At 35.0% G+C, this 144,179-nt stretch overlaps 8 protein-coding genes and 2 long non-coding RNA genes across 16 annotated transcripts; 5 read left to right on the top strand and 5 right to left on the bottom strand.

Annotated features, from left to right (window-relative positions):
• Positions 1–5,584: 5,584 nt before the first annotated feature.
• LOC125209545 (protein FAR1-RELATED SEQUENCE 6-like) lies at positions 5,585–6,696 on the top strand. The gene is made up of 2 exons (XM_048109147.1): positions 5,585–5,590; positions 5,763–6,696. Exons 1-2 carry the CDS (start codon positions 5,585–5,587, stop codon positions 6,507–6,509), a joined length of 753 nt encoding a protein of 250 aa, XP_047965104.1. The 3' UTR covers positions 6,510–6,696.
• A 1,063-nt stretch (positions 6,697–7,759) lies between these two features.
• LOC125216522 (protein FAM133) lies at positions 7,760–11,539 on the bottom strand. The gene is made up of 8 exons (XM_048118263.1): positions 11,016–11,539; positions 10,583–10,628; positions 10,212–10,261; positions 10,014–10,055; positions 9,467–9,580; positions 8,396–8,474; positions 8,237–8,308; positions 7,760–8,156 (listed from the first exon to the last, which is right to left on the bottom strand). Exons 1-8 carry the CDS (start codon positions 11,513–11,515, stop codon positions 8,109–8,111), a joined length of 951 nt encoding a protein of 316 aa, XP_047974220.1. The 5' UTR covers positions 11,516–11,539; the 3' UTR covers positions 7,760–8,108.
• A 24,598-nt stretch (positions 11,540–36,137) lies between these two features.
• LOC125211184 (thioredoxin 1-like) lies at positions 36,138–37,582 on the bottom strand. The gene is made up of 2 exons (XM_048110890.1): positions 37,312–37,582; positions 36,138–36,524 (listed from the first exon to the last, which is right to left on the bottom strand). The coding sequence occupies exons 1-2, from the start codon at positions 37,505–37,507 to the stop codon at positions 36,208–36,210; spliced, it is 513 nt and encodes a 170-aa protein (XP_047966847.1). The 5' UTR covers positions 37,508–37,582; the 3' UTR covers positions 36,138–36,207.
• A 33,930-nt stretch (positions 37,583–71,512) lies between these two features.
• On the bottom strand, positions 71,513–74,885 carry LOC125209544. The gene is made up of 5 exons (XM_048109146.1): positions 74,810–74,885; positions 73,700–73,980; positions 73,502–73,628; positions 72,075–72,132; positions 71,513–71,998 (listed from the first exon to the last, which is right to left on the bottom strand). Exons 1-5 carry the CDS (start codon positions 74,883–74,885, stop codon positions 71,836–71,838), a joined length of 705 nt encoding a protein of 234 aa, XP_047965103.1. The 3' UTR covers positions 71,513–71,835.
• A 1,757-nt stretch (positions 74,886–76,642) lies between these two features.
• LOC125211054 (putative ubiquitin-conjugating enzyme E2 38) lies at positions 76,643–81,216 on the bottom strand. Its single transcript, XM_048110731.1, has 9 exons — positions 80,961–81,216; positions 80,785–80,887; positions 79,262–79,351; positions 78,797–79,118; positions 78,097–78,227; positions 77,945–78,008; positions 77,638–77,777; positions 77,243–77,554; positions 76,643–77,158 (listed from the first exon to the last, which is right to left on the bottom strand). The coding sequence occupies exons 1-9, from the start codon at positions 81,005–81,007 to the stop codon at positions 76,889–76,891; spliced, it is 1,479 nt and encodes a 492-aa protein (XP_047966688.1). The 5' UTR covers positions 81,008–81,216; the 3' UTR covers positions 76,643–76,888.
• Positions 81,217–91,106: 9,890 nt separating this feature from the next.
• On the top strand, positions 91,107–102,833 carry LOC125209543 (vesicle-fusing ATPase-like). Its single transcript, XM_048109144.1, has 23 exons — positions 91,107–91,193; positions 91,878–91,980; positions 93,236–93,395; positions 94,313–94,408; positions 94,488–94,569; positions 94,792–94,842; positions 95,803–95,973; positions 96,071–96,225; positions 96,346–96,454; positions 97,087–97,186; positions 97,258–97,313; positions 97,642–97,707; positions 97,798–97,880; positions 98,005–98,138; positions 99,259–99,469; positions 99,619–99,750; positions 99,817–99,877; positions 99,971–100,030; positions 100,237–100,295; positions 100,380–100,467; positions 101,946–102,068; positions 102,263–102,328; positions 102,442–102,833. Exons 1-23 carry the CDS (start codon positions 91,107–91,109, stop codon positions 102,583–102,585), a joined length of 2,397 nt encoding a protein of 798 aa, XP_047965101.1. The 3' UTR covers positions 102,586–102,833.
• Positions 102,834–104,638: 1,805 nt separating this feature from the next.
• Positions 104,639–108,121, top strand: LOC125216075 (beta-glucuronosyltransferase GlcAT14A-like). Of its 3 annotated transcripts, none has more exons than XM_048117694.1 (5): positions 104,639–104,800; positions 105,471–106,253; positions 106,366–106,441; positions 106,534–106,649; positions 107,389–108,121. In XM_048117694.1, exons 2-5 carry the CDS (start codon positions 105,689–105,691, stop codon positions 107,886–107,888), a joined length of 1,257 nt encoding a protein of 418 aa, XP_047973651.1. In that variant the 5' UTR covers positions 104,639–104,800; positions 105,471–105,688; the 3' UTR covers positions 107,889–108,121. The 3 variants fall into 3 exon arrangements, with proteins under 3 accessions (XP_047973651.1, XP_047973652.1, XP_047973650.1); XM_048117695.1 differs by having other exon boundaries at positions 105,460–106,253; positions 107,500–108,121; XM_048117693.1 differs by having other exon boundaries at positions 105,460–106,253.
• Positions 108,122–118,040: 9,919 nt separating this feature from the next.
• Positions 118,041–124,290, top strand: LOC125214838 (protein SPA1-RELATED 4-like). 5 transcript variants are annotated; one of them, XM_048116015.1, is made up of 8 exons: positions 118,041–118,233; positions 118,608–119,603; positions 119,737–119,894; positions 120,608–121,565; positions 121,654–121,800; positions 121,933–122,244; positions 122,721–122,780; positions 123,983–124,290. In XM_048116015.1, exons 2-8 carry the CDS (start codon positions 118,737–118,739, stop codon positions 124,169–124,171), a joined length of 2,691 nt encoding a protein of 896 aa, XP_047971972.1. In that variant the 5' UTR covers positions 118,041–118,233; positions 118,608–118,736; the 3' UTR covers positions 124,172–124,290. The 5 variants fall into 5 exon arrangements, with proteins under 5 accessions (XP_047971972.1, XP_047971974.1, XP_047971973.1 ...); XM_048116017.1 differs by having other exon boundaries at positions 118,044–118,233; positions 118,940–119,603; XM_048116016.1 differs by having other exon boundaries at positions 118,044–118,233; positions 118,904–119,603.
• An 11,671-nt stretch (positions 124,291–135,961) lies between these two features.
• LOC125211522 lies at positions 135,962–136,802 on the bottom strand. The gene is made up of 2 exons (XR_007174530.1): positions 136,664–136,802; positions 135,962–136,314 (listed from the first exon to the last, which is right to left on the bottom strand). It is a non-coding gene; the product is annotated as an uncharacterized LOC125211522 (long non-coding RNA).
• LOC125211523 lies at positions 136,093–136,668 on the top strand. Its single transcript, XR_007174531.1, has 3 exons — positions 136,093–136,229; positions 136,321–136,401; positions 136,476–136,668. It is a non-coding gene; the product is annotated as an uncharacterized LOC125211523 (long non-coding RNA).
• Positions 136,803–144,179: the final 7,377 nt, after the last annotated feature.

Here is a 144,179-nt window from a genome sequence, read left to right as displayed (position 1 = left end):
CTACAATACGCTAGCACAGTTAATATTTTGATAGGAAGAGTCACCTAGCTTATGCTCATGCGATGCAAACGTTGATTACAAGATTAGGGTTGTCAATCCTAACACGTAACTCCAAATAGCTCCTAAGACCCTTGAAAAGTCCTCACTCTCAATTAATAGTGCCGTTTTAAGGAAAGCTAACTATAGCGTCTACTAAGTGAATCTAACTCGCTAGAACTCTCTCATAGTTATGAAGCAAGCTATAGTAAATCATACACAATTGTGTCACTCAATCATGCAGCATCAGAACTACTTAGGGAAGAAACAAAGTAAAAACAAAATGGATATTAAATAGAAAAAGGAATTGTATAACCAAAGTCATTACTAACACATCCCTAGAATCCTATGAGTTTAGTTACACATAATGAAATAAGTTAAACACATAGATTGAAGGGAAGACAATTTGAACATAAAACTAAAGCAAATAAAACCCGTAGGTTGAATCCTTGTCGTTATTGAAATCCTTCTCCAACTCCTTGCACAAGTGAAGTATATAGGGCTGGCAATTTTTGACACGACACGATAACACGACACGAACCGGCACGATATTAATGGGTTTGGGTCAGAGCTTATTGGGTTCGTGTCCTTATCGGGTCGACCCATTAAGGACACGAAAATTTCGTGTCGTGTTCGTGTCGTGTTCGTGCCGGGTTCGTGTTATCCGTGTTCGTGTCGTGTTCATGTCGTGTTCGTGTTATCCGTTAACAAATAATATATTAATATTATTAATTCTTATTATTTTCATTTTTCAATACTTATTAAATGACTCTTAAATCTCATTTTTCAATACGTGTTGTTATCGTGTCGTGTTGACCCGAAGTGGTTCGTGTCGTGTTCGTGTCTGAGGGTAGTGGGTCGTGTTCGTGTTCGTGTTTGAGATTTTCTTAACGGGTCATGTTCGTGTTTGTTGTTATCGTGTTCGTGTCGTTATCGTGTCGACACGATAATGACCCAACACGCACGATTTGCCAGCCCTAATCTCTATGATTTATTTTGCAAATAGAAGCTCTCTTTTTTGATGAAGCTTGAGGTCTTATTTATAGGGGAAAGCCAATCCTTGTTGTAGAAGGAAAAGATCTTCAAAATATGGTAAACCTTGGAGCAAATTTAGGGCATCTCGGATTCGCCGCCTTTCTCCGGCGGGCCGCCGCACCTTAGCCGGCGGTCGCCGCGTTGGAGTCCTGAGAGTCTGTCTCTTTGGCGGCGGACCGCCGCATGACTTCCGGTGGTCGCCGGGCGAGACTTCTCTTCCAAGTGTATTTTTCCGAGGCGGACCGCTGCATTGATCTGCCCGGCCGCCGGTCGTCGTCTAACTCCAGATTTCCAGGACTTTGCGTTTTGGCTCCCTTTTTCGGCTCAATTATGCACATTTCTCACAAAACATGTCAAAATACCAAAATAGACAAAATATGCAAATAATGGACGTGTAGAGTGATGCACTTTTTATTTGCACTATAAATACCTGCAAGTATACAGAGTAGGTATAGTATAGCAAAAAGGTTAGTACCGGATATCGAACACGGGGAAGACGTACACAAAGTGTCTATCTCCTACTAGAACTCAATTACTATCTGGAGAAACAAAATTTTTTTTGAAAATTTTTGAAAACAGAAAATATTAAAAGCAGTAAACAACTAAATGCAAGCAAATCACGGAGAGAAAAGTATAGAGATAAGGGAATTCCAGGGATGTGCTTTCACTTTTATGGTTATACAAATTCCAAACTACAATACCCTAGCACAGTTAATACTTTGAAAGGACGAGTCACCTAGCTTATGCTCATGCGATACAAACGTTGATTACTAACATTAGGGTTGTCAATCCTAATACGTAACTCCAAAAAGCTCCTAAGACCCTTGAAAAGTCCTCACTCTCAATTAACAGTGTCGTTTTAAAGGAAGCTAACTGTAGTGTCTACTAAGTGGATCTAACTCGCTAGAACTCTGTCACAGTTATGAAGCAAGTTATATTAAATCATACATAATTGTGTCACTCAATTACGAAGCATCATGATTAACTTAGGGAAGAAACAAAGTAAAAACAAAACGGATATTAAATAGAAAACAGAATTGTATAACCAAAGTTGCTACTAACACATAATTGAATGAACTAAAAACATAGATTGAAGGGAAAACAATTTGAACATAAAACTAAAGCAAATAAAACCCGTAGGTTGAATCCTTGTCGTTCTTGATGTTCTTGAAATCCTTCTCCAACTCCTTGCACAATTGAAGTACTCTAGCTTTTGATCTCTATGAATATTGCAAGTAGTAACTCTCTTTCTCTATGAATGTGTTCTCCCCTTTTGATGAAGCTTGAGGTCCTATTTATAGGGGAAAATTATTCCTCATCATAGAAGGAAAAGATCTTCAAAATTTGGTAAGTCTTGGAGCAAATCTAGGGCTGGTCGGATTCGCCGCCTTTCTCCGGCGGGCCGCCGCACCTTGGCCGGCGGTCGCCGCGTTGGAGTCCAGAGACTCTGACTCTTCGGTGGCGGACCGCCACATGTCCTCCGGCGGTCGCCGGGCGAGACTCTTCTCCTAGCGTAAATTTCCGAGGCGGACCGCCACATGGCTCTGACCGCCGAGCGCCGGCGGTCGCCGTACAACTTCGCGGCGGTCGCTGGTCGCCGTCTTACTCCAGATTTCCAGACTATGCGTTTTTACTCCCCTTTTCGGCTCAAATATGCACATTTCTCACAAAACACGTCAAAATACCAAAATGTATAAAATATGCAAATAATGGACATGTAGAGTGATTTTGATAGTAAAAACGGACCAAATAATGGCCTTAAAACAGTGCAAAATCTGAGCGTATCATAGAGTGACTTTGACATAAAAAATGGACCAAATAACAGCCTTAAAATAGTGCAAAATCCGAGCGTATCAGCTTGCCTAAGACCACGAAGGTCTTTATAAGCTTCCAATCATGCGTTTTTTGCCCTTAATTACATATCCATTAGTTTGTTCTAGTAGATGATTTCCTCAAGACTTCTATGTATAGAAGGTTGTCTTGACAATCATAGTACATACATTCTAATTAATGTAAGTTCTAATAGACAATAGGATCGAATAAATCCCGGCACAATGATAGAGAGAAGAAAATTCTCTTTGGGCATAACCCATTGTCATTGTCTAGCCATTTGAGATCCACATTTACACTTGCAATGATACTTGCTCCCACTGACTGACATAGTCTGTAGGTAGTATTGCAAGTCTTGTAATCTTTGATAGTCTAGATCAGTTTGAACAATCGTTAAGTATTTTCTTGGCCTTAAGACTAAGAGCCATAAATACTTTATCATTCAATGATTAAGAAGTTGATGTGTTGTTGAATACTCAACCTTGTCGCACTTATATTATTTTAATACTATGATGCCTTAAGCATCAACCATAAAACAATAGTTGAGCATTAATAGCTCCCACTTCAACAAAAACCTAAATGTATCAAGATCTCTTACTTAGAAGTTGCATTGTCATGTAAGTCATTGTCCTTCTATAAAATAGGTCAATCCAACTCACAAACATCTTTTCTTGCTTTAAACAAACATTGATGACAATTCAAGCTCTCCCATTTCCATATCTAGTCTTTTGTTCAAATGAACTAGGACTTAAGAAAAATGCAGCCTTTATGAATTCGTCATCTATCATGTTACTTTCCTCTAACAGTAATATAACGACTATTATTCTAAATATTTTCTACTTTTCATTTAAATCTTCTTGTAGTCATTTCTTATTACTTTAGGCGATGACTTGTGTCAGAAACTATTGGAGTGATCAAAAGATCCTCAAAACATTCTGTCACTCTAGGATATTCCAATCGAATCATCTTGACAGATTCTATTGATATCCATCTTTCATCGTCATTAACCAAGACTTTTCGAGCTACTTAAAGGAAAATAGCTTGACCTTATTCCTCAAAGAGCTTGTCAAGTACATGCATAATGCATTCTCGAACATTCTTCGTGGAATTATGTCGAGAAAATGGAGGACATGAATCATTGAGTATAAACTCCAAGCTTTCAGCGATGATAATCTTATCCATTTTCGTTTCCGGTCTACATAATTTAGGCATTCGAGTTTACTTTCTTTAAGGATCGCAGACAAAAATTGAATGACATAATGAAGATTTGACAAATAAACTTATTATCACATACTTATGGTCAATACATAATCGCAATTACCAACAAAACAATTATGTATATTGCAACTGTAAAATTAAAATTTTGTACCCTCAAGAGGTCAATACGCATTAAAATGTTAGCATTTTTACTGGTCACAACACCGACGAATAGTCCAGAGACCGCAGCACAGCATGACCGCCAAATGTTGCCTAAGCACGACCATCAGATTTAGCACTATAGAATCTTGTTTCTACAACATACTCCCATAACAATGCTCATGTGCTGATAACAAAACCAAGCTATCTCATAAATTCTGTTTGAACTTCTGAAACCTGTAATTTCTTAGGATTATTGTCCCCACAGCATGGGTGGCGATAATAATTTTTTTTTATACTCCAAAACTAGTGCACGAAAACTCGGGTTGTTATAATTTTTATGCAGTGTTGTTTTGTAAGTTAATGAAAGAGTAAAAATAAGAGAGATGAAAAAGTAGAGATAGAGATGTTTCTATTTTAGAAAACTTTAATGATGAGACAATTTAAAAAGAAAAATATTTAATTTTTAATGGGACAGATGGAATAGTATATAACAATAAAAGGAATTTTGTTTTTTCGATTTTTGGTTTATATGTGATCCAAATCGATTCGAAAAAAAAATAGCAAAAACTTTAAACAAATCGAATCAAGCTAAAAAAAAACAAATCAAATTTTAAATTTTAGTTTGATTCGAATTAGAAATTCAATTTTCAGTTATTTTAGTCATCCCTACGCCGTTCATTAAAATTTGCATGGTCTAAAAATAAAACTATGGAGTATTTATGTGGACGTACTAGTCGTAGCATAAAATTTCGTGGTTGGGGGGCTGGGTGAAAGGACGGAACTGCCCTTGCATATAAAAAGGCAACTTGCAAATCTGAACCCTCTTAACTCAGTCTCAATTGCTCGTGCTTCGGCCCCACACAGTGGCCTCAAAGTCAGCGGCGGCCACGCCAATCCCTCCGGTACGCTCCGATTCCCTTTCTCCCTCGATTCCTGCGGATCGCCTCTATGCTGGATCCTGTCTCTTTCCTTTATTTGTTGCAACGAAGAATCTTTAATCGTGTAACTGATGAATGTTGGGGATTGCAAATTTTGGATTTGGATTTGGATTTGGATTTGGATTCTATTCTGTGCCACTCCTCCTCTTTGGAATTTTAATGCTACCAATGCCTAAAATTTCAAGGGTTGAAGAAATGAAAGCAATTGTTATTGTTTTTTCTTTTTTTTTCACTCTATTTTGTTCTGTTTCCAAGGTACTCGATAACATTGATTTTTTAATCAGCTGAGCTTAGTCTGTTTCAAAGCGAAAAAAGAAAAAAAAAATAGAATGTTTCGATTTTCTGGTATGAAGTAATGGCTACGTATTTTGGGGTTTTGAATGCAAATGGTGGTATTTAATATATTGTGGAAGGTGCATCAAATAAATTATTGATGGCAGAAACATTACTAATTACATGTGAATTAGCATTCTAGTTATCGAGATAATTGAAATGATTGTAGAAAGCAGGCAATCCTAATATGCAGAGTTTCTTTAATATCAGGGATCTTGAAGTAGGAACTAGTTATTGCTCAAGATTTTGATGGATTATGATGATGTAAATGGCGAGGTAGTAGGAAGTTCTACTAATTACCAAGGAAGAGATGATGACGATGCAATTGTTGGGAGTTCTGCTGACGGACTAGACATTAAGGTGGACGAAGATTCCTCGGTGAGGGAGTTGTTCCAACTGGATGAGTTGCAGGATGTTAATTGCGTCGACGAACCATATGTGGGCCAAGAGTTTGAGTCTGAAGCTGCAGCACATGCTTTTTATAACTTGTATGCGACAAGAGTTGGTTTTGTCATCCGTGTGAGCAAGCTTTCTCGATCAAGGCGTGATGGCACTGCCATTGGTCGGGCACTGGTTTGCAACAAAGAGGGATTCAGGATGCCTGACAAACGTGAGAAGATCGTAAGGCAAAGGGCTGAGACAAGGGTTGGTTGCAGAGCCATGGTTTTAGTTAGGAAACTGAGTTCGGGTAAATGGACGGTTACAAAATTTGTGAAGGAGCATACTCATCCTCTAACTCCTGGTAAAGGCGGAAGGGATCTCATTTATGACCAATACCCCAACGAGCATGATAAAATCCGGGAACTATCGCAACAGCTAGCAGTTGAAAAAAAGAAAGTTGCTACATACAAAAGGCATTTGGAAATGATATTCGAACACATTGAGGAACACAATCAATCTCTTGGAAAGAAGATCCAAAACATTGTGAACAGTGTCAGAGATATGGAAACCAAAGAAGAAGTAGATCCTAGATCTTAGAAGTATAGGTGATTGATTATTTTACAAACTTTTGTCCCCCAACTTAGGTCTGGACTGAATGAACTAGTTTGCATTGGGTTTTGTAGTCAGTCTAGTGTACATTAGTAGTAGGAATAGTGGGTTCAGAGTGTGTGTGTGTATTGTGTGCACTATCAATTGAATATGAATTGAGAGGTTTTTACATGAATTCAAAATCTTGATAAAATTACTTCACAGGGAAAACATTTTGTCTCTGGATGATTGAAATCTACTGTGTGGATCAATTATTGGTAGTTTAGTAGATTCATCTTCATTTTCTGAGTATGAGAAATAGAATCCTTGTGTTTGTTATGGCATTATCATCATTGTTGTCTTGCTCAGGAAAGGCTAGCTGAACTAGTTTCTTTTTCATTCCCTGATAAATTTAACAAGTTTGAGCATTCCCTGCTCTTGATATACTATGTTCATTGAAAGATCACGTGTCTTTCATATATTTCTGGGTAATATATTCCTATTCCTATTCCAACTGTTAGGGTGTGCTTGTAGGTGTGGCATGGTCTCAATCTGGTTCGGTATGCCTGACATGTTCTCGATCTGGTTTGGCGACTGTCATGTTTACAAAACAGCTCCACAGTCAGTTTACTAACACAAAATCCACTCTATGCACAAATCCTTACCCCCAAGATCCTATAAACACATGCCCTTATGATATTAGTATTTTTTGTTTCGAGATGCAGCAGAAAGTGAGTAAACAAAGTTAGTGAAAAATGTAATAGAAGTGAGTACAAAAGGTTAGTGAAAGGTGAACCCTACTTGTAGATATTAGTTTGTGAGTGAAATAAAGTTAGTGAAATGTGAATCCATTACCAAAAGTAGTAAAAAAGCAAATGAGACTTTTATTGATAGACAGACGAAAATGACAAAATGAAACACTTATTAGTGGACAGAGGGAGAGGGGGTAATTGATTTGATTGTAAGTGTAATTCCATTTGATAACCAAACAAACCAAGAATAATAGCTACATTATGCTAATTCATATTCAAACGCAATCAGGGACGGATCCAGAAATTCTGTATAAGTGGGGCAAAATTCCATACATTTTAAGGATTTTAGAAGGGGCATTTATAATGGTATTTCAAAAAAAATTTAAAAATAATGATCAAAATAACACTAATGAATTTTTTTGAGGTGAGGCATTTGCCCCTTGTATGATGCATGTACATCCGTCCCTGAACGCAATGCTTCAATGGCATTTTTTCCAAGCACAAAGGTTACCAACAAAGAGTAATGGAATAAATTATACTACCAAAATTCAGTTAAATAAGTCAACTTTCAGGAATATGAACCTTCCTGTCCATTATTTTTATGGTCAGCAGCTTCAATATCTGTAACTAAAGGATCTACAACCATCAAAAAATCATCAAAGGCGATCCCACACCATGTATTTAATAAACATATCCACTATTGCAGGTTCAACTCACATAATCTACGGAATCTACAAATACTACATCCCAGAAATTCGAAGATGAATATGAAAGGGGGTGCCCGACCGCAACCCACAAACCCTATGTAACACCATTTTCTTCAGATCTATTTTGCCCAGGAGCATCAAATAGCTCCTTACATAGCAACATCAGGATCCAATCTTCTCTGAATAGCAGCTGCTGCCTAAATTTTTTTGAAAAAACCCCCTGTTAGCAGATACAGAAGGAATGGATCATATTCAACACTTTTACAGGCGGCCTCACCTCAAAGTTGCCGAGTTTGTATTGATATGCCATCTCTTCCCTGAGTTGTGCTTGCTCTTTCATTGCTTGAGCCTAAAAATATCAATTTCACCAGAATGAGAATACAACAAATTGCCAGTAAAAGTGGGAACAGAAACAAGATATTCATAAACATCATACCATCCCAGACTGCATTGACTGCTGTAAAGCTTGGATCTGTTCTTCCTTTTGTCTTTCACGTTCTTTCTGCAGTTCTAGTCTGTAAAAAAGAAAACAGTTTGAAGAACATTATGGACTTCAGCCCTGGACTATGTGTCAGACTAATGTTCACCAAAGAGCAAAGTCTGGCAAGAAACTCAAATTAAAAATAAACACAGCTACTTGGATTGCATACGTATAGTCATTTGACAGCACATTGGTCAGATCACATTACCAGTATAAAGAACTTATTGCATGAATTGGGGCCAGATACACATGCATTGAGTATCTTTATGAGAAAAGGGAAACTTCAGATCCAGATTATGGAGAAGGGCCAGTCACAATTAACTCAACAAATTTTGACCAAGTGTGCTCACACTTATAGTGCTTGGCCAAAGTCAAAAACTTGGAATCATAAGTTCAATTCTAACCAGCAGAAGAATACAGTTCATTTCATCGCTACAATCACTGGATGAACTTTCATAGCCACAATATACTTTAATATTGCCATTTTGTATGACTTTCACTGGATGAAATACTCCCTTCATCTACCATAAATATTCCTATTGGTTGAAGGCACAGATTTTTATGCAAAATTCATAAAGTTTGAGAAAGAAAGAAATAAAGTGAGTACTAAATTGGCAGTACTTTTCAAATTATAGTACTCCATGAGACTAATTTTGGTGAGCGGGCAAAAATGGAAAGACGAGAGTATTTTTTGTAGGTAGAGGGAGTATTTCAAACAAGAGATAACTTATTGTATAGAGATGTAAGCATAACCTATGTATTTATGATATTACATAAAGTGGCACTAATGAACGCTGGCAATTCTAAAAACTAATCAAGTGCATTTTGTAGCTCTCAAACTAAATCCCACTTTATGGGCAGGTTAACATTCGTCCAACTCAGACTAAAGATTATAAAAGTTAACTAATAAAAAATTCTTGGATCATAAATTTCTCAAATCAATGCTAGAACTAGTGGGGTATGTCATCACAGCATTATCCAGTAATAACTAGAAAATGTAAAACTCAACGGAAAACAATTTCTCACCTTCGCTGTTCTTCATCATTGAATACAGTACGCTCAGACTCCTGCACTTTAGCAAATCCCTTTTTCATTTCCTTTTCCATTTTATGTTTGAAATAAGCATCAAGGTTGTAATACCTGCAAACATAAGAGCAAGAATCAGTCTTGCATCAAAAAATATGTAGTAGAGCTGAGAACACAACTATAATTGCACGGTTTCATGTGTGAAAAGAGGATACATACATACCTACCTATCCCCCCCTCCCCCCGGAAAATAAAACCCCCCACAAAAAACTTCTCTCAGTTGAATGCAATATAGACCCCATGAAGTTCCAGAGCAGTGCTGTAAACTTATAAGTAATGAAATAACAGAATCAACAAAGTAATTACATTTAAGGCCACAACAAAAGAATACAAATCAAATTTCAAAGTAACAATGAGACAGAATATAAGAAGACATCTTAAAGAGAAAAAACATAAGACACAGCCAAACCTATAAACTTCCAAAGACAGCATATTAAGAAGTAAAGAGGACTAACTTTTTAGAAGGGAAGAAGTAAAGAGGACTAACTTTTTAGAAGGGAAGGTTGCTGTGTTATGATCTTCCATGAAGCTGCAGAGACCACAAGCATTAGGAAATTTTAGTCCCTTAATAAAGGGAAATTGCACCGAAAAAGAATGGTAAAGTCATCGTGAGATTGAATGTCAAACTAATTTTCAGATGTGTCATTTCAACGAAGTCTAGATAAAATAAAGTGCAAGAAATTACTCTTTGAAGAGCTGCTTCTCTTCCCAATTGGCTAGACTTTCCAGGTTGACCTGTTTACAGAGCAGTTAGAATCAGCATGGACATAATCACATTCCAAAAAAGGACTTGAAATCAATTAATAGAATAGATCTACCCCAGAACATATACAGCATGCTGTCCCTCCAGAAATATCCATTTCTAGGCATGTCTATTTAATATTAAAAATAAATGTAAGGAAAGCATGCCAAAAATACTTTTGAAGAGAATTATCAGCCATATATAGTGAACAAAACAATCACAAAGAACACTATAAAATACAATAATCAAAATCTGACAAGACTACTATAGAACAATTAAAGGAAGCTGATGATATAATTTAAAAGAATTACTACCTTTTTCACTTCTGATAGCCATGCGGTAAATTCAGGCCGTTTATTCCTACAACAAAATGATAAATAAATCATGTTAATGAAAAGTACAGAGAAAGTAACTCAGAAAGGTACTCCACGAAGAAATGGAACCAAAAACAGTGATCATCTTCACATCTTGACAAAACAGGGAGAATGCAAGATCAAGTGAAAAATATTTGATGCAAAATATATTGTTATCATTGTAGCTTGCTTTTCTTTTCGCTATGGTTTTCCAGTAGAAAAATAGTATTAATTTATAGTAATACAAAAAGCAGCAGACATTCATGAACTGAAACCGGAGTAGCAGAAGGTGACTTGAAAGCACAAGCTAATCAGTTTCTAACCATACGATTTTGCAGCACATAAATAATGATTAAGAAAGAAGAAGAAAGGCGAATTGAGCAAATTAACATACCACATATCAGTCTCTCTAATAATGCCATACTTCCCCCACAAATTAGTGACGGCGCCTTTCTTCCCCTTCTCTTTCTCCTTCTTCTTCTTCTTGGCTTTCCGTTTCTTCTCATCCTCCCTCTTCTTCCTCTTCCTTTCCTTGTCTTTCTCTCTCATCCGCCTTTCCTTCTTCTCCTCTCTCCTCCTCTTCTCTCTCCTGTGCCGCCTCCTCTCGTCTTCGTCAGACGAGTCCTCCGAATCGTAAGAGTCCTCATCGGAGGCGGAAGACGACGTATAGGAATCGGAGTAATCCCTGGACCGCCTCCTCTTGGAGCTCGAGCTTCGGGTTTTACTGTGGCGCTTGGCTCGTTTCCGGATTTTTTTGGAATCGTGGTCGGAGTCGGAGTCCGAGTCCGGATCGGGCTCGGATTCGGATTCAAAATCGGATTTATGGCGGCGGCGGCGGTTGGAGGGAGCGGCGGCGACATCAATTGCCGGGGATTTGTTTCTGTCGTTGCCCATTTCTAGATTTTGGGAGGAAGAGGGATCAACCCGGTCGATGATTTATACCTAATTGTGCTAAAACCCACGATTTTACACTGTTCAAATGAAACGCTGCTCTATTGCAACGACTCTTTGTTCACCACGCCAAAAGGGTAGTAAAAATTTCATGCTCCGTACCAAGTTGGCATAGTGTACCTTACCAATAATTTCTTGACAAATAGAAATTAAAAACACCGACATGTCACATAAATTAAACATAAATTCAATGAAACTAATTGCACATAATATACGCCCATTAATTATGGAAAGTGGCATTATATTAGGCTTGCAATATACCGCTCCTACAATATATATGTATAGTACTGTTAAATATGGAATACGTTTATATACTTCTTAATAGGGACGTCAATTCAACCCGAAACCCGTGGGTCGGCCCGAACAACCCGATAAAATGAGGGGGTTAGGGTTGTAATTTTAATACCCGAATACAAAACGGGCTAAACGGGTTGGCCCGAATGGGTTGATAGGTTAAACGGATTGGCCCGAACGGGTTGCGGGTCGGTCCGATGGGTTGCAACTTTTTATTAAAAATTATTAAGTTTTAGGGTTTTTTTATATTTTTGAATCTTCAATCTTTCTACATAATCATTATACTTTTCCATTCGATCCCACAATATCAGTTTTCAAGTTCCATCTCAACTCATTAGTCCAACGTCTCATCATCTGCCACTAGTGTCTTACCACCACCAAAGCCAATCAAGATATAATTAAGAAATAACTCATCAAAATCTTAATATATTTATAATTTTAATAATGATTCATGTAAGATATGATTTTTAATTTTCACAAAGAATTAGTTACTAACAATGTCATAATGACACGCACACAAGCTTTAATTTATGTTGTTGTTGATCGAGATGAAATGCTTCTTTCCAAGTATTATTGTAGAATAGTAGTATGAAAATATGAAGATTTTATATGATTCTAACTAAAAAGAAAAAAGTATCTAAAATTTTAAAATCATTTATAGAAGAAAATTTTGATACAAGAAATTATTTTCGAAAGCTTTTAGGCCCGAATAGCCCGATGGGTTAGCCCCAAACCCGGCGGTTTAGGGTTAGGGTTGAAAATTTATAACCCGAAAAATCCATAACCCGAATAGCCCGCACCCAAATAACCCGGCAACCCGAGTGGATTGGCCCGAACCCGAACGGGTTAGCCCAGTTGACATCCCTACTTCTTAATGTAATAATATTTCACATAAAAAAAGTAATCATATTACATTATTTTTCATGTAAAAAAATTACTCCCTCCGTCCCGCTTTAGCAGTCCCATTGACTTTTCTGCACTCGTTTTGTAAAAATGATAATAAATAGTTAAAGTGGAGAAATAATAAAGTAAAAAAGAGAATAATGTAGATAAGACTCTTCTCTATATTATTCTCTTTTTTACTTTATTATTTCTCTATATTATTCTCTTTTTTACTTTATTATTTTTCCACTTTAACTATTTATTATCATTTTTACAAAACGAGTGCAGAAAAGTCAATGAGACTGCTAAAGCGGGACGGAGGGAGTACTATATTACAACTCTTTGATAGTATTTAAGATTTTACTAGTGAGACCATTTATTCTTATTTTATATTTATTTATATACACAAGTTTTATAAAAATAAAAATTATGACTATAAATTATGACCATTTAAAATTTTGTTAGAATACTAAGTAATCAGTTATATTTTTAATATTTTCTTATTAACATGTAAAAGTTCAGAAATATATTGCAAGTTATCATCATGTAAAAAATCAAGATATACTTAAGAGTATGATCAGAAATTATAAGCTATAGTCATAAAGTTTTTTTTTATAAACATTTCGTATATACAAATATAAAATAAGAATAAAGTCTCACCAATAAAATCTCAAATTAGTATACTATCAAGGAATAATTTTATTTTCTTCACGTGAAAAGTATAGTTATATGATCTTTTTTATATGTAAAATATTACTCCTATTATATTAAGAGATCAATATACATGTATATTATAGGGATCTTGTTAGGTTGAGATTTATGAACCTAATTGAGAATTGAGATGCAATCTTAGTCACTCATCCAGAATATTTGTGAAATGTCAACAGCATGTAGTTTATGTCAACACGGGGGCATGATTGTAATTTTATTAATTTTATTATTTTTTAAAAAAAAAAAATTAATTTTTTTTAATTTTTTTAATTTTTTTAAAAAGAAAATTCATTTTTTTTGTCAACTATATATACAATTTATGTAAACTACACATCAAATGTCAACAACTTTATTCAATAAATACTATTTGACATGGATTGTACACATAGTTAACATTATATGTGTGTAGTTGACATGAATTGTGTGTGTAGTTGACATGGATTGTACACATAGTTGACATTATATGTGTGTAGTTGACATGAATTGTATATGTAATTGAAAAATAAAAAAAAATTAAAAAATTTTAAAAAAATAATAAATAAAAAATTTTAATTTTTTTTTAAAAATTTAAATAATTAATAAAAAATTAAAATTAAAAATTTTAAAAAATATTTATTATGATATTACCATTCTGCCATTTCAAAATTAATTAATCTAAAGATATTTTCCATGTTGAAAAATCTGGACCACTCATTTAATAAAAATGAGTGGCTGATATTGCATCTCATTTCTCAATTAGCATAAAAAATTTCAATTGATCACAATCTTATATTATAGTAGTATATTGAACGCCTATTATATGAATGTAAGCTATATTTAATAGTAGTAATATAATGCCACCTTCCATAATTAATGGATGTCTATTTTGTGCAATTAGTTTTATTGAATTTGTGTTTAATTGATGTGGCATGTGGGTTTTTTTATTTCCATTTGTCATGAAATTATTGGTGAAGTACACCAAGTCACTATGCCAACTTGGTATGGAAGGATTATGGAATTTTTACTCACAAAAGGGACCTTTTTTTTTCCCACGCCATCACTTTACTCAACACTTTACTCAAGATCCCATCGTCGATTTAAGAGCATATCTCAGAGCCTATCTCGCTTCACATTTTTCATTTCTGCATCATCATTATTTTTTTAAAAAAATTTCCCTTTTATATTTAATATGTTATCAAATTAAATAATTAAAATATAAATAAGAGAAGATAAGGATGTTGACGTAGGAAATGGAAAGAATGGAATAAGGTATTTACAATAGAAAATATAAATTAAAAAAATATGGAAGGACTGATGATCAGCCCTATCCCTGCAATGGGTGGCCGATGATCGGTCATTGTGGATCGGCCAAGACCGTCGTATCGGCCATATGGGGTGGGGCTTTGATCGGTTCATTCTCTGCAATGAAGGGCCGATCGATCGAGAGGCCTTGAGATCGACCTCATCGGCCCTTCAATTCCTAATTCTCTAATAATGTTAGCATGTACTATACTCCCTCTGGCCTCTAATTAGAGTCTTATATGGCCCGCAGGAGCAGCGCAGTTAATTTCGGAGGGACTGAGTTGCAAAAATGAGCAATGATCGATTCTCACTACTGCTGCAACATCTCACAGGCATAAGTGTGAGGCATCGAGAGGCTTGCTTTTGGTAGGAAAGTGGGTTAACGACCCTCTACTTAGCGGGCTACTATGTACTCAGATTGAACAACCCTCACAATACTTTCGGGTCGGGATGTGGGGGCCCCTTAACTCTCCCTTCTCTCTCAGCACTGGTGCAAATACCCGAATAACGTGTTCACGTTAGGAGGAATAGGAGATGGTGGATTTATGGGGGCCGTTGGTTTGGCAGGCAAATACCCGAATAATGTGTTCATGTTAGGAGGGATAGGGGCAGGAGTTATGGGGGCCAGTTGGGCTTGGCTCTATGCACGACGACTGCTGGCCTTAGCCCTTTGAGGATTCGGGGCCTCCCGACCACTTAGGCATATAACGAACAAGTTTCTACGTCATTATATGCTTGAAAGGTTTTTGAGTCATTGTTTGGTAGGCCAACATGGCCCCTGTCATGAGGTCGGCCTCACTCGTGCCACCACTGGCCATCCTCATTTCCTTGAGATAAAATCGCTGAAACTTTTTAGATTTCTTCACTTGCCCTTTCAAACACATTGTGCAACATACTTGAGTTGCGCGCTCTAGTTCCATCTGGTCGTTTGGCGTTGTAGATGGTGACTATGCGCTCCCAAAACCTCTTCCCGGTTTGACTGGTGCCGATGACCAAATCTTGCGATACTGCAACGTAGGTCTGGAACAATGTGTCCATCTCCGACGGAGTGTACAAAGTGCGGACGTTGAAGTTCTCGTGCTCCACGTCTGGGGAAGGGGGGAGATGTTGCCCTCCGGAAGTTTGGACAACAGAGTCCACTCGAACTACCCCTCATCAGCATTCTGCATGTCCACCGGGTAAGGTCGATAGCCGCCCGGAATGCCCGAGCTTTGGATAAGAGGAGGCGACGAAAAACCCACATCCAACAACGGGTTAGGCATTGGACTGCCGAACCATTGGTTCTAACCACTGGGGGTGTTTGGGGATTTTGGCCGAACATGTTAGCAAAATTTGAGATAGAAAATGAGTTTGAGTGAAGAGTTGTTTGGTGTGATATTTTTGAAATGAAATTGAAGGTATTTATAGATGAAAAAAATGTGAATTTTGTAGTAAAAAAATGAAAAAATAAATTATAAGTGGGGAAAAAACAAATACTCCCTTCGTCTCATTCAAGATGTAGACCTTTCCTTTTAGTTTGTCACATTCAAGGTGTCCATTTTCTATATTTAAAAATAAATCCTTCTCTCCTCTCTCCTCATTAAAATATTCAACTACCTTTTTTCTCTCTACTTACTTCACCTAACAACTTTGCTAAAATCTCATGCCACTCAAGAATGTAGACATCTTGAGTGAGATGGAGGGAGTATATTTTTTTGGGAAATGGAAATTTTTTTGATATAATTTGATTTTTTCTAATAAAAAAAAAAGCATTTTACAACGAAGTGGGCGTCACACCTAGTCCACATCGCGCCATGTGGGCTGGGCATGTGTGTTTAATGGAGATAGTGATGGGGTTTGGTGCCCCTTGCACAACCGAAGACTTGTACAAAACAAATAAATCAGATACGGATCTATTTGACCGATTATGCGATTAATCAATTCACATGTTAAACACATAAATTGCATGCTAGAACGCAAATAATTCATGCTTAAAGAAAATAAATCCTAAGACATAATTTCTACGGTTTAGGGTTACCGATTTGATCCTCCAAAGAATCGTCGATTGCTCGCGCCTTCTCCACATGATGATCTTCAATACTAGACCACAGATCTTCTGACTGGTTCCCTGACAAGTATCTCGATATCAGGCTGAGCTGATCTTATCAAAATATTAGGACTCGAATAAAGAAGACAGAACTTTCTCACAGAGGAGAGCTGAAGAATTTTCGAGCTCCTCTACTAATTAGAGAGGGGGATGAAAATTTCATAGAATAATAATTGTATTTTCTGTCACATTTATTCTCATATTTATATTAAGTTCGTATAGGGCCCAGTTAGGGATCTTTGGAAGGTTTTGGATATGGGCTCAACCCAATTAGCTTTTTACTAATTAAATTGAATCCACGATTTAGTACAAGCTTATATTGGAATATTACGAGCAGCCACTACAGAAGTAATATTGACCTCCCCATCCAAATCCGAAATTACAAGTAATTCGAGTTTCCATTTTGTTTATTATTTATTTCTCGCGCTTAAGATATACATGTCCATTAATTAATTAATGTTTGCTATGGACTTAACTAATTAACATCTTATTAATTCCGAGAATGGACTTAGCAAGAAAACACTTATTTATTATTCATGGAATAATTAAATTCCAACTGACCAGTTTTTTAAGAATAAAACCTTGTTCAAGCTCCTCTTGAGAACATTATCAAACGAGACTCACCTCGCGCACGATTCAACATAATAGCAATCCTACCACCGCTAGATATTAATCACAACTACCCAATATATCATGATCATTGGGTTGCGAAAAACCTGCATCATTTGATAAGTTAAAGTAGTGTATAACCAATACCGTATGTTCAATGCTAACGTATGTAGATTAAGAAATACTCCCCCTGTCCCATTAAAAATGAAACGTTTTCCTTTTTTGTTTGTCCCATTAAAAATGAAACGTTTCCTAAAATGGAAACAACTCTATCTCTACTTTTTCATCTCTCTTACTTTACTCTCTCCTCATCAACTCTAAAAATGAAACGTTTCCTAAAATGGAAACAACTCTATCTCTACTTTTTCATCTCTCTTACTTTACTCTCTCCTCATCAACTCACAAAACAACACTACATAAAATCCCGTGCCGATTCCCAAATGTTTCATTTTAAGTGGGACAGAGGGAGTAGTTATTTATCAAGACCTAGTCTTTCAGTAGATTGCATAAAGATACGTCTTGCTATTTGATCCATTCAGTGCTATAGCACACCAACGTCATCTTATTTCAGAAAGGCTTAGAAATAATCGGACTGACATTGCAACCTTGCACGATAGGTAGTCTAAGCCTATGCGGGTTGTGAAATTCTTCTTTCTCTTTTGCAAAGCATTGCATAGAACAGATTGTGTTACCTTAAAGTGGATGACGCCCACAACCAGTCTACTAAACAAAAGACTTAGACTTTGTTTGCTTCTTATACATTTAAATATTTATAAAACATCTTATAAACGCACAAGCAAACACAATGTAATAATACACTGATTCTATTAGTACGATACTGCTCGAATAATACTGAATCGGGTTAAAAGTGGATTGTAAAGTTTTCCGTATACAAGCAAGATTCTTTTCGTGCTCGAAACATGCTTTTCAGTATACCAAACCTAACATAGAGTCCTCCCACAGCGAGCTGCCGTTGTGGATACTCTAAAGATTTTATATTATAATTATTTAATGAAGACAAATTATGTGACTCATTCTAGGAATGATAGCGAGAATAATTATGTGACTCGTCTAGGATTGACGCCCTTAGTGACTGTGATCTACTTTGTGCCGCATGAATAATATTTATGTGACTCGTTCTAGTAAAGTATGAACTGTGTCTGTGCTAGGGTGTTTGAAACTTGTATAAACCATAACTGTGAAAGCACATCCCTGGAATTCCCTTATCTCGTATGTTTTATCTCTTTGAAATTATTTTCATTTATTTACTTGTTTTCGTTATTTACTTTCAAAAATCTAAACATCTTTTGTGGTTCCAAATAGTAGAAAAAGTTTAGAAGAAGTTAGACAGTCTGTGATCGTTTTTCTCCGTGATCGATATCCGATACTGACCTTAAGCTATACTATATATACTCTATACTTGCAGGTTTATTTAGTGATAATAAAAAATGCATCACAAACTCAAAAGAGATTATGATAAACTTTTTAAAAATCATTAAAAATATATAAATAAAATGGAAAAAGCATAATTTTTATATTAAAGACATAATAAATTAACAAGAAAGAATATATATAATGTCGTATTAATCGAGTACCCGAAAAGGTCTTACATCATCCACACCCAAACCTGTAACGAACCTGAAATTTAGAATTTCTGGTACCCAAAACCGCTCGGTATCGGGTCAGGATCGAGTATACCCGAGAACTGAATTTGCACCCCTTCTACTAATATTAGGAACAATAAAGAAAAACTAATCACATGTGCTAAAGTAGAAAACTGTGTAATTCATGGTGTCCTCTATTTTTCAGTAGTGTGTCTTCGAGATGGAGGAGTTCGGATGTTTGATCTCATTTCCTCTCTTTCTTCTTCCTTCTCCAAGAATGAGCTTAAAATGAAATTTTGCGCTCCCTTTTCCTCATCACCTTGCTAGGTAGCATAGAGTGACAATGTCACCAGGCTAGGTAGAGGGCTCTGGGAAGGTCTCACTCATCTGCAGGGACAGAGGGAAAAAAATATCCTAATAGGGGTTGACTATATATATCTCATAACAACTATAGATTATATAATTTCTTTTGTTCCATAAAAATAGACACTAATTTCTTTCGTTCCATAAAAATAGACACTAATTTCTTTCGTTCCATAAAAATAGACACTATTTAACTAAACAAAATTTCTTCACACATCCAAGTCCAAAGAAAGTTTAACTAAACAAATTTTAACAAAAATCCAAATATTTCAATCAAAACGAACATACTTTTAAGAGTTGTACTTTTAATTTAATTTTGTAGTCAATCAATGAATAGACATATTTTAGAAAGCACACTATCTTGACACACTTTTACAAGGAAGTTTATAATATTAATTGTATCTTCTTCCTCAAACTCATCTATTAAGCCATTGTCCTTCATTTTCTTCTCTGTAATTTTTGACTTCTTGATTCATTTCAGTCTCTCTTACTATTCAGTTTTAATGATTTAGTCTTCAATAACGTTTATTTGGTGAGGGCCGGAGATAAATTTCAGAATTTTTCATCATTTTTTAAATAGAAAAAATCCAAAAAATGTTTTGGGTAGGGGCTTAAGCCCTCTCCCATTTGAACGTGTGTCTTGCATTGATGACAAATACAGAGAGAAAATACCAATTAAAAAAATTTGATGAGCAAAAATATCTGCAAAACGTATTTATGAGTGTGTTCCTACTTATAAATTTTAGAGATTTTTTCTTTAAGAGATTTTTTTTTTTCAAATCTTTATGTCGAGAGAATGTGGAAAACTGCTCCAAGAGTGGACATAAGACTGAATCTCGTGTTCACTTTCCCACGTCACCCGACCGAGTAGAATATGGTGAAAAAGTCACTCGATCAGGTAGAGGGCTTTGGGAAGGTCCGCATGATTCGACCAGTCGGGTAAAATAGTGTGGCAAAGTCAATCGTCCAGGTAGAGAGCTTTGGGAAGTTCAGCATGTCTCACCAAGTTGGGTATGATAGTTGACAAAAACACTCAACCAGGTAGGAGTCTATGGACAAATTTTTACACTTCACCAGCCAAGGTATAATATGGTGACAATTTCACATGAACGCATGGAAACTGTTACCTGACCGTGTGGAACTCGCTGCCTATACAAAAACTCTTCTTTTATGCTCCAAATTTGGTCCCATTTTCGCCTCAAATTTCAACTTATGAAGGAAACATGCACAATTAAGAGTACAAACTTAATAAAACTACGTGAATTCAGTAGGGAAAAAATAAAATAACTACAACCTCCGTCCCTGAAAATTTGATACAGTTTACTATTTCGGTTCGTCCCTGAAAATTTGATACACTTCACTTTTACCATTTTTGGTAGTGGACCCCATATTCCACTAACTCATTCCTACTCACATTTTATTATAAAACTAATACTTTAAAAGTAGGACCCACATCCTACCAACTTTTTCAACTCACTTTCCATTACATTTCTTAAAATCCGTGTCGGGTCAAAGTGTAGCAAATTTTGGGGGACGGAGGTAGTAGTTCACATTAATAATATGGAAAATTTATTAAAATTTTAGAATTTAATATGCACTTCCTCCGTCCCACTTTAAGTGGAGTAGTATTTCTTATATAGTTTTATTTTGTGAGTTAAGTGAAAAGAGAATAAAACAAGAGAGAAAAAGTAGAAAGAGTAATGTTTCAATTTTAAGAAATGTACTACTCCCTCCGTCCCACAAAAGATGTCACACTTGTGGGATGACACGGGATTTTAAGAGGTTTTGTTTTGTGAGTTAAGTAGAAAGAGAAGATATAATATTTATATTAATGTGAGGGAGAACTTTTTCTATTATTGAAAATGTGATATCTTTAGTGGGACAAACTAAAAAGAAAAGTGAAACATCTTTCATGAGACGGAGGGAGTATCACTTAGAGTAAGTGCGACATCCCAAATACAGAGAGAGAACACAAAATAAACAATATGAATAGGACAAAATATCTGCAAAACATAATTGTGTGAAAGATCCCACTCATAATAAGAAAAAAAATCATGTACAAGGATAAACCCTCACTCTTGCAGAATGATCTCTGATGCACTCATATGTACTATGACCCCACCAGAAGTTGGCGATGTTGATCTATACAACAATGGAGTCTACAGACTAAAACAAGACAAGACACAGAGAAATGCAACAGAAATGAAAGATCGACAACCTGTTCAGCGTGTTAGGTTTGGTATACTGAAAAGCATGTTTCGAGCAAGTTTCGCTCGAATAAAATCTTGCTTGTATACGTAAAACTCTATAATCCACTTTTAACCCAATTCAGTATTATTCGAGCAGTTTCGCACGAATAGAATCAGTGTATTATTACATTGTGTTTGCTTGTGCATTTATAAGATGTTTTACAAACATTTAAATGCATAAGAAGTAAACAAAGTCTAAGTCTTTTGCTTAGTAGACCGGTTGTGGGCGTCGTCCACTTTAAGGTAACACAGCCGGTTCTATGCAATGATTTGCAAAAGAAAAAGAAGAATTTCACAACCCAAATAGGCTTAGACTACCTATCGTGAAAGGTTGCAATGTCAGTCCGATTATTTCTAAGCCTTACTGAAATAAGATGACATTGGTGTGGTATAGTATTGAATGGATCTAACTTTATGCTATCTACTGAAAGACTAGGTCTTGATAAAATACTACTCCCTCCGTCCCACTTTAGGAGTCCTGGTTTACCATTTTTGAGTGTCCCACTTTAGGAGTCCTGGTTAGAATATTCCATAAATGGTATTAGGCCCCACATTCCACTAACCTTTTTTCACTCACATTATATTATAAAACTAATATAAAAAGGTAGGACCCACATTCCACTATCTTTTTTCACCAACTTTTCTTTACATTTTTTAATACCCGTGCCGAACTCAACCGGGACTCCTAAAATGGGATGGATGGAGTATTTTTTAATCTACATACGTTAGCATTAAGCATACGGTATTGATTATCCACTACTTTAACTTATCAAATAGTGCGTGTATTTCGCAACCCAATAATCCCGATATATTGGGTAGTGGTGATTAATATCTAGCGGTGCTAGGATTTCTATTATGTTGAATCGTGCGCGAGGTGAGTCTCGTTTGATAATGTCCTCAAGAGAAGCTCGAATAAGGTTTTATTATTCAGAAAATTGGTCAGTTGGAGTTTTATCACTCTATGAATAATAAATAAGTGTTTCTTGCTAAGTTCACTCATGGAATTAATAAGATGTTAATTAATTAAGTCCATAGCAGACATTAATTAATTAATGGACATTTATATCTTAAGCGCGGGAAATAAATAATATAAATAATGGAAACCCGGATTACTTGTAATTTCGGATTTGGATGGGGAGAGTTCAATATTACTTCTAGTAGTGGCTGCTCGTAATATTCCAATATAAGCTTGTATTAAATTGTGGGTTCAATTTAATTAGTAAAAAACTAATTGGGGGAGCCCATATCCAAAACTTTCCATAGATCTCTGACTGGGCCCAATATGAACTTAATATAAATAGGAGAATAAAAGAGAGACAGAAACAATTAATCAGTAGTAGAATTTTCGTCCCCCTCTGGTTTTAGAGGAGCTCGAAAATTCTTCAGCTCTCCACCGTGAGGAATTTCTGTCTTCTTTTATTCGAGTCCTAGTATTTTGATAAGATCAGCCCACCCTGATATCGAGATACAGTTCGAAAAGCAGTCAGAAGATCTATGGTCTAGTATTGAAGATCATCGTGGAAAAGGCGCAAGAAATCGTCGATTCTTTGGAGAATCAAATCGGTAACTCTAAACCGTAGAATTCATATTTTAGGATTTACTTTCTTTAAGCATGAATTATTTGCGTTCTAGCATGCAATTATCTGTTTAATATGTGAATAATTAATTGCATAATCGGTCAAATAGATCCTTATCTGATTTATTTGTTTTGTACAAGTCTTCCGCTGTGCAACGGGCTCCAAACCCCAGCAATTGGTATCAGAGCCAATTTTTGGCTCTGATTATGTGAATTAATTTCATGTTATGTGAATTGCTTGAATGCTTGATTTCTTTGTTTGGTCACTATAACGAAGAAGGGATTAAGAACGACGATGAGGGCACATTCGATGAGGACGTGCAGCCAGCGCTCGCGCTGGGGCTCATGTCGTTGAACGTGCAGATCACGGCGTCAGCGAAAGAATTTGAGCCTCCGGTTGTGGAATTGTCACGGACATTCTGAGGAATTCATCTCTCAAATTCTTTGTAATCATTACGTGAACGCAGTGATACATATATATTAATCATATTTGTATGCATTCAAGAATCTAATGATTACTTATGATTACATTATGTAATCAATTGTTTCGTGTACTCTTCGATTCATATTAGCTTGTGAATCGAATAAATTCTCGTTTTGATTCTTACCAATTTGTATGCGACTTGGATTCGCGGGAGAATTGTTGGCGACGTGAGGAGCACGCAGCGGCTGCTGTTACGCAGCAGTTTTGGTGCCTGGCAGTTCGGCGTCTTGTGCCGAGGACGGCGGTCTGCACGTGAGCAGCGCCGGCGGCTACAGAGACAGCGCCAACAGCAGCGACGGCACCAAGGGCGACTCCACTGGCAAGCTGTGACATCGGGTAGTCCCTATGGCTGGGTAGGCGATCAGCGGGAGGGGCAGTGCCAACGGATACGAAGCATTTTCGTCGGGCAGCAGCGGCGGTGTTTTGAGTGGGAGTCCGGCAACGGCTCCCGAACTCGTGTTCCATCGCCTTGCATAGCTCAACGAATAATCGCTTTCCAAAATATGATTAGGGTTTCAAATCCTTAGATTCAAATTTGGAAATAATTCAAGAATAATTTAGAACTAAGATTTGAATATATCTTTTATGGATTCTATATATTATAAAAGATTTGATTTTGTATTAAATCATGGATTAATTATAATTTTATCCTTATTTTATAGATTTGTAGGGATTTAATTCCTAGATGATTCCTAGTTAAATTTGGATAATGACAATCTAATTTTTATTTATATCCTATGGATTAATGTGAATTTATCCCTAGACAAATCCTAGTTGGATTTAAATAATGATAATATTATCTTATTCTTATCCTATGAGTTTATATGAATTTATTCATAGATGAATGCTAGATGAATTTGGATAGTGATAATATAATATTTTATTCTTATCTTATAGATTTATATGGATTTATTCCTAGATAAATCTTGGATAGATTTGAATAATTATAATATAATATTATCTTATTCTATGGATTTATTCCAAGATAAATCCTAGATGAATTAGGATAAACATCTATATTAATTTATTTTTATCCTATGGATTTGAATAGATTTAATTCTATTAAGACAAATCCTAGATGAATTATAATAAATATTAATCTAAGTTATCCTTATCTTTGGATTTATATCCTATATAGATTAGGATAAAGATGATATATAAGAAATCCTTATTTAATTGGATTTAGATAAATTTATTTATCTAAGAAATCCTAAGTAATGTTTGATATATTCTGGACTTCTATTCTAAATAGAATTAAGATTTGCATAAATCTTTGTTGATAGGATTTTATTTTTATCTTATGGATTATGATGGAACTATTTCTATCTAGTAATATCCTAGTACGATTTAAATAATGGTAATCCTTGATCAACATTATCTTGAATTGTAGGATTTGATTTTATCTAAATAAAATCTTGAATAATTTTAAATGGATTTAGATAGTTAACTCCATCTTGATAAATCCTAAATGAATTTGGATAATTACTATCCAAGATAAAACTGAATTATTTAATTGATTCTCCCTTGACTAGATTAAATAATTTTCGATGATTATCCTGTGTGTTTAAATGCCATGCATTAAATGGATTTATCTGTTTATTTGGTGCTTATCTATTTTAAGTGGATTATCTGTTTTATCTGCTTATGTGATAATTATGCAAAAACCATATAAAAATATCTCAGTGATGATTACAACAAGTGCGTTGTATACGGTCTCCATCGTTGGTTTGCAAATTTATGAAGCTAGTTTCTAATATTATCGTCACCCATGCTGTGGGGACAATAATCCTAAGAAATAGCAAGTTCATAAGGGCAGACTTCTCAAATATAAATAGTATGAACTAGAAAGTAGTTTCTAATATTATCGCCACCCATGCTGTGGGGACAATAATCCTAAGAAATTACAAGTTTCAGAAGAATTTATGAGATAGCTTGGTTTTGTTATCGGCACATGAGCATTGTTATGGGAGTGTGTTGTAGAAACAAGATTCTGTAATGCTAAATCTGATGGTCGAGCTTAGGCAACATTTGGCGGCCATGCCGTGCTGCGGTCTCTTGACTATTCGTCGGTGTTGTGACCAGTAAAAATGCTAAAATCTTAATGCGTATTGACCTCTGCTTGAGGGTACAAAATTTTAATTTTACAGTTGCAAGATACATAATTGTTTTGTGGTTATTTGCGATTATATATTGAGCATAAGTATGTGATATAAGTTTATTTGTCAAATCTTCATTATGTCATTTAATATTTGTCTGCGATCCTTAAATAAAGTAACTCGAATGCCTAAATTATGTAGACCGGAAACGAAAATGGATAAGATTCTCATCGCTGAAAGCTTGGAGTTTATACTCAATGATTCATGTTCTCCATTTCCTCGACATAATTCTATGAAGAATGTTCGAGAATGCATTATGCATGTACTTGACAAGCTCTTTGAGGAATAAGGTCAAACTATTTTCCTTTAAGTAGCTCGACAAGTCTTGGTTAATGACGATGAAAGATGGATATCAATAGAATCTGTCAAGATGATTCGATTGGAATATCCTAGTGTGACAGAATGTTTTGAGGATCTTTTCATCTCTCAAATAGTTTCTGACACAAGTCATCGCTTAAAGTAATAGGAAATGACTACAAGAAGGTTTAACTGAAAAGTAGAAAATCTTCAGAATAATAGTCGTTATATTACTGTTAGAGGAAAGTAACATGATAGATGACGAATTCATAAAGGCTGCATTTTTCTTAAGTCCTAGTTCATTTGAACAAAAGACTAGATATGGAAATGGGAGAGCTTGAATTGTCATCAAAATTTGTTTAAAGCGAGAAAAGATGTTTTGTGAGTTGGATTGAACTATTTTATAGAAGGACAATTACTTACATGACAATGCAACTTCTAAGTAAGAGATCTTGATCCAGTTAGGTTTTTGTTGCAGTGGGAGCTATTAATGCTCAACTATTGTTTTATGGTTGATGCTTAAGGCATCATAGTATTAAAATAATATAAGTGCGACAAGGTTGAGTATTCAACAACACATCAACTTCTTAATCATTGAATGATAAAGTATTTATGGCTCTTAGTCTTAAGGCCAAGAAAATACTTAGCAATTGTTCGAACTGATCTAGACTATCAAGATTTTAACATTTCGTTAAATAGCTTGAGAGTTGAGAAAGTCTGTTTGATGCACTATGAGTTAGAATCATTTGATTTTTCAAGAGATTCAGAATACTTATAGAAGTGCAACATAGAAAGACTAGCAAGTCTCAATGGTTTACACCATAAGGAGACGAGCAAAGGGTTATGATCAATAGTGGGAGTCTAATCTCCATTAACGAATCCAAGCATTCATCTAATGAATGGGATAGTTATGTAAGAAGGAATCGAAGTCTTTCTAAGACAATTTTGATTAAGTAATGAGTTGTACTCGTTAAAATCTTATCATTGATGGGATAAACATTAAAGAAACTACCAACATCAGTACCTTCTACAAAACACGAGTTGTGGACTAGAGCGTCTCTAGTCTAGCACATCTCAATGTGTAATGTTGTTCCAACACGTGTTTGAAAAGTGTCCAAGAAATTGGAGTTGAGTACTGAGGCATGTTTTAAGGTTTGTCCCAAATGATGTAAGGTTATAAGTTCTGTAATCTTCAAAGATATAATTCTTGTATGAAGATCAAGAGATGAACTTCAAGCCTAACAACGTGATAACTCTCAAAATAAAGAGAGAGATATCGGATTTTTCACATTACCAAGAAGTCATACTATTAGAAACTTTTGCACTAATAAAATCAACTTCAGTACCTAAGATTGTAAGAACCATGTCGTAGTGGGAGCGTTCCACTGGAACACAACAAGTTCATGGGTCTAAGAGTGTCGTAAGACTCAGTCTTAGATTAACTTGAACATAATCCCTTTAACTACAATGTAGTATTGGTTAATTTGGATAATCATCTTTGAAAAGGTGATAGATTCCATATTACAATCTAAGATAGACAACATGTTTTACAAGACTTGCAATACTACCTACAGGTTGTGTCAGTCAGTGGGAGCAAGTATCTTTGCAAGTGTAAATGTGGATCTCAAATGGCTAGACTATGACAATGGGTTATGCCCAAAGAGAATTATCTTCTCGCTATCGTTGTGCCAGGATTTATTCGATCATACTGTCTATTAGAACTTACATAGTTTAGAATGTATGTATTATGATTGTCAAGACAACCTTCTATAAATAGAAGCCTTGAGGAAATCATCTACTAGAACATTCTAATAGATATGTAATTAAGGGCAAGAAACGCATGATTGGAAGCTTATATAGACCTTCGTGGTCTTAGGCAAGCATCTAAATCAGAGTATATGTGTTTTATCAAAATTGTCAAATATTTGGAATTTGACTTGTGTCCTTAACAGTGTTGTAAGCACAAGGAAGTTGAAAATGCATTACATATGGTATTATTGGTACTCTACGATGATGAAATCTACAAAAGTTGCAAACAACTGAGATTGGCATCTGGCGTAGGAAACTGGTTGTCTGCCCAATTTAAGATAAAGGATTTAAGAGAAACTAATTACATTCTTAGCATCTGAGTCCTTTTACGATTGCTAGAAAAAATGTTGAGATTCTCTTAGGAATCCTATATCTATACATTTCTCTTGGAACATTTTAGCATTAGAAATTCCATGAAAAGGTTTATACCTTTCAAGATGGAATTGTCTTGTCTTTAGTCAAGTGTCGTTTGACGCTTAGTGAGATCAAGAATTATGAGACTAGTTTCGGAGATAGTTATCTCATGTATACTATAATGTGCACTAAGTTTGATATTAGTTGTGTTTTTGCATGAAAAGCGTATATCATATTAACCATGGCAAAGGACTTTGATTGAGGTAAAGAGTATACCATAGTGCTTGAGAAAGATTAATTGTTATATTCTAGTTTACCAGTCATTCATGTAATGTCCTTGGGGTTACACTGACTTAGTTTTATGACTAATAAGTGATCGAGTAAGTCATCCTCTGAATATGTGTTTACCTTAGGAGTATCTTCCTAATAGCTTTAATCGTAAGTTTGAGTATGTCTATGAGTATTACATTTGGAGTATGACTCTAGTGAATGCTAACTCAAGGGACACACGAGCTAATAAAGCTAAGCAATCACATAGAGAGATGAAATTAATTAAAGATCAAGTACGCAGTAAAAGACATTATGATGGAAAAGATATGATCAGAGAACAACCAAGCAGATTTTTTACATAAAATGCCTATGTGGCAACATGTTCAAACATGATGTGAAATGAATGGTGGTTCGATATATCTAGTACCAATACCTGCTTTGTGTATAAGTGGGAGAGTTTTTGGCAGTGGGTATACTCGAAAGCATGTTTTGAGTATAAGTGGGAGATTGTTAGGTTTGGTATACTGAAAAGCATGTTTCGAGCAAGTTTCGCTCGAATAGAATCTGCTTGTATACGTAAAACTCTATAATCCACTTTTAACTCGATTCAGTATTATTCGAGCAGTTTCGCACGAATAGAATCAATGTATTACTCCCTCCGTCCCAAGATAAGTGACCTACTTCTTTTGGGCACGGGATTTAAGGAATGGTATTTAAATAAGTTAAAGTGGAGAGAGTAAAGTATGAGAGAGGGAAAAGTAGAGGAGAGAAGAGAGAATAAAGTAGGTGGAAAATAAAGTAAGAGAGATGACTTTTTGCTAAAAATGGAAATAGGTCACTTATAGTGGGACACCCCAAAAAGGAATACAAGTCACTTATCTTGGGACGGAGGGAGTATTACATTGTGTTTGCTTGTGCATTTATAAGATGTTTTACAAACATTTAAATGCATAAGAAGTAAACAAAGTCTAATTCTTTTGCTTAGTAGACTGGTTGTGGGCGTCGTCCACTTTAAGGTAACACAGTCGGTTCTATGCAATGCTTTGCAAAAGAAAAAGAAGAATTTCACAACCCAGAAAGGCTTAGACTACCTATCGTGAAAGGTTGCAATGTTAGTCCGATTATTTCTAAGCCTTACTGAAATAAGATGACATTGGTGTGGTATAACATTGAATGGATCTAACAGCAAGACGTGTCTTTATGCTATCTACTGAAAGACTAGGTCTTGATAAAATACTATTTCTTAATCTACATACGTTAGCATTGAGCACACGGTATTGATTATGCACTACTTTGACTTATCAAATGGTGTGGATTTTTCGCAACCCAATAATCCTGATATATTGGGTTGTGGTTATTAATATCTAGCGGTGCTAGGATTGCTATTATGTTGAATCGTGCGCGAGGTGAGTCTCGTTTGATAATGTCCTCAAGAGGAGCTCGAACAAGGTTTTATTATTCGGAAAACTGGCCAGTTGGAGTTTTATCACTCTATGAATAATAAATAAGTGTTTCTTGCTAAGTCCACTCTTGGAATTAATAAGATGTTAATTAATTAAGTCCACAGCAGACATTAATTAATTAATGGACATTTATATCTTAAGCGTGGGAAATAAATAATATAAATAACGAAAATCCAGATTACTTGTAGAGGAGATAATGTAGAGGAGAATCTCCTTTATAGCGTTTGAATTTGCGCACTTGTTTTGGAAAAATTATAATAAATAACTAAAGTGGTGAAAAAATAAAATAAGAGAGAGAATAATGTAGAGGAGAGCCCCTTTACATTATTCTCTTTTTTACTTTATTTTTTCTCCACTTTAAATATTTATTATCATTTTTTCAAAATATGTGTGAAAAAGCAAACGTTTCATATTTAATGGGACAAATGGAATATATATAAATAATCTAAAGGACTTTCTTATTTGGTTGTAACTTGACTTTTTGGTTAAGGTGAGATACAATATTTGGATACCATAAGACAACTGAAAGGGTTGGTAGTGGAAGCGCATAATAAATCAGAGAAAATGATCTATTTAGCATATTATTCAGATAAATTCTATTCGCGTAATTATCATATGTATCATGCTCATAACTTGAATTAAAACCTGCTTTTGATTAATTGAAACCTAAAACATGATTTTCTACGGAATAAAAGTTATACCTTCTTGATTCACCAAAGAATCACAGATTGCTCGCTATTTCTCCCCGTGAAGATCTTAAGTACTAGTCACGGATCTTCTAACTGGTTCCTGAATTGTATTACGAAATCATTATGGGCTAATCTTATCAGAACACCAGGACTTAAAAAAAGAACACAAAAAAATCTCTCGTAGGTGAGCTAAAAAATTCGTCCACTCAGGGATGTATGGAGGTTTGGATGTGGTCTCCCCCAATTAGCTTTGCTAATTAAATTGAACCCACAATTTATTACAAGCTTAGCGAGTTAAGGTCTTGTATGAGTCCCATTCCTTCAACATTGCGATCGAACTGTTTGACCGTTAACGCCTTCGTGAAAGGATCTGTCAGGTTGTTCTCTGACGCAATCTTGACCACTTGTATGTCTCCTTTCTGCACTATATCTCTGATGATATAATGTTTTCTCTCTGTGTGTTTGCTCGCTTTGTGAGCCCTCGGTTCTTTCGAGTTTGCCACAGCACCAGAATTGTCACATTAAATGGTGATGCTTTTGGGCAGATTTGAAACCGCACCTAAGCCCAGAAATAAGTTCTTCAGCCATACAGATTCCTTTGCAGCCTCTGAAGCGGCCACATATTCAGCTTCCATGATAGAGTCCGCAATGCGTTTTTTCTTTACACTCTTTCATATTACGGCACCACCTCCTAAAGTGAACACATATCGAGAAGTAGATTTTCTCGAGTCTCGATCAGCTTGGAAGTCTGAATCGGTGTATCCCAAAGGTCAGAGCTCGACTGCATTGTAAACTACAACATAGTCTTTAGCCCTTTTCAGGTACTTGAGTAAGTTCTTTATGGTAGTCCAATGTCCTGGGCTAGGATTTGATTTATATCTTGCTACCATACCAATAGCAAAACAAATATCAGGCCTTGTACAAAGCATTGTTAGGTTTTTATACTGAAAAACATGTTTCGAGTACGAATAGAATCTTGCTTGTATACAGAAAACTCTACAATCCATTTTTACCCCGATTCAGTATTATTCGAACAGTTTCATATGAATAGAATCACTATTATTATTACATTGTGTTTGCTTGTGCATTTATAAGATGTTTTATAAACATTTAAATGTATAAGAAGCAAACAAAGTCTAAGTCTTTTGCTTAGTAGATTGGTTGTGGGCATCGTCCACTTTAAGGTAACACGGTCAGATCTATGCAATGCTTTGCAAAAGAAAAAGAAGAATTTCACAACCTAGATAGGCTTTGGCTACCTATTGTGAAAGGTTGCAATGTCAGTCCGCATATTTCTAAGCGTTACTGAAATAAGATGACATTGTTGTGGTATAGCACTGAACGGATCTAACAGCAAGACGTGTCTTTATGCTATCTACTGAAAGACTAGGTTTTGATAAAATACTATTTCTTAATCTACATATGTTAGCATTAGGCATACAACATTGATTATGCACTACTTTGATTTATCAAATGGTGCGGGTTTTTCGTAACCCAATAATCCCGATATATTGGGTAGTGGTGATTAATATCTAGCGGTGCTAGGATTGCTATTATGTTGAATCGTGCGCGAGGTGAGTCTCGTTTGATAATGTCCTCAAGAGGAGCTCGAATAAGGTTTTATTATTCGAAAAACTGGCCAGTTGGAGTTTTATCACTCTATTAATAATAAATAAGTGTTTCTTGCCAAGTCTACTCTTGGAATTAATAAGATGTTAATTAATTAAGTCCATAGCAGACATTAATTAATTAATGGACATTTATATCTTAAACGCGGGAAATAAATAATATAGATAACGGAAACCCGGATTACTTGTAATTTCGGGTTTGGATGGGGAGGTCAATATTACTTCTGTAGTGGCTGCTCGTAATATTCCAATATAAGCTTGTATTAAATTATTGGTTCAATTTAATCAGTAAAAAGCTAATTGGGGTGAGCTCATATCCAAAACCTTCCATAGATCCCTGTTTGGACCCAAAAGGAACTTAATATAAATAGGAGAAGAAAGAAGACAGAAAATACACATTATTATTTTCTTAAAATTTTCGTCCACTCCATCACAGAGAAGGGAACGATTTTTTCTCTCCAGCTCTCCTCCGTGAAGTCGATTTTTCTGTCTCTTTTATTTAAGTTCTAGTATCTCGGTGAGATCAGCCCACACTAATATCATAATACAATTCGGGAACCAGAGAGAAGATCTGTGGTCTAGTATTGAAGATAATCGTGGAGAATGCGCAAGCAATCGATGATTCTTTGGAGAATCAAAATCGGTAACCCTAAACCGTAGTATTCATGTTTAGGATTTATTTTCTTGAGCATGAATTATTTGCGTTCTAGCATACAATTATCTGTTTAACATGTGAATTGATTAATCGCATAATCGGTAAAATAGATCCTTATCTAATTTATTTGTATTGTACAAGTCTGCCGCTGTGCAATGGGCACCAAACTCCAGCAAGCATAGCATACACGAGACTACCAACTGCCGAAGCATATGGTATCCTTCTCATTTCTTCAATCTCAGACGGCGTCTTTGGACACATCTCTTGAGATAAATGTATTCCATGTATATGTTTCTAGAACTTGTTCATCGTATGTTTAAGTTTACATAGTGTTTAAGTTGATAAGGGAAGACGTTAGGCCATCTTATCAAGCTACTTTTATATCCTAAACTTTTTACCTTTTCAAAATTTCATTTACCTTTTTGAGCCAATTTTGAGCCTTTAAGTCTATTCTTTGGAAGCTAAATTAATAGGGACAATCCCTTGGGTTAGTATAGTTTTGTATTTTATTTTATAAATGAATTGGAGAGATTAGGAGAAAATTATGAAAAATGGAAAAATTATTGTGCTTATATATAAAAGCGCATGTTGTGAAATAGAGAAATATTAAAGTGTACTGATCTTAAAACGTTGCATGTGTTCAAAATAAGAGAAAAAGAAAAGAAAACAAAGGAAGGTTGTGTAGAAAAAGAAAGAAAATTAAAGGATTGGTAAAGTGAGTTGAAGTGAAATAAATGTCAAAAGTGTCTTGGACTTGAAAGAAAAAGTTGAGTCAATTTTACTCTATTTGGGATTTTAATTTTCTATTAACTTTTTAGCCAAATATTTGTCACCTAACAAAAAGCCTACATTACAACGAAAAAAAAGATCTTTTGAACTTTTGATGCTTGATCACACCTAGTAAATGAGGGATTAAACTTTGACCAAGCATATGGTAAAAATTACAAGTTGTATGATTTGAGTGCTTATACACATCGCAAAATTTACTTTGAGAGTGAGAGACAAAATATACTTCTCATCTTTGGAAGTTTGCCAACTTGTGAGTGCATGAATTCAAGGTGATCTACGAGTTAATAATGAAAGTGCACTAATAAGTCTTGCTTGGTTAAGTTGCGTTAAATCATGCTTAATCTATATTTTCCTTAATTTGAGGCAATTACGACGTTTAGTCCTTATGCAATTCGTGCGTCTATTTACGTTTCTATTATGTTTTGTTTGAGGACAAACAAAGTTAAGTTTGGGGAAGTTGATACGCTCGAATTTTGCACTGTATTAAGCTCATTATTTTGTCCGTTTTGAGTGTCAGAGTTGCATTCATGTCTATTATTTGCATATTTTATCTATTTTGGTATTTTGACATGTTTTGTGAGAAATGTGTGAAATGGAGCCTAAAAAGAAAGCAAAAAGTCGAAGATGGAAATCTGGAGTATTCGAGCAAGCCACGCTGCATCTTTGCCAGTGACCGCTGGCCGCCATCGACCGCTACCCCTGTAGCGACCCGCTTCGGAAAATAAAGTTGAAAAGATGTACACGCCCAGCGACCGCTAGGACGTACACAGCGACTGCTGATTTAGATCCAGTAACTACGGAGTGATTGCCAGCGACCGCTGAAACAAGTGCAGCGACCATTGGTCAAGATACAGAAGCTATGGGATGATTTGCAACGACCGCTAGTGCCTGTGATATACTGTTTGTCGCATGGACAATATTTATGCGACTCGTTCTAGTAAAGTATGAACTGTGCTAGGGAGTTATAGTTGGAACTTGTATAAACCAGAATTGTGAAAGTACATCCCTGTAATTTCCTTATTTCATCTGATTATGTCTGTGTTTTCATCTGCATTTGCTTACTTGTTTTCTTTATTTTAAAAAATTTACTTTTCAAAACCAAAATTTCTTGTTTTTCCAAATAGTAGAAGACTCTTAGTAGAGGATAGTCAATCTGTGATAGTTTTCCTCGTGATCGATATTCGCTACTGACCTTTAGCTATACTATATATACTATGTATACTCGCAGGTTTATTTAGTGCTAATAAAAAGTGAATCACACTACAAGCCCTAAATCTCTTTTGCATTTGTACTCCCTCTGTCTGCCATTAATTGTCTCATTTTTTTCTTTTTAGTCCGTCCACCAATAAATGTCTCATTTCACTTTTACTATATTTATAAAGTGGACTTCCACATTCCACTAACCCACTCCACTCACATTTTATTATAAAACCAATACATAAATGTAGGTCCACATTTCACTAACTTTTTCTATCACTTTCTTTTACAAAAGTCAAATAATTTTTTAAAACCCGAGCTGGTAAAAAAGGGACATTTATTCATGGACGAAGGGAGAAATTAACATGGCAGACCACATCCACAAATTTTCTTACAAAATAATTCTCTCTCCATTTCACATTACTTGAGTCATTTCTTTTTTGCATTCGTTTTGGAAAAATAATACTCCCTCTGTTGCATGTTAATAGTCATTTTTCTATTTTGGGAAATTCCAAGTTAATAGAGTCATTTCTAGTTTTGCCAAAAAGTAATTCTCCCTTTTACTTTATTCTCTCTGTATCTCCCCTATTTTATTTTCTCTTACTTTTTTCACCATCCTTTTAACATAGTATTCTTAAACTCCGTGCCCAAAAGAATTGTCTCTATTAACAAGGAACGGATGAAGTAATAAATAGTTAAAGTCAAGAGAGAATAAAGTAATAGAGAGAATAATGTAGAGAAAAGTCTTCTAGTTCGTATTTTCTCTCTTATTTTACTTTCTCTCCACTTTAACTATTTATAGTATAATTTTTTCAAAATGAGTGCAAAGACTAGAAACTCGAGTAGGAAAGAGGAGTATTGAAACTAATGTGTGGTTGGCTTATAAATTTATCAAAATGAGGTATAGAATCAGCCTAATCTAGAGCATGGGTCGTCAGTTGAAAAAGAATTTCATTATAAATGTAACCCAGGCAATCTATGCTTTTGATACACAAGAAAAGCCTTAGTTTTATGGGTTTATCAAACATTATAAGCCATTTTCTTTAATTTCACTTCACTGTCTTACTACTTCTTAATAATATCTATATTATCTTGAAGAGAGCATCGACTATACAAGTCTTAAAATAAAGCAATTATTTGAAGTCGGCAGATGACGATTAAACAGAGTTTGAAGCCCCAAAATACAGCTCTACAAGAATTTTTCTAGGCAAGTCGTCAATGTAGATTCTGGAACAGCACCAATCACTGCTTCTTTCTTTTCACCGTTCTTGAACACCATGACTGTTGGAATGCTCCGGATTCCGTATTGGGTGGCAATCGAAGGGGATTCATCAGTGTTAACCTTGTACACCTTGAGCTTCCCATCATATTGCTGAGCCAGCTTGTCGATGACAGGGTGGATCATGCGGCACGGCCCGCACCACGGAGCCCAAAACTCAACGAGAACGGGTAGGTCGGATTCGATTACCAGAGACTGCCAAGTTGAATCGGTAACAGCAGGAGGCGCTGCAAGGTGGTAATGAATAACCATGTTTCAGACTCATACATTATCACATAAATATGATTACTACCAAGGCAAGCTACTTGGAAACATATACTCCCTCCGTCCCACCGAAGATGACATATTACTAAAAATGGAAACGTATTTATCTCTACGTTATTCATACCTCTTACTTTATTCTATCCATTAACACACAAAATAAAGCTACATAAAATCTCGTGACGTCCAAGGAAGGGGTCATCTTCCTTGAGAGGAGGGAGTAATGAAGTAAGTATTAAGTAAGATATAATCAGGTTTGAACCATACATTACAATTTGAGTGCAATCAGATTCCATGATTATTCAATCCATGACCATTGCATAATCTTTGGGGTCTTGATATTTTCGAGTCAATCTTCAAATTCAACAATGGACTACAACGTTGCACATTTAGGAACTCATTAAGAAAATACAGATTCATTGAACGATCATCTCCTTATATAATTAACAAATTTTACATATCAGCTTCAACAATATAAATGGTTCCATGGAAGTTCACTTCTCCTATATCATCAATTTCAATAAATAACACTCATACCTCGATTCTGCTTACAAATTCGAAGGATTTTGTTAAAAGTTTAGCTTATTAGATGGCATTTAAGAGCTTTTTCGTTAAATTCCAGTTTTGTTTCACATGATTCGATTATGAATAAAATTCAAATCGAATTTCAGGTAAAACTTCAATCAAGCAATGGCGAGCAACAGGAAATCAAAATTGAGAGAAGAAAGCTAAATCAATGAAGGGAATAGAAACCTTTGAGAGCTGTGTCCTGCGCCTCGCAGACGATTCTACTAGAGCGAAGTCGCGAGGGTTTGGGAGTTGAAGTGAGGTTGGCGGAGGGGCGAGGTGGCTGGATCTTGAGTCCGGAGAAGTTAGAGAAGGGGGAGGAGGTGGATCTGAGAGAGGCGGAAGGGCGCGGGACGACGAGGGTTTGGAGGAGAGCAGCCATGGCGGAGGGAAATTGGGGGAAACGGATATTGAGTTGAGTGTGTATGTGTATTGTGCGTGGGAACGGGAGATAATCATAAATGGAGGAGTGAAGTTAGTTTGGGTGAGTGGATGAGGACCTGTCTCTCCTTGATCACGTGGGCCTCACATGCCCCCTTCCACAAATGGATTTAAATAAACAAAATAGAACTAATTTTTTTATGCATATTGGTCGGATTGAAATAATAATAGAAATTAGTTATTTAAAGGATGGTACGAATTTCTCAACCCAACCTAACCCTAACTAAGCTAATTCTAGTGGAATTGTGTCAAGTGGCGAACGGATGATTATTATACTTGGGGAACTACCATTAAATTGTTATATATTATATTTTTTGTATCAATCACGGGGAACTACCATTAAATTGTTATATATTATATTTTTTTGTATCAATCACGACAAAAATAATTATGACTTCAACCATACATAGCTAAGATATAAATGGATAACGAGATATAAATAATTTGAGAATGAGCAGTATAAATTAAAGATACATATTATGCTAATGTTAGTGTCAAAATAATTGAAATATATATATATATATATATATATATGGGAATGTTATATTGCTAACTTATAACTTAATTGCTAACTACAACTAAATAATAGACATTAGATATTCAAATTAAGGGCTTAGATCATCAACCCTGAAATATCAATACGATCAACGAAAAATGTCAATAAGACCATAGGATTAATTCCAAAAAATATCAATAGAGGTATTAATGTCAATTAACTATAAAATTAGTTATAACTAACTTTTAAAAGAAATCTCAAAACTTTAAATTCATATAACATATATCAAATTAAAGATAATTTCATAAGGATTACAACGATATCCTACATGCATATGTTCCGACGTCAAAATTTGAAAAAAAATTCGAAATTTTTTTATTTTTTCGTACAGCAGAAATGTCAACATACTATATAAAATATGTCAATACAATACAAGTAGAATGTCAATATAAGCAATGGGTTAACATTCTTAAAGCATTGTGTTGACATTCTCAAAGCATTGTGTTGATATTTTCGAAACACTATATTGACATTTTCATCCAAATCCCTAATTTGGAGTTTTTTTTATCTTTTTTTATTTCATTAATAAAAACGAAAATTACACGTGGCAAATTGTAGACCAAACGTTTTCTAAAATCCTATGGCCTTAAATTAGTTGTAGTTAGCAATTAAATGATGAGTTAGCAATTGATCACTCCCCTATATATATATATATGGGGAGCACTAGGGTGCCCCTTATTTAGAGTCACAACGTACATCCAATCTGGTGCTGCCATGTGGCACAAAACATGCAATATTTTAAACACAAAAATGCAATCTAGTTGTATATGCATTTTCGCAGATTGCATTTTTGTTGTATGTAAATTGCATTTTATAGTGTTGAGTTTTGCATTTTCACATAAATTGCATTTTTTATTGTTAAGTTTTGCATTTTCACATATAAAAATGCAATCCGTCTATATATAAAATGCAATTTAAACAGTCAATATCTAAAATGCAAAACTTAACAATAAAAAATGCAATCTGCATATAACAAAAATGCAATCTGCCGAAATTCATTTATAGCTTCTACAAATGCGTATTGCATTTTTCTGTATACAATATTGCATTTTTCGTGCCATGTGGCAGCACGTGGTTGGATGTACGTTGTAACTTTAAAATTAGTTGTTATACTAGTACCCCCTATATATATATATATGGGCGCACTATGGTCCATACGACAAATTCTGTCAAAAATCAAAACAAATCTCAGCCCTTGGATCCTCAGATTAGATGGTTGTGATCATAATACACTAGGCTACATTATTAGACTGCACAATCTACATTATTAGACTACAGCTGTTACATTATTAGCCAAGCTACATTATTAGACTAAACAATCTACATTATTAGGTAACACGTGGCATTAATCTAATAGTTACATTACAGGATCCAATGGCTGAGATTTGCTTTGATTTTTGACAGAATTTCACTTATGGACCTGATCACATCCCTATATATATATATATATATATATATATATATATATATAGGATTGTGTTAAAATGACAACACCTCTTAAAGTAACACCATACCACCATTCCTAGCCAATCATTTGTACATGTGGACGAATAATAAGCTGCCATGTGGCAATCATAAAAATTGCTCAAGGGTAAATTTTCACGGATCTGCAATATCCAATACGCTAGATCGCAATTTTTTTCGCTTTGCAATATCCAATAATACGCTGGACCGCAATCTATAGATTGCGTCTAGTGTATTGGATATTGCGTCTAGAGTTTATAATATTGCGCTTCAGTCTAGCGTGGTGTCACAGTGTCATTTTAAGAGTGTTGTCATTTTAACGCACCCCTATATATATATATATATATATATATATAGGATTGTGTTAAAATGACAACACCTATTAAAGTAACACCATACCACCATTCCTAGCCAATCATTTGTACATGTGGACGAATAATAAGCTGCCATGTGGCAATTATAAAAATTGCTCAAGGGTAAATTTTCACGGACTGCAATATCCAATACACTAGATCGCAATTTTTCCCGACTGCAATATCCAATACGCTAGACTCGCAATCTATAGATTGCGTCTAGCGTTTATACTATTGCAGTTTAGCATATATAATATTGCAGTCTAGCGTGGTGTCACAGTTGTCATTTTAAGAGTGTTGTTATTTTAACGCACCCATATATATATATATATAGGGATGTGATCAGGTCCATAAGTGAAATTCTGTCAAAAATCAAAGCAAATCTCAGCCATTGGATCCTGTAATGTAACCGTTAGATTAATGCCACGTGTCACCTAATAATGTAGATTGTGTAGTCTAATAATGTAGCTCGGCTAATAATGTAACACGTTGTAGTCTAATAATGTAGATTGTGCAGTCTAATAATGTAGCCTAGTTAATAATGTAACGCTTTTAGTGTAATAATGTATCTCGGGTATTATGATCACAACCATCTAATCTGAGGATCCAAGGGCTGAGATTTGCTTTGATTTTTGACAGAATTTGCCTTATGGACCATAGTGCGCCCCTATATATATATATATATTATATATATATATATAGGGGAGCACTAGGGTGCCCCCTTATTTAGAGTCACAACGTACATCCAATCTGGTGCTGCCATGTGGCACAAAACATGCAATATTTTAAACACAAAAATGCAATCTAGTTGTATATGCATTTTCGCAGATTGCATTTTAGTTGTATGTAAATTGCATTTTATAGTGTTGAGTTTTGCATTTTCACATAAATTGCATTTTTTATTGTTAAGTTTTGCATTTTCACATATAAAAATGCAATTCGTCTATATATAAAATGCAAATTAAACAGTCAATATCAAAAATGCAAAACTCAATGATAAAAAATGCAATCTGCATATAACAAAAATGCAATCCGCCGAAATTCATTTATAGCTTCTACAAATGTGTATTGCATTTTTCTGTATACAATATTGCATTTTTCGTGCCACATGGCAGCACGTGGTTGGATGTACGTTGTAACTTTAAAATTAGTTGTTATACTAGTACATCCTTATATATATATATATATATATATATATATATATATATATATATATAGGGGTGCACTAGGGTGCCACCATAGTTAAAATAACATCATACCACCAATATAGTCCGTTAGATCTCATCTATGGACGCCTAGGATTAAGTTTCGTGAAAAAACACGGGTTTGCAGTCTACTCAGTATTAGATATTGCAGTCGTGGTAAACTGCAATATTGTTGTGGTAAGACTGCAATATTCAATGAACAGCACTGCAATCTGGTAACGTAAAATTAGAAATTTCCTATTTTACCCCTCCGTGTTTTTACACGTGGCAGCATGACAAGCACACGATTTTCAGATCCAATGGCCTAAAATGGTGGTATGGTGTTACAATAAAGAGGGTTGTCATCTTAGTACATCCATACATACATATATATATATATATATATATATATATATATATATATCAAAACTATATATATATATATATATATATATATATGTGGTTTTGATCTATGAAGACCAGATTTAAATACAGAAATGCAGAACACGGTCATACGTAAGACATTTTTAGGTCATAGTTAGTTTATTTTTAGGTCATGCTAACAAAGCATGACCTAAAATGATCTTAACATGACATAAATCCAAATCTTATAATATGACCTAAAACTACTTAATTATGACCTTCCGTGTTTTTGGTTAATTATTGACCATTAGATCATCTAATCCTAGGGCCAAGATTTGGGCTGCATTTCTGGATTTAAACACATACTTGTTTTGATCATCTCCATATATATATATATATATATATATATATATGTTTGTGTTAAAATGACAACCCCTCTTAAAATGACACCGTGACACCGCTTATACAGCAATATTATAAACGCTACACAACAATATTACAAACACTACACAGCAATCTATAGATTGTTGTATAGTGTGTCGGATATTGATTGGACAAGAAATATTGCTGGTTAAAGCCAGCAAATTGCTGACCGTCTTTTTCCTAATTTTTTTTTTTTTGCCATGTGGCAGCTTATTATTCATCCACGTGTAAAAATGATTGGCTAGGAATGGTGGTATGGTGTTATTTTAAGGGGTAGTGGCACCCTAACATGCCCCTATATATATATATATATATATATATATATATATATATATACATATATATATAGGGTCTTGTTAGGTTGAGATTATTTAGCTAAATTGAGAAATGAGATGCAATATGGGCCACTAATCCACAAGATTAACAAAATATCAACAAATACCACATTATGTCAACAAGGGGGTATAATTGTCTTTTCATTAAATTGTGTTTGAAATCATTTTCTAAAATCCTCTCTAAAACTCTAGCTGCAAAGTCTTCAAATCTTCAACATTCAAATCTTCAAATCTTCAACATTCAATAAAATAACACTTATTAAAATGTCAACAACTAAAAAATAACACTTATAATTCACATATCAATACCGAGAATATCGAATGTCAACAACTCGTATGAAAATGTCAACAACTAACAAATAACACTTATTATTCACATATGAATACCGAGAATATCGAATGTCAACAACTCGTATGAAAATGTCAACAACTAACAAATAACACTTACTATTCACATATCAATACCGAGAATATCGAATGTCAACAACTCGTATTAAAATGTCAACAACTAACAATTAACATTTACAATTCACATATCAATACCGAGAATATCGAATGTCAACACTAACAAATAATACTTATAATTCACATATCAATATCGAGAATATCGAATGTCAACAACTCGTATTAAAATGTCAACAACTAACAAATAACACTTATAATTCACATATCATACCGAGAATATCGAATGTTAACAACTCATATTAAAATATCAACAACTAACAAATAACACTTATAATTCACATATCAATACCGAGAATATCGAATGTCAACAACTCGTATTAAAATTTCAACAACTAAAAAATAACACTTACAATTCACATATCAATACGAGAATATCGAATGTCAACAACTCGTATTAAAATGACAACAACTAACAAATAACACTTATAATTCACATATCAACTGCGATGTCAACAACAAATATTATTCATGTCAACTATGATGTCAACAACAAACATTATTCATGTCAACTACGATGTCAAAACCAAACTTTATTTATGTCAACTACGATGTCAACAACAAACTTTATTTATGTCAATTATTATGTCAACAATAACATTTTACAAATAATTAATGTCAACAACAAATATTTTCATGTCAACGACGTATATTATTTATGTCAACAAAATCGTATTAAAATGTCAACAACTAAAAAATAACACTTATACTCACAAAAAAAAATAACACTTATAATTCACATATCAATAGCCAGATTATCGAATGTCAACAACTCATATTAAAATGTCAACAACTAAAATATAACTTTTATAATTCACATATCAATAGCCAGAATATCAAACGTCAACAACTCATATTAAAATGTGAACAACTAAAATATAACACTTATTATTCACATATCAATAGCCAAAATATCAAATGTCAACAACTTTATTAAAATGTCACCACCGCAGCGCCAATCTTCCTCCCTCTCTTCACCAATTTCTTCTTTCCCCCTCTTTCCCCTGTTCACCGGAGCTAAAAAATTGAGATATATGCATCTCAATTTCCGCCCCATCAGAAGCGACCAACTCCACCGCCTCAGATTCAACTTTTTCCTCAATTTCGAAACCACAGATTGGACTCAACCCCCATTTTATATATTTACACATTGCTAAATTATTCCAACAAACATATCTCAAATTTCAATACATTCAATAAACTAATATTGGAATTACAAATTAGTTCAGTACTAGTGATTATGATAGCTTTAATCATCAGTCATTAATATTTATCAACTATGATGTCAACAATAACATTTTACAAATAATTAATGTCAACAATAAATATTTTCATGTCAACGACGTATATTATTTATGTCAACAACAACGTTTTACATATAATTCATGTCAACAACAATGTTTTACATATATAATTTATGTCAACAACATTTTTCATAAAATTTATGCCAACGAGCTATATAATTCATGTAAAAAATAAACATTTTCATGTCAACTACTTATATAATTTATGTCGGCAATATCACAAACATCTTATCTACACAACTAAAAAATTCCAGCAACACAATCGAATTAAAATACACAAATCAACTTGAAAACTAAATGTTCACTTAAGCCGTAGACAAAATCAAGTTTAGTTAAGAATTAAATTACATGATTTTGATTCGAAATCAAGCAAAACGAAGCAAAGGCACTGATTTCACAAACAGATCTAGCAAATTGGATCAGAAACGAAGCAAATGAAAGCAAAACTTACATATTGGAGTTGATCTGAAACAGAAACGAAGCAAATGAAAGCATCTGCACCAGCAGCTTCAGCGTGCACGAGCTCGTCTTACTGCAGATCTCGCCGAAGACGATCTCCAGCATCGATTTGAGCGGAGACGAAGGAGGCATCGGAGACGCCGAGCTTGTCCTTGAGGTACTCGACGAGCTTTTGAGCGTCGGTGAGGGTGAGGTTTGACATCTGGTCGCCGAGCTCGACGACTTTCTCCGGAGCATCGACGGCGGCGGAGGGGAATTCGCCTCCTCATCTTCGCGATCCTCCTCCGATCTGCATCCGATCGGAGAGAAATCGCACGCCGCCGGAGCAGAAGATCATCTCGATCGTCGAATCGAGCGGCGGCGGAGGGGAATTAGCCTTCGCCGGCGCCGACGAGGCTGTCGATGCTGAAGAAGCTGATTCCGTGCACAGTGGAGGGGAAGGTGAAGGAGAGCTTCGCGATCGTGAAGAAATCGGAGGATCCGCTGGGGAATTTCAGGCGGTCAATGGTGGATATGATCGTGGAGAAGCAGATGTTAGAGAAGAAGGATTTGGAGCAGCTGCTGTAGTGCTTTCTCTCGTTGAATTCAATTGATGAAATTACCAATCTACCATTTCATAATAAATTAATCTAAAAATATTTTTTGTGTGGAAAAATCTGGACCACTCATTTAATAAAAATGAGTGGCTGATATTGCATCTCATTTCTCAATTAGCCTAAATAATCTCAATTGATCACAATCCTATATATATATATATATATAGGGGTGCATTACCCTCCTTATCACCCCTTAGTATAAAACATAGGACTAATATAAGCCCTTGGATCTATTAATCTAATGGCTTTGATTAAAAGCATCGCCGTACATTATTATACCAGTTTCGTACATTAAAGGGCAATTTGGGTATATTACTGTTACATCATTTATATGGATTAGTACATTAACTTAATTTGTACATTAATGTGTTTTAATGTATATGCCCCTTCTACGTAATGTAGATTATAATTTTTTTAGACGAAAGTTATATCCATTCCCCAAGGGTTTAGTAATCCATGAGGCTAGGGTGTAGTACCGACTCAGTAACACAACGTTCACTAGGGTAATCTTGTGGATACTATACCCTAGCCCTATGGATGAGTTAACCCTAGGGGACTGGATCTAACTTCCACCGGTTAGTGAACGTTATGTTAATATGATGGTACTACACCCTAGCCCCATGGACTACTAAACCCTTGGTGAATGATGTTAACTTTGGGCCCGATGTGTAATACGATGCTACATTATCATGGGTATATCGTGCATTATCACTGGTATTTCGTACATCACTCGACGACGGGGTATGGATTTGTGAATTTGTGGATGCTATATAGTATAGCTTCCATCCGCGAATTCATACATCGGTACATTATCATGGGTATATCGTACATTATCATGGTTATATCGTGCATTATCACTGGTATTTCGTACATCACTCTCCGACGGGGTATGGATTTGTGAATTTGTAGATGCTATATAGTATAGCTTTCATTCGCGAATTCATACCCCGGTACATTATCATGGGTATATCGTACATTATCATGGGTACATCATGCATTATCACTGGTATTTCGTACATCACTCTCCGACGGGGTATGGATTTGTGAATTTGTAGATGCTATATAGTATAGCTTCCATCCGCGAATTCATACCCCGGTACATTATCATTGGTATATCGTACATTATCATGGGTACATCATGCATTATCACTGGTATTTCGTACATCACTCTCCGACGGGGTATGGATTTGTGAATTTGTAGATGCTATATAGTATAGCTTCCATCCGCGAATTCATACCCCGGTACATTATCATGGGTATATCGTGCATTATCATGGTTATATCGTGCATTATCACTGGTATTTCGTACATCATTCTCCGACGGGGTATGGATTTGTGAATTTGTAGATGCTATATAGTATAGCTTCCATTCGCGAATTCATACCCTAGTACATTATCATGGGTATGTTGTACATTAAAGCTTGAGACCTGTACATTAAAATACAATTTTCATACATTAACATCATGTACTAATAGAACATAATGTACAAATATAACTACATCATGTATCGAAATCATGTATAATTGTGCTTTACCATTTTTACCCTTTTCGATTATTTTATTAATTTTTAAATTCCACGTGGCTTCCATATCAACCATCAGATCACACCTAATCAATGGATGAGATTAGTTTTCTTTTTTAACAGATTTTTACACATTAATCTGAATACACCCCTATATATATATATATATATATATATATATGGATGTACTAGTATAACAACTAATTTTAAAGTTACAACGTACATCCAACCACGTGCTGCCATGTGGCACGAAAAATGCAATATTGTATACAGAAAAATGCAATACACATTTGTAGAAGCTATAAATGAATTTCGGCGGATTGCATTTTTGTTATATACAGATTGCATTTTTTATCATTGAGTTTTGCATTTTTGATATTGACTGTTTAATTTGCATTTTATATATAGACGAATTGCATTTTTATATGTGAAAATGCAAAACTTAACAATAAAAAATGCAATTTATGTGAAAATGCAAAACTCAACACTATAAAATGCAATTTACATACAACTAAAATGCAATCTGCGAAAATGCATATACAACTAGATTGCATTTTTGTGTTTAAAATATTGCATGTTTTGTGCCACATGGCAGCACCAGATTGGATGTACGTTGTGACTCTAAATAAGGGGCCACCCTAGTGCTCCCCTATATATATAGGATTTTGTTAAAATGACAACACCTCTTAAAGTAACACCATACCACCATTCCTAGCCAATCATTTGTACATGTGGACGAATAATAAGCTGCCATGTGGCAATCATAAAAATTGCTCAAGGGTAAATTTTCACGAACTGCAATATCCAATACACTAGATGCAATTTTCAGCCCCTCGATCAATATCCAATACGCTAGACTTGCAATCTATAGATTGCAAAAGTCTAGCGTTTATACTATTGCAGTCTAGCATATATAATATTGTAGTCTAGCGTGGTGTCACAGTGTCATTTTAAGAGTGTTGTCATTTTAACGCACCCCCTATATATATATATATATATATATATATATATATATATATATATAGAAGTGATTAATGTTTAACTAATTTTAAGTCCATAACTAGAGAATAAATCTCAGCCACAAATTTTAATACTTCAAATTAATCCTATTGCTTAAATATAGCCCAAGGGCATTTATGGAATTCAGTATTACTAATTCAAACAAACGATTTCTTCACCATCACCATATTTCTGTGATTTTCTTAGCTCATTCACGATTCACGATTTCTTCCAAAATTCACGATTCCTGATCGTTATTCATCTGAATTTGTTCATCATGATTCAATTCTAGATTTCAGATTCATCATGATTCCGGATTTGTTCATCTCGTTCGTGATTTCCATATTTCTAATCGTTCGTCAAGTATGATTTCCAGATACGATTCCTGATCGATCGTCCTTCGTCGTGAATTCACATGATTCGATTCTAGATTTCAGATTCATCACGATTCAAGATTTGTTCATCTCCTTTGAGATTCACAATTCACGATTTCTTCCAAAATTCACGATTCCTGATCGTTAATTCTCTGGATTTGTTCATCATGATTCAATTCTAGATTTCACGATTCCAGATTTGTTCGTCTTGTTCGTGATTTCCAGATTTCTAATCATTCGTCAAGCATGATTTCCAGATTCAATTCCTAATGGATCGTCCTTCGTCGTGAATTCACATGATTCAATTCCATATTTCAAATTTATCAATTTTCCAGATTTGTTCATCTCGTTCGTGATTTCCAGATTTCTAATCGTTCGTCAAGCATGATTTCCAGATTTGATTCCTGATCGATCGTCCTTCGTCGTGAATTCTCATGATTCGATTCCAGATTCCAGATTCATCACGATTCCAGATTTCAGAATCTAGCAGAAATAGTTCACTTTGTATAATGTTTAGTTCACTTTTGAATGATTTTTAATATTTGAGTGAAGAATATTGGTTATAGTGTACTGTTTTTTTATATAGTGAAGTATATTGCTCATAAAGTGAAGTATATTGAACATATAGTGAAGTATATTGAGCATACCTTATGGTGTACTGTTTTTTCATTCCAGTGAAGTAAATATGATTTTTAATTTTGCATAAAGTGAAGTATATTGAGCATAAAGTGAAGTATATTTATGCATAAAGGGTAATGTTCTAATGATGAACTGTTTTTTCTTTCATATAGTGAAGTATATTGAGCATAAACTGAAGTATATTAAGCATAAAGTGAAGTATATTGTGCATGTCTTATAGTCTACTATTTTTTTCATTTTCAGTGAAGTATATTGTGTATATAGTGATGTAAATTGAACGTACCTTATAGTTTACAATTTTTTAACTACAATGAAGTATATTGTGCATATAGTGAACTATTATATGCTTATAGTGAAGTATAATAACTTTACAGTGAATTACAGTGAAACAAATATGCTCTATAGTGAAGCAAATATGTTCTACAGTGAAGTAAATAGTCAACATAATACTCCATCCGTCCCATTAAATATGCAACATTTGCTTTTCGACACGGGATTTTATGTAGTGTTGTGAGTTAATAAATAGAGAGTAAAGTACGAGAGAAGAAAAAGTAGAGAGATTATTGTTTCCATTTTCAGAAACGTTTCATTTTTAATGGGAAAAACCAAAAAAAAAACGTTAGATTTCGAATGGGACAAGGGGAGTATTTAATTTTATTGAAACGGATGAGCTTTATATTGAACATAATGACAAATATTATGAACTATATCATTTTCATACAAATGGGCATGAACGCTTGAAGTTTATAATAATTTTTCCACATCTATTTTCATGTTGTTGCTACATTCTTGATAATGCTTTGATGTTGTCGCCAAGTTATTCAATGATTCATGGTTTGTTTCCGACAACATTTATGCGCTGCAATACTTTGTTCTTAGCCTTGGAGTATTCCCTTGCTGCTTCTTTTAGGCAATACATTTTCAATCTTGTCCCCGCTCACCATAGTAACAGTCACCATATACTTCACGTACTCTAAGGTCTATACACTTCACTGAAACCAGTAAACAAAAAATACTATAAGACACACATCATATACTTCACTCTAAGCACGTTTTACTTCACTGAAATGAAAAAACAGAGCAATATAAGCATGGATCACAAACACTTCACTCTAACCATGAAATACTTCACTCTAAGCACGTTTTACTTCACTGAAATGAAAAACAGAGCAATATAAGCATGGATCACAAACACTTCACTCTAAGCATGGAAGACTTCACTCCAAACACGTTTTACTTCACTGAAATGAAAAAATAGTGCACTATAAGCATGGATCACAATCACTTCACTCTAAACACGTTTTACTTCACTGAAATGAAAAAATAGTGCACTTTTAAGCATGGATCACAAACACTTTACTCTAACCATATTTTACTTCACTAAAATGAAAAAACAGAGTAATATAAGCATGGATCACAAACACTTCACTCTAAGCATGAAATACTTCACTCTAAGCACGTTTTACTTCACTGAAATGAAAAAATAGTGCACTATAAGCATGGATCACAAACACTTCACTCTAATCATGGAATACTTCACTCTAAGCACGTTTTACTTCATTGAAATGAAAACCAGAGCAATATAAGCATGGATCTCAAGCACTTCACTCTAAGCATGGAATACTTCACTCTAAACACGTTTTACTTCACTGAAATAAAAAAAAAATAGTGCATTATAAGCATGGATCACAAACACTTCACTCTAACCATGGAATACTTCACTCTAAGCATATTTTAATTCACTAAAATGAAAAAACAGAGTAATATAAGCATGGATCACAAACACTTCACACTAAGCATGGAATACTTCACTCTAAGCATGTTTTACTTCACTGAAATGATAATATAGAGCAATATAAGCATGGAACATTAACACTTTACTCTAACCATGAAATACTTCACTTTAAGCATATTTTACTTCACTAAAATGAAAAAAAACTGAGCAATATATCACTTCACTCTTAGCATTTATCAGTTCACTTTAAACTCTATACACTTCACTGAAATCACAAAAAAACTACACTGAAATTAAGAAAATCAAAGCAATAAATAGGAATGACTCACAATCAGCGATTTTGAGTATCCAGCCGGATTCTCTAGTTGTGAATCTGCTTTGACATTTAAAAGCTACAAAATAAAATTAAATCTAAATCGGATGAAAAAATGTTAATGGAAAATGAGTTCTAAGTTGGTAGGAACGATTTCTTACATTTTGAGAAATCTTTATGTTTTGATTATATTTGTTCGATGTTGACAATGGTGGAACGTTGAGTTCTAAATCGTTAGGAATGTTAACGATAACAAAATGAGGCAACGGCAACAGCGTTGACGTTGAGTGAGAATGAAAAGAAGAGAAGAAAACAGAAGAGAGAATCGAGCTTGAGAGACGATTTTCATAAATGAGAGACTAATTAGAGTTTAACCCTAATTTTATTTGTGAAATGACCATTATACCTCCGTCTTGTTATAGTGAAGTAAATCTGTGATAGAGTGAATTGATTTCTCCTTCAAATTCAAAATCACATGTGTTATTACTAGCTCTTGATTTTTTTGATCTTGTGGTTGTAATTTGTTCTCTAGTTATGTGCTTAGTGGGCACTTACCCTATATCACTACTATATATATATATATATATATATATATATATATATTTTTAAATGAAAGTAGTATAACTTTAAGATTAAATTTACTAATATTATATGATATATATGCATAATTGTAGAGTTAAAGAATTTTTTTTGTTTATAGATTATAAAGAATATTATTTTGTGATTTTGCAATAATAATATTTATACAAATGACAAAATAAAAGAAATTACAAAAAATTACTAATCTGAGAAAAAAACAAGAATAAATTTGATTACAAGATAAATTTATTAATCTAGCTTTTAGAAAACCTACTAATATAGTAATAATAAAAAAAAAACAAATAGATTAAAAATCAAATAAGATGGAAAAAAAAATCCAAAGAATCAAAATAGATTTAGAAAACAAAAGCGCCCAAATCTAAAACCTAACGTGAGAAAATACACAGAATCAAAGCAGATGTAGAAATCAAAATTCGAACACAGGAACAGGACCTCCTGTTTGCAGGCCATGTTGGAAACCATCTGCGCTACATTGAACCCTAAACCTGGCTTCCTCTCCCTATTCCCATTCGCTTCTCTCTCCCAAACTAACTGGACGAGGCGCAGTTGCACCAATAGCGCCATCAATGAGCTCAGCCTAACCATCTCTCCTTCCATGCTCAGTATCAGCCTCACCCCTGCCCCACCGACAATATCACAAGCATCAATAGCGAAATGGAGGATGCCACCTTAGGATATCTTTTCACATGATTAATCTGCAGAGCTACGAATATGCATATCAGGGTGTTGGATACCAACACCATCGCTGTCTCCAAGTCTGTTCTCCATGTAGTGCGCGCACCCTCCTCCATGTAATAGAAAGCGGACTGCATTGTCATGTCGTGGAAGTAGAGAGGGTCTGTTTTGGCTCGCGTACTCTTGATGCCTCCCTTGGCTTGAGAAAACTCAAGTGTCACGAGAATCTCACAGTTGCTGTTCCTGCAGCCCACCATGCAGAGGCAACCGGTTTCAGCATCGTACACTCCTTCAGCTGTGATCTCCACTTGATCATTTGCATTTATTGACCAATTGAGACTGGTAAACAGCGAGCCATACTTGAGTTCTGAAGAAGAGCTCAAGCTTATCATATAGCTCATATTTGAGTGGGATGTGTTGTGAGGTGAAACGATCGTTTTCTTGTTTTTGTACGCACCATTTTCGACCCAAAGTGGTGAAGCATACACCCATGCGATTTGTTGGCCTTTTAAATTATGCAGAGACAGATCGAGTTGCATTTTATCAGAATGCACATCAGGATATGTATTCTTCCCACTCTTTTTCGCGGCACATGAGCTTCTTCTCACTTGACCTAATTTTGTGTACTAATATCTCACATCTGGGAGGGTGATGAGGCCAAATCCATCAGATTTTATAAGATTAATAGATCCAAAGTAGCTAGAGTCATGGATGCGCCTAGTGCTCCAATACCGGCCAACGAGTTTGGGCTCATTTCTGATGGTGAAGACTGAAGTGTAGCTGAGGCTCAACCTCATTCTACAGTCCGCTTTCTCATCAGCAGAGCGATTCAACGAATCTAGTAATCTGCACGCAACGCCTGAAAGCTCTCTCTTGTCATCGTCCCAAAACGCCTCCCCAATGACCGTGGAGTTGAGGCCGAAGCCTTGACCATACGTGGTATTCTGAAATGTGGCAATATACCTCATCTTTCTCTGCGGTGGAGAGCACTGGATGGGAATGAAGAGCAGAAAGGAACCATGCTCCACCTCCAAAACTATTTTTTCTCCCGTGAACACCCAACATCCAGCATTGGGGCCAGCAGAAAAAATGTCAGCTTCATGATACACTTGAGAAAGAAGAGAATAGTTGTATGATGCAGCAAGCTGTAGAAAACTGAAAAGAGATAACGGGTCAAAATAGGCAGGAGTGGCACAAACAGTGCTGCTCAGGCTCCCACTTATGTAGGAATTAAAAAGAGTTGGATTAGCCTTGGCAGTAGTTGAGATGAAGAACAGCATCAAGAATGGTGGGATTACCATCAACCACCCAAGAAGCAGATCCAACCATCATAAGATGCCTGCTCTTGTCAGACCACAAACCTTCCAGCCAGAATCTGATCATCCCTTGTGCCCTGCTTGTGGTTGCGTAGCTGTGATCCGTGCCATCGTACCAGTATGGGAACTGGACGAGCAAGTAGCCTCGGACTCGGTAGACACCAGAGTCATTGGTTTTGCGATGGTCTTGGATTTGTAATCTGGCGTATTTGCGAACAGAGTTGTAAAAACGAGTGTTGTTTGGTAACTTGCCAATGAGTGCTTCTTCACCTATGTAGTAAGATGTGAAAAAAGAGAGCGTAGGTGACGTTCGGTTGCCATGACTAATTATCATGAGACTATCCATCTAGGATTAAGTTGTAGGATTATTTTAGTTGGAGGGGGAGGCTATGACTAATTATCATGGGACTATCCATCTAGGATTAAGTTGAGGGGGTCAATCTTATAGACCAAACATGATACATATTTAATCATGAGATTTAGTCTTGCCAACCGAACACCCCCGTAGAGTATAATTCGTCAACACTTACAGTTGGGATGGATTTGGAATCTACCCAAGAAGAAGAAGCAAACACAAACAAGCATACACAAATGAACAGCTGCATTATAGCAAGATGGTTGAATCAATGCTACAACAAGCTATGCAAGTGCAACAATACCCAAAATTATACTCCCTCCGTTCCAGATAATTTGGGACATTTTAACTCGGCACGGATTTTAAGAAATCTAATGGAAAGTGAGTTGAAAAGGTTGGTGGGATGTGGGTCCTACTTTTAAAGTATTAGTTTTATAATAAAATGTGAGTATGAATGAGTTAGTGGAATATGAGGTCCACTACTAAAAATGGTAAAAGTGAAATGGGACAAATTATGTGGGATGATCCGAAATTAAATACTGGGTCGAATTATCTGGGACGGAGGGAGTAAGTACTAGCAAGGCTAATAGTCAACTACAACTTCCTCGAATTTGCTGGCATGATAAATTTAATTAAACTAATAGTAGTATTTTATTTTTGGGCTAATGAATAATGCTTTCACCAAACTGGATTAAATTAATACTTTTAACACCAAATGAACAATTTGTTCTTAAGTTTAAATATGATGGCTAAATAATGGATTAAATAAATGGCAGTTTAATTATGTAAAAGCAATTCAATTATACTTGCATGTGAGATACTACAATTTCGAGTTGACTATCAGCGCTCCTTTTCCATTTCTTCTTGGGAAGAATGATTTACAACTTATATCATAACTAATTTGGAAATGGTTTTGAACTTATAGAGCTTTTAACTATTGGGATATGAGTAAAAGGCCAAAATTGGTCCTGAATATATGGCTCATTTTATGATTTCGGTCCTAAACTTTATCTTTTTAATTTTTTGGTCCTGCACATTTTAAATCGGATCACAATTGGTCCTCCGTCAATAGTTCTGTTAATTTTATAACAGTCAACGGGTTTAACCCAATTTTGACCAAATTAGAATTTTAATTCTGATTTTTTACTCCTTAATTATTTTTCTAATTAGGCTAGTCATGAACTTATCCAAGTTTCCAAGGAAAGAAGAAGAAGTATCCTTTATTGAAATCAGGCTCTATTTGTTGATGTGATGAAGAGTGAGTGTGATTCTTCTTCTCTTGTGGCCAAAAATTCGCTCCTCAAAGCCCAATTCCTGCAAAAACTGGCAATCCGTCATGGAGGAGATCGAGCGGATGCACAACCACCGCCGCAAGCACAAGAAGCGCCCCCCGTGGGCCGCCGCGCTAGGCTTCAAGAAGGAGGCAATGCAGTTTTTGACATGCCTGCGCAACCTCCGCTTCGACTTCCGCTGCTTGGGATCCATCCTCGCCGCCGAGATCAGCTCCGACGACGATGACAAGGGCTCCTCTGGAGGAGCTGTGTTTTCGAAGTGGTTCATGATTTTGCAAGAGGAGAATAATAGTCAATTGAGGAAAGATGAGAGTGTGGCGGCGATTGAGGAGGCATCGGAGGCGCCGGCGCCGGCGAATGCGTTGATGCTGATGCGGTGCAGGTCGGCGCTGGCGAAGAGCTGGCTAGAGGAGCGAGAGGAGAAGAGAGAAATCATAATTCAAGTCTTATTTGGTCAAAATTGGGTTAAACTCGTTGACTGTTATAAAATCGACGGAACTATTGACGGAGGACCAATTGTGATCCGATTTGAAATATGCAGGACAAAAAAATCAAAAAGATAAAGTTTAGGACCGAAATCATAAAATGACCATATGTTCAGGACCAGTTTTGGTCTTTATTCTTGGGATATTGGTCTCTAAAACCATGAACTTTGTCCAAAATTTGGTATTTTCCATAAATTTTAAAATTGGTTTAAAATATCACAAACTTTGCACTTTTTTTGGTATTTCCCAAACTGATCCAAATAAGATATTTTCATAAAAATCTTATTTTACGTGAGCAACCGTGATACGTTTTATGGTATTTTAAACCACTTTTTAAGTTCATAACAAATAAGATAAAAAGTCACATAGAAAACGACATTGATTTAATTGTGTCAAGTATGATAAAAAAAAAGCCTTATAAGTTAGTCAAATATGGTCATAACATACCGTGGGAAATACCAAACAAAGTGCAAAGTTTGTGATATTCTAAACCAATTTTAAAGTTCATGGGAAATACTAAATTTTGGGCAAAGTTCATGACTTTAGAGACCAATATCCCTTAACTATTTTACTATGGTTGTGGCGTGGTGATTGTACGTTTAATTTATAAATGTTGTGTATTGATATTCTGCATAATAGACTGGTCGTGAAACATATCAGTAAAGTATTTGATGCGATCAATTCCTTGTAAAATAGTATTTCATAGTTCAATTATGATAAAAAAATCACAATGATAAATTTTGGTTATCTAACAGGCAAGAATGCAGTCTGTTTATATTTTCCATACCTTGATTATTTAATAATACTAGTATGGTGTAGCACTGAAACAATCAAACGATATGATAAGTCTTTGTTGTTATTTACCGAAGACAAGGATTCAATTATTATTGATGCATTAATTGATGCAATAGGTGTGAGTTTGTCGCAATCCAAATTAATTCTTATATCTTGGACAATATTAATGTATATATGGCAGTGCTATTTTTGTTAATGCACTTAATCGTGTGATGAAAAACCGTTTTATTAATATCCCTAAAAGGAAATAAAAAGTTTTTATTATTATTTGCAAATTCTAAATTTTATAGAGTGAACTATATAAATATTACTTAATCTTTCACTCTCGCACAAAAATGATACCTGATATTTGTTTTATATCATTTTTGGTACCTTGTGACAAAAACAACACTAGGTACCAAACATGTGATTTTGATTCATAGATGGTATCTTCAAAAATTTCAATTAAATAATAACTAAACATGTGATTTTTTGACCTTTCTTCTTTCCTTTTTCTTCTTAGTTTCTATTTTCTCTTCTTTCTTTTTCTTTATTTTCTTTCTTTTTTAATAATTTAAGCATACACCTAATTGACATTCATAATTTAAATTAAAAATAAAATGTCTGATTAAATCAATTGTTTAAACTAATTAAATTAATTGAATATTTATAATTTAATTTTTAATACCATTTTAGAACTAAAATACCTAATTAAAAATGTTTCATTATTTTATATCATTATAAATATAATTCATAATTTTATATTTTATAAGACTATATTGAGTAGTTATTAATAAGATAAAATAATAATTATTATTATTATTATTATTATTATTTAATATTATATAATTTATATTTTAAATAAGTAGTATATTATACTTATTTATTAATTAGGAGATATTAATATTATAATAATATAATAATAATTAAATATAATTAAAACTATAACTATAATTAAGTACGATTCATAATTTGAATTATACTCCCTTCATGTCATAAAAATATGGGCAATGGATGTGGCACATGAATTAAGACAAAATTGGTAAAGTAAGAGGGATAGGAGAATGGTATGGTTAACGTAAGAGTTTCCACAATAGGCGGAACAGTCACACCACAGCTACAATAAAACTTGTCCTCCTAGTTATCACAGCCACAAAAAACTCTTTCACCACATCATCACAGCCACAAAATAAAATCACATTATTTATCAACCGCCGCCTCGGCCACCACACCCCCGCATATGCGGCTCTTCCTCCACCGTCGTGGCACCCTCCGTCCCTACAATAGACTGTCGCGGAGGCCTTATTGTGGACACTCTAAGAGAGAGGAGGAGAATGATAGTTAAAGTAATGTTAGTAAATAGTGGGACCTACATTAAATGTACATATTTTTGTGGGACAGGCGAAAATGGAAAGTGCACATATTTTTATGGGACGGATGAAGTATTAAAAAATCAATTAAATATTAATTTATAACATCATAATAATAATATTAGTAATAATTAATAATAAGTATAGAAGATAAAGATAGAGATAGATATAGTACCTCAGTCCACGAAAAATATGACACATTTGCCATCTTTGGTTGTCCACGAAAAATAGGGCACATTCAAAAAAGGAAAGTTTTCAACAACTTCTCTCTTACTTTTTTCCCTTCTCTCCAACTAATAATATGGACTCCACATTCCACTAACACTACTTCTCTCTTACTTTTTTCTCTTCTCTCTTATTTTTTCCCATCTCTCTTACTTTACCAACTAGTGTCAACACCCGTGCTATGCACGGGACATAAGATTTTTAAATTATATGTAAATAAAGATAAAAGAGTATGAGTTAGTTAGAACAAAAAATTAGTAGTTAAAATAAATACAGAATAGAAAGAAAAAGAAAATAAAATATGTGCAAATAAAGACAAAAGTAACAACTGAATAAATGGCATCTCACCAAAATATGATCTACAAAACACCAATAGTTCATAAGTTTTGGAAAACCCTATCATCATCTACATGTTTACAAACTAAAATCTTCAGACCTGCACGACTCGTAACTCTAGATATAGCAACATACAATTGTCCATGACTGAAGACTGGTTTCCATAAGAATAACCCAACATGAGCTAAAGATTAACCTTGATTTTGTTAATTGTCATTGTATACGACATAGTCAAAGGAAATTGTCGTCGTTGAAATTTGAATGGCAACCTTAGATCAGAAGGAATTAAAGAAATTTGAGAGATCAAAACTTTATGCCCAACATTATGGCCAGCCAACACTTGTGTCTCCAAAACATAATCACATCATGTAATTAGCAATCTTGTGCCATTACATAATCCATTCGAGTGATCTATATTCCTTAGCAGCATAGCATTATAGAAGTACCAACTTTCAGCAACAATTCATGATTATGTGTAGCTGAACGTTTAAAATTATTCAAAAACTCAACAGAATGTATCTTGGCTAAACAAAAAGAACGCACCACAAACCCACTCTAAATGAAATATTTTCACATTCGACAAACGATTTGATACAATTTTAATTTATAATATGAGTGGAGTAAAATAAAATAAAATAAAACAAATTGTAACACTCCAAACTGTGAAAATTAAAATATTTTGAATATAAGTTAGAAATTTATTAGATAAAATAAATCTAGTTAAAAAAAATAGAATAGAAAGAATAAATCATTATAGAATTAGACAGAATTAGACAGTAATGGAATATGTATATGGAGCACATAAATAAATAATCACATTAAAATACATGAATAAGGAAGTAGAAAAAAAATAATAATAATAAAATAAGAAGAAACATAAATTAACTTTCATCAATTCACGTGTGGGTTAGTGATACTACAAAAATTAAAAAAAAAATAAAAGAGTATGGTTGGGAAGTTAAAAAGACTCACTTTTTTTTTTCATTCCCTCTCTCTTGAATCTTCTACCTCACTATCGAACTCTCCCCCTCTCATGTGAATAGTATAAATAGATGTATCACTATTAAAGGAAGGGGGTTCTTCACAAGCGACCTTACTCGTCTCTCCCATTTCTATTTGGGTATCCTCTCTTCTCTCTTTCTCCTTCTTGAAAATACTCCATCAGCTGTTATACTTAACCTTGTGATGCACTTTTTATTAGCACTAAATAAACCTGCAAGTATACAGAGTATATAGCATAGCTAAAGGTTAGTACCGGATATCGAACACGGGGAAGACGAACACAAAGTGTCTATCCTCTACTAAGACTCAAATACTATCTGCAAAAACAAGTGGGTTTTGAAAACTTTTGGAAAACTAAAAACACTAGAAAGCATAGACCAACTAAAAGCGAATAAAACACGGAGAAAGACGATAGAGATAAGAGAATCCCAGGGATGTGTGTTCACAGTTATGGTTATACAAAATTCCAACTACAATACCCTAGCACAGTTATTACTTTGATAGAACGAATCACCTAGCTTATGCTCATGCGATACAAACGTTGATTACAAGATTAGGGTTGTCAATCCTAACACGTAACTCCAAAAAGCTCCTAAGACCCTTGAAAAGTCCTCACTCTCAATTAACAGTGTCGTTTTAAGGGAAGCTAACTGTAGCGTCTACTAAGTGGATCTAACTCGCTAGAACTCTGTCACACTTATAAGGCAAGTTATATTAAATCGTACACGATTGTGTCACTCAATCGTGTAGCATCAAAACTACTTAGGGAAGAAACAAAGTAAAAACAAAACGGATATTAAATAGAAAAAGGAATTGTATAAACCAATAAAAGTTACTAACACATCCCTAGAATCCTATGAGTTTAGTTACACATAAATGAATAAGCTAAAAACATAGATTGAAGGGAAGACAATTTGAACATAAAACTAAAGCAAATAAAACCCGTAGGTTGAATCCTTGTCGTTCTTGATGTTCTTGAGATCCTTCTCCAACTCCTTGCACCAATGAAGTACTCTAGGTCTTGATCTCTATGAAGTATTTTTCAAGTAGAAGTTCTCTTTTTTTGATAAAGCTTGAGGTCTTATTTATAGGGGAAAGCCATTCCTTGTTGTAGAAGGAAAAGATCTCCAAAATATGGTAAATCTGGGCGCAAATCTAGGGCTTCTCGAATTCGCCGCCTTTCTCCGGCGGGCCGCCGCACCTTGGCCGGCGGTCGCCGCGTTGGAGTCCAGAGAGTCTGTTCCTCAGCGGCGGACTGCCGTACGCCTTCCGACGGTCGTCGGACGACACTTTTCTTCCAAGCACATTTTAGGCGGACCGCTACATTGATCTGCCCACCGGGCGCCGGCGGTCGCCGCACACATCCGCAGCGGTCGCCGGTCGTCGTCTGACTCCAGATTTCCAAACTTGGCGTTTGGGCTCCCTTTTTCGGCTCAATTATGCACATTTCTCATAAAACATGTCAAAATACCAAAATAGACAAAATATGCAAATAATGGACGTGTAGAGTGACTTTGACATTAAAAACGGACCAAATAATGGCCTTAAAACAGTGCAAAATCCGAGCGTATCACCTTGGCGGAAATCGGCGACTACCGACCAACACTTGACCATCGCCTCCGACAGCCCCTGCACCTTCTTCTTTCCCATTTTGATACCATATCTAATTTACTTACTACACAGCACATATAAGTTTAATATTGTAGTTCCCTCTTCTCTTGAAATTAGGATTAAGTTAATCCTATTAGATTCTGATGTTAGATGGAATTAGAAGATTAGTTGTCTCTAAACTTGAATTTGTGTAAATTGGTATCTTTATCTTCAGAGCTTAACTCTCGATTCTTACGGTAGGAAATTTAAATGATGAAATATTATAGTGGATTCTTAATTGATTTTCCATTTATGAAGAATTTAAGGTCTTGGAGATTTAATGCACATTGAATTCTAGATTTATGCTAGTGTTTGTATTTTTAATAGTCATCTAAATTCTTAGTGTGATGGAATTATATTTCTATATATGATTATGAACTGTGGTTTGAATGTTAATGTGTGTTATAAGATGATGTATGGTAGAATGTGTTGAGCATATATCCATTTGAATAGGCCCCTAACATCATAATGAATTCAAATAAGCGTGCACTCCGCACCTCCATACTTAAATGATGTATCATTATAACAATAACCGATCAATCAAGTTAATCCAATTACACTAAAATATCCAACAATCCTCCCCTATTTTAGTGCAATCCTTGATTAACTAAAACAAGTCATCTCAAACATTCAAACTTTTGCATAAATGAAATATCGTAACGATTGAATTCCATATTAGTACATTACACATTCCAAATATTCGAATACCCCGGGTATCTCTAAGGATTGAACCCTGGGAACTCACATTGAATACACGAAGATAATGTACACAAAAGTTTACATACGAATATGTTCTATCTTGACACTATATTTTACTAGCCTATGTCCTTATCCTTCATAAACACGTCGAAACCAAGTCCCAGTTTCTTGAAGCGGCTAAACTTCATGCTTATATAGGTAGCTCCTTTATTCTTGCACCTACATTTGCAATTTTTCAAAAGAACTATTAAGAATATATATATTCAACCTCCTTAACTTGTAGGTCCGAACACATACCTTGGGACGATTTTCAAATGTGTTCCAATCTTCAAATATTAAGTCTTCCACATTGAATTCTGCATCTAGTATCATACTAAATGGGAATTGGGTATCTTAATATCAAAGATTTGTGGTGGACTTTAATCCCATCCCTATAGCCGATTTGTACACAAGATCTCTACTTAACCCTTTGGTTAAATGATCGGCTAAGTTATCATGAGTTCTCACAAACTCCACAGATATCACACCATCCATAATAAGTTCACGAATCATGCTATGTCTAACACCTAAGTGTCTTGACTTTCCATTATACACTTGACTATATGCCTTAGCCAAGGTAGCTGCACTATCACATCTGATAGATATAGGTGATATCGGTTTAGGCCACAATGGAATTTCATATATTAAATTTCTTAGCCATTCAGCCTCTTTACCAGCTGCTGCTAATGCCACAAACTCCGATTCCATTGTTGAATTCGTGATGCAAGTTTGTTTCTTTGATGCCCAACATATAGCACCACCTCCAAGCCGGAATACCCAACCACTTGTGGAAGAATGATCTTCCATATTGGTGATCCAACTTGCATCCGAATAACCTTCAAGAACAGAAGGAAATCCAGAATAAGTCAACTTATAATCCATGGTTCCTTTTAAGTACTTAAATACTCGATTCATTGCTTGCCAATGGATTAAACTTGGATTATGAGTATATCGACTCAATTTTCCAACTGCAAAGGCTATATCGGGTCTAGTACTAATCATAGCATACATTAGTGATCCAATAGCCTTCGAATATTCAAGCTGATTCACAGCAACTCCTTTATTAGGCACGAGTTTTGCACTAGGATCAAAAGGAGTCTTAACTGAAGAACAATCTTTGAAGTTGAACTTTTCCAACACTTTCTCAATATAATGTGATTGAGAAATGGAAATTCCTTGTTCTCCATGTGTGATCTTAATTCCAAGAATCACATCAGCCTTCCCCATGTCTTTCATTTCAAACTTAGATGACAAAAATTCCTTCGTTTTATCAACTTGATCTTGGTCAGTACCAAAGATCAACATGTCATCCACATATAGGCAAATGATAACCCCTTTACCGGTAGCATCAAATTTGCTATATACACACTTGTCTGCTTGGTTTAATACAAAACCATTCGACAACACCACGTCATCAAACTTTTGATGCCATTGCTTGGGGGCTTGCTTTAGTCCATAAAGAGATTTTACCAACTTACAAACCTTATGTTCATTACCAGGCATGACAAAGCCTTCTGGTTGTTTGATATAAATCTCTTCATTTAATTCACCATTCAAGAAGGCAGTCTTAACATCCATTTGGTGAATTACAAGATTATGTATAGCAGCAAGTGCTAACAATAATCTAATTGTGGAAATCCTAGCAACAGGAGCATAGGTATCAAAGTAGTCAATGCCTTCCCTTTGTCTAAAGCCTTGGATAACCAATCTGGCTTTATATTTGTCTATGCTTCCATCCACCTTCATCTTCGTTTTGAAGATCCATTTGCTATTTAAAGCTTCACAACCGGGTGGTAAATCCGTCAGTATCCAAGTACCATTTTGGATTATAGAATCCATCTCCTCTTGGATTGCCTCTTTCCAAAATGCAGAATCTCTTGAAGCCATAGCTTCTTTGTAGGTTCTTGGATCATCACCAATAGTAAAGCAATATTGATATTGAAAATTAATTTCATTTCTTGATCCTTCAAGTAAGTACAATTGGAAATCATTTCCAAAAGACTTAGCTTTTCTTGCTCTACTACTTCTCCTAGCCTCAGGAGGTGTATCCATCACTTTTCCAGTTACATCATCAGAGTTACTAGACTTTGCAATCATGCCTCCAGGTTTAGGTATAGACGTGAATCTATCCTCATTGCCAAATTCAGCATCCCTTGACTCAATAATAGAGTGCACAGATACATAGTCATTGGGTTCTAAGACATAGAACCTATAACAAACAGAATTTTCTGAATACCCCAGAAACACACAATCTATACCTCTTTGACCTATGTTTTTCATTTTAGGGTCAGTTAGTCTTACCACTGCTCGACAACCCCAAACTCTGAGATAACTCAATTTTGGTGGTTTCTTATGCCAAAGTTCATAAGGGGTTATTTTGTTCCTTTTGTTAGGAACTCTATTCAACAAATAACAGGCTGTTAACATAGCCTCACCCCAAAATCCTTCACTTAGGCCAGAATAACACAACATTGAATTAATCATTTCTTTCAACGTTCTATTCTTTCTTTCAGCTACACCATTTTGTTGTGGTGTATATGGAGCAGTCGTTTGATGTACTATACCAGTCGATTCAAAATACGCTGGATCATAATACTCACCTCCCCTATCAGTGCGAAGAGTTTTAATCTTCACACCATGATAAAGCTCTACACTTTCTTTAAAGATTTTAAATTTATCAAGAGCTTCATCTTTGGAATGACAGAGATAGACATGGCAAAATCTAGTAGCATCATCAATAAAAGTAACTACATACTTTTTATTACCAAGAGATGGAGTCGAATGAAAATCACACAAATCACTATGTATAAGTTCTAATACCTTAGTTTCTTTATTGACATTCTTATTGAAAGGTTGTCTAGTTATCTTAGTTAACATGCAAGTTTTACACTTTTCACCATTCAACTCAAAAGCTGGTATTAAACTCATTTTCGACATATCTTTCAATCTCTTGTAATGTACATGTCCAAGTCTAGCATGCCACAATTCTGATTTACTAACATGATTACTAGAACTAGTAGAAGTCATGCAAACAAAATTATTAACAAAAGAGACATCTAAATTCAACTTAAACATGCCACATAGATAACCAAAACCAATGAAATTACCATGCCTTGACAGAATGTATTTATCACTTTCTAATACTTGTTTATAGCCACAACTATTCAATACAATACCAGAAACTAAGTTTTTACGAATTCCAGGTACATAAACTACATTTTCTAACAATAAGGAATTTCCAGAGGTAAATACTAGGCTAACAGATCCTATTCCTTTGATTGGTTCAGTTGCAACATTGCCCATCTTCAAGGAAGATCCATCTTCAATTGGTTTAAAGTCCTTGAACCATTGACGATCCTTGCATACATGACATGTTGCACCCGAATCAATCCACCATGAGAGATCATCATCCTGCACATAAAATGCTTCAGAGATTATTGATGCATAATAATTCTCAACCGAATGATCATTAGGTACAGAAAACGAACCTGATTGCTTTTCAGGATCCTTGGATCCATTTGGACCAGCCTCGTTTTTCCCTTTTCCTCCACCCTTTCCAGACTTACAATCCTTCTTGAAGTGCCCGGATTTGCCACACTTCCAGCAAGTCAGTTTGGGCTTCTTATTCCCATCCTTACTGTAATTCCCTTGAAACTTCCGTTTGCCTTGAAACTTACGTTTCTCTTTACCAGCCTTTGAGGATTCACCCTCTTCCACCATGTTCACAGAAGAACCAACGATGTTTTTAGTATTACCAACAGAACTCTTTTCCATATCACGTATGGACTGTTCAATCTGGAAATCACTTCCAAGTTCGACCAAGTTCAATTCCTCCTTCTTGTGTTTCAGATTATTTTTAAAATCCTTCCAAGAAGGTGGCAGTTTATCAATAATACTAGAGACAGAAATGGATTCATCCATTTTCATATCATATTGGGAAAACTGTCCCAATATCCTCAACAACTCGTTGTATTGTTCCATGACAGGCCTCGAATCAACCATTTTATAGTTAATAAAATTACCAACAAGAAATTTCTTGCTAGAGGCATCTTCTGCCATATATTTGGCTTCGAGGGAATCCCACAATTCCTTAGCAGATTCAACATTTTGATACACATCAAACAGAGAATCAGACATACCGTTTAAGATGTGACCACGACATATGTAGTCATCGTTCTCCCACTTCATCCGCCTCCTCGTCTGTTCCAGAGTTTCATTTTCAACAGCCTCGGGCATGGGAGTACTCAGAACGTACACCACCTTGAGATTTGTCAGCATGAAGTGCATCTTCTTTTGCCAGCGTCTGAAATCCTGGCCAGCAAACTTATCCAACTTCGCGAAACCTTTCGCTCCTTCCTTCATCGTTTCTTTGTTCGACATATTTGATTTGATCTTTGTTAGGGAGATTCAAAATAGAGAACAGAAAAACGGATATCTGAAAGTCGTGCAAAATACTTTCAGATCAAATCAATTTCGGTGGTTCTACCAAAGTTATTTGATCGGATAAAATTCAGAAAGTGCGGAACCTTCTTATGTTTATTCGAGATAATGAACCAGAAGACTTGATCGGATTTTGAAGAGGATAAACCGATGCAGTTGTTGACGAAACAGTGCATCCGTTGGGATTTAACTGAAAATAACTGATTTTCAAAAAGGTTTTTCGGATGAATTTCTGAAACAGCAACTTCGTTGGAAATAAAAAATTTCAGCTCGACCCCAGCCAGGGGCTCTGCCCCTTGGACCCCGCTACCCGTGGGCGCTGCCCCCGGACCCCCGTTCATCTATTTAGGGGCTTCGCCCCTAATATCATAATGAATTCAAATAAGCGTGCACTCCGCACTTCCATACTTAAATGATGTATCATTATAACAATAACCGATCAATCAAGTTAATCCAATTACACTAAAATATCCAACATCTGTTGTGCACTTGGTGCAGACCCATAAATGGGTCCCATCGGTCTCCACGCGGGTGAAACATGTAGTGCATCATGATGCATGCTTGAGTTTTATGCTCAAGTCCGATCGGTCCACACGCGGTGGAAATAATTGTGCACCATGGTACATGCACAAATTATAATTGGTTATGTTTTGGGTCTGAGCGGTCCCCACGCGGGAGAAATAATCTATCTGTTAGATATAATTCTGAGTGAGTTATTTGTTTGTGCATCGCGATGCAAGCCCTATTTGGGTCCGATCAGTGTCCTCGCGTGGACAATATTTGTTTCTGATATTGTTCATGTACATGTGATTATTATGGAATAATCAATCTGCTACTGTCTGAAACCATGTATACTTAACAAGGGCTTTGTGTGGTGTTTGTGTGTATGGAATGAGACTAAGCTTAGTCTAAACCTTTTTGTCTGAAATCTGACATTAAACTTTTATGCAAATATTTGTGACTATTATCTTGAGTTTGAGCAATTAACCCTGGATTATATATGTACTCCATTGTTCTTCACAACTCAAATTCTTACAAATTTTCTTTTGCAGATTAGGTACTCATCGTTCAGTAACTGCACTCTCGTCAAGTTCTGATCTTTTGGGGTAAATCTTGATGCATAGCTAAGTAATATCGTAGAAGGCTTTTTGTATGAATATAAATAACTCCAGCTTATGTCACTAAGCAGACTTTTGTACTTGTATATAAACTCTATGCTTTTGCTACTCTAGAATTATAAATATATTTTGTTATAATAAAATCAGTAGATTGACTAGCATATGTGTGGGTGTATATATTATTTGGTTAAAAATATGTGCATAGGGAGAGAACGTGATATCACTTATTCGGTTAACCTAATAAACGAATGAGGGGTGTTACACAAATGACAAAAGGGAGATATGTGAATTAGAATAAAAGAGAATGAGTTAGTTAAAATAAGATATATAATATAAATAAAGGAAAAAGTACGACTAAAGATCAAAGAGGAAAAATCCAAATTGAATTATATGACCGTATATTTTTCAAATAGTGAGTACTTTTCGAGTCTTTAGAGAACATCAACTAATGTAGGATTTCCAAGAAGCGATTGTTAGGATTGGTATACTGAAAAACATATTTCGAGCTTGTTGCACGGATAGAATTTGCTTGTATACAATAAACTCTACAATCCACTTTTAACTCAAGACGAGAAGAAGTAATTTTATCGTATTGATATTTGTTTGTGCATTTATAAGATGTTTCTCAAACATTTAAATGTATAAGAAGCAAACAAGTCTGATTCTTTTGCATAGTAGACTGGTCGTGAACAATGTTCACAGAAGGTGACGCAGTCGGTCCTTTGTAGAAGAGAAATAGAATTTCACAACCTAGATAGGCTTTGGCTACCTATCGTGAAAGGTGCGGTGTCAGTCCGTATGTTTCCTTACCTTAGGAAATAAACGACACTGGTGTGGTATAGCACTGAAAGATCTAACAGTTGAGATAAGTCTTTCTTGCTATTTACTGAAAGACGAGGTCTCGGTGGTTGTTAGTTTTTAATCATTGTTGATATAACATTGAGCATGCGATATTGATTATGCACTACTTTGATTTATCAAATGGTGCGCATTTTTCGCAATCCAAGAATCCTGATATCTTGGATAGTGGTTATCAATGTCTAGAGGTGCTAGTATTGTTATTGCAATGAATCGTGTGCTGGGTGAGTCCAGTGTGATGATATCCTCAAGAGGTGTTCGAAAAAGATTATTTTATTCAGAAACCCGGCTGGTTGGAATTTATTTCACAATAATAAATAAAGATTTTGAACTAGACAACTCTTGGAAAAAGATATTAATTAATTAAATTCAAATAGCAGACTTAAATTAATTAATTGGTATTTATAACTTAAACACGGGAAATAATAAATTAAAGAGGTAAAGCCCGGGTTACTCGTAATTTGGGATTGGATGGGCAGTCAATATTATTATACTATAGTGGATGATAATAATATTCTATTTGGACTTGTATTAACTTGGGGCTCAATTTAATTAGTAAAAGTCCAACAGGTTTGGCCCAAATCCAACCACCATGGATCCCTAATCTGGTCCATCATAACTCTATATAAAGGAGACTAAATAGAAGACTAATTTAATGAATTTTCATCATTAATTTCGTGCTCCCTCTCTCCAGAGCAGATGGAATTTTCCTTTCCCTTCTGTTGGGAATTCTGTCTTCTGTTTAGTCAAGTCCTTTTCGATTCTGACAATCTTTGCCCACCCAAAGGTCATTATCTGAGTTCGGGATACAGATTAGAAGATTCATGGTCGAGTACGAAGATCTCATGTGGAGAAGGCGCAAGCAATCGTCGATTCTTCGGAGAATCTGTTCGGTAATTCTAAACCGTTGGAATTCATGAATTTGGGTTTTTATTCCTTATTTGTGAATCATATGTGTTCCAGCATGCAATTAATTGTTTAACATGTGGTTAATTGATCTCATAATCAGTCAAATAGATCTGTAGATCTGATTTATTTGTTTATGCATGTCTTCCGCTGTGCAAGGGGCACCAAACCCCAACATTGATGTCATATTAGAAATCTGAATACATAAATAAAAAAAACACCTCCATCTTGCTTTAAAGTCGACGAATGTAAATTAATGTTATTCATAATACATGAATTATGTTGATCAAGAACATCACTTATAATTATGAGACTTTGAACGGAACTACCAACATTGGCTACACACAAAAAAAAATATTGATAGGATCGAAGACAACGAAATATAATTAAATTAATAATTTGTAATTCAAATAAGAAACTTTTAAATAATAGTAACAAATAATGAATACCAAAATCTTGTTACTAAAATAAATGATTTTAAATAGGGTAATTCATCAAATCATAATATACTTAGAAAAATATTCATATAGTAATTAAATAAGGTTTTTTATGTAACATATTTCTTCTAAATATATTATGTTTATTTTTATAATTAATCTAACACGACACCATATTATCATTTGTCTACCTCAATATATTTATTTATTAATATTACAAATTTAATATTAAGCTTATATTGTCATAACTTCCACATATCACATTAAGAGTAGTATTTTTAATACTTTTTAGCATTGTATTTTTGTTAACCTTGTCATATCTATTTAATTTTATTTGTTATTTTACACAAAGAGTAAATATATTTACAGATAAGAATTAATTAAAATAACTATTGTAATATTATAAACAATTGAAAATATTATAAACAGGCACAAAAAGATATTTGTACTTCTCTCAACCCACTCTCAATGAAATATTTTATATTTTAGCAGATGATTGTATACTATTTTAATACTCGGATATGAGTGTAGTAGTATAAAATAAAAGAAATAACAAAAGAGGAGATGTGTGGATGAAATTGAATAAGACATACAAATAAAGAAAAAAATAATACTACTATTTATAAAAGAAAAAAAAAAGCAAATTATTTGATTGAATAAATAGTTCACCAGTTTAGGTAAAACGAATTTAAAAAAATCACAATTAATAAATTCATTTTCATCAAAATTAAATTCAATAGTACATGATAATATTTTGAAATTCGTACAAAAAAATAGAACTCAAAGTTATAAACAAAATTATCTTATCTAGTAGTAGAATAAATCAGAATCAACTCAATTATAACTATGAGTACTTCTAGTAATTTAAATATAAATATATTTATAAACTATATATCTTGAATATAAATATATATTTATAAGTAATTTCAACATATTTAATTAAACTAATATATTTACATATAAAATTGCATACTATTACACACAACAACAATTAATGTTATGCAATATTGTTCTTTGTTTGATAATGATAATAATTTTAGATTTTTGTCAGGAGAAAGACAAATATATTTCATTTAATTCCATGTTATCACTATCATTTAATTTTTTTTATCTATTATTAATAGTAAGAAATAAACAATTAAATATATGAATAAATTAGATCGTAGAAATTTAAAATTTTCCTTGAGAAGCCAAGATAAAAAAAATTGGATCATCCAATAATCACATCTTAGTTGACTACTTATTTTCTAATATTTAATTTCAGACAATGGAATAACTTGATATGCATGACCAAAGATTAAATGCAATTTTTGTATACGAAAAAATAAATTTCTTATTTCCACCATATATACATATAAAAAGTAAATTATCACTTAACATAAGTGATAATAGTTCATCACTTTAAATTTATACTACACTTTTGTGGGACGGAGGGAGTATAATTCTTTCATCAATTAAACACCTTTTCAGTTAAGTAAATATAGGATGAGATAAAGAATTATACTCCCTCCGTCCCACAAAAGATGTCATACTTGTGGGACGGCACAGGATTTTAGGAGGTTTTGTTTTGTGTGTTAAATGGAGAGAGAAAATATAATTTTTATATTCATGTGAGAGAGAACTTTTTCCAAAAAGAGAAATGTGACAACTTTTGTGGGACAAACTAAAAAGGAAAGTGTGACATCTTTTGTGGGACGGATGGAGTATAATTATGTTGTCATTTAGCTTGATTATTAATATGGAAATAAGTATTAAAATAAAGGATTTCGATTTTCCTTGTCATTATTATTTTAATACGTGATAATATATATTTCAATATTTTAAGAGTATTAAAAAATATAAGTAAGATTATTCAACTCTAATAAATTAAATCAAAGTTAATTCAATACTTATATAAATTTAATTAGTTAATGAAAAAGAATTTTAATTAAAAAAATATATATTTACAAAGCCTAATACATAAAAAATATAAAATACATAATAATAGGACCCAACACCTAAACTAGAACTCTATTTAAATAAAAATTTTATAATTACAAATTAATACTATTTAAATCTAAAATCCTCCAGATCCAACCCACTAAACGCACTTTATACCTAAAAAGGCTAGATTAAAGCCCAAATAATATGCGCATAAATTAATACTACCTCGTCCACGAAAATTTGTCCCATTTTTCCATTTCCGTCCGTCCCCCAAAATTTGTCACATTTCACTTTTACCATTTTTGGTAGTGGACCTCATATTCCACTAACTCATTCCTACTCACATTTTATTATAAAACTAATATATAAAAGTAGGACTCACAATCCACTAACTTTTTAAACTCACTTTTCATTACATTTCTTAAAACTCGTGCCCGGTCAAACCGGGACGAATTTTCGTGGACGGAGATAGTACTATAATCCTACAAACCCTACACAAATGTTCAGCCTCCATATCTCTTTCTCCTCTCTGTTCGTCCCTTTCTCTCACCTCAGCGGATATCATCTCCGCTCTTATGTCTCGCCTGTGCCGCCTCTCCGCCCGCTTCCTGCCAGCCTCGCCGCCTTCCGCCACCACGCAAAACCACACTTCAAATCCAGCGGCTCCACCACCAGCAGATGGGCTGATCATTGGACAACTTCCAATTCCATACGCCACAATTTCTGCACTGCCTCCCCCGCTTCCTGCTCTCCCGGAGCGCCTGCATTCCTTTTTCTTGGCGTCAATTCTCTTTCTCTTTCCTCTGATGTTCTTCTTCTCCGGCGGGTAAAGATCGGATCTTTAAAGTGGCTGCTGGAGATGCCATGTTAGGGAGGCTGAGAGGACGCCAGGGACGAATTTGACAGGAGGAAATCGGAGCTATCACCTGCACTGCCTACCCGCCGTTGTCGGAGCTATTGCCTGATTCCAAGAGCTCTGCAGTGCTGCTATCAACAATCAAAAATTAAAAAAAAATAGTCCACAACAATGCAATCATATTTGTCTGCCTATCTGTCTAACCTGTCTCCCTCTCTCTCATTGTTTAGAATCTGCATAATTTTATTACAAAATATAATAACAATTAAAAAAAAGTACTCCACATAAGCTTCTCATTTTCCCACCAAAAAGAATGTTATAGTAATTTTAACAGACTGCCACTTTTAAATAGTATAGATAGATATAAATATAGATTCTATATTAAAATTTGTGTTATTCACAAAGTGCCTTATTTTTCGTGGACGAGAGGGTATATCATTTTAGGTCCTCTTTTCATATATACCCAAAAATACCTTCTATGACAAAAATGTGAAAATATTATTTTTAGAGGATATTTTGGGTGAAAATTAGCATCAGTACTGAAAATGTGATTTATAAATATTAAAAATAATATAATACAAAGACCAGGTACTATTATGTATGTAAAGCCCCGACTTCTCCTATATCCTTTAGTTGTGTTTTCTTTTACAAATCAAATTCGTGATTTACAAAATAGAAGAAATGGAATTAAAGAAAATTGATATGTAATTATTGGGCCTATCAACTATTTTTCTTAGTCCAATCTTTTTTTTTTTAAATCCATTAATGGGAGCCAATCTCATGTGCTCTCTATTTTTATTTTAGAGCCCAATAAACTTTCCAATGCCACTCCCAATTACACGTGTCTTTCATAGAATCTACCAAATCCTTCCACCGCTTGAAAAATCTCTAGCAAAATGTATATCACCAACATCAAGCTATCATATATTCCCTCTCCCTCTGTTCCATTAGAAATGCAACATTTTTCTTTTTGGGTTGTCCATTAAAAATGAAATGTTTTCTAAAATAGAAATATCACTCTCTCTACTTTTTCCTTTCTTCTACTTTACTCTCTCTTCATCAACTCACAAAAAAACTGCATAAATTCCCGTGCCAAAAATTAAATGTTTCATATTTATAGGGACGGAGGGAGTATGTTTCTCTATACAAGTTATTCCCCAGTTTCACCGCATCTGAAAATTTGAGAGAAGAAAATAAGAGTTAGATATAGAAAAGGGTAGAGACCATTAGCTCCACAAGTGTTTTTCTTACGATTGCAAATCCTTTTCTCACAACAGGGTAAAATTTCTATCGGTTCTGTATCTATGTTTTATTTCCATAGCATACTTTTCATCATTGACGATAGTAAACTAATGAGAATTTAGTGCAAACATTAAAATCACTTGGAATAAGTTCAACCTTTGTTCTAGTAGAAGATGTTTTTGCCTCTTGAAACCAAATCAACTCCAATTTCTTGAGAACAACTCATAATTCACCAAAGTCATATAAGGGACAAACCAAGTAAGCACAAATTAAGAATCTTATCTCCAGAATAGGAATCCGCCGGAATTCCGGCGACTGAGTCTTGGCACGCCTTTGCTGACGGTGGCAGCCCCACACCCCGATTCGTCACTAATTTCACAACCTTCACAAATTAAATTCCAGGACTTTTAAATCCTTAGAAAATTAAAAAAAAGAACATAAATCAATCCTTGCCTTTAGGGAGTTCGGCGAAGAGGCGGCGACTGTGGTGGCTTCGGGGAGCTGCTCCGGAAGCGCGAGGCGCGGAGAAGAAGCGGCGAAGCCGCTGCCGGTGCATGCACAGCAGCGGGCAGATCGGGAGAGAGGGGGGCAGCGGCGGCGTGAACAGGTCCGAGAGAGGGAGTGATTAGGGGGGGAGACGGAGAAGAGAAAAGGGAAAGACGGAGGAGAGAAGAGGATGCCGCCGGAAGCGGAAGCGGCGGCGGTGGCAGGTAGAGAGTGGGAGGAGCTTCTCTCTCATCAAAGTAGGATTTGGGTTTGAATGGTGAGGGAGATGAAGTGGGTGATTATTGTGGGTTATTTTGATTTAATTGTTTGGGCTAACATTTTAACATTTTATTGACTTGGGCCAAGGGAGTGAGGAAACAAATATGAGCCCAACTCTTTAAAAATAACAATGGCTGCATTAAATTTTGGAAGGAGGCCCAATATCAAATTTAATTACTTGGACTGAAAATAAAGGGGAAGTCTTGGTCTAGTTTCGGAATTAGAACTTATTTGGAAGAAATTTAATTTCGGTAATCTAGCACGAGCCAAATTAATTATGGAATTTGACTAGTAGAAGGAGCATCAAGTAATATGAGTTTTAAAAATTCCTTAAAGATAAGTGAAATAAGAAAAGAAAATTAATTAGGAGGCATACATTCCTATTAAAGTCTAAGAAAATCTTGAAGCCTGATTAGTATTTTATACTATATTGTTTTGTCTTGAAAAAGGTTATCTCCGCAAGGTAAGGTGGGAACGAGAAAATCAAGTTAAGGAAATTAAACGAACGGGGTGGGCTTTCGAACTAAAGTATTTTAGTGAGCTTTCGGTTTAAAGTATGTTTATAGTTTTTATGAGAAGTATATTTTATGGGCTTTCTATTTAAGATATGATCTTATGAGGGGTTTCTGTTTACTATATAATTCAAGGATACTTTCAGTTATTTAAATTCATAGTATGTTTTGTCTTGCCTTATTTTTGTTTTTAGCATTACCTATCTATTTGTCTAGAAAGGGGAGCGTCCCTACTAGACCAGTTATGTTTAATCGAATTCGAGTCCTAGTAGAGCGAAAACCTTACTCGGATTAGTGTACACCAGGGGATCGTGAGCCATCCTTTGAGTTGGTCGGTCCAGTGACTTGAAATGTGGCCACATTCCCGGTTCACACAGGTTCAGCTATGGTATATGCTACAGGAAAATAGACTGGACAGTCATAGTTACAAAAGAAAAGAGTTTAGTGTACTTGGGCCTTTTTAAGATAATCCCCAAGCTCACTCAGTGATGGCTTGACAAAACCAGTTTTAATATAAAGTATATTTTGGCAATTGTTCACTGAGTATATCAAGTACTCAGTCATGCATATGTTTTAATAATGTGCAGGTTAAGCGGTGACGACAAAGGGCGGTGTTGAGCAGATGTGGCGATTGTGTTTCAGTAGTAAAATGCTCGGATGAATCGTGTCTCCATACACGTTGTCATTCTCTCTTGACTCTTCCGCTGCAATGCAAAAGTTGAACTTATGTTCTATTGTTTCATGCACTCTGATATGTTTTGATAGTTATTTCAAGATGATTCTATTATGTTTAGTTGTGCCAAGGTTCCCTTTTTCTTCCCGTTTCTTTAAATCCTCCCATTGTCACGGTAAGTCGCGTTTGCTATCCTTAGCAAAGTGCGGTCGTGACAATGTAGTTCACTCAATTTTATAACATATAGAGTGAACTACAAAAATGGTCCATAGACTATGGGTTTATCTCGCCCATAGTCTCTGGACTTTAAAAATATCGTCAGACATCCCTGAACTAAGGGTTTATCTCAAATTTGGTCCTTTTGCCATTTTTGATACGAAAATACCCTTTTGAGCATTTGGGCAATTCGGTCTTTTTACACTTTTAACATTTTAAATCTGATTGATTTAAATACCTTATTGATTTAAATAGAGGCGTTGGCATAGCTTATTGATTAAATATTAGACACTATCGTATATTGATTAAAACTAATAATTTTTATTATTTAATAATTTTAATAATTAATAAAATTAATTGATATTATTTTCAAATTAATCTGATATTATTTCATGTACTAAATCTGATATTATTTCCAAATTATCATTCTTTTTTCCATTTTTGTCATCCTTCAATTTCTTTCTTAATTTCAATATTAGAATTAATTTTATAAAATTAAATTTTAAAGTTAGATTTTTAAATATCAATAAGTTTTATTAATTAAAACTATTAATTCATGGACACTATAAATATTGATTAAAACTATTAATTTTTGTTATTTAATATAATATTCAACTGAATTGAATAAGTACAGAAAAATAATATTATTCACGATGGAAAAATAAGAGCTATATTCTATTTATATTATTCACGTACAAAAATAGAAATATTCCTCTATTTAAATCAATAAGGTATTTAAATCAATCAGATTTAAAATGTTAAAAGTGTAAAAAGACCAAATTGCCCAAATGCTCAAAAGGGTATTTTTGTATAAAAAAATGGCAAAAGGACCAAATTTGAGATAAACCCTTAGTCCAGAAATGTCTGGCGATATTTTTAAAATCCAGAGACTATGGACGAGATAAATCAATAGTCCAATGACCATTTTTATAGTTCCCTATAAGATATAAACTATCAAAATCAAAATATATTTGTGTGTCTGCCCCTATTCGACATAGACAATATAGTCCAATTCAATTTATAAGTGGATTAATCTCAAAATAATATATTATGAGTTTGAATCATCATATAAAAAATGAGGAACCATTTATTGATCCTTTTTCCTAATAAGATTCAAATCTAGAAAGCATATAATTTTCACACCGATTACTAGGATCTGTTAATATATAAGTCCCACAGAAAATTTGTTACCCCTAGTTAAAATTACAAAATATAAATAGGTCTAAAAACTGATCAAGTCGGATTCCATCATTCCAACATTATGCACCTAAACTGATCATAGTAATTTACAGAATGCTAAAATTATATATACACAATGTATTGTCTGTCAATATATAGACTTGTTACTAGAAAATTTCATGAGAAACCAAGTTATGTACTTCCCACAACGATGTAAGCAGATCGTGTCATGATTGCAAATTCTGATCTACGAAACAAGCTATAAACTCAATAAGGTGAAGGCCACACCAGATGTGGCTATTCCGTTTTACTACCTTTCTTGGCTGCAACTAGGAACTCCTGACAACCATCAGCTTCAATGTCCATAAATGTCTTTACCAGACGAGTGATGCACTGCCCCAGCGTCTCCTTGAACTGCTCCGAGCATCTTTTGTTGTCTTTGTCAGCATCATGAACGCCACCTCTGACAAGGCAGCCCACTTCAGCTCCGTTCAAGTAGGCCACACAGGACACCAGAATGTAACGTGCATGCTTGCGGAAATACCCCACCACAAAGTCCTCAAAGTGCTACAAGGGAAAGCAATGTAAGAGCATATCATGCATAACACACAAATGAAGCCGATTTTGCAAAGACGTATGAGCTAATCATACCTTGGGTGGCTTCTGCATGCTGTAAATCATTGTCTTCAAGGAATATATGAATGTGTTCTCATTATACGCTGAGGAGCTATCCTCCCCTCTTTTTGTTCCCATTTCCCCCTCATACCCAGGCTCATTAAAGTAGGGTTTTGCATTTAATATCAATCCTTGTATGGAGACCAACACTTGTAGTGCGGTTGACTGGTCTGGGATCCACTTCTCCTTTCTGCTCCCGCTCCATGTGTTCAGAAGGCTAAGGCACACTTTTCCAGAATTGTACAAGTTAGGATTGATTCGAAGACCACCTGAATGGTAATAGACTTCCTGCCAAAAATTGAGAGCAAGAAGTGAATCTTCAGCTCGATGGAGATAATAAACATGAGGGTCTAGGATCAAGAGAAACATACGGGTGGAATAGCAGGATATTTGCTGGGGAAGTAGACATCAAAGAAAAAGAGACCATCATGGTACGGTGTTCCTTCTGCCCCGATTATCACAGCTCTCAAAAGATCCATCCTTGATTCATAAGCCCTCACATATACCTCAGCTGGTGGACAAAGAGTAATTGAAGATTATGAATTCATAATGGGAAGACAGATGAGATGTGTGCTATGCCATAAGCATAGATCGGGGATGATTGATTGTTTCATCTTTTCCGTGTAAACCACTTTCACAGGCTGGTCATAAAATTCAAAATATACTCGTAAAACTCACCTGGCAAATTCTTTTCAAGAATCTTCCATTCTTCTTGTATTCTCTTTGCCCAGTTCTTTGATGCCTATACGACAGATCAAAGATATATTTATAAGTAGATTTTATGTCACAATTGACATGATTAAGTAAGTACTCATCAGACTCCCCCTCACCACTTCAGAACACTTTCTTGTGGAGTAGTGATGATCCGAGTGATCATGAACAGTGTCAAATTTTGCAAAATTGTCAAACTTATACACCATTTTGTCCACCACCTTCACTGGCCCTGTCCGCAGTGAACTCCCTGTTGAAAATGCAAACTTACATTATGAGCAGAATTTTAATCCCAAATCAAAATTAATTTACAGTTCATGAATTTTTAAGGACCCAAAAGAAGGTTCTAAATATCAGGCTTCCCGAACAGGTAAAAGTTTCCGACTCCAAGTGGCTTTCCTTTGATGGTATGTTTAGATGTCAATTATCAAATAGCTATTACTGACAAGTGCCAATCATTAAAAACATGGATGTATAGGGGGCAGCAAAACATTGTTTTAATTACTGGCATCAATAGTATGGATGCACAGGTTAGTTCCTTGTACTAGTAAAGGGTTCATTCCCATAACTACGAGTAAAACAATCCCTCAGAGTTGTGAACTCAGATTGGCTGTAGTGCCCAGGTCGAGGATGCCAGCTAACCTACAATAGGATCCATCACTTTTGAAAGTACGTTCGATTCATATTTGGTTGCCTACATCCTCTTTTTGTATGCCTGTCTGTGAACTGCTCAACATAGTTGAAGATCCTCTTTTTGGCAGTACTTCAACAACCATAGACATTCAGATAAGATCAAACTAGGAAAGATAAGTTGCAAACCTGAATGTGTTGAAGTGCTTGGGCCCTTGACTGGGATCTGTGTATCATTTTTAGGAGAACCCCGAAACCAGGGGACAGGCGCCTCAACTCCAGGTGGAAGCTCCATGTTATCAAAATGTGCTTCCAAATGATCATTGTCATCATAAATCATACCATCATAATCTGAATCCATCCACTCATCCTCTCCAAAGTATAAACTAGAGCTGAAATCATCTCCATAATCTTCTAATTCTTCAGCACCAACATTTGATGTTGCCATGTCATCTCCAGATTCTTCATCTGCTAAACCACTAGCACCAACAGAAGAATTCGAGAGGACTTTCTGTTGAGAAACAGAAATAAATTGTTTCAATAATATTTTCACCACTGAGGTAAAAAAAGAATTCAAAAGAGAATTATAAGTTGTTATTTCAACAGTAAAATTATAAAAGGGTAGCTATCTGGATAGCTATGGACTCAGAGTACCTTTCCTTTGGCACTTCCATCAACTTCACTATCCATCAAGGAAGCATCATCGCCATCTTCTAACATGTCAACATCTATTATTTCAGGAACCTTCAAGAAATTTGGAATGATAGGTTAATGGATGATGTAAGGTTACTTTCACAAAATCAGTTACCGGGGAAGGGAATATATAGACAAAGGTATTAGTATAAGCATACGCCGTGAGATTCGCATGAGTGTAGCAAGTTCATTAGGGGGGGGGGGGGTAAACAAAGTAGAAGAAAAATGGAAGATTTATACTGACATATACTAACATTCTTATATGAATGAGGGGGATTAGAGGACCCACAAGAAAACAGGTGGCAGCATTGATGCTTAAGATGATGAAGCTACATCAAAAATGAACCATATGAAACCAACAGTATGCTATTATAAACATCATACGCTACTATGAACTAAACACATTTTCCCTACCCAAGACGCTACTGAAATCAGTATGCACATTGACTTTGTGATGCATTAAAGGTTATACCAAGATGAATGAGAGTTCAACCCAAGAAAATTTAAAAATCACACAAAGGAAAAATTGCAAACGAACAGAGACTTGCAGGAAACTCAATTAAGATAACTTTTCTGTTACTTAGAAACTCCAACTCTACCACTTAAATAAGTAAAAGGAAATTTAAACATGACTTAGCCTAACACATTTGAGTTTTTCAATGTTTTTGTTAAGAAACAACATTACTTCCTTTTAAAATATTTCTCCATATTTTAACTGCTATGGGGCTGTAGAGATAATCTCCAACGTATCACAAAACTTTCAACTATAAAAAAACCAAAATAAAGTCCTTCTACAACTGTGCCCACAAATAGGATAACTAGAGAAACAAACAAGATACAGAGATCTCTAGTCTAAAATCATCTCTAACGTTGACTTTTGAGATTATTTCCCTTTACACAATCATCATAATATGCCAAACGGAGGTGCATTATAATATATTGTCGCTACTTTAAACCAAATTACCTACTTCAGTGACCAAGAAAATAGAGTGTCACTGAGAAACAGAAAGGGAATTACAAAAGTAGTACAAGTAACAGAGAAAATGTGCTACTTTCAAATATCCAGAAATCAGTTTTCAGAATCTTTTCATGTAGCTATAGGTTTTTCATATACAGCAAAACAATTGCAAAAGCACTTGTTTTGAAACAGGGGAATCAAGTTACCCTAAGACAAACCCATCCCTGTAATTTATTTCTTATAGGGGTGAAACCCATAACTACTTCAAAGTCCAATGCTTTGTTAGCAGTGTAGCATAAAACTACATTGGTGAATAATTCCGAAAATCAATTCGAACCAAGACCAAAGAAAATAAACATGATCTCAAAACTCAGAGTTCCATCTTACGAATAATTTCACCCGGCTGAACATTAATTCACTTGGATCGCAGAAAACACAATAACAATTATAAGAATAGATAAAAACAAAACCACTGACAGAAACGTATATAGAGACAATTTAAGAAGAAAAAGAAGAAATCTCCGACCTCTTGTTGGTTGGAGTAATTTGATTTAGAAGAGCGATCGATCGCCACGTCCACCTCTTTGCACGCTCCCGAAGAGCTTCCGCCATCCGAAAACGTCCTTTTCCTGCGCAATTGAAAATCTTGAATCATGCACGAACATCTCCACACACAGAATAAAAAGAAGCTTCGAAAAATACTTCGAATTGAGAGGGATGTATTGCGGAAACGCGGTGGCGGACTCCATGAGACAGATATACAAAAGCTAGGGCTGAAATTGTACTATTGTATTCCTGATTTAGGAGAATTTCCCATCATCGGAGTTGAGGTGTGAGGGTTCAATGTAATTCGCAGATTTTATGTAGACAAAGCTTACAAGAGAAGGAGAGAGAGAGAGAGAGAAGTGTATTCTTCGTCGGATTCGCGCCTACGAAGAGTTTTTGCAGGTACGGGTCGTCGTTTAATTGATTCCATATAATAATTAAAATTAATTATGATTTAAATAGTCGCAAATCTCGTGCTCCGCAAGCTTAAATTTTGATTTTCATATATATTTTCCTTCCCGTATTAAAATGCTGTTGCACTAAATAGGGAATCAGGTATACATGAAAATTTAAAATATTCATAAAATATGTTAGGGATTCACAGATATGGAATGGCCTCCCTTAATAAATTTGTAGTTTAACTAAAAGATAACTTTTTCGGTAAATATATAAACTTTTAATATTTTTTTCCAAACTTTTGAATTAAATATATGAATTTTTGGTTTTTCTTATTTTTTTCCTCCAAAAAAGATGATGTGTAGTATACTTGCAGATTTTTATTTAATTATTGGGATGTATTCATATTTTTTTTTAATTATTGTTCAACCTTCTCCCTAAATCTCAGCCCCACGATTTTGTGATCTGATGGCCGAGATATATGATCCTTTTATTAATAATATTATTATTTTAATTCAAAAAGGGCAGATTTGGTGAGAAATCAAGTCAGTTTCCTTCCATGATTTTTGTAACAGCCCGCCCTCCTAGAGTACAATAAATACGGCGGCTGCTACCCGAAACCGACTCAAAGAAGTAAACATAGGCTAGAGTTTCATTTAAAGAGTATTGACCAAAAGAATGGAAAGAGATATCAGAGTATTTAATGCAACAACTTAACCTAGAAGTTCAAAAGAGGGTAGTTATCATAAATGAGAATCAAAACCTTAAGAGTATGACATAGTATCCCAGACAAAATCACGAGAAAAGGGCTAAGGCCACAACCGAAAGTAAGATGCAATTATTCCAAAAAACATTCTAAAGTATATCAAAAATCCAGCGGAAAACGACCAAGAGAAAAGTATAGCTATGTATGAAGACACAACTATGCTTGAAGGTCAACATATCCTTTTTAATTCATTAATCTGCTCAACACCCGCCACCACTCGTCGTCATTCAACCTGCACATAAGGAAAACACATGCAAGGCTGAGTATTTTGAAATACTCAGTGAGCTCGTTGCCAAAACATTTTATAAGTTATGCCACACTTACCAAGTGAACTCGAGTTTTAAGCAGTTATAAAAGAATATCACGAGTATCACAAAATATATTTTCATAGACTGGCCAGTCAAAATAACCTCCCATTTTCTCATCAATTAACAATCATTCCATGGTGCGACGAAAGTGTGGCCACACTTTTCGCCCACGAGACCGGCCGACTAGCAAGGACGGCTCTCGATCCCATTGTGTACACAGCCTGGTAGGGCTTGCGGCCCATACTCAGACCCGAATTCGTATAAGCAGATCAGATATCACTTTAAAACAAACATAGGTATGGCATAACAGTTAAACCACCCTTATATCTCCCAACAACATTTAGATAAAATAAAAGAGAGTTTTTAGAGTAAAGCCCACCTCGATTGCTTAGTTTTCAAGTAGATTTGCTTTTCCGTTATCCGGCTTCGCAACCAAAGTTTCACCTTTTAATCACATAGGCACATATCACAAGTTAGGTTCGATACTATTCTTACTTATGCATGTCTCATTATTTTCCTCTTTCCCATCGACTCATCCTAAACTTCATAACTTATAATTCAAGTCACGCTTATCATACGTACATATATTCATTAGCATCTCAACCCTAGATCTATTATCATATGTCATGCAAAAGTATTTAGCCATCAAGCACACACTACACAACACACACTTCAACACACACACCCACACGCATAACACACACACACGACACACACACCTCACACACTCTCGGCACACACACACACACACACACACATGTTCCCATATCCCTTCTTATCCCTTTTTCACTCAATTAATATGCATGAAGGTCCAAGAGTACCGATTAAATCGGTTGGAAGAAAAAGAAAAGGGGTAGAAGAAGAATAAACATAACTCTTAAGCAAAAATACCTTTTTAGAGAAAATCAATCGGTAGAAAACAAGTATTAGTCTTGATTCTTCAAAGTTCTTGGATTATACTTCAATTTTCTTCTCAAAGGATGAAGGATTAATGGAGTAATGTAGAAGAAAAAAATTGAGAGAGTGTATGGGGGTGAGGGGGCCGAAAATTTGGGGTCTAGGGTTGGGGTGTTCTCTTATTTATAGTGCTCAACAAGATCTTTAGGTAATTAGGATAGAATATTTGGTAAGATCTCATTCTCCCAATTAAATAAATAAATGAAATAATATTGTGAAGTAGGGAAGAAGAATTAACAAAAATAGAAGATGGCAATATCTCCTAATTTTTGAAAATTAGGCTAGGTAATTAGCCATGGTTTTGTTTTTGGTATTTTTCCATATAGAATAAAATATCATGGAACAAAATAAAAATAAGGAAAATCCTCCATGAAACAAGGTAGGGGCCGATTTCTATGCCCTTTAAATAAGGCATGGATTTCTTGAATATTGACTAAAATAAAGTAAGGCAAGATCTCTTGAAGTATGGAAAGATTTGGTAGAATAATTAAATTCTAGGTATGGAAGGAAATCAAGTAAGGAATCAAATAAAATAAAACAATTCCTTCCTTCCCAAAAATAGTGATTTTCGAAAATCACTAGAAAAACAAGGGGCTCGATTTTTACATCTCTAAACAAGGAAATAATTGGCTCATGGAATTTAATTTGGATAAATATCCCAAGGGTTAAATAAATTCCGGAAAAATAGAAATTCTTCCTCCAAGGGGTCTAGGGTTCGAAAATTATAAGAATTAGGGTGACAAGTATTTATGGAAATTTTCTCTAATATTCTCACTCACCCATAAACAATTAAATTGCCACATAATCTCATATCTTAATATATCACATGCCACATCATTAAATTAAATAGTTTGACTTTTCAAACTTTCAACACAAACCCTAACTCAAATCGACCATATCAACTCGCGAAATAAAAGCATTCTCGATGCCACGTCATCAACAATTAATTCTAGGGCTCAAAAATTAGGGTTCTAAAATCCGGGATGTTACAATTTTTGTTATATATTGTTCCTAAATTCAAGGCTCCCATGATTTGATTTCCATAATTAATTATCTTAATCTACGCTACATCTTTCTACAATTAAATTTTTATAGCATATTATAATTAAATAGCACGTAAATCGCTGAAATTGAAAGCGTAGCAAATATTAATTTTTGAGATATACTAAATATTTTGTTTAATTTAGCAATCTATCATCAAAATTCGTTTTTGAATTTTTATAATTAAGTTTGCTGGTGAACAATTTAAGAATGATGTTATTAATATTATTATTATTATTGACGAATTAAGTTTGCCGGTGAACAATTTGAGAATGATTTTATTAATACTATTAATAAAATTATTATTTTGATTAATAATAATAATTATTATTATATTACATTCGTATATGTCTTTTAATAAGTAATGTAGATTTTTATTTGTTCGCTAAGGGTCAGAAGCTAAACTCATTCCCCAAGGGTTTAACAGTCCATAGGGCTATGGTGTAATACTAGCTCAGTAACACAACATTCTCCATGAAAAGGGAGTTAAAGTCATTCCTTAAGGTTCAATTATCCACTGGGCTAGGGTATAGTACTCCCAAGTTCTCGTATAGGACCTCAATTGCCTGAACTTAGTTCCTATCCCCTAGGGTTAAGCTATACCTGGGGCTAAGGCATAGTACCAACCCAAACATCAAGTTCGTATCTGACTTTGTGTTCGTTGAATTCATACTGATTATAATGTACAAATATAGAGATTTAATGTACGTGTCTTTTACATTATCTCATGTGTTGTCTACCTTATAATATTAACGCATGATTTACATTACTTTTAAGTATATTTACATTATCAAAATATTTACATTACTGATTGCTAAAGATTTACATTACTTTTAAGTATATTTACATTTTCAAAATATTGGGGCACCAACATATGTATGTTCAATAATAATGTGTGCTTTACATCAAGTAATGTAATGTTGGGATCCTCTCTATCCACATTATTAGATTATAAAGGTACATTATTTGATAGATAAATGTTAACTATTTTGATGTAAAATGTACATCACAACTCTTTTGCATCCCCAAAATCTATGTTTGATAATTTGAAAAGCATTATTTGTTTTCTATCATATTACAACAAACCCAAACAAAGAAAATCTATTACAAGCGGATTCCTCACTGTCATCGAATTCAACTCGGTACCTCTTTGTACCTATTCATAAACAGATACATTGATTAGCCAAAATGTTACATTGTTGATTAATTCAAATTAACATTACTACCAATAACAAATACTAATAATGTAACACATCAGTGCGAAATAATGTAAATATTTAATCAAACAATGTGTAAAGGCCTAATGTATGCATATTTACTGTAACCTTATGAAGCGGGTAAGGTAAGTAAAAAAGTGTATTAATGTGACACAACATTATATAAGACACAATAATGTAGCACATCGGTAGCGAATAATGTAAAAATTTGAGTAAATAATGTAAAAAAAAATTAAAAAAAAATGTAATCGCTCATACCATAACACAAAATAATGTAGCACATCAGTATAAAGTAATGTTAATATTGGGTTAAATAATGTGCATATGCCGTTTGAAAGAAGATGCGGATGACCATATAGAGCAGAAAATGTAACTCAAAATATTTACAAATGCAACATATCATACCATAACACAGAATAATGTAGTAACAAAACATTCGATTCCTTGTATTTTGGCTCCTGGCTCTCGTCACCATTTTTTAGAATTCCCTTCCTCTTTATTTTAGTACAGTAATGATGTATGCGTTTGGAAATTGATTCTCAATTTCATAGAAACACACAACTATGCACAACAAATGACCACATTAACTGTATCAAGATTCAATTTTAAAATTGAATCTTATAACAACCCATTCAATTAAAATCAAAACTAAATGGATTCATCAAAGAATTACTAAAACCTAAACTAAAATATAAAAAAAATCCCCGCAACTAGCCAACTAAAATCAGTTTCCTCAATGTTGAATCGACTACAAGTTGAGAAAATTAACTTATTACTGACCAAGGAGTAAGCAATTGTAAGATGTATGGTCGATCGTCAACACGCGTTGAGATGAAGAAAATCAGTATGCGAACTACTGAGAGTCGTCGTCGGGGATTGAATCGGCGTTGATTGGAGTTTTTCCGACTTCAAAGCGGCGGTTAAGGATTTTTTCGGAGGAGAAGCGAGGGTGAAGCGGAATGAGGAGAATGAGATTGATTTAATTTTCATATAATGGGGAATGTGTATCATCGCTGAAATAAATACCCCTAAAATCATGGAAATGTGGTTTTAAAACTGATTGACATTTGTTTGTGATTCCATTTCTACCCCTATAATGTACCAAATCGACCTAGTAATGTAACACTGACTATCACATCTCCTACAAATCTAATATGTCCAAAATCTTAATCTAATGGTTAATATTATGATGGAACTTAACACTATAGAGGCAATATGACCCTAATGTTCCCCTGCTTGCATATTATTATCTACCTGGCGAAAGGTGGCAAATCGAAATGACATGCTATTATTAGCCTATAAATATACGAACCTTCAGTATTTTCTGATTTTTCCCTTTACTTTCTTTTACTCCGATTTGAATAAATGAATAACGAGATTTTCTGTTTTTATACTAAAAAAAGGCAAATAAAATTAAGTTGGTTGGTGAATTGCACTAATTTGATCATTTTTTAAAAATTGTAATGTTTAGGTTTTTTAGACTATAATTTTTTTTTTAACTATATAGGACTATGAAAGGCAATTTTTAGAGATAATAATGTATTCCCTTCGTCCCTGAAAATTTGTCACGCTTCTTCTCTGCACTTGTTTTATAAAAATAATACTCTCTCCGTCACACTTTAGGAGTCCCGGTTTACTACTTTTAGGTGTCCCACTTTAGGAGTCCTGATTAGAATATTCCATAGTTGATAATATTAGAAACTGACTTCATAAAATTTGCAAACCAACCAATGGAGACTGTATACAACGCACTTGTTGTAATCATCACTTAGATATTTTGTATGGTTTTTGCATAATTATCACATAAGCAGATAAAACAGATAATCCACTTAAAATAGATAAACACCAAATAAACAGATAAGTCCATTTAATGCATGACATTTAAACACACATGATAATTATCGAAAATTATTTAATCTAGTCAAGGGAGAATCAATTAAATAATTAAGTTTTATCTTGGATAATAATTATCCAAATTCATTTAGGATTTATCAAGATAGAGTTAACTATCTAAATCCATTTAGGATTATTCTAGATTTTATTTCGATAAAATCAAATCCTACAATTCAAGATAACGTTGATCTAGGGTTATCATTATTTAAATCGTACTAGGATATTACTAGATTGAAACAATCTCATTATAATCCATAAGATAAAAATAAAAACCTATCAACCAAGATTTATACAAATCTTAATTCTATTTAGAATAGACATTCAGAATGTATCAAACATTACTTAGGATTTCTTAGATAAATAAATTTATCTAAATCCAATTAAATAAGGATTTTCTTATATATCATTAAAATCCTAATCTATCTAGGACATAAATCCAAAAGATAAGGATAACTTGGATTAATAGTTATTTTAATCCATCTAGGATTTGTCTTAATAGAATTAAATCTATTCAAATCCATACGATAAAATAAATTAATATAAATGTTTATCCTAATTCATCTAGAATTTATCTTGGAATAAATCCATAGAATAAGATAATATTATATTATAATTATTCAAATCTATCCAAGATTTATCTAGGAATAAATCCATATAAATCTATAAGATAAGAATCAAAATATTATATAATCACTATCCAAATCCATCTAAAATTTATCTAAAACTCATAGGATAAGAATAAAATAATATTATCATTATCAAAATCCAACTAGGATTTGTCTAGGGATGAATCTACATTAATCCATAGGATATAAATAAAAATTAGATTATCATTATCCAAATTTAACTAGGATTCATCTAGGAATTAAATCCCTACAAATTCATAAAATAAGGATAAAATCTATAATTAATCCATGATTTAATACAAAATCAAATCTTATATAATATATAAAATCCGCTAGATATATTCAAATCTTAATTCTAAATTAATCTTGAAAACTTTCCAAAAATAATTCAAAGGGTTAGGAAACCCTAATTTAAATTTGGAAAGCAAAGTCACGAGCGAGGCCATGTGAAGCCATCTCGAGTCTGGGAAATAGCCCACGAAGGGCTCCCACTCGAAATACAGCCGCAGCTCTCTTTTTCTATCATTTGTCAACAAACACATTAAAAATACCAAATGTATAACATATGCAATTTAAGAACATAATTTGCATGATTGGAATTTAAAACGAGTCAAATCTAGCCCTTAAAAACATGCAAAATCCGTGTTTGTCAATACCGTATGCTCAATGCAAACATATATTGATTAAGAAATAAATATTTATCAAGACCTCGTCTTTCAGTAGATTGCATAAAGACACGTCTTGTTGTTAGATCCGTTTAGTGCTATACCATACCAATGTCATCTTATTTCACTAAGGCTTAGAATTATGCGGATTGGCATTGCAACCTTTCACGATAGGTAGTCTAAGCCTATCTGGGTTGTGAAATTTTTCTTTTTCTTTGTTCAGAACTGACCGTGTTACCTTAAAGTGGACGTCGCCCACAACCGGTCTACTAAAACAAAGACTTAGACTTTGTTAATGTTTCTTATACATTTAAATATGTAAAATAACAACCATTAAATGTAAAACATAACAACATTATAACAAAAATAATCTGTTTTATTCAAGAGTTTTTACAGTATTCAATCACTCGAAGGTGATTTCCAGTATACAAACTCTAACATCCAAGGTAATATACGAGTTAGTAATGAAAGTGCCCTAATAAGCGTTGTTTGATTTGATTGCGTTAATTCATGCTTAATCTATTTCTTCCATATTTTGAGGCAATTACGACGTCTAGTCCTTGTGCAATCCGTGCGTCTATTTGTGTTTCTTTTGTGTTTTATTTGAGGACAACAAAGAGTTAAGTTTGTCCAAGTTGATACGCTCGAATTTTGCACTGTTTTAAGGCCACTATTTGGTCTGTTTTGAGTATCAAAGTTCCACCACATGTCTATCTATTATTTGCATATTTTTTATCTATTTTGGTATTTTGACGTGTTTTGTGAGAAATGTGCAAATTGGAGCCTAAAAAGATAGCAAAAAGTCAAAGATGGAAATCGAGAGTATTCAAGCCAGCCAGCGGTCCGCTGCCTCTCAGCCATCAATTGCTGATCATGTAGCGGTCCACTTTTGGAAAATGAGCTGAATAGAAGAACACGGGCAACGATCGCTGGGAAGTGCGTAGCGACCGCTCTCCGAGATCCAGCAGCTATGGAATAATTTACAGCGACCGCTGATCAAGAGACAGAAGCTTCGGGATGATTTGCAGCAGCCTGCTCGGAAAACACGACGCACAAATTTGCTATATTTTCTCTCTAAGACTTTCCATATTAGAAGAAGGATTTACCATATCAAGGAAATTCGACCCTATGTATAAATACCCCCTAGAACTTCATCAAAGGAACCTTTTGCTGAATAATTTCCAGAGTATAATATTTGAGAGTTCCTTCCATTGTTCATCAAGATCAAAGGAGTTTGAAGTGTGGAATCAATAAAAGATCAAGGCTACTCCCTCCGTCCGCGATTAGGAGTTCGGTCACTTTTGCGCACCTATTTTATAAAAATAATAAAAAATAGTTAAAGTGGAGAAATGGTAAAGTAAAAGAGAGAATAATGATTGTCAACATTATTCTCTCTCTTACTTTACCATTTCTCCACTTTAACTATTTTTTATTATTTTTATAAAACGGGTGCGCAAAAGTGACCGGGACTCCTAATCGCGGACAGAGGGAGTACAAGATTTACCCTTTGGGTTCTATCATTTTAGTACTTATGTTTTCTTTGTTTTCCCCACAAACTATGTATTTAGCTTATTCCATTATGTGTAACTAAACTCATAGAATTCTAGGGATGTGTTAGTAACGACTTTGGTTTATACAATTTCTATTTATTTTATATCCGTTTTGTTCATTACTTCGCTTCTATTCTAAGTGTTGGATAATTGCTTCACGTTTGAGTGACACATTCTGTGATGATCTATTGGCTTGCAACATAATCGTGAGAGGAGGTTTGCAAGTTAGAAAAGCTTAGTTGGCGTTAGAGTTAGCTTCCCTTAAAACGGCACTGTTAATTAAGAGTGAGAACATAAAAGGTCTTATGAGCCTTTAGGAGTTACTAATCTAGGATTGATGTCCTTACTGTCCGTAATCCACTTTGTACCACATGGACAATAAATGTGTGATTCAATCTAGTGAATTATGAACTGTACTAGGTTGTTGTAGTTGGAATTTTTATAAACTATACCAGTGAAAGCACATCCCTCGAATTCTCTTGTCTCATCTATTTATCTCTGTATTTTTGTTTGCAATCTTTACTTGCTTTTGTAGCTTTTACAATATTACTTTCAAAAATAAAAAACCCTTTGTTTTCTCCGAATAGTAGAAGAAGCTTAGTATAAGGTAGACAATTTGTGATATTTTTCTCTATGTTTGATATTTTGTCTGCAATCTTTTGCTATACTATTTCTGTCTTGTATACTTGCAAGTAGTTGTAATGCTAATAAAAAATGCATCACACTCATATTTTTCCATACAGCTCACCTTCATCTTCCCCTCTCACTCAAACACTCTCTCTAAATTCAAAAATGGATCCCTACGATATGGACCGGATTGTTGCAGAAGTGGAGCGCGAATAACAAGAATACTATCAATAATACTTTGCCGCCTATGAAACCTATGCCGAGGGCGACTAACTTTTTCAATGAGGATGAAGCCGGAAGCTCAACCGCAAAGTCTCCTCCACGTTGGGGTGTACATATTATGGTACGCGAGAGGAGCCACAGAAGGTTGACAATGCGCGACACTAAAGCCCACATCGAACTACAAGAAGACCTAGTCAAATACATTGAATGAAATTTCGCACGAGTAGTTGGTTTTTTTAATTTTAGGAATTTAATTATTCAATTTTTAATTCTAGAATTTTAATTGTTTACTTTTTCACTTTTAAGTAATTTGTTATAGTGCTTTGTGTATTTTTTATGCATTTGAATATTGTAGAAATGTTTTAGTAATTTAAGTACTTTAAATTGAATAATAGAATGGTGAGATGCATAAATAGTGTAAGTGCATGTCTAGCGGAAGAACATAGAATTAAAATTGAATAAAGGTGGTTCGGACGGATGCTCTAATCTAACTAAACCTAGGATGAAGAAATCGCAATTTATTTCATTCTAAAACCATCTGCAAGGGTACTCTAAACCTAAAATGAGATAGGTATTTAGCTCCAATCTTACTAATCTAAAGTGACAGTTTGGTGAAAAGACCTATTTTGTTTACCCTTTGGTCATTTTGTGAAATGGCAACTATTGGATAAAAAAATGCAGCTCTTATTGGCTTCTCAAATGGTCCAACCAAATGCAAACTTCTTGAAGAAGATTTGAAACACTTTTAAATAGATGGACTAGAATCTGCATTTTGTGGACTGATTTTGTGATTGCTGTATAACAGGTTTGGTTCTACTTGGAATCCAGCGATGGCTGCGGTGACCGCTGGCGGATAAGGCGACGAGAGAGATGTCGGAGATGCAGAGGAAGCGGCGACGCTGCTGCTGGTATTTAGTTTAATAAGTTATGTAAGTATGTTTGAAAGATCGTATGGGCCTATAATTAATAATACTAAAATGAGAAGTTGTACTGTTTCATAGTTTATACAAGATTGGGCTTCTCAATTTATTTTTTTGTGTGGGCTTTTGCTTATGATTGAGTTGGGCCGTGAGAAAAACCTATTACAAAAATCGTTCCATTTGTTATTTTATGATTCAATTTTGAATATTTGGGCTTTCGTAAATTGTTGCTTCTCTAAATTGGGTTTTTATCTGTATATTTATAAATATAAATATTTTTATCTCATTTTTGTTCTCTATTATATTTTATTTATTTCACTCATATCAGATTTAAAATTGTATAAAAAATTGTTTGCCAATTTGGAGATGCTTCACAAGCTAAATAATATTACTAACTTTTTAGATTAAATTATCGAATAAAATTAAATTATATATAATTAAAATTAAATCTAACTTATAAAGTTTGTATAACTATTTAATATAAAGAAGTGTAAATTGTTACATTACTCAAAACAACAAAAATGTATAAAATATTATCTATATTTACTTTTTATACGTATATGTGGCAGGAAGTAAGAAATTTATTCTTTTTAATATCAAAAACTCATTTATTCTTTGACTGTATATAAAGTTATGCTATGGTTTTAAATTAAATAAAAGAAATAAATAATCAACTAATTAGACAATACAAATATTCTAACTTGACTTCTCAATGAAGTCTTAAATTTTTTAAATTCATTTAGTCTTTGACTATGTATAAAATGTGATTATTGGATAGTACTAATTTTCTAACTTGACTTCTCAAAGAAGTTCAAATTTTTATTATTTAAATTATTCATATATTTAATGTGGATATGTTTAATATTCCATACATTTATCAAATTAATTTTTTTAATTAAGCTATTGAATTTATATATTGATTTACCTTTTATTTGGATTAATGACTACCATAGCACTGTCAATAAACATTTTTACTCACACATATTTTCTAACACATACTCTTTTATCATAGTCACACATCTTTTCTTTGTCATTAGTATTTATTGTTTTTACTCCACTTAGATTATAAATTAAAATTGTATAGATATTTCATTCATTTGGGAGTAGTAAATTCTCCAATTAGAGTAAGACAAGATAAGTATAATTATGTTTTTTAAATTTTCACATTGCTTTGAATTCATAATTTTTTTATATTTATTATATTTTATATCTATTATTTAAAATTTTTATGTCCTGTGCATAGCACACTCGCCGACGATGATTGTGACGAATACCCCGGCGAAAGATCTCGCTTACACCAATTTCGCCTACTGCTCCCCCGCCGATCTCCGGAATTTCGTTGTACCTGGATCGGGGAACGCCTACTACGCTTTGATCGGCGACGTGTTTGTGCTTTCTGTTGCATATCCTTTTATATCGAGCTAGCATTTCTTTTAACTTCGAACTGTTGAATTGACAGTGGATGATTGTTTTCATTTTCCGTCTTTATTTGAACACGTGATGGAGTTTGGAGTTTATACGTGGTTATGCAGAGTTGTATACCGTCCAATTGTGCTGTAGGTGTTGTCATTAAACTATTTTTTTTACAACTTTGTGTTTCGATGTTTCATATTTAGGCTAAGTGATAAGAATTTGTGGCTTGTGATTTGGATAAAATGGTAATTGGTTATATGGAGTATTTGCTAATTGTTCTAGTCTGAGAACCTCTTCTTCCTAATCAGATTCTGAACACTTGTTAATTGATTTGTTGTTTTGTTGCTTCAACATTGAGTTGCATTTGTCGTTTGGAGGTTCACATGAGTAACTGGTCTGAGCTGATAGTGCGTATCAACTTATTTTTTTTAATCTCTTGAATAGTGTTATATTTATACAGACAATAAGATATTGCTTAGCTGGTCGCACACTAGAAATTTTTGCTATGATAATAACTGGTGTAATTCCACCGTTTGGGTAATTTAGTTCCCAATGGCTGAATGTCATTATTATTTGGAAGCTCTAGTGGTATGTGATTCAAATGTATGTTTAACTCTTTCATTGATATTGATGTTGTAGCTGCTATTCTTATAGTTTTGCTTCAGATTATCTACTTCCTGTTAAAACACTTAAATCTTGTCCCACGTCAACTTGGTGATGATTCTAGCTTATCTATAAAAGTATAGATAACCCTTCCCCTTATAAGGCCTTTTAAGGGGTGAGTGGCCCAACTCTAATACTTCCATTGGTAGTTTGTTTGCATGGCATGGGAACTAATTTGTGAATTAATACTATGAGATGGTGGATATTCTCATAATATAATTGTTTAGCCTTAACTTCAATATACTGGACATGATGGCATTCCTTCTGGACATATTGGTTTAAATGCCATTCAACGTCGCCATGCAAAAGTCTCCACTGGGGATACAGTGTCGGTTAGTCGGTAATGGATTTTGGTTCTTCAGTCACTGTAATTATTATTTAATAACTTTTATTCTGATAGTTAAATCTGGACATTTTAGATTCATTCCTCCTGAAGATTTCAGCATTACAATGCTGAGACTTGAGTTAGAGTTTGTGAAGAAGGGCGCAAGAGATGAACATGTATATTACCTTTTACAAGCTGCCTTTTTTATCATTTTATTCTCTAGGTTTTGCCTACTTCTCCACGTCACTCAATCTATGAGATTTTTTCAGCATATTTATTTGATTATAATGTGGTTGTACACTAGTACTTCCATACAGTGGAATGTTTATATTCTCTATCAATTTCACATTGCTTTGGTGCATCTGATCAATGACATTGTTTTACCAATTTACACGTAGGTGGATGCTGTTCTTTTATCCAAGCAGATCCGCAAGAGATTCATGAACCAGGTAAGAGCTATATTTCTTGCCTCATATATAATATACATGTGTAGTAGCTGCAATATGTTCTTCGTGTGTATATATCTGCTAGTGTATCTATACTTTTGGAGCTTGCTGTGTGAGAAAGTGGTGTCTCTAAATTTCTGTACTTGTTAGTTGTTGCTGAACTTGCAGTTTGCACTCTTCCTGTTTCTCATTTCAAATTATATTTGTTTTGATGTTTCCTCACTGGAAACAGTACCTCAATTTCAGTCAGTGTTATGTCACCTTTGATTAATCAACATTTATTTTCGTCCCTTGGATCTTCAAGTCTTTAGAGTTACATCCCTTAGTAATGTAAAATGTGATGCAGGGTGCAACTCTTTCATATTAGAAATAAGCTATTAAACCGGTGTGATAAAACAATTGAGAACTATGATTTTCTAGCTAGCTTTCAATGTCTCAGGATTTCTATTCATCAATTGGCTTAGTAATCTGCAAGTCAAGGATTTAAAATATCTGGTGTCTTAGGCGTAGAGGAACCACTACAATTCATTATGCATTTTACTTTAAAAGAGGTTTGTTTTCCTCCATTTAGAAAAATGTAAATATAGTAGAAGAAATGTCTACACATGATATCCCTACCCCCTACCTCCTCTTTAAAATCCCAGAAAAGATAAAGCACTAAAATAAAACACAAAATATGCTAGAACTGCTAAAGTTATTATTTTACAGAAAGTAGCTATTTTGGCTACAGTATTTCCCTGGAACTTATATTTCGTTGTTGTCAAAATACAATCCTCTCAAGTCTCAACTGACTTCTATATTAATGTCATTTACACAATCATGTAAGCATACAAATTTGAAATCAATAATTTTATAAATGAAGAGAGAAATGGACATTCAGAAATTATATATTTTAAAAGATCCATCCTTATATGGTTGTTTACACCATCTACAAAACTGTGAAAATAGTTTTTCTCTATGTAGGTTATGACAGCGGGGCAAAGGGTAACATTTGAGTATCATGGTAATGGATATATCTTCACTGTCAACCAAGCCACTATTGATGGCCACGAGAAATCTCATGGTATGGAGAGGGGGTTGATTACACCTGACACATACATTTTATATGAAGCATCAAGTTCAAGTGGAATAAAGGTTTCCTTTTGACCTTTTGGACTTTGCTATTGCCTTTATCTGATATCACCTATTTAAATTTCAATACAGCTAATGATGAATTGCTGAGGTAATGCAGATTGTCAACCAGAGTGAAACTGCTAACAGCAACATCTTCAGGCACAAAGAGTTCAATCTCCAGTCATTTGGTATAGGTGGTTTGAGTGCTGAGTTTGCTGATATATTCAGAAGAGCTTTTGCCTCAAGGGTTTTCCCTGCGCATGTGACTTCAAAGTAATGTTCATATTCTTGATTCTTGTGAAGTTGAAGTGTATTCATGATTGAGAGAAAAGGCTCAACTTTTGGTTTTTGTCAACTTTATTTTGCGGCTTGTAATTTTGATGCCCTTCTTAGACTTGGCATCAAGCATGTCAAAGGAATGCTGCTTTATGGACCTCCTGGTACTGGGAAGACTTTAATGGCTCGGCAGATTGGGAAAATGTTGAATGGAAAGGAACCCAAGGTATAAGCACAGGCTATGCTTTATGTTCACATGCTCTGCGGGTTTTGGTTCTTGTTGGATGGGACTCCTTTTGTTCTGTGCAAATATCTAATTTATTCTGTCAGACTTTATTGCAATTAGTAAGACACAGGAACCAGAATGCATTTTGTAATTTTCTGTTGCATCACCCATACTTTCTTTTGTACCAGATAACCTAACGTACTGGCATAAGTTACTATAAGGAGAAGTAGAAAAATATGTGAGGTCAAAGGTCTCAAGTTTAAGTCCACTGTGGTGTGGTCTTTTAAATCTTGCAATTACAAAAAGATAACAAAAAGCCAAATGTCTGTTTCATAAAACTTAGAAACCTATGCTTCAAGCATCTTTCCATTATTCTTCTTGAATCAATGATTATGCTTAAATGTGAATTCCATTTTTTGATAACCATCTTAATGTTTTCTAGTTTATGTGTATTAATTGCTCCCCACCTGTATTTGTCTTTGATTCTGTTCTAGAAGGATACCTTGCATTGTCTATGAGGGCATGAGGCTACCTTGGTTGTTGGTATAATTGTAAATCCTAATATTATGTACCGTGCCCCCTTATGTAATGTTTTGCTCACCTTTTGAAACTGGTTAAATCTGGAATTTTAGATTGTGAATGGTCCTGAAGTGTTGAGCAAATTCGTTGGTGAAACTGAGAAGAATGTCAGAGATCTATTTGCTGATGCGGAGCAAGATCAAAGAACCAAAGGTTAGTGACTCTTTTACGGCAACAGTCTATAAATTCTTTGTTATTGGCTCATTTATCTCTTCATCTTTCAGGTGATCAAAGTGAGTTGCATATAATCATCTTTGATGAGATTGATGCGATTTGTAAGGTAGAGGATGAAAAGAAGTCATATTAGTACTTCTTGTGTCTTCCCTATTTGTGTACTGATTATCTAGGTGGCCATATGAGTGTCTGACTTCTGTGAACTTACCGTTTTGTGGAACTATTTTGCAATTTTCATTCCAGACGCCCCAATTTTTAATATGATTTGGAACACCCACTCTTGATTTGAACACATGTGGCACATGAATTGGTTTTTTAGTGGTGCTTAACATTCCTCACTCCCAATATGTGACATAATAAAATTTTTAGCTCCTAACTAGGTGTTTCATTGTCGGTGCTTTCTCATTTCAACTCTTTTGGTTTGAATTTGTCAGTCTAGAGGTTCAACTAGAGATGGGACTGGTGTGCACGACAGCATTGTGAACCAACTCCTAACAAAGGTACTTATGGTTTAGTTCAAGTTGATAAGTCATTTCAGTATTAGTTGCTGCTAATATCTTTGTTTGACTAACTCTCACTTACTGTTTTAGATAGATGGTGTCGAATCTCTGAATAATGTCTTGCTAATTGGAATGACAAACAGGAAAGATTTGCTTGATGAAGCTCTTATGAGGTAAATAAATGTGGATTCTCTTATTCATTTGTGTGGGATGGTGATAGTCTTAATCCTCTATGAAAAAAAGGAGTGATCCAGTGCAAATAAACAGCATTGTCCTAGTTTGGCTCATTATTTTCAGGCCAGGGCGTTTGGAAGTCCAAGTGGAAATAAGCCTTCCTGATGAAAACGGCCGGTTACAGATTCTTCAAATTCATACAAGCAAAATGAAAGAAAGTTCTTTTATTGCTCCGGATGTGAACTTGGAAGAGCTTGGTATGTGATTGGCTTGCAACACTTTTTACTGGCTTTTTTCCTAATTCATGATTCCTTCAGCCTGATATTCGGTAAGATATGAAAGTAGAATTACTATTTCTGATAGTCAAGTAGATTGGAAAAGGACAAGCATGGACTCTTTAAAATAATGAGTCGAAATACCATTACGAGTGTATGCATGGACATTTAATTATGGCAAATTGCTTATATTCATTTTCTATGATAAGTTGAATACTGGAGTATATTTTATGATAATATGCGTGCACTTTTGATAACTAAAGGATAACCAAGCTCTTTTTCCCCCATGAAATCTTATGTTTTTTTCATTAAAATGATTAATAAAAAGGGAGCATTTTGAAATTCTGTATCGAAGGTTGCTTGTCTTACTTTATGTTGAATGAGATAGCGCTTATACTTATTATGCTCATTGTTTGAGAACTACGGCCGTAGGACTTACGGATTAGCCATATGTTCATTCATCTTAATACTCCCTCCGTCCCGTGTTACTCACACTTTTCATTTTAGGTCATAAATTTGGGATTGATTTTTTTAGTGTAATTAAATTAGTATTTTAAGTGTAATGAGAGATCACTTAATAAGGGAACACTTAATTAACATTAATATATTGATTAAATACCCTAACTCTTACCTAAAATAGAAATACCCTAACACTTAGTTTTGACTTCTTTTTGCATTCCCATGTATTGCAAATGATCATGTGCATTTTATTCAGTTGTAGATAGATTTAATGGAAAAATTTGTAGAGTTGTCAAGTTCGGTACTCTTCTTCAATTTGCACATCAATACCTTAGTCACTTTACAGTATTGTTTCTGTAACTGTTTTCTATTCATTTACATGATTTTTGTTCACAACTAGTCCATTTATGGTTTGTCATGTATCAATATCAATGGTCATTGTGTGGATTCACTAGTGTATAATGATAAAATAAGGTTTGACTGTTCATACTTTAAGTGTGAGATGAATGTTAAACTAACAGATTTAATCCAAAGCTAATGCAATAAGCATGGGATCTCAATCGATCCATGTCCGTGATTGTATATGGCTCTGTCTAAATTATTGTTGAAGTTGTTAAGAACATAAAATGTTCTGTGGATGCAGCCGCTCGGACAAAGAATTACAGTGGAGCAGAGCTAGAAGGTGTAGTAAAAAGTGCAGTCTCTTATGCTTTGAATAGGCAACTAAATATGGAGGATCTTACGAAACCCGTCGATGAAGAAAATATAAAAGTAACCATGGAAGATTTTCTGAATGCTGTTCAAGAAGTGGTTCCAGCATTTGGAGCTTCAACAGATGACCTTGAACGTTGCAGGTATATCCAGATACCTAGAGAAAGAAGTTGTTTCATGGTTGTATTTACTGTGATAGAATTCCAAGGAGTTCAAATTTCTTGTAACATGGAATCTCATTGTGGAATGTGTGACATTTCTCCATCTGACTGCTGGTCACGGTTTCTCACAGACTAAATGGCATTGTGGAATGTGGGACAAGACATGAACACATATACCGAAGAACCATGCTTTTAGCTGAACAAGTTAAAGTTAGTGAAGGAAGTCCTCTTGTTACTTGCCTTCTTGAGGGCCCAAGTGGAAGGTAAATTTCTGGTTCCCTTGATTTGTGAAGTGCGAGTACTTTGTAAATTCTCTTTTTTCTGTGCAGCGGTAAGACTGCAATGGCAGCAACAGTGGGCATTGAAAGCAATTTCCCTTATGTGAAGATTGTAAGTACTTTTACTTTGTGTTATATTATCTAGTTATCAAATAGTAAGTTATTGATCTTCTTAATTCGCCTCCTTTACCTGGCCTATTGCTAGATATCTGCTGAAACAATGATTGGACTCAGCGAGCCTACAAAATGTGCTCAAATTGTTAAGGTTTTTTTCAGTGCCCCTCTCTAGACACTGCCTTTCAATAATTCAATATAATATGCTAGCTATATATGCAAAGAAAATAGCTCCCTTGAGCTCAGTCACCAGTATGTCATTTTGTATACCTCATGAGCATGTGCAGCCCTAGTGCTTTAATGGTATTACTCATATGCATTTGGTGAGGAGTATTTTACGTATGCTTTTCCTTGTAGGTATTTGAAGATGCTTATAGATCGCCATTAAGCATAATTATCCTTGATGACATCGAAAGGTAAAGTTAGAAAATAGATGAATGATATTGGATCACTCAGCAGTCAGCACTCATTCATCCATTTACGTTTATCGATTTTTGTAGGTTACTGGAGTATGTTGCAATTGGCCCTCGCTTTTCAAATTTAATCTCTCAAACATTGTTGGTGCTTCTGAAGCGGCTTCCTCCAAAGGTACATTTTTTTGTCCAACTGTTGGTTATGACATTGCAGAACAATTGCTGCTTGCAATATTGCTCATATTCTTAATTTCCTTAAGTCACTGTCCAACTACTTTGTTTATGGAGAATATAGGCTCTGGCTCTTTTGATGCCTTGTATCAATGTATTTTTAGATGATACTATATTATACTCCCTTTCAATAGGCCACGACCTAAAATGGAATTCAACACATAACAAAAACCCCAAATATAACTCATTAATTATACCGTATGCCATTTTGACCCCACTAACTTAATTTCTCTCTCACCTGATTTATTAATTCTCTCTCCTACTTTTGGACAAATACACACTCAATTAAAATTATCTTATCTCTCCTATTTTATTATAAACTACTCATTTCTTAATATCCATGCTTGGAGCTTGAGGCCTATTCTAATGGGATGGAGGGGAGTATGATGTTTCATTCCCATGCCGTTCTGCATTTATGATTGAATGTGATATCAGAGGAAGTCTAAGTAGTCTCTCTTTTGAAAATTCTATTAACTCTATAATAAATCATCATTGTTGCCAGGATTGTTATTTCCTGAAATTTGTACCATATTTTATTGAACCAGACACTGATTTCTGGTGGCATGACTGAACTAGAGTTTGGTTTCTCTTGTTGATTTACATTTTATGGTTTTATATTGATACTTGAAGATCTTGAAAGCATGGTTGTCACCATGAACTTTAATATCACAATAAGAAAATAGCAAATGATGTATTGTTGTGTTATTCCTATCTTATTTTTTTATAATTATCGATTAAGGATTAAATTACTAAAGTGGTTCTAGATCTATTAGATTCACATTCAGAATCAGAACTAAACCAGTTGATAGTAATGCAGTGAATGCATGTATACCAATAATAGATCAAAATGCCACCATGAGTTTGACTTTAGAAAAGAAAAATGTACTCCCTCCGTCCATGATTAAATGTCCCATATCTGATCAGCACGAGTTTTAAGAAATTGTTTGACTTTATAAAGTAAAGTGGGAAGAAAAAGTTAGTGGAATTGGGGTCTGCTTTTATATATTGGTTTTATAATAAAATGTGAGTGATATGAGTTAGTGGGTTGTAGAGTCCACTTACCAAATATAGTAAAAGTGAAATGGGACATTTAATGGCAGACGGACGAAAAAGTAAAAATGAGACATTTAATAGCGGAACGAGGGAGTAACTTCTATACACCCTCCACGAAAAATAGTCTCATTTGTGGACGGCGTGGGTTTTAATGAGAAATTGGTAAAGAGAGAGGGGAGAAAAAATAGATAAAGTAGGAGAGGGAAAGGGAATAAGTAGGAAAGATAGGAGAAAAAGTGGGTAAAGTGTATGAGAAAGCTTCCATTTATGAAACGGAACTATTTTTTGTGGACACCTAAAAAGGGGTGGATGGATGGAGTATTACTTTTTTAGATAGACTAATTCAGAGATTTATGTTATACTACGCAGGGGAAAAAAGTGCTTGTCATTGGGACAACAAGCGAAGTTAATTTTCTCGAATCTGTTGGTATTCGAGATTCATTCTCAGTGACCTACAATGTTCCAACGCTGAAGACAGAAGATGCCAAAAAGGTATATTTTCAGATGCTTCCTCTCTTTGTTGTACGCAAGAGATTTTCCCTGATATTTACTTGAGGTGGGGAGACAATGAATACAGGCGTTAACAATATTTCGAACCACCAGCCCTGCTTCTATTTGACAGTTTTTTTAAGCTCCTACATGTTTATTTTGTTTATTTATTGACGTACTTGCATCTTCCCTCTCAGGTGTTACAGCAGCTTAATGTTTTCTCTAGTGATGATGTCGAGTCTGCTGCAGAGGCATTGAATGATGTAAGTCTAAGTTGGCATACTTTGTAACGAAATGCAATATAAGATCACCATGTCTTAGTAGTAAAACCCGGACTGAGGCTTTCCATTTAATATTTGGTTTGGTGTGATTCCAGATGCCCCTGAAAAAGCTGTACATGGTTGTGGAAATGGCTGCTCAGGGAGAACATGGTGGAAGTGCAGAAGCTATTTATTCTGGTAAAGAAAAGATCAATATTTCACACTTCTTTGAGTGCCTTCAGGATATGGTGAGGTATTAGTATGAGTTGTTTCTCCTGTATGTTTCTTTCATCTATTTGTTCGTTTGATATTGACATTTATGTATGTCCTCACCTCACCCTATTATTTAGAGGGTGATTTGAAGAATCCTATCACAGATATAGTCGTGCAGTTGGGAGTATTCAAAATTTGGTTTTGTTGTTGTTGATTATGTACTGTATTACCATTACAACCAAAACTGCAGTCCATTTTTCTCTCTAGTGCAGTAAGTGTGCTCTTGATTGTATAACTTCTCTCACTCTCACTCTGGCAGTTAATCTTTCTCAGAGCATGATATATATTTATTATAGGAATATAAGGTTCCAAAAGCTTAACTTTTCCGAACTTCTTGTTTTATTCCGCGAATACAAGATCTGCCCACTTTTCTTAATTAAATTCTTTATTTCCATCTATGGGATTTCAACTGAAAATTGGCAGATTTTGAAATCTGTATATAAATATCCAGGATTGAGTTTTCTTATTTTTAAATATAAATTTATAATTTAATATGTAAATTAGATCAATTTGAATTTTGTAGCTAATATTTAATGGTAATATTTCGAAGATTGAAAATGTGTTTTGAGTTGAAAGCTTAAAAGGAAAATAGTGTTTGCTTTTGAACAGAAACATATAGTATATGCAATATTGGGCATTCTTCAATCAACAAAACCAAACTCAACTCCGAATTCATTTTCTAGTATATGCCACATTAAGGATGTCAATCGGGCTAACCCGTTCGGGTTCGGGCCAACCCACTCGGGTTGCCGGGCTTAATCATAAAAAAATATTATTATTGTTGATAAATAATTATTATTAATTATAAAAAATATTGTTGAAATAATTTGTATTATTATTGTTGATAAATAATTATTTTTAATTATAAAAAATATTATTATTGTTGTTAAATAATTATTATTAATTATAAAAAATATTGTTAAAATAATTTAAATTAATATTGTTGATAAATAATTCATTATAATTATAAAAAATATTGAAATAATTTATATTAATATTGTTGATAAATATTTATTATTAATTATAAAAAATATTGTTGAAATGATTAAAATTATTATTGTTGATAAATAATTATTATTAATTATAAAAAATATTGTTGATAAATAATTATTATTATTTGTAAAAAATATTGTTGATATAATTTAATTTTATTATTGTTGATAAATAATTATTTTTAATTATCAAAAAATATTATTATTGTTGATAAATAATTATTATTAATTATAAAAAATATTTTTGAAATAATTTAAATTATTATTGTTGATTAATAATTATTTTTAATTATAAAAAATATTGAAATGTTTTAAAATATTATTGTTGACAAATAGTTATTATTAATTATGAAAAATATTGTTGAAATAATTTAAATTATTACTGTTGAATAAATAATTATTTTAATCATAAAAATACTATTATTGTTGATAAATAATTATTTTTAATTATAGTTTAAATCGTAAAAAATTTGTTGAAATAATTGATTATTATTCTTGATCAATAATTAATTTTAATCATAAAAGATGTTATTAGTGTTGATAAATAATTATTATTATATATAAAAAATATTTTTGAAATAATTTAAGTTATTATTGTTGATAAATAATAATTTTTAATTATAAAAATATTGTTGAAATAATTTATAATTATTTTTAATCATAAAAAATATTATTATTGTTGATAACTAATTATTATTAATTATAAATAATTGTTGAAATAATTTATATTATTATTGTTGATAATATAGTTATTAATTAGGTTATTAATTACTTCACTCGAATTTTATTACTTTTAAGAAGGTATAGTTATTTTTTTGCGAATATAAATGAAAAAAATACCTTCTCATTTTACACCATTGAAGATGCTCTAAGATTCTTGTGTTGGAAAGAACAAATTTATAATATTAATTAATATTATATAAAATAAATAAAGATGTGGTGGTTGGGTGGCGATTAAGCAGCTCGACACGTAATTAGGTTAGAAAGAGGCGGTCAGTTTAAAGCATAACCCACCATTATTATTTCATTAATTTTGCATTTTCATTATTCTACTCTCTCTCTATCTCTCGTTTTCCTTCCATCAAAACGGCAACAGAATTTACACGCACAAGACACACTAACATCTCACACATTCACCGCAGTTTGAGATAAGTGTGACCTTCATATTTGAAACTCTCCGTTTTGATGCTGCTTTCTCACTCAATCACAGGTCTGCGATTCTCTCATTGCTTCTAATTCATATGAATTTGTGCGTGAATTTCTGTATTTTACACTCGCGCTAGCTCTGATTTGAATTTTTTTTAAGAAATTTTGGTTTTTGGCCTTAAATCATTTCAGCTCCATGCAATTGTTCCGGTTGTGCTTCGCATGATTGGGATAGTTTGGTAATATTTGTAAATTGAATAGTCTGTTTTTATTTTTTACGTCTATTGTTGGATTTAATGTTATTGATTTAGTTTACAGCTTCGTTGTTTGATTAGTTCCTGTGATTTTTGCGATCTTGTAATACTCTTTTACTTCATATTTGGAGCTCCCCTCGGATGCCATAGAAATCCGCAAATACATTGATATTGCTATATTATTTGTTTTACTTAGGATTTGGCCTAAGTTTGAAGCTTCAGATGTTGTATTTCTGCCTTCCTGGCCCTTCTCTTACTTCTTTGTGCGTAGATAACTATAATTAGGCGAACACTCCTTTTGTTTAGGAATTATGCGTGTATGAATATTGTATATTTGGTAATGTGCTAGATTAGTGATTAATTGTTTATGTAGCAGAACTCTTTTTATTTATGGTGAGCATTATCAAATTATTTGTCCCTGGTTACTGATTTGTTCTTTTTTTTCTTTCTTTCTTTCTTTCTGGTGAAGAGGTTTTCCAGTTCAACAGCTTTTCTCATAAATCATTGAAGCACCTTCTGCGAATTTCAATCGAAGTGTTGGTCCTTCATTGAACCTTTGCTTCACAATACAATAGGAATCAGATATCCACACATTATTATTTAATCCTCTGCTGGGCAAGTAGTTGAATCCGTCAGAACACAACCAATGAATGGTGATGAGAATATCTCACTGGATTTCATGATCATACGTTTTTGCAATGGGGTACTTGAGTGTGGAGAAGAAGTGGGTGTTCCCTCTTGTTATAAGTTCATTAGTATGTGTTTTCCTTCTGGCAACCTCCTTTAATATGGGCCTTGTGTCCTCATTGCACACAATCAATTCTATTTTCTCAATATTCCCTTCTCGTCTCACATCCAATGGCTCTAGCTTTGTTGAGTCAAAAATAAATCAAGCTCCTCCACTTGTTCCTCCTCCTCTTCCAAAATTTGCTTATTTGATTTCTGGATCAAAAGGTGATGTGGACAAACTTTGGAGGACTCTTCATGCTTTGTATCACCCATGGAATTATTATATTGTTCATCTAGATCTCGAGTCACCCTTAGATGAGAGATGGGAACTAACATCTCGGGTGGTGAACCACACACTTTTTACGAAGGTTGGGAATGTTATTGTAAATAACAGATCAAATATGGTCACTTATAGGGGTCCCACAATGGTTTCCAATACCCTTCACGCATGTGCCATTCTTCTAAACAGATTTAAAGATTGGGATTGGTTTATAAATCTCAGTGCTTCAGATTATCCTTTGGTGACTCAGGATGGTGAGTTTATTTTTTCTTTTATCTCCAGTTACACTGCAAGTCTTTTGTAAATTTGCCATTTCACTTTACCTGGATAGCGGACATTCATGCACATGATAAATCCTTCTTGCAGATCTCCTCGATACATTTGCTGATTTGAAAAGAGATCTCAATTTTGTAGAACACACTAGCGACTTAGGCTGGAAAGCGTGAGTTCTATATCGCACTTGTTTGGGCTTATCTTTTATTGGTCAGAAAAGACTGCTTAAAGTCCAATCATATTTATTTGGTTTTCTTACAGTGCTCAGAGGGCAATGCCACTGATTATTGATCCTGGACTTTATCAGACAACCAAATCTGACGTATTCGCTGTTGGACCCAAAAGAAATTTACCAACAGCATTCAAATTGTTCACTGGTTAGTTTATCCATCAGATTCCATCAACTCAAAAATTAATGGTGCTCATTGGTCTTTAGTCCTCATCTTCCTTGGATTTCTTGAAACTATGATATTTTGGTCTGTTCTGATTGTTGTGGAAAACCATCTTAATTTAGCTAGTGTTTTTTAATGTTAAAGCAATGAGATTATTAGGTTTTGTTGACAATCTGGAGATTATGGAATTGTCATTTTAATTACAAGAGTCTCCTTAAACCACAATTAGGTCTGAAATGCTAAAATATTGTAGGAAATAAAAATTAACTGTCTACTCTATCATTTTTGCATAACTATCACCTTACTAATTTCTTGATGGACGGACTCTTGTAGCAGCAAATTTGATAGGCTATCATGTATGCAGTAGCCAAACATCTCGTCGATTTGCTTGTTTGCAGCCATGTGTTAAAAGTTATTGATGCAGGAATTTGCAACTTATTCCTCCCAGTATTGATTTTGTGGTTGCTGAAAGCAAAGGAAAATCCATTTTGTTTCTGTTTTTATGCACACGTTGTTTTGATGCACATAACATTATTACTTAATCATCCTCCGTTTCACATACCAGCCTCTGTTTGGAGAGGTTATCTGTATTATGCAGGGCTTGCGATTCAAAGAGGGGGCTCCTCAACCTCCCAGATTTCTAAATCTCATGCATATACTTTAAATGAATTAGATTTTGTCATCAGTAATTATATCCTTAATAATAAGCAAATGCAAATTCTAGGCTCAGCTTGGATGATCTTATCACGTACATTTGTCGAGTACTGCATATGGGGCTGGGATAATCTCCCAAGAACCCTGCTGATGTATTACTCAAACTTTGTTTCCTCCCCAGAAGGTTATTTCCAAACCGTCATCTGCAATGCTCCGCAGTTTGTGCCGACTGTTGTCAACCACGACATGCACTATATATCGTGGGATAACCCCCCACAACAGCATCCTCACACACTCTCCGTCAATGACACAGCAGACATGATTGCTAGCGATGCTCCATTTGCACGTAAATTCAGAACGGATGATCCAGTTTTGGACCAGATTGACCTTAATTTACTCAGGAGGAAAAAGGGGGGCTTTACGCCTGGTGGCTGGTGTGCAGGAAAACCTCGCTGCTCGAGGGTGGGAAACCGGAGCAAGCTTAGGCCGAGTCCTGGTGCTCAAAGGCTGCAACGCCTCATAGGTAATATAGTATTTTCAGAAAATTTTACTAAAGCTCAATGTTTCTAGAATCCTTCATCCGCTGCCGCTTGAAGTGGAGGAAGACGGCGGGAGAATAGACAAGAGGCGAGATTATACGTAGTAAAGCATCCAATAATTAATTAGAATCAGTGCATGTATACAAAAATATTGCTTCTTTCAGCCATGTATTTGTAGGTCCTTCACATATATAGTATAATGTTCTTATCCATATTATCATTGACTGCTCCATTTCAATATTAATTATATTTTGGTTTCCTCTATATCCCTGTAAAGGCAAGGTCGTCTCTCTTTTCATCATGTTTTAACTGCTGAATAAGTAGAAAACTAACATTAAATTTCACCATTGCCAAATACTATCTAGCTGATGTAATGGTTTGGAAAAAAGAATGAGAGTTACATAAAATGATTGAAAATTGTACAAAAATATATCAATAATAATACCTTCTTTCCACACTTATTTCTTCACTTCATCTCATATTTATCTACAACATATTTTTCCAAAAGATGAATCGAACTGTCAAGTCAACGTGTATGTATATATATATATATATATAGCTCGGGTCACTTATAATTTCGGATTTGGATGGGGAGAGTTCAATATTACTTCTGTAGTGGCTGCTCATAATATTCCAATTAAAGCTTATATAAAATTGTGGGTTCAATTTAATTAGTAAAAAAATAAATTGGATGAGCCCATATCCAAAACCTTCCATAGATCCCTGTTTGGGCCCAAAAGGAACTTAATAGGAGAATAAAAGAGAGAAAAATAACACAACACATTATTTTTCCTCTCAAATTTTCGTCCCCCCCTAATAGGAGTTGGGCGATTTTTCCTTCTCCTCCATGGAGTAGAATTTCTATCTTCTTTATTTAAGTCCTAGTATTCTGGTGAGATCAATCCACACTGATATTGGAGTACAGTTCGGGAACCAGAGAGAAGATCCGTGGTCTAGTATTCAAAGCGTCACGTGGAGAAGCTGCTAGCCATCATCAATTCTTTGGAGAATTAGTTAGGTATTATTTCTGCTCCGTAGAAAAGCATGTTTTAGGTTTCAATATTCTTAAAGCATGATTAATTCAAGTTATGAGCATGATACATGTGAGAATTACGTGAATAGATTTTGTCTAAATAATCTGCTAAATAGATCTGATTATTATGTGATTTATTTGCTCGATTAATAATTATTAAATTATGATAATCCCACGTAAGAACCGCTTCCGCTGCAGTTCCTTCAATAACCATAATCAGTGTTCTTAATGTAGACACATTTGTCGAATTTGTTGATTTTGAACCCATTTGATAACATCACATTATCAAATTTCAAGTACCAATGCAACGACGCTTGTTTCAATCCATATAGGGACTTTACGTAACACCCCGACTTTTTGTATCCTTATGTTATCCTCAAAAGGATGCCAATTTTTTTCAAAGCTGATTTTTGTTCTTTCTTTAAATCCTTGATTTTTTTCGACGACTAAAATTTTTATTGACGAGCAAGAGGAATTTCTTTCGTGTTTGGGCTTGTCCAAATCAAATAAAAATCTTTTGAGCCTAATAATGATTCTATTCTCTTTAGCCCAATTGGAAGCCATTTATTTGAGCCAAATTGAACTACAACGATTTACTTATATTTTATGTGAATTCAAATAAAATTGTTGAGCCCAAATCTTTGTCTTTCTCTCCCAGAGTCAAACGACTCTTCATTCAGCTTGAGACTTTTGCTCTTCAAATATGGACGTTTCTTTTGCAACCAAAAGTCAGCCAAATTAATACCTCAATTACATTATCTTTCTCTACAAAATTGACTTACTTCATACTCCACAATTGACAAGCCATTACGAAGAAAGACGAAAGGAAAGAGAGAAAGGAGTGACGGGCAGCGAGAGGGAGCAGCAGGCTGATGACACTCATAGAGTGTAGCGGCGGCGGCAATGTCGCGGCGAGTGGCTGGCTGATCAAAGAGAGAGGGCTCGGGGTGACAGCGCTCACGACGGGAATAGGAGAAGGTAATGGCGAGATCGAGCAACAGTGGCTGGAAAGGGAGGCGAACAGCAGCAGCAGTGCCGGCGACGGGTCCGAACAGCAGCGCTGCGTTCTGACCGAGGGAAAAGAGAGGAGTAGAGTGCAGCGGCCCCACCGAGAGAGAAGGACAGAGAAGGTGCGACTTGCGAGAGATCGATGGGGATGGAGATGTCAGATGTAAGAAAGAGACGTGGGAGTATGAAGGAGCAGCCTGGAGGGGCGTCGGCTCCGGGCTGGACCGCGCACAGCCACGGATAAGAGGAGTCGGGACAGCGAGCTTGTCTCTTGGTGATAAGGCTGATGGGTGTTGATCGAAGGAGGGACAGCGGCGAGGATGCTGAACGGCGAGCTGGGACAGCAACGATTGCGACAGGAGACCGATCAGTGGCAGCGGTTTCCGGCGTGCACAGCAGCAGCTCCTGCTGCGTCACGACATCGGCGGCGTGGTTTCTTACGGGCGGAGCAGCGGTGTGACCGGAGACCGGCGATGGTGCTGAAGCCGCTGTGATTTTGATGGAGGCTGCGCCGGAAATAAAAGTCGGCTGCCGGCAAGAGATATAGAGGTGGTGGCGACGCAAACTGCGTGAGAGAGGTAGGAAGGAATTTGTGTGTGTGAGAGGATCCGTTTGATGGTGAAGGAAGAAGAGAAATTGGATTAGTTTATGATTAATTGTTTCGGCCTTGTGTTGTTAAGGTGATGGATTGGAGTTTATATGGTATTTGGGCCATATTAATAAAATGGAATATTGTCCGGAGTACATTGAATCAATGGGTGCATTCGCACATGTTTTTTTAGAACGAAATGGAACACAAGTTAAAGACTTTTCTTTTAATATATTTTGAATTATTTTGCCAAAATGATGAATGATGTATATACGTTGCAAATGCGTTATGTCTTGCCATATTTTGATTTTTTGATGGAGCTGCCAATCTGATTGTCTATTGGGTTTAATTCCCTCTAGAATTTGATAGTTAACGAATTCGGGTTTGACTAAGGGGTGAGCTCTTACTCAGGCTAGTGTACACAGATAGGGATCGTGAGCCGTCTTTCGGGTCGGCCGGTCCAGTGATCGAGTTTGTGGCCACATTCTCGTTTCACATGATGGTTCAGATTTGGTATGTGATAGTTGATGATCATAGTAGATCGGCCGATCGCCATTTTTAAAGTTGAAAGAATTTTAGTGTTTATCGGCAGATTTTAAAATAAAACCCGAGTACACTTAAAGATGGCTTGACATGACTTTATTTTATGAAAATATTTTTGGCATAAGTTCACTGAGTGCATCAAATACTCATCCCTGCATATGTTTTCCCTATTTGCAGGTTGAGCTGTGACGAGCGCGGAGGATGTTGAGCATGAAAGTGAAGAAGATAGCAAATAAATAGTTCTGAATATATATATGTCTTCACACATAATATTATTCTACTCTCGAATGCTTTCGCTAAACAATATTTCTTTTGATTTCATGTATTATTGAGATAATATTCATTTCGACTTGTTGATTATTGAAGTGATACTCTGATTTTTATTTGAGCTATTTCCTATAACATCGAGCTTTGGTCGAGTATATTTCGTTGTTTCCCCTTTTCTTCCCCGCTCCTTTAACCCTCCCCTAGTCGCGATCAACCATGTTTTCTATCTTTAGAAAATGCGGGCGTGACACTCTCTTGTCCAAGTAATATCATGGTTACATGGCTAATATTTAATTTAAAAAGAACATTGATAAAATGGATCTCGAATATGCGTTGACTTGACTCCATGCAAAGTCCAAACACAAGTTTTCCATGATGTTTCGACAAAAATGTCTCACTCCATTGGGTCTATACCTCATGATATAATAAACCATATAACATGGCAATAAGATAAAATATATAACTACTATAAACAAATGGAACCTAAAGTTATGTCTAGCGGTCCATTTCCATACCGCAAAAATTGCGGTTAGCCACAATTATTTTCCTCATAATTTACCTAAATATAACCAAACCCTTCAATCAAACTCAAAAAAAAAAAAGAATAGAAAGCGCAACAAACGAAAGAGATAAAACAACCTAAAAACTTAATTTTATTTCATTGCAAATCAATCTAGTGTATATAATGAGTTTGCAAGTGCATATAATTTTCTTAGCGGCAGCCTTAGCCTCCCTAGCCACAGCGGCGCACGCTGCTGAACACCCTTTCTACGCTGGAATGACCGGATCCTATGGTATGGGAAAGGGACTAGTGGCAGATTCCATGGACCACATAGATCAAGACATGAAGATGGATGACCCTATCCGACGGTACCTAGGTTCGGCCGGATACATCAGCTATGGGGCCCTCGCCCGGAACAAGGTTCCTTGCAATCAGAAAGGAAAATCCTACTACAATTGCCGCCAACACGAGGCGGCCAACCCCTACAATCGCGGTTGCACTAGGATTACTAGTTGCGCTAGAAGTACCGTTTGATTAATATTTTCGCGTTTAATTTTATATTTCTTATTTCAGTGCATGCATGAGGATTATGGGTGGATATGTTTTTCCATTGTTGGATTCATTCATTTATTTGATAATATATGCTTGTTAATTTTCTTGTTTGTAAAGAGAGGGTGGGGCTTTGATTTACGTACACAGAACTGGAATATATATTACCACTAGTATATTCCTTGCGCGTTGCGCAACTGACGACATTCTTAGTTAAATAGAGAAAATTGATAATACAAAAAAGAAGAAAAAAAAAGATAAATAAATAAAAAAAAAAGATAAAAATTACTCCCTCCGTCTATGAATAGGAGTCCCATTTCTATTCGGCACGGGTTTTAAGAAATGTTAAGAAAAGTGAGTGGAAGAAAGTTAGTGGAATAGGGGTCCCACTTGTATATATTAGTTTTAAATGATATGTGGGTGGAATGAGTTAGTAGAATGTGGGGTCTCTTTACCATTTATAGTAATTATGAACCGGGACTCCTATTCGTGGACAGACCAAAATGGAAAAACAGGACTCCTATTCGTGGACGGAGGGAGTATATAAGAATATCTGATGTGCAAAATATATATTATAAACTTGAATTAGGGTTATTAATTGGAATGACAACTAAAGTATCAAATTGAAAGTTGGGTATGTGAATAAAATAAAAATATATATGTTATTAAATTTTTTAACTCAAACCGGCAGTAGTCCCAATTACAACATGGATTGTATTAATCAAAACAAATAAATTTGTTGACCAAATAACACTCATATGATATAGAATTTATAAGAATTAAATTAATCATACATGTAAGAAAATAAAAGATATTCTAATTTGGAATTTATATTATTTATTAATAATTAAAAAATTAAAAAAATCCGATAACATGATAACAACTCAAAAATTAACATGTAACACAACAAAACAATCTAATACACAATAATGTAAAACAAACAACAACAGTTTAATGTAATCATTTATTAATACCATTTGATGAATTTAATAAATTGACTTCAATGATAGTATTAAAAAACAAAAAAATCTGTACAGTTAGGGCTTAGCAACACTACAAAGAATTCAAATATTTTTCACATACCAATCAATAAATAAAAGCAATAATAACTACAACTACACAAAATAAATACTTTAGTGTATCTCCTCTCGAACCAACTGCATCTTCCAAACCTTCTCTTTGTCAACAACGGAAAGAAACAATATGACTACGTCAATGAAGAATGTGTCCTTCTACGACGATATTCCAGAATTCTTCACAGTTTTACCCTACATGAACAATAAAAAATGGTATGTATTTCCTTTTACGATTATTCCAAAATTCTTCACGGAATTCTTCAATTTGTTTTATACTTTAAATTTTATTTCAAATAAAATTCCTTGTATAACCTAGTACAGCCCCTGCATGTTGCGTATCTGACGACATTCGTAATTAACAAAATGTCTACATAATCCTATACTTCGTACAAGATGTGAGTAAAGGAGAATATTATAAGTATTCCGTGACCAAAAGTTTTGTACCAACTTAGTTGGGGCTGAGGGAGTACAATATTTAAAAATATATATTTACTAAGTTAAATAGAGAAAATATGATACTCGACTAAAGAGGAAAAATAACATAAATAAAGAAAAAATTAAAGAAAAAAAATAAATAAAATTATAAGAATAACTAATGTGCAAAATATATTATAAACTTGTATTGGGGTTATTAATGGGATTGTAAGCTAGAGTATTAAAATGAAAATTGAGTATGTGAATAAAATTAAAAAAAAAATTTATTAAATTTTCGAACTCAAATCCTCTGCGGTGCTACCAATCACACCATGAACTGTATAACTCAAAACAATAAATTTATGTATCAAATGACATTTATGATACAGAATTCATAATATTAAATTGATCATATATGTAAAAAAATAATAATATGTATTCAAATATAGAAATATAGAATTTAATAATAATATAAATCTAGTCTAGCCCCTGCACGATGCGCATCTAACGATATTTATAGTTATCAATTATGTTCATAATCATATACTTCGTGCAAGATATGAGTAAAGAGTTTATTTTAGGTAGTGTACCAAAGAATAGATATTTATTGAGTTAAATGGAGAAAATAAAATAATTTATAAAAGAGGAAAAATGTAGGATAAATAAAAAAAATAGAATAACAAATAATAGGCATTTAAAATAATAGTTGTTCCCAACTGATATTATTACATCTAAAACCTCTGCAGTCGAGCTTCGAATTGAAATTTCGCGTTATCTTTCGGGCTCGGACCCAAAGCTTCACAGTCAAGCTCAATGCGGAAGCTTCCCAGTCTTCTTGTACTCCTCCTTGGCTTCACGCCCTCTTGGATAAGCAACGTGATGTCGGCGGAATCAATGGAGGGAACCAATTCTGGAGAAGAGAAGGCTGCTTAGACTGAATGGAATGTCATTGGCGATTTCATTGAAGAAAAGATCGTAAAATTTGGAGTAGATTCCACCGTTGAGGAGAGGGAAGAGAGACTATTGAAAAGGCGTCAGCCAGCCCATCAGCGGGCGATGATGGCTGGTCCCAGTAAGCGACGACGACGGCTGGTTTCGATGTAGGGAGAGAAGAGGTGAGGGGTTGTGGAGATTTTTAAATCAGAATCATTGTGAAGAAGAATAAAGAAAAAGGGTTTTATTTTTTCTTATAGGAGTATGAAATAAGGGGATGCACAAACATACAAAATGAAAATGCACACCAATCAAAAGCAAAATGATCAGATATCGATGCCCTCAATTTCCAAATGAAATATGCAGAAAGAAAAATGTTTTGTGGGTGGAGAAGATGTTGTAGAGATTAGGTATTAATATTAATTAGAAAATATACTAATCTAGTCAAATGGACCAAATGCGGACCGTTTTTATTTGTTCAGGATTCAATAATTCAAAAGTTAATGTACTAGACCAAAATCGTAAAATGACAATTTTTTATTGTCCCATTAAAAATGAAATGTTTTTATAAATGGGAACATCATTTTTTTCCCCACTTTACTTTATCTACTCACAAAACAATACTCCATTCGTCTGCGAATAGGAGTCTCATTTTTCCATTTTAGTCCGTCCGCAGAAAGGAGTCCCGGTTCACTTTTACCATAAATGGTAATAGGATCTCACCTTCCACTAACTCATTCCACTCATATTTTATTTAAAACTAATGTCCCCCTATTCCACTAACTTTTTTTCACCCAATTTTCTTAACATTTATTGAAACTTTGCTGTCAAGAAATGAGATTCCTAATGACGGACGGAGGAAATACTTACATAACATCTCATGCCCGAATGCGGACAATTTTCATTTATTCAGAATTCAATAATTCAAAAGTTAATGTATAAGACCGAAAGTGTAAAATGACTAGAAAATGACCTTTACTCTGAAATTAATCCAATAAAAATCTATGGCGTCGACTAGGCTATGTTAATTGGGCTAACAAAAGAATTGTTTTTTACAGAGTTAATTTTTTAACACCTTGCGATTAAGTTAAAATTAATCCTAAGAGCATCTCCAATAGCGGCTAGCCCATCGGCTAGCCGATTCGCGTCGCTAGCCGAACCATTGGAATCGACCAGCGCAAATTCGGCGAGAGAATAGGCGAGCGCACGCCGATTTGCGAGCGCTGGCCGCCATTGTGGCGTGCCGATCGGCCAGCGCTATTTTTTATTTTATTTTTTTTGAAAATTGTTGAAACACTATATATACGCGATTTTAGTTTCATTTTCATTTGCACCACTTGTTTTAACGAGTTTTTTCTCTCTCTACATTTCCGTACAAGAGCAACATCGAGCGATCGAGTAACGCGGGTGGTGGTAGTGGTGGTAGTGGTGGGGATGCTTTGAGGAGTACGAACGACGGATGAACGAGGCTATGGAGGCCTACATGAACCGCGAGATAGAGCGGCACATGCAAAGGGTCGAACAGCAGGCGATACCTCGCCCTCGACCCGTTGTCCACCGCCGAGCAGCGTTGATTGATCGAGATCACGTAGCTGCACATCAGCGGCTATATGTCGACTACTTCGCTCCGGACCCGCGGTTTCGCGCAAACATGTTCAGGCGGCGTTTTAGAATGCGTAGGGAGTTGTTTATGCGTATCGTTGACGCTTTGGAGCGTCGATATCTGTATTTCCGCTTCAGGCACGATGCCGCTGGCAGACCCGGCCATACCCCTATTCAAAAGTGCATGACGACAATCAGGCAGTTGGCCTATGGAGGCGTGGCAGACATGTGGGATGAGTACCTCCACATCGGTGAGTCGACGGCTCTGGAATGTCTGAAGTTTTTCTCGTCGTGGCGTGATTCAAATTTTCGGTGATCAATACCTTCGAAGCCCTACCCCCCAAGATTGTCAGGATCTCGATGCAGATGCACGGGGAGCAGCATGAGTTCCCCGGGATGTTAGGCAGCATAGATTGTATGCATTGGGAGTGGAAGAACTGTCCAACTGCTCGAAAGGGGGCCTACACGACCGGCTATAAGGGAAAGAATCCCTCGATGATCCTCGAGGCCGTAGCCGATTACCGGCCGTGGATCTGGCATGCGTATTTTCGGGTAGCCGGGTCGAACAACGACCTCAACGTCCTCAACTCGTCGCCCTCTTCAACGAGAAGTGTTAGGGCATCGGTCCAACCGTCTCATTTATGGCCAACGACAACCGCATGATATGGGCTACTACTTGGCAGATGAGATATACCCTAGGTGGCCTATCTTTGTTAAGACGATCAGGCACGCAAATGATGACAGGAAGACATACTTTGCGGAACGGCGGGAGTCGGCGCGCAAGGACGTGGAGCGCGCATTTGGTGTGCTCCAGGCCTCGATGGGCGGCAATTAATGGTCCAACGCGTTTGTAGGATGTCAAAAGCATTGCCGATATAATGTACGCCGCATTATCATGCACAACATGATCGTCGAAGACGAAGGCGTACATCTGACTAGTTGGGCCAATGACGATACCGATGCAGCCGGTCCAAGCCACGACGTGGCCACCCCCAACGTACGAAGGGGGGTACCTCACGATGAAGCCGGCCGTCTCCAGGCACATGCCGACATGCGCCAAGTTGATGCTCATATTCAACTCCAAAAGGATATAATTGAAGAGTTGTGGGCACGAAAGATTGCACGGCGATTGTTTTTTCTTTATTATGTAATTTTTTTAAAATAAATATACTTTTTTTAAATGAAGTTAATGAATTTTCCCGTATATATCTCGTAAATTTAATTTCGTAATTTATCGTAAATTTAATTCCGCAAATATAGTTGTTTTTGAATTATTTTTATTGCGGTTAGCCTGTGGCTGACCTTAGGCTAGCCTATTTGATTAAAATGATGATGTGGTAGGTGAATTTTTAGTGCTGATGAGGAGAGAGAGTGGCTGGCTGGCTTATGAATACCTATTACCATTGTGGAGAGAGAGTGGCTGGCTGGCTTATGAATACCTATTACCATTGTGGATGCTCTAATGCTCTGATGTCTGCTTAGGAATATTTTAGTGGCATGTTGTTGGCTATGGGCATGTAATTTAATCTTTGACCATTTGTGATTTCTGGGTCCGATCATGGGTAATTGTGCTGTGTACTGAATAAAAAAATGGAGCTCAGAAAGAAAAGAAATGATTTAATAATCCTAATTCACGACTATATAAATTCTGTTTGAAAAAGGACAAATCTTGAGGTTGAAGACGAGAATGAGACACGTCGCCGGTTTACATGAATGGAAGCGGGAGTTGTAGATAAACAAAACAAGGGCTAGCTCCATTTAGTTTAGGGTTTGTAAATCTTCTCACAAAATCGTTTCTTTCCGCATCTGGCACTGATCGCAATTTACGATGTGAAAAAAATGAATTCGATGAAGTTACAGGTCTGTATGCTTTGAACATTTAGTTTTTTGTTTTTGTCGTTTCCTTATTCTTTTTTTGTTTGGGGGTAGTGGAGAATTTTGTGAGGCTGTGGTACTTTCATTTAAGGGAAAAAGCACACTGATTATTTTTGGTGTTGGGATGTGAGGAAAAAGTATAGTATCAGTTTGTGTGGTTCGTGTTGTTTTGGATTTTGCTCGGCCTACACTCTCTCTCTCTTCCTCTCTCCCTCATAATCTCTGATGCTGCTCTCCTCTCTTGCTCATAACTCATCTCTCTCTCTCTAGATATATCTTTACTATGATTGTATGTGTGGTGGAGTTTTAGAATTATCAACTGTTAAGAGATTCGTATGCTAACTCTATATGATCAACAGGCAACTAGCTGACTCTAATTCTTTTGCGGCATATATTGGTTATTATTTTATGGGAATGATGTTCTCTTGATTCCGAATGGCAAAAGAAAGTGTTGAAATCTTGTGGATCAAGTCATTGTGCAATTCTTTATGTTTGTGTTTGTATCCTGGAATTCATGTAAGTATACTGATAGTGAGAGGTGGTTAGTTATGGAGGGCTCATCCGAGTCTGGTTGGGAGAGGTCTGATAGCTCTAGGGGTTTGAATTCTTCATTCTTTATCAGAAATTCTAGGATTTTGAGGCCAGGTGCTGTCAGATTTTCAGGAGATAATAGTAGCCATGATTCTGTCAGGAAAGGGATGCCTTGGACTCATGTCAATAGCCATAGGGCTCTCCTTGTCGGGGCTGAGGCAGGTGGGCTGGTTGCCCGCCCTGCGGAATGCAACGATGTTAGTTTGAGGAAGTGGTTGGATAACCCGGATAGGACTGTGGATGCCTTTGAGTGCTTGCATATTTTCTCTCAGATTGTAGATGCAGTGAACTTGGCTCATTCACAAGGGATTGTAGTTCACAATGTTAGGCCTTCCTGTTTCATTATGTCCGCGTACAACCGAGTGTTGTTCATTGAGTCTGCCTCTTCCTCGGATTCCGGCTCGGATTCCCCCGAGTATGGATCAAACAGCCAAAGGGCTGAACTCAAGGGTTCACCTTCGGTTGTGCCTCCTGTGTCGCAGCACTCTAGGAGTCAGTCGGGCGTGCAGGATGCTAATCTTTCTAGGAACCCGGCCTCACAGATTAACTCTGCAAGCAGCTGTTTGCAGTCGAGTTCAGGCCAAGCTGTGCATGCTCAGGAAGGTGCTGCCAATGAGCGAACAACGGGGTACAAGAAGCAGTCGTTTCCCATGAAGCAAATAATGATCTTGGAGTCCAATTGGTACACCACTCCAGAAGAGGTTTCTGGTGATCCGAATTCGTGCGCTTCAGATATTTATCAGCTTGGTGTCTTATTATTTGAGGTCAGTGCTCAGCAGATGTTCTGAACTAATATACTAATTTTCTTCCATGACATGGTGCTGCGTTAGAATTAGCGTGTGTGTTCAGTTAAATGCAGTATTCAAGAATCTTAATGACATGTCTATATATGAGCAGTTGTTTTGCACTTTTAATTCCCTGGAAGAGAAAATCTCAACTATGGCAAGCCTGAGACACCGTGTCCTCCCTCCACAGCTTCTTCTTAAGTGGCCTAAAGAAGCTTCGTTTTGCTTATGGCTGCTGCACCCAGTGCCAAGTAGCCGGCCCAAAATGAGGTGTGAGTTTGTATACATCAAGTGTAATTTTTGCTCAAGTTCAGATCATATAGAATTTCTGCTTGATTGTCTGACATTTGTGTCATGTTGAATTATATTGCATGCACCATCAAATTTGAGATTTGTTTGTGTAAACTATTGAACTGCTGGAAAATGACGTTTTCGGAAATATGGGAAAGCTCTTGGTTCGAACTTTGTAACTTGGTCGATGTTTTCGGGAATATTCAGTATTCAGTAACTTTGTAACTTGACAACTCCCTTTGCCCCAGTTGAATGGAATGTAGATGATGATGTATTTACTGTCACGATATGTTTCATTCAATTCCTACCTATTAATTACTCCCTCCGTTCCATAGTAGTGGAAGCATTTCTTTCCGGTACGGAGATTAAGAAAAAGGTGTGTGACGTATTAAATAAAAAGATAATAAAGTAGAACAGAGGAAAAAGTAGAGATAATGAAGTAAGAGTGAGGGAAAAGTAAGAGTGGGAACATTTGTTACTTTTTACTAAAAAAAAGGAAATGACTCTACTGCTATGGAACGCCCAAAATGAAAAAATGACTTACTCTACTACTATAGAACGGAGGGAGTACAATTTCTTTGCGCTAGCTAATATCTTTTCATGGCTGTGCGCTTTATGTTTAACTCAATTATGGTTTCATTCAATTTCTGTTTCCCAATTCTTTACCCATTCTTATATTTATATCATGACAGCGAACTATTGCAAAGTGAGTTCTTGAACGAACCTAGAAAAGAGATAGAAAAACGTGAAGCAGCCATAGACCTTCGAGAAATGATAGAGGAGCAGGAGCTATTGCTGGAATTTCTCTTGATACTGCAACAGATGAAGCAAGAAGCAGCTGATAACTTGAATGAAACTATGTCACTTATATCCTCTGACATAGATGAAGTCACGAAACTGCAGACCTCTCTCAGGATGAAAGGAGATCCAAGCATAGAGTTGGGTAAGAGTTCAGGGCCAGGTCCCAATTTAATGAACAGCGCAGATGATGATGATTCTGGTAGCTCAGGGTCAAGAAAGAGAATCAGACAGGGCCTTGATACGACTGCCCCAGATGACTTAGAAGAGCATGCATATATAAATCAGAAATCCGAGATTCGAGGAAGCTTTCTGTCCAAAAGTTCTCGGCTGATGAAGAATTTCCGTAAATTGGAATCAGCTTATTTTCTAACAAGACGCAGATCTGTAAAAACAGCGTGTAGGTCGTTGGCAAGACCATCTCAAGTCAGTAGTGATGGCAGAGGAGGGTCTAATATAGCAACCGAAAGAAGTTCCATTAGTAACCCATCGTCAAGAGATCGGAGCATTGAGCAAAAGCCAAATGGATGGGTTAATACATTCCTAGAAGGATTGTGTAAATATCTTTCCTTTAGCAAGCTAAAAGTTAAGGCAGATTTAAAGCAAGGAGATCTCTTAAATTCATCAAATCTTGTATGCTCCCTTAGTTTTGACCGTGATGGGGAGTTTTTCGCGAGTGCTGGTGTAAATAAGAAAATCAAAGTTTTTGAGTACAATTCAATCTTGAACGAAGATCGTGATATTCATTATCCAGTTGTTGAAATGGTTAGTAGATCGAAGCTTAGCAGCATATGTTGGAATAGCTACATTAAAGGCCAGATTGCTTCGAGTAACTTTGAAGGTGTGGTGCAGGTAAGATGGTATCTCTAAAAGCCCAAATTTTAAATAACATATGCTCTTGTTATCCAATCTTCATTGTTTTGCTTGGTATAATTTCCAGGTATGGGATGTCACAAGGACTCAGACTTTCATGGAAATGAGAGAACACGAGCGACGTGTTTGGTCTGTTGATTTCTCAGTGGCAGATCCGACAATGCTGGCCAGTGGCAGCGATGATGGTTCAGTTAAGCTCTGGAATATCAATCAGGCAATTCTACTTTTGCACTTGGTGGATGTCAGCTTTGAAACTAAACGTACTAAAGCATCTAGTTATCGTTGCTTGTGGGTTTAATTCTGGATGTGTAATAAGTTGTTTTTCTTACATGGGCTGCTACTGCAGGGAGTAAGTGTCGATACCATTAAGACAAAGGCCAATGTCTGCTGTGTTCAATTCCCCACAGATTCCGGTCGTACTCTTGCATTTGGCTCAGCAGATCATAAGATATACTATTATGATCTTCGGTCCTCAAAAATGCCATTATGTACTCTCGTTGGGCACAAAAAGACAGTGAGTTATGTGAAGTTCATCGATTCAACAACTCTTGTCTCAGCCTCTACGGATAACACACTAAAGCTCTGGGATCTGTCGACGTGTACTTCAAAAGTTCTTGATTGTCCCATGCAGTCATTCACAGGCCACCTGAATGTAAAGGTATCTTTTCCCTCATTCAGATTTGGTTTTGTTGTGGCATTTTTGGATTATATGTTTGCCTGTAAGCGGTTTTCTCCACCTTCTGATTCGATTCAAGACCAAGTTGCCATTATGGACTCACATTTAAGTTCGTATGAACCTTATATTTTGCATAACTTGTTGCAACATTCTCTAGTAGGTCATCTTGTGCTCCATTTTTTACCTTCCCGGTTACCATATGTTTTCCTGAAAGCCATTAAAAATTTCATCCTCATTGCGATAACCTCATACTTCGAAAAGTGGATTTTCTTATTCAGTTCACGTGCTATCTTGTAAAACTAAGACAAAATCTTGCGGTAACAATGCTGAACTTCTTCTTAGAGTTGATATATTGATGTTAAGCACCTTCCATGTGTCCTGGTTTTCAATTTTATTCCCATGAAATACCCAAATATATGAACGCATGTAGATACTGATAGAATATATCGCCATTGCAGAATTTTGTTGGCTTGTCTGTATCGGATGGTTATATTGCCACCGGCTCAGAAACAAATGAGGTATTTTTTTTCTTTTGCTTCATATTTACTTGTTTTAGAGATGAATTGTTTTGTCTCTGATGTATGCCTTCATCGTAATATCTAATGACCTTTTCTTGATTTTGATGCCCCCTTCCCTGGGTATAATCTCAAAGAGACGATAGAAGGATAGTGTCCCCAACTTCACAGCTTGTCCTAGTCAAAGGTTGTGGCTATGGACTAGAAAAGTAGGAATAACTTATATTGTTTTTAGCTCTTGGATCCGTTCTGTGGCATGAAATAAGTCACTGGCTGAAACATTATTTGGTTACTCCTCTCTGTAGAGACCTGCCAAATCGTTACCCTGAATTAGCTCTCACTAGGCCGATGTACGTTGCGTATTGATAACAGTTATGGGTCCGAGACAGACTAGAAAAGAGCAAAGGTGATGGATTATTTAAAAATGGCAAAGAAACAACTCCCTGCCCAACAAATCTGCTGAATGTAAATCAAAAGGGTTCTAATACCAGCACAAAAGATGGATACAAATAAAACATAGTCTTCCGTCCAAAGCCTTTGTCCTAGCGGCAAAGAGCTTAGACATTATTGTTTGAGGTGCCGAGTTCGAGCCCTCTTGACATCATTTCTAATTTTCTCCTTTATATAAGAGTTTTTTTTTTTTTTTTTTAAAACATAGTCTTCCCACCACAAACTAATTTAACTCCTGAACACAAAGTGGCAGAACTAATTAAGGTAATGAGGAATTCCTATCACGTTATCTGGTGGTCCTAATTAGAAGGAAGATGTAGTATAAGAATATTAAAAGAAGACAATGAAATATAATCTTAACAGGTTAAATTCATATTTTCAACCTACTAAGTTTGCTACATGCCTAGAGTCATCTTGAGAAGCTCTTGAAATCTAATATTTCATCATGTTGAATATCTTTATCATTCTGAGTAGCATGATAGAGAAAGGAGCTGGAAGCCTGAACTTCGTATAACATTCATCGTAGCCAGTTAATTAACAACTATCTTATTCCTTGTCTTGAATAAAGTGCTTCCGGGAGCCTCTTGAGTGATTTGCTGAGTTAGATTTAGTTTGTTGTTGATGCCAGTATTGTGTAGATTTTGTAGTATGGAGTATATAAGTTGTTTCATATAATAAACACCACGGATATAAGAACCACATTACATAATAATGCAAGCTTCATTCATCATCTGATTGTTGCATTTGTTGCACAGGTTTTTGTCTACCACAAGGCCCTCCCGATGCCTGCACTGTCGTTCAAATTCAACAGCACAGATCCACTGTCCGGTGATGAAGTGGATGACACTGCCCAGTTCATCTCATCTGTGTGTTGGCGTGGCCAGTCCTCCACCTTAGTAGCTGCAAACTCCATGGGAAATATTAAGCTATTGGAGATGGCTTGATTCCTATTAGAACCAAATGGTTGAAGTAGAAACAAATTTTTGCCTTAGTTGGATATATATATATATATATATATATATATATATATATATAGGGGTGTGTTAGGGTCCTTACAGCATCTTAGCGTAAAACACAACACAAATCACAGCCCTTGGATCATTAGATTGGATGGCTGTGATTTGTTACATTATGATACTAAAAATCTACATTATTAGGCGAGGTACATTATTAGACTAGAAATGTACATTGTAAGACTAAAACTGTACATTTCTAAACTAAAATGTTACATTATTAAACTAAAATGCTACATTATTATCCGAGCTACATAATTAGTCTAAAATTCTACATTATTAGATGACACGTGGCATTAATCTAACCATTAGATCATATGATCCAATGGACTGCAAGTGTTTTGAGTTTTACTTATACTTAGCGCTCTGACCTGAATATATCCCTATATATATATATATATATAGGGATGTATTCAGGTCTTATATATATATATATAGGGATGTATTCAGGTCCTTACAACAAATATTTGTAAAACATAAAACAAATGATTTTTGTCATGTAATGGCTGATTTTCATGCCATGTGTAATTAAGAAAATTATTAAAAATATTCGAAAAGGTTAGTTTAGGGAGATGCCAAATGCAGTGGTTATGCACTCCCTTGATTATCTCCTTTTCCATAAGGACTTGTCTTTTATTATTGATTTTATTTGATATTATTTCCTTTTTTAATTGTCTACCTACAGAAACTCACGCAGAAGTATATTTATACATTGATTCCGCTACACAAACTCAGCAAAATTCATACGACGAATTGTTATTTTTTATATCCCTACACGCACAAAAACTCGACCAACTCGATCAACGATAGAAGAAGGCAATGTAGATTTGTAATCTACAAATACTCAATTTAGATGAATTCTAGATCTTTGTGTGTTGTTTGATTTTTGTATAATTTTTTGGAACATTGTTGGCTTAGAACATGTGGTGATTTGATGTAGAAGTTGCGATTTTCATGTTATGTATTGCGTTTTTAAAGAGATTTCCAGTGAAACAATGTACTATTGTGGTTAGTTAATGTATAGTCATTTTTTAAAGAGTTTTCCGAGGCCACTCCCAAATTTTTGTTAAGTTAATGTACTAATTTGGTTAGTTAACGTGGAGTCGTTTTTAAAGGGTTTTCTGGGGCCACTCGTAGTATTTGATAAGTTAATGTGCTATTTTGGTTAGTTGATGTAGAAATTGGGTTTTGCATTTTTTTTTTATCAAAACTTTGTATAATTTGCGTTTTTTTTTATAATAGTCAGGTGACACTCTTTATTTTCTAGAATCTAATGTATGGTTTTGGTTATGTAATGTAGAAATACCTCATGTAATAATAGTTTTACGTATAGTTATGTTTGTGCCGGAAGTTAATATCTAACCCTAGGGTTTAGTAGCCAAGGGGTTAGGTTGTAGTACAAATTCATTGACACAACTTTGACAAAGACCGGGAGTTAAGGGTAGGAAGTTTGAATCATTCCCCTTGGGTTTAGCAACCCATGGGGCTAGGTTATAGTACCCAATCACAAACGAAAACCATCACTAATGGTAGGAAGTTTGAATCATTCCTCTTGGGTTTAGCAACCCATGGGGCTAGGGTATAGTACCACCACATCCATTGAATTTCGGTTTTTTTTTTTTTGTTTTGGATTTCATAACATAGATAATCATGACAAGAAGAAATCTTGATATTTTTTTCATTTGTTTTCCAAACTATTGTTTCTAACAGCTGCTTTGACATCTACATTATTTACTACTGAATGCTTATATTAACAATGAATTTTCGTACATTATTATTCACTCGTGAATGACTACATTAGGTATGCATTTTTTTACATCATTCGTTTAGGCAGTGAATGGTTACATTATTTATGAGTTTTCAGACATTATTTCTAAGTGAATGACTACATTATTATGACTTGTATACACTTCTTCCAATTATTCTATTACAATGGCACATTACTATGTCATGATGCGTTACATTATCAGAAACGTACATTATTATTATGATTTACATTAGTAATGTATATGTGCTTTATAACTAATGTAATATTACTCGACCAATTGAAGGGTTGCTTAGTGATCGTGTATTTTAATGCTACATTATTTACAAGTTTAAGTTTACATTATTATGCTGTAAATGTTCATTATAAAATTCAACAACATAGAAAATGCAATATTACGAGAACAATTATAAGGGTTAGTAATATGTGCATGTACATTAAAATGTATAAGGGTCACTTATATGGACATTGATTTTAATACTATATTATTTAATAGTGTAACTTTATGTTATTATGCAGTAAATATTCATTAAAAAAAAGAGCATTCAATTGCCAAGACACGACCATTCAAAAACAAACATTCAAACCACTCCAAGTGCTCTACATCGTCATAAATCTAGAAAAAAAAATCCTACAAACCCATTTCAAATTACATAGTACGAAAACATTGTTTTAAGAATTCAAGCTTCAATTTGTCTGGGGTTCAACTTCTTAGTCATGTTCATGTACTATGTGGCCGGCCTTCTGAAGTAGAGTATGTTGTCCTTGTTGCGCTTATTTGCCCGTGCCTCGATGTTTCCTTCCAATTGTTGGCGAATCTAGTGGAATAATCGTAAGGGCATGTTGTCATCGAAGTCGTTAGAGTAATAAATTCTTGCCCTCTTTGAACCTAGTCACAATCATATAGATAGATAAGTCAGATCACTTTGATGAGAAAATATACAAAAAATTATACCACATCAGTGCAATAATATAAATTTCGCGTACAACTGAAAAATGTATCAAGATAATGTAACAATGTACAAATGGAAAATAATGTACCAAATCAGTAAAATAATGTACAAATGCAACACACAAGAGCTAACCAAATAATGTAGTTCATCAGTGAAATAATATACAAATGCAAGAGCTAACCAGATAATGTAGCTCATCCGGTAAAATAATGTACAATTACTACGCATACAAATGCAAGAGTTAACCACATAATGTAGCTCATCTACTGAAATAATGTAAAAATACAACACATACAAATGCAAGTTTTCACCAGATAATGAAGCTCATTAGTGAAATAATGTAAAAACAAAACACATACAAATACATGATTTAAGACACCCAATTTACAGAAATATGCAATTGACCACTTCGAATGACGGGATTTACAGTATGAAGAATCCATTTAGTGATCCAATGGCTGATATTAGTTTTATGTATAACACTAGGGGGTGTTGTGACCTTAATGCACTTCTTATTTATTCCAAAAGTGGACTTAGCATGAAACGCTTATTTATTATTCATAGAGTGATCAAACTCCAACTAGCTAGGTTCCAAATAATAAAACCTTGTTTCGCGCTCCTCTTGAGGACATTATCAAACGAGACTCGCCTCGCGCACGATTCAACATAATAGCAATCCTAGCACCGCTAGATATTAATCACCACTACCCAATATATCAGGATTATTGGGTTACAAAAAACCCGCATCATTTGATAAGTCAAGGTAATGCATAATCAATACCGTATGCTCAATGCTAACCTACATTGATTAAGAAACAAATATTTATCAAGACCTCATCTTTCAATAGATAGCCCAAGGACAAGTCTTGCTGTTAGCGTTCAGTGCTATACCACACCAATGTCGTCTTATTTCAGTAAGACTTAGAAATATGCGGACTGGCATTGCAACCTTTCACGATGGATAATCTAATTCCACCTAGGTTGTGAAATTCTTTTTTTTTTTTGTTTAGGATTGACCGTTTTATCTTAAAGTGGACGCCGCCCACAACCGGTCTACTAAAACAAAGACTTAGACTTTGTTAAGTTAACTTATACATTTAAACATGCAATTAACATCCATTAAATGTAAAACATAACAACATTATGATAAAAATAATCTGTTTTATTCCTTGAAAAATAAAATAAGAGTTTTACAGTATTCAATCACTCGAAACGTGATTTCTAGTATACAAACTCTAACAGTTATGTTATAGTGTGTCTTTACGCTGATGATATGTTAATCTTGGGTAGTAACACTCAAGTGATTAACGATACGAAAGTCATGTTAAACTGAAACTTTGACACGAAAGACATGGGTCTAGCCGATGTAATTCATGGAATGAAGATTCTAAGAACATCGGATGGAATCATCTTAACATAATCTCATTATGTTGAGAAAATATTAAAGAGATTCAACTTCTATGATGGCGCGCCTGTCAAGACTCCTATTGAACTTGACATTCACTTGAGCAAGAACAAAAGCGAGCCTGTTGCACAAGAAGAATATGCAGGGGTCATTGGGTGTATTATGTTTTTGACTAATTACACTCGACCTGACATAGCTTGTGCCGTGAACAAGCTAAATCGTTACACAAGTAATCCAAGTAAAGGTAAGGGTTTTGAGATACTTAAAACATACTCAAAATCATGGGCTACAGTTCTCGAGATACCCCCGGTACTTGAAGGGTACGGTGATGCAAATTGTATATCCGACAACAAAGACTCACTTTCAACAAGTGGATACGTCTTTACTTAACGGTGGTGTTGTATCGTGGAAATCCACGAAATATACATGTATAGCTTGGTCAACCATGAAATCAGAATTTGTAGCTTTAGATAAAGCTGGTGAAGTAATACGCTCGGAATTTGCACTATTTTAAGGCCATTACTTGGTTCGTTTTTGATGTCAAAGTCACTCTACACGTCCATTATTTGCATATTTTGTCTATTTTGGTATTTTGACGTGTTTTGTGAGAAACGTGCATAATTGAGCCGAAAAAGGGAGCCAAAACGCAAAGTCCGGAAATCTGGAGTCAAACGGCGACCGGCGACCGCCGCGGATGTGTGCGGCGCCCGGCGGGCAGATCAATGCAGCGGTCCGCCTTGGAAAAATACGCTTGGAAGAGAAGTCTCATCCGGCGACCGCCGGAAGTCGTGCGGCGGTCCGCCGCCGAGGGAACAGACTCTCTGGAGTCCAACGCGGCGACCGCCAGCCAAGGTGCGGCGGCCTGTCGGAGAAAGGCGGCGAATCAGAGAAGCCCCTATATTTGCGCCCAGATTTTCCATATTTTGGAGATCATTTTCTTCTACAACAAGGATTGGCTTTCCTCTATAAATAAGACCTCAAGTTTCATCAAATAAGAGAGCTTCTACTTGCAAAATAATTCATAGAGATCAAGAGCTAGAGTACTTCACTTGTGCAAGGAGTTGGAGAAGGATTTCAAGAACATCAAGAACGGCAAGGATTCAACCTACGAGTTTTATTTGCTTTAGTTTTATGTTCAAATTGTCTTCCCTTCAATCTATGTTTTTAGCTTATTCAATTATGTGTAACTAAACTCATAGGATTCTAGGGATGTGTTAGTAACGACTTTGGTTATACAAATTCATTTTTCTATTTAATATCCGTTTTGTTTTTACTTTGTTTCTTCCCTAAGTAGTTCTGATGATGCATGATTGAGTGACACAATCTTGTATGATTTAATATAACTTGCTTCATAACGTGACAGAGTTCTAGCGAGTTAGATTCACTTAGTAGACGCTACAGTTAGCTTCCCTTAAAACGACACTGGTAATTGAGAGTGAGGACTTTTCAAGGGTCTTAGGAGCTTTTTGGAGTTACGTGTTAGGATTGACAACCCTAATTTTGTAATCAACATTTGTATCGCATGAGCATAAGCTAGGTGACTCGTCTTTTCAAAGTTTAAACTGTGCTAGGGTATTGTAGTTGGAATTTGTATAACCATAACTGTGAACGCACATCCCTGGGATTCCCTTATCTCTATCGCTTATCTCCGTGTTTTATTTGCTTTTAGTTGTTATATGCTTTTTATTGTTTCTAGTTTTCAAAAGTTTTGCAAAACCTATTTGCTTTTCCAGATATTAATTGAGTCTTAGTAGATGATAGAAATTTTGTGTTTGCCTTCCCCGTTCCTTTATTTCTCCCATTCCTTCTCAAATTCCTTCCTTGCACACTACCCCCACCTTTATAAATCACCAATTTCACACACCCACACTCTCATTCTCTCAATTCTCAACAAGTTAGAGTTCTTCTTCTCCAATTCTCACTCAACACAATGAACATGGGATCAAAGGGAAATCCCGAGAATGCGAAGAACTATGTCATTGCCTCAGATGAGCAAAAGGCTACCCCCACGATTTCCCTCTTCAAACCTTGGGGATCGCGGAGGACTTTTGGGCGTTGTGTGACGTAGGTGACGGGAACGACCTTCGATACATGTTCGAGAGGAAGTGGCCGTCTTTTAGGAAGTACACTCTTGAGTTCCTAAGCTCGTTGAAGGTCACCAAGGACCGCCGGCAAAACATCCCGCTTAGCATCGATTTCCGCCTAGGCAACCGATGACACTAGCTCACCATGGAGGATCTTTGCGGAATCTTCCATTGCTTCGACCCCAACCCCGAGACCGATAATGATTACGACTTTGATGAGGTTTGGGGTGCGATGACGAATGAACACGAGCACACCGTGGGCTATGCCAAGTCTTCTTCAATCCGCAACCCGGTGTTGAGGTACCTCCACCGAGCTATGACCCAACTTATGTTTGCTAGGGTCGATGGGAGGAAGTGTCTCCCAAACGGAGTTGAATGTGATATGGTGCCTCCTCAACAAGAAGGGATTCGACTATGGAACCCTTTTTACTTTCTATGTGGATCGGATCACGAAGAAGGATGGCAGTGTTATTTGTTGTGGGGGTTTGATTACGGCCATCGCCGAGCGTTTGGAGGTTTCTTTTGTGGGTTTTACGGAAGATGGCAGTGAGCGCTTTATCACCTATGAGGTTCTCTTTTCGGTGGGGCTATTAAAGACCGATTATTGGGGTCAAGGATTTTTCCTACAAGTGGCGGGGGATCACTTCCCCGTTCCCATCCCGCAGTTGAACAAGGTCGATGTTTGGGCTAACCAAGTCAATTGGAAGCTCAACACCCCGGCACACCGAAGAGCCATTGAGGCTAACCCCATCAACGGGGAGTTTAGGAAGGAGAATATACTGGCTTGCATCCCTATCTTTGAGGCCGATGATGACTCTGCCTTTGATGCTATCGATCACTACACCGAGGAAGGAGAGCACTCGCACGCCCAAGAGAGTCAAGTTCCGCCGACACCGCCGCCCCATCGCCGCCACGAAGAAGAAGAAGAGAAGGAAGTAGAGGGACATCGCCGCCGGACTAGAGCAAACCGCCGCCGAGGAAGGCCTTACCCCGATGAGGAGTTTCAAGCAAACACCTCCGCCCAACTAGGAGATATCTACTCCTACATGCAAAACGTGTCCAACACTTGGGACACCCGTTGGGCGGAGCAACAAAGGGAGAACGCCTACAACCGCCAAGGATGGACGGCTCAAGGCGATTGGCGCATGGCGGAGCAACAATTTTGGGAGCAACAAAGGCTTGAATACGTGCATCGCCGTCGTGAGATTGAAGAGCTCCATCGGATGGCCAACGAGGCTCGACAAGAGCGCCAAACAACGAGTGGCGACATCGCCTATCTTATTGGTGCATTCGACGACCTCAACGCCCGTTTCCCGTCAAGCTCAACGACTTTAAATGAGCATTTGTACCATGTTTTTGGATACTTTAAGACAATTTATTTTTATGTTTCTGGCAATTTTTGCTTTAATTTTAAGTATTTTTGGTTTTAGTTTAATTTTTGTGCGTGGAAAATTTTTCGTAGGTTCTGACCTCTTTGTGGCGGCCACCAGATGTGCTGCGGCGGTCTGCCACCTGGACGCAATTTCCAGCGCGATTTTTTGAAATGTTTCGATTTTTCTCCCCATTCAACCTCGACTCGAAATTTTTCAAGGTATGTTTTTTTTTTCCAGTAGTTTATTCACGTCCCTACGAACTCTACAAACTTATTTTACACTTTGTTGTAAATAAGTTTGGTGGGATGAAGTGGTGGACCGTGAGTTTAGGTTTTTGTTTTAGGTTAAAGTTTTTGTTTTTGTTTTTCAAAACCCCGTAGAAGAATTTTGTGTTCTAAAAATGTTTTCTTGAATCCATGTCGTGAACTTAACATGAAGAACTTAGAAACACGCATGTTTAAGGACACACTTTAGACCGAGTTGCCAATGATATTACATTCCATCTATGTTTAAGTACGGCTTAAGGTTTTGATTTGATTGTTTGGTGAAAAGGTACATAATTAGTGAATTGCTTGTTCGCCTTGAATCATGCTTATACCTTGTGAGAATTTGAGCCTAAATTTCATTCTTGTGTGATTTATCTGCATGCATGTATATGTTTCTAGAACTTGCTCCTAGTCTTGCCTAAGTTTACATAGTGTTTAAGTTGATTTAGGAGGATGGTTGGCCATCTTATCTAGCCTACTTTTATCCAAAATTCTCGAACCTCTCAAATTTTGAATTTTTTTTTCCCTTTGGAGCCAATTTTGAGCCTTTAAGCCTTTCCTTTGGAAGCCAACATAATGAGGACAATTCCTTGGGTTAGTTAGTTTTTACTATTTTATTTTGCAAGGAATTGGAGGGATAAGGTGAAGGTATGAAAGTAGTGTGCTTAATGTAAAGAAAGTACAAGTTGTGAAATTGAGAAAAATTTCAAATATGTGCTTGATTTTAGAAAAGAAAAGAAAGGATGTGTAAGAAAAAAAAAGAAAAAAAAAAGAAAAAGTGTGAAAGGTTGTGAAAAGAAGAAAAGAAAATAATCAAAAGAATTGGAAAGTGAGTTGAAGGAGAAAATAAAGTGTTAGAAGTGTCTTGGGTTATAGAAAAGTGGAGTCATTTTAACTCTACTTGGGATATTTTATTTTTAGTCACTTTTTTAGCCAAATATTCATCACCTACCGAAGAGCCTACATTACGACCAAAGATAAAGATCTTTCAGACTTTTGATGCTTAATCACATCTAATAGAGGAGAGATTAGACTTTGAGCAAGCCTATGGTAAACTTTGCATGATGCATGATTTGAGTGCTATATATATACACATTACCTTCATACACTTCGAGAGTGAGAGAACACTTCCCATCTTTGGAAGTTTGTCACATGTGAGGGCTTGAATTCAAGGTGTTCCACAAGTTAGTAATGAAAGTACACTAATAAGCCTTGCTTGATTTGATTGTGTTAATACATGCTTAATCTGTTCTTTCATCTTTTGAGGCAATTATGACGTCTAGTCCTTGTGCAATCCGTGCGCCTATTTTTGTGTCTTTATTGTTTTGTTCGAGGACAAACAAAAATGCAAGTTTGGGGGAGTTGATACGCTCAGATTTTGCACTATTTTAAGGCCATTATTTGGTCCGTTTTTTATGTCAAAGTCACTCTACACGTCCATTATTTGCATATATTGTCTATTTTGGTATTTTGACGTGTTTTGTGAGAAACGTGCATAATTAAGCCGAAAAAGGGAGCCAAAACGCAAAGTTTGGAAATCTGGAGTCAGACGGCGACCGGCGACCGCTGCGGATGTGTGCGGCGACCGCCGGCGCCCGGCGGGCAGATCAATGCATCGGTCCGCCTCGGAAAAATACGCTTGGGAGAGAAGTCTCGTCCGGCGACCGCCGAAAGTCGTGTGGTGGTTCGCCGCCAAGGGAACAGACTCTCTGGAGTCTAACGCGGCGACCACCGGCCAAGGTGCGGTGACAAAGACGGCGAATCTGAGAAGCCCTAGAGTTGCGCCTAGATTTACCATATTTTGGAGATCTTTTCCTTCTACAAAAAGGATTGGCTTTCCCCTAAGACCTCAAGCTTCATCAAATAAGAGAGCTTCTACTTGCAAAATAATTCATAGAGATCAAGAGCTAGAGTACTTCACTTGTGCAAGGAGTTGGAGAAGGATTTCAAGAACATCAAGAACGACAAGGATTCAACCTACGGGTTTTATTTGCTTTAGTTTTATGTTCAAATTGTCTTCCCTTCAATCTATGTTTTTAGCTTATTCAATTATGTGTAATTAAACTCATAGGATTCTAGGGATGTGTTAGTAACGACTTTGGTTATACAAATTCCTTTTTCTATTTAATATCCGTTTTGTTTTTACTTTGTTTCTTCCCTTAGTAGTTCTGATGCTGCATGATTGAGTGACACAATCTTGTATGATTTAATATAACTTGCTTCATAAATGTGACAGAGTTCTAGCGAGTTAGATTCACTTAGTAGACGCTACAGTTAGCTTCCCCTAAAATGGCACTGTTAATTGAGAGTGAGGACTTTTCAAGGGTCTTAGGAGCTTTTTGGAGTTACGTGTTAGGATTGACAACCCTAATTTTGTAATCAACGTTTGTATCGCATGAGCATAAGCTAGGTGACTCGTCCTTTCAAAGTATAAACTATGCTAGGGTATTGTAGTTGGAATTTGTATAACCATAACTGTGAACGCACATCCCTGGGATTTTCTTATCTCTATCGCTTATCTCCGTGTTTTATTTGCTTTTAGTTGTTATATACTTTTTATTGTTTCTAGTTTTCAAAAGTTTTTCAAAACCTATTTGCTTTTCCAGATAGTAATTGAGTCTTAGTATAGACATTTTGTGTTTGCCTTCCTCGTGTTCGATATCCGGTACTGACCTTTAGCTATACTATATATACTCTGTATACTAGCAGGTTTATTTAGTGCTAATAAAAAGTGCATCATGAAGAAGCCAAATGACTTAAGAATTTCCTTATTCCATGTTAGTCTAAGCCAGAGCAAACAATGGATTCAATAACGGTAAGTCATGACATATTTATCGATGACATAATACTGTGAGACATTTGATCACAACAAGGGTGATTACAATTGACTATGTGAAGTCATTAGATAATCATAATCTAGCGGATTCGATAACCAAAGAGGTAAACCGTGATCAAATAAATAAACTGCTAGAGGGAATGAGTTTGAAATCCACAAACTAAAGAATTATCATAGTGTTGATGACTAGAGATCTCAAGAACTTGGTTCAATGAGAAAACTAAGCTATGAGAGTTCGTGTGAAACACTTATCCACATCTATTCCCTAGAGAGCAATAGAGTGTTGAAAAACTTTCCTAGTGGTGAGGCTAAGTCTATGACTTTTAATGACTCCTAAAGATCTCGAGGAGATTGAGTTCTCACTGAGATCGAGTATGGCAAGATACTCAATTAAGAATCACCTATGAAAATGTGAAGTGTGGCCGCTTCGTATGACACAATTATGAATCTAAAGTGGTGTCCAAGGCCGATGTAACGCCCCACTTTTTAAACCTTAATTTTCGAACCCAGAATTTTTTGGATTTATTCCTTGAAATATGTGGATTAAATGACGAGTGAAATGATTATTTGATATTCTTGTGACCTAATTTGATTTTGGGTTTTGACTGTGCATTGACTGAGTCAACTTCGTTTATTACGTGACATTACATATTAAATAAATGGTGTTTGGTGAATTATTTGTTATTTGAATAGTTAATAACATGTTGTATGAGTTCGAAATTATGACGGAGAAACCTCAATTGAATTTAAATAGTTCCTTTTCTGAGGAATATTTATTGGACGCGATTTCGTGTTGGGTACAATAGAATAAATTAATAAAACAAAACAAATCTTGTGAAATATAAATTGTGGACCTCACAGTTTAAATAAAATACATGGGTTTTGAGCCCAAATTAATTAAATTAAATTATGGAATCTTTTTCTTGAGCGGAAAGACTTTACTTGAATGTGTGGAAAAATAAATAAATGAAAATCTACAAAGATTTATCCTCTTTCTTCTAATGCGTTTTCTCCTCCCATATGTAATCTGCAACTCAAGTCCCAAATAAAATCAATCAATTACAATTAATTCTAGATTGATTGTGCAATCAATCACCCAAATTTGTAACACCCTAATCACGTTTTTCAACTTCGATTCATTCTATTTTTACATACCAATTTATTCATCCTGCTACCCTAAATCAAACACAGCCGCTGCTCATACTTTTCACTCTCACCAAAACTCAAGAACTCTCAATCTGAAATTCACTCTCTAGAACTCACAAGGACGACAACAGTGACTATTCATATTTTCCCACTCAATCAAGGTAATCTGCCTCACAAATCCTTAAGATTTATCCCTTCCTTTGACGACATGGTTTTGCTACTTATCAATATCTGCTTCTACACAACCTGCAGTCCCACGTTCAAAGTTCACAATCAAACTCAAGCTCCTTGCAAGAATAAATTTCTTCCTATCAAAACCCAATCAAGTTAAAGGTAATTTTCAACGACTTTTCTCTCCTCTCTAACCTACAAGTTTTTGATATCAGCTCATTGAAGCTCTCTGTCAGAAAACCGAGAACCAAACTTGAGAGAGGGTGTTACCGTTTGTTCCTTCGAAATCTATTCAAGGTATATACCTCCCAGCAACCAATTCTCTTTTCTTTTCATGCGTTTGCATCTCACATAATACCCAACTAAATTATTAAATCGAAGCAACCTGGATTAAGAATCAGACATAAATATATCAAGATCGTACCTTTAATGGGGAAACGGGGCTGCCAGAGCGGCAACACAGTGGCTGCTGCGGTGCCGAGCAATGATGGTGGTGTGCGGGGCTACAAATTGAAGCCGGACAGCAGCTGCTCGATCCGTGCTATAGCTGGATGGCGATGGGTTTAAGGATTTCTCCATTTAAGTTTGGGATCTTGTTTTGTTCTTGCCGAGAGAGAAGTGAGGGAGAGAGTGTGATGGATTTGGTGTGTCCGCGTCTCTGAAATCTTCCTTTTAAGTGTTGCAAACAAGAGAAAATTTGGGTGTTCGTGGTGGAGTTTTACAGTAGAGAGAGAGTGTGTGTGTGCACGGTGGAGTTGATGAAGGGAGTACTTGATTCTTTTATTTCACCCCTTTAATGTTTTGAGTGTTGACTTTACGTGGAATTGGAGGCTATACGTGTGTATTAGGGAGTGCCACTTAATTTGTTTGAACTTTTTCTCTTCTTTCTTCTCGGGCCAACACTTAATCTGTCTTGGGCCTTGTCTTGAGTGTTTACATTGTTGGATAATTTTGGTGTTTATTCTTTGGACCAATTGTAGTTGAATTGGGCTGTTTTAAAATAATTATTTTGGGGCGTGAGCGGCCGGAATTAATCGAAATACCTAAGTTTCTAATTTGGAAAATTTGTAATCCTATCAATAAAAATAATCGAAGCCTAGGGATGCATGCATTTTAATTATTGTTGATTCCTTGTGTTGATCTATGTGTTTTTAAATTCAAATGTAATATCTCGCAAGTGAATCGTGATCGCAGGAGAAAGAATATAATTTTGGATTAAGCATTTGACGTGGGCTTTATTTTCAAAACTCTTTTTATAATTTGAAATTATGATTACGACGCTATAAGGGTGGTTTAAAATGTTATGTGAAAAGGAAAGCTAGAAGGGTGCAATACTGACTAGGATGCATGCCCAAAGGCTCGAGATGGAGAGAAGAGGATTGCTAAGAAGCGACATTGTACAAGGAAGGAAAACCCTAATTTTAGGGCAAGCCAACCTATAGAAGGTCACATGAAGAATGAAGAATGAAGAGAGACTCAACTTATTTTAGAAGTCACAATTAGAAACCGCTCTCGGAAGCTCTAATTCCAAAGCGGAGACTAGCTCCATACCTCTCGTTCCTCTCCGTGAGTCAGGATCACTTGTATACCTCAGAATTCCACCCGGGATAGTTCACCGTCAACTCCACCAGCCGTTGTAGCCGTCATAATACAGTTTCATGGCCCGAGTGGCAAAACCTATTGCTTTTCCAGATAGTAATTGAGTCTTGGTAGAGGATAGATACTTTGTGTTTGCCTTCCCCGTGTTCGATATCCGGTATTGACCTTTGGCTATACTATATATACTCTGTATACTTGCAGGTTTATTTAGTGCTAAAAAATAGTGCATCAGTTGATACGCTCGGATTTTGCACTATTTTAGGGCCCTTAATTGGTCTGCTTTTAGTGTCTAAATCGCAGTTCATGTCAATATTTCACATATTTTTATCTATTTTGGTATTTTGACATGTTTTTTGAGAATTATGCATGTATGAGCCAAAAAGATAGGAAAAAGTTGAAGATGGAATTCTAGCGCGTTTAAGACGCCCAGCGGCCTGCTGCGTGTGTCGCAGCGACCGCTGGCCCACAGCGACCGCTATGCTTGAAGCGGCCCGCTCCGGAAGAGTTGTGCTGAAAAGTCTGAAGACGCCCAGCAACCGCTGGGACGTGTGCAGCGATCGCTCGAGAGAATCTCGTAGCCACTGGACTAATTTGGAACGATAAATATGTTTGCCTCACAACCCTAGAGCAAAAATATTTGAGAGTTCATCACTGTGCAAGAGTTTGGAGACTAAGTCAAGTGAAGATCAAGGCTACAGGATTCTACCTTTGGGTTTTATCACTTTAGTACTTATGTTTACATTTTTTTCCCTTTAAATTATGTTTTTAGATTATTCTATCATGTGTAACTAAATTCATAGGATTCTAGGGATGTGTTAGTAACTCTTTTTGGTTTAAATAAATTCCGTTTTCTATTTAATATCCATTTTGTTTATACTTCGTTTCTTCCTTAAGTTGTTCCGTAATACCGCATGTTTGAGTGACACATTCGATGCTGATCTGCTATAACTTGCTACATAATCGTGAGAGGAGGTTGGCAGTTAGATCCACTTAATAGACACAACAATTAACTTCCCTTAAAACGACACTGTTAATTGAGAGTGAGGACTTTTCAAGGACAACCCTAGTGTTAGTAATCTACGCTTGTACCGCATGGGCAGAACTTATGTGACTCGTCCTATCGAAGTATAGACTGTGCTAGGGTATTGTAGTTGGAATTTGTATAACCATAGTTGTGAACGCACATCCCTTAAATTCTCTTATCTCATTTATTCGACCTCTAGTTTGTGTTGCAGTCATCCGCTTTCTGTTTTCAATTTAATTGTTTTCACAAATTCTCTGGTTCTCCAAATAGTAAAAGAAGCTTAGTAGAAGGTAGCTAATTGGCGATCTTATTCCCCGTGTTCGACAACCCGGTACTCACCTTTAGCTGTACTAGATCCACCCTGTATACTTGCAGGTATATTTAGTGCTAATAAATAGTGCATCATGTGTTAAGTGGAGAAAGAAAATTGTGTATTTATATAAATATGAGGAAACTCTTTCCAAAAAAAGAAATATTACTTCTTTTATGGAATAAACTAAAAAGGAAAATGTGACATTTATTATGATATGTAGAGGAGTATTAAATATGAAAGCATTTTGTCATGTATTCGTTAATCTAAGTGTCAGTAGTTGTTAAGTACTTAAATGAATTAAATTATGATTGAGTCAGAAAATGATAACGTAAATGAACAAAAAAAATATACATCATCTATAACAATGTTTTAAAAACCGGACTGGACAATCAACCGGTTCAATCGTGAATCAGAAACCGGTTTCTTACTTTACAAAATAATTTTTTAAAATTTGTTGTTGGCCAGACTTGAACTCATTCTTCTCTATATACTAACACTTTTACCACTCCACCATATGACAATTTTGAAATAATATGAACATTAATTATTCTTATACACTAAAAATGATATTTTTATCCACATAAAATAATAATTCATTTTAATATATTCCGGTTTTAATTATGCTTTAATAATCATTAGATTTTTACGATATACTTATGAGTTTGTAATTACACATAAATTTAATATGTTTTATATGTAAATATAATTTATTAGTATTACTTAATATTAATATTTTTCTTGTACTATTTATTTAATTTATATACACTAACCATTGATATTAATATTTTTACATAAAATAACTAATTATTTATGTTTAATTATTACTTAATATAATAAAATATTTCGTTCAATACACTTTTTTAGTTACAATGAAATTTATCTATTTATATATAAAATATTAAATTTTTTTATCTACAATAAGTAATGAATCATATATTTAATTTTATTTACCAACAAAAATATTTATGAAACTTAGTCATTTACTACTAAATTTTAATATTTATATTACAACTGAAATATAAGGTTAATATTTTTTTATATATTATTGATTATATGTAAATTAAATATATTTTGTATATTGTATACTCAATTATATGTATTTGCAACAGTAAAACGGTTTGACCAGTGATTGGACCGGTTGAACCATGAACCAGTAGCTTCGTCGATTCGCCGATCAATCCGATTTTTAAAACATTGATCTATAGTCTCATGAGCAAACTAATCAGTCCGATATAATAAACATAATTACTTCTCATCCAAATCCCAAAAACATGATTTTTTATACTTTAGGGATCCAAAAGGTCAAAATCTCATTTTTTTTAGGGATTAATTATGAAGTTGACTTTAAAGTGTAAGCTAAAGAACATAACCTCCATTTATATTACAAAAATAGTACAGAGTACTTTAGTATTAGTCCCTCAAAAATTTATTTCGCACCTTTCAGGTCCATGAATTAGATAGAACATCAGTCACACAGTATTTGGAAAAATGAAAAATATCAAAACATGTCTATATTTTTCAAATTTCCTTTAAGCCTTGCAAAAGGTAAATAAAATAGTGAACTACGAAAATAGTTCATGGAATCATGGACGTTTAGACCATGTTTGGTTGGCGGGAAAGTAAAGTTGGCAAGGAAAATGATTACTAGGAAGGTGAATCCCGGGAATATAATTCCTAGTAACTTTACTTTCCCGTGTTTGGAAAATATCAAGATTATAAATTTATATTTAATTTAAACACCAAACTAAAAATATACTTATTATTTTTTTATTTATAAAAAAGAATAATATTGTAAATTTTTTAATATATTATTAATTATAAATAATAATTATTATATAATTATATTTATTATTACGAGTTTAAATATGGATTATCCATCATAATATATAATAATATAACTATAATTATAGTTACATGGAGTATTATACTCATTTATTATAATAATAGATATAATAATTATTATATTATAATTATATTATTTATGGATATTATAATTGAATAAATTTTATAAATTAAAATTTCACTATGACTTTATTGATTAATTATTACTCCCTCCGTCCCACATTTGTAGTAACATTTAGTTATGGCACGGGTTTTAATGAATTGGTAGAGTGTGTGATTAATGAAGTGAGAGATGGAGTGTGTAATAAATGAAATGAGATGGTGGAGTGAGATGATAGAGTGGTAATAAATGAAGTGAGATGATGAAGTGTGTAATAAATGAAGTGAGTTGGTTGAAGGTGGGTCCCTCTTTGACATTTGGTTTTTTATTTTTGTTTTGATTTATTTTAACATAAATAATGGCATTTGGGTGTAATTTTAGTGAATAATGGGGTAAAATTTTATGTGCGAATATGGTAAATTCTAAATGTTACTCCAAATGTGGGACGGACTTTTATGGCAAAATGTTACTACAAATCTGGGACGGAGGAAGTAATTTATAAAATATAATTAATATTATTTATTATACAATTTATATTATATAATTATATTTTAATTATGAAGTACTATTATGAATTATTATAAAATATACTAGTTATTTATTATAGTGAAATTAAATATGATTTATAATTTTAAATTATTTTGAAAATATTGTAATTAATGATGATGATGATGATGATGATGATGATGATGATGATGATGATGATGATGATGATGATGATGATGATGATGATGATGATGATGATGATGATGATGATGATGATGATGATGATGATGATGATGATGATGATGATGATGATGATGATGATGATGATAATAATAATAATAATAATAATAATAATAATAATAATAATAATAATGATGATAATAAAAACTATATTATATTGCTGAAATATGTAAGAATCCTAAAACTGGGAAAAAGAATACCTAAGAAAAGTTAGGATTCAGAATCCTAGAAAGTTGTACTAACTTTCCTTGTTCTCGGATTCTGATTACTTTCCCAGTTTGATTAAAAACCGAAACAAACACAGGAATTTAAAATTTAAGGAATCAGATTACTTTCCAAGACAGAATCCTGACAACCGGCTAGGGTTCGCATATTTGCCGTCCTTAGTTAATATTTAGGCCCTGGATATAGGGATAATCAAATTTGGGTAATTTTACCCTTTTTTGTATGCCATTTTTATCATTAAAAAAAAAAAAACTAATAGCCATTTTTGTTCGTTAATTATATTCACAGACGTATCCATTTAGAGGATAGGTGAATAATATTCACCATTCATTCGGTATCATTTTTGTGATTTTAGTTCCCTTATTTTTCTATTTTTTCTTCTTATTCATTTTTCTCATGATTATAATTTATTGTTACAGTTGTAAATTAATAGGTAAACCTTTTTTACTCTTGGAAAATTATTTTCTTTTAGGTTTTTGACACTGAGTGGTTTTAACCAGGTTCAACCTAATCTCATTTGGGTTTGTGGGAACTAGGCCTGTCAAAATGGACATCGGGCCAATACCCGATATCCAAACCCGAAAAAGTCGGATAATTGGATATCCAAAACCCGATTTTTTGGGTATCGGATCGGGATCGGATAGTGAGAATTTTGGATTATCGGGTATCGGGTTACCCGATATCCGATCGGGTATACCCGAATTATCCGATTTATTTTCTAAAATTAATAAATTATATTTTTATTATAATTAAATGTAATTTAATTTCTTAGCTATAATTTAATTAATACTTAATAGTTAGTATATAAGATATGTAATTTAATTTTTTAAATTACATTTTAATTTCATTGACTTGTGATTTATATAATTTTGAATTTTTTGATGATATTATTGTTAGATCTTGATTCTTATAAATTATTCAATTGTGATATTTATAAAGGATGAATATTTGAACTTATGAATTTATGAATTGTTTGAACTTATGAATTTAGATGGTTATTGAGTTATTGTGGATGGATGAAAGATGTTAATATGTATAACTTATGAATTTTGTATTTTTTAAAGTTTGTAGTTATTTTCTTTTAAATTCGAACTACTATAAGAATTTTGTATTCCTAAAAGTTTGTAGTTATTTTCTCTTAAATTCGAAATACTATAATAATTTTGTATTTCTAAAAGTTTGTAGTTATTTTTACTTGAATATTAGTACTTCAACTTTGTATTAAATTTGAATTAAATAATATTAAATAAATTCTAAAAGTTTATAGTTAATTTAAAATAAAAAAAAATCAAAATCACAATTGGGACTGGATATCCGATTTTTCGGGACTGGATACCCGAGTCGGGTATCCGGGTACCCGAAATAAAATTTGGGTCGGGTATCGGGTATTGAATTTTGGGAATTTTGGGATCGGGTACCCGAAAATTTCGGATCGGGTATCCGCGGGTACCCAATTTGACAGGCCTAGTGAGAACCACTGGGGTTGTCCCAATTGGTCTTTGTTCTAGATGACTAATCAGGCCTGTTCGGTTCAATTTTTATTCCTCAAATATATCCGAGTACATCATTGTAATGATATACACGATATATTAAATTTATTTATTCATAAAGAAATAACTTTGAACCAACTGTGTTTACTTTTACAAAGAGAATAAATTATACTATCTTCGTCCATGAAAATTAGTCTTAGTAGTGAATAATATGAGAATCAATGCAAAATTAGTAAAGTAAAAGAGAAAAGGACTGAAAGAGAAAGAAAGATTGGAGTATTATTAGTAAAAATTAAATCATTCACTTTAGATTAGGAATGACAAACCTTGCGGATCGGGTTGTTATCGGGTAAACTCAATCGACACAACCTAATAAGACAAAACCCTAACTCAACCCAAAATCGTTGAGTTATTATTGTGTCCCAGTCCATTAATTTTGTGTGTGTTAGTGCGGATTATCGTGTCACATCGAAAATTGTCCGCAACACCCTTAATGCTAGTAAGTAAGTTACTATACAAATTAGTTTGGCACGACACGATAACGACCATAACATAATACTTCCCCCGTCCCATAAAAATATGAACATTTGGGACAGAACGAATAATTGGTAAAGTAAGAGA

This window comes from Salvia hispanica, chromosome 3, assembly GCF_023119035.1.
Source record: "Salvia hispanica cultivar TCC Black 2014 chromosome 3, UniMelb_Shisp_WGS_1.0, whole genome shotgun sequence".
Lineage (NCBI taxonomy): Eukaryota > Viridiplantae > Streptophyta > Magnoliopsida > Lamiales > Lamiaceae > Salvia > Salvia hispanica.
Note: the sequence above shows the minus strand (reverse complement) of the source record. Positions and strands in the feature narration are given on the sequence as shown.

Coding starts and splice junctions, on each gene's coding strand:
- LOC125216522 (XM_048118263.1), bottom strand. CDS start 11,515: ATGGGCAACGACAGAAACAAATCCCCGGCAATTGATGTCGCCGCCGCT. Junction 10,262..10,582: donor GGCTATCAGAAGTGAAAAAG/GTAGTAATTCTT, acceptor CTCTGTAAACAG/GTCAACCTGGAAAGTCTAGC. Junction 9,581..10,013: donor GCAACCTTCCCTTCTAAAAA/GTTAGTCCTCTT, acceptor TTATGTTTGCAG/GTATTACAACCTTGATGCTT.
- LOC125211184 (XM_048110890.1), bottom strand. CDS start 37,507: ATGGCTGCTCTCCTCCAAACCCTCGTCGTCCCGCGCCCTTCCGCCTCT. Junction 36,525..37,311: donor GCAGGACACAGCTCTCAAAG/GTTTCTATTCCC, acceptor ACCACCTTGCAG/CGCCTCCTGCTGTTACCGAT.
- LOC125209544 (XM_048109146.1), bottom strand. CDS start 74,885: ATGTGGCCACATTTCAAGTCACTGGACCGACCAACTCAAAGGATGGCT. Junction 73,629..73,699: donor CTTCGCCGAACTCCCTAAAG/GCAAGGATTGAT, acceptor TAATTTGTGAAG/GTTGTGAAATTAGTGACGAA. Junction 72,133..73,501: donor TCTTAATTTGTGCTTACTTG/GTTTGTCCCTTA, acceptor TGTTGATAGCAG/CACTGCAGAGCTCTTGGAAT.
- LOC125211054 (XM_048110731.1), bottom strand. CDS start 81,007: ATGGAGTCCGCCACCGCGTTTCCGCAATACATCCCTCTCAATTCGAA. Junction 78,009..78,096: donor CAAGAAAGTGTTCTGAAGTG/GTGAGGGGGAGT, acceptor TCTGTCGTATAG/GCATCAAAGAACTGGGCAAA. Junction 77,555..77,637: donor AATATCCTGCTATTCCACCC/GTATGTTTCTCT, acceptor AATTTTTGGCAG/GAAGTCTATTACCATTCAGG.
- LOC125209543 (XM_048109144.1), top strand. CDS start 91,107: ATGCCGAGGGCGACTAACTTTTTCAATGAGGATGAAGCCGGAAGCTCA. Junction 97,314..97,641: donor AGATTGATGCGATTTGTAAG/GTAGAGGATGAA, acceptor TGAATTTGTCAG/TCTAGAGGTTCAACTAGAGA. Junction 97,881..98,004: donor CTTGATGAAGCTCTTATGAG/GTAAATAAATGT, acceptor CATTATTTTCAG/GCCAGGGCGTTTGGAAGTCC.
- LOC125216075 (XM_048117694.1), top strand. CDS start 105,689: ATGGGGTACTTGAGTGTGGAGAAGAAGTGGGTGTTCCCTCTTGTTATA. Junction 106,254..106,365: donor TCCTTTGGTGACTCAGGATG/GTGAGTTTATTT, acceptor TCCTTCTTGCAG/ATCTCCTCGATACATTTGCT. Junction 106,442..106,533: donor AGCGACTTAGGCTGGAAAGC/GTGAGTTCTATA, acceptor GTTTTCTTACAG/TGCTCAGAGGGCAATGCCAC.
- LOC125214838 (XM_048116015.1), top strand. CDS start 118,737: ATGTTTGTGTTTGTATCCTGGAATTCATGTAAGTATACTGATAGTGAG. Junction 121,566..121,653: donor ACTTTGAAGGTGTGGTGCAG/GTAAGATGGTAT, acceptor TATAATTTCCAG/GTATGGGATGTCACAAGGAC. Junction 122,781..123,982: donor CCGGCTCAGAAACAAATGAG/GTATTTTTTTTC, acceptor TTTGTTGCACAG/GTTTTTGTCTACCACAAGGC.